This window comes from Oncorhynchus nerka, linkage group LG22 (assembly GCF_034236695.1).
Source record: "Oncorhynchus nerka isolate Pitt River linkage group LG22, Oner_Uvic_2.0, whole genome shotgun sequence".
In the NCBI taxonomy this organism is placed as follows: Eukaryota; Metazoa; Chordata; class Actinopteri; order Salmoniformes; family Salmonidae; genus Oncorhynchus; species Oncorhynchus nerka.
The window spans coordinates 40376253-40497754 of record NC_088417.1 but is presented as its reverse complement, the minus strand read 5'-3'; the positions used below and the strand labels follow the sequence as shown (position 1 = coordinate 40497754).

General features: G+C 43.2%; 2 protein-coding genes across 6 annotated transcripts; one reads left to right on the top strand and one right to left on the bottom strand.

The window, feature by feature from the left end:
- The first annotated feature begins 24630 nt into the window (after positions 1–24630).
- On the top strand, positions 24631–65679 carry LOC115105167 (phosphatidate phosphatase LPIN2-like). Of its 5 annotated transcripts, none has more exons than XM_029626853.2 (20): positions 24633–24893; positions 53253–53453; positions 55031–55126; positions 55328–55644; positions 55861–55977; positions 56400–56535; positions 56723–57197; positions 57798–57900; positions 58047–58234; positions 58488–58581; positions 59777–59846; positions 59927–60010; positions 60488–60585; positions 60999–61146; positions 61377–61525; positions 62509–62595; positions 63108–63260; positions 63730–63844; positions 63935–64038; positions 64232–65679. In XM_029626853.2, the coding sequence occupies exons 2-20, from the start codon at positions 53262–53264 to the stop codon at positions 64374–64376; spliced, it is 2871 nt and encodes a 956-aa protein (XP_029482713.2). In that variant the 5' UTR covers positions 24633–24893; positions 53253–53261; the 3' UTR covers positions 64377–65679. The 5 variants fall into 5 exon arrangements, with proteins under 5 accessions (XP_029482715.2, XP_029482713.2, XP_029482712.2 ...); XM_029626852.2 differs by having other exon boundaries at positions 53241–53453; XM_029626854.2 differs by having other exon boundaries at positions 24634–24893; positions 53241–53453; positions 56403–56535.
- A 374-nt stretch (positions 65680–66053) lies between these two features.
- Positions 66054–90523, bottom strand: LOC115105166 (EMILIN-2). The gene is given in 9 exon segments (XM_029626851.2): positions 66054–67650; positions 67830–67946; positions 68225–68275; positions 68430–68645; positions 85499–86605; positions 86608–87588; positions 87799–87974; positions 89693–89818; positions 90236–90523. Coding segments are annotated over 9 exon segments (3270 nt in total). The 5' UTR covers positions 90394–90523; the 3' UTR covers positions 66054–67312.
- Between the last annotated feature and the right edge of the window lie 30979 nt (positions 90524–121502).

The following is a 121502-nucleotide window of genomic DNA, read 5'->3' as shown; positions in this document are numbered from 1 at the left end:
CTGATGCTGAAGGAAACGTGATCATTGGTTCTAAAATTAGACGTACCACTGCATCAGAGAAGAAGGCAGTCAGTCACTGGGAAGAACATGGAGAAGAGAGAGGGTGAGGAAACAACAATGTGTGCAAAAAAATATATCTTATCTAAGACAAAATACTTTTAATGTGAATAAATGCGGATTTTAGTTGTTTTTTTTTTTATTGTCCAGAATGGTAATATTTTTTGGGGTCAAAAGTAGGCTACATGAAAAGTGCAATAGAGTTAATATAACCATGTGTTAGTATGGGTTTTCAGTGAATTTTTTATTTTTTTTCACCCCTTTTGTCTCCCCAATTTCATGGTATCCAATTGGTAGTAGTCTTGTCTCATCGCTGCAACTCCCATACGGACTTGGGAGAGGCGAAGGTCGAGAGCCATGCGTCCTCCGAAACACAACCCAACCAAGCTGCACTGCTTCTTGACACAATGCCCATCCAACCCGGAAGCCAGCCGCACCAATGTGTCAGAGGAAACACCGTACACTTGGCGACCTGGTCAGCGTGTACTGCGCCCGGCCCGCCACAGGAGTCGCTAGTGCGCGATGAGACAAGGATATCCCTGCCGGCCAAGCCCTCCCTAACCCGGACGACTCTGGGCCAATTGTGCGCCGCCCCATGGGTCTCCCGGTCGCGGCCGGCTGTGACAGAGCCTGGACTCCAACCCAAAATCTCTAGTGTCACAGCCTTAGACCACTGCGCCACCCGGAAGGCCTGGTTTTCAGTGGATTTATGGAAATCATTAAGCTCATCTGCATTCCTTAAGATCCTACATCTGTAAATGTTCTCAAAACTGTGTAGACTAATTTCTGATCAGCCATGAGTCAGGCCTTATTCACTGCTCAAAAAAATAAAGGGAACACTTAAACAACACAATGTAACTCCAAGTCAATCACACTTATGTGAAATCAAACTGTCCACTTAGGAAGCAACACTGATTGACAATAAATTTCACATGCTGTTGTGCAAATGGAATAAACAACAAATGGAAATTATTGGCAATTAGCAAGACACCCCCAATAAAGGAGTGGTTTTGCAGGTGATAACCACAGCACATTTCTCAGTTCCTATGCTTCCTGAATGATGTTTGGTCACTTTTGAATGCTGGCAGTGCTTTCACTTTAGTGGTAGCATGAGACGGAGTCTACAACCCACACAAGTGGCTCAGGTAGTGCAGCTCATCCAGGATGGAACATCAATGCGAGCTGTGGCAAGAAGGTTTGCTGTGTCTGTCAGCGTAGTGTCCAGAGCATGGAGGCGCTATCAGGAGACAGGCCAGTACATCAGGAGATGTGTAGGAGGCTGTAGGAGGGCAACAACCCAGCAGCAGGACCGCTACCTCCGCCTTTGTGCAAGGAGGAGCAGGAGGAGCACTGCCAGAGCCCTGCAAAATGACCTCCAGCAGACCACAAATGTGCATGTGTCTGCTCAAACGGTCAGAAGCCGACTCCATGAGGGTGGTATAAGGGCCCGACGTCCACAGGTGGGGGTTGTGCTAACAGCCCAACACCGTGCAGGACGTTTGGCATTTGCCAGAGAACACCAAGATTGGCAAATTTGCCACTGGCGCCCTGTGCTCTTCACAGATGAAAGCAGGTTCACACTGAGCACGTGACAGACGTGACAGAGTCTGGAGACGCCGTGGAGAACATTCTGCTGCCTGCAACATCCTCCAGCATGACCGGTTTGGCGGTGTGTCAGTCATGGTGTGGGAGGCATTTCTTTGGGGGGCCGCACAGCCCTCCATGTGCTCGCCAGAGGTAGCCTGACTGCCATTAGGTACCGAGATGAGATCCTCAGACCCCTTGTGAGACCATATGCTGGTGCGGTTGGTCCTGGGTTCCTCCTGTGTTCCTCCTAATGCAAGACTATGCTAGACCTCATGTGGCTAGAGTGTGTCAGCAGTTCCTGCAAGAGGAAGGCATTGATGCTATGGACTGGCCTGCACGTTCCCCAGACCTGAATCCAATTGAGCACATCTGGGACATCATGTCTCGCTCCATCCACCAACGCAACGTTGCACCACAGACTGTCCAGGAGTTGGTGGATGCTTTAGTCCAGGTCTGGGAGGAGATCCCTCAGGGGATTTTTTAAATTTAAAATATTATTTTTTTCTCTACTGTGTTATTGACTTGTTAATTGTTTACTCCATGTGTAACTCTGTGTTGTCTGTTCACACTGCTATGCTTTATCTTGGCCAGGTCGCAGTTGCAAATGAGAACTTGTTCTCAACTAGCCTACCTGGTTAAATAAAGGTGAAATTAAAAAATATATAATATTATTTATTTATATTTAAAGATCATCCGCCACCTCATCAGGAGCATGCCCAGGCGTTGTAGGGAGGTCATACAGGCACGTGGAGGCCACACACACTACTGAGCCTCATTTTGACTTGTTTTAAGGACATTACATCAAAGTTGGATCAGCCTGTAGTGTGGTTTTCCACTTTAATTTTGAGTGTGACTCAACTTGATGCACTTCCGGGTTGGAGCGAGCGGTCGCATCTGCACTCGGTCCGCAGGAGACTCTGCTAGCTAGCCAACGTCTACCGAACAGAACTTCTGCACTCAACAATCCGGTCGCATTTCGCTTCGCTCCACAGGTAGTATCACATTTTTCATTTCATTTCATTACAGTACAACGGCTTGATTTGTTTGATCGTAGCTAGCTACATAGCTAGCTACACAGCCGTCTTTGTATCAAAGATAATTGTGTAGCCTAGAGCGATTTCCTAGGTTAGTTAGCCAGCTATTGTCGTTCTTTTAACGCAACGTAACGTAATCAACACTGCTAGCTAGCCAGCTAGCCCCGAATAGCAGCACAGTAGAAACTATTACACTCAACGGAACGACTTGATTAGTGTAGTGTCAACAACGCAGCCAATGCCTACTTAGTCAACAACGCAGCCTCTGCCAGCTAGCCTACTTCAGCAGTACTGTACCATTTTAATCATTTTAGTCAATAAGATTCTTGCTACGTAAGCTTAACTCTCTGAACACTCGTGACGTGTAGTCCACTTGTCATTCCAATCTCCTTTGCATTAGCGTAGCCTCTTGTGTAGCCTGTCAACTATGTGTCTGTCTATCCCTGTTCTCTCCTCTCTGCACAGACCATACAAACGCTCCACACCGCGTGGCCGCTGCCACCCTAATCTGGTGGTCCCAGCGCGCACGACCCACGTGGAGTTCCAGGTCTCCGGTAGCCTCTGGAACTGCCGATCTGCGGCCAACAAGGCAGAGTTCATCTCCGCCTATGTCTCCCTCCAGTCCCTCGACTTCTTGGCACTGACGGAAACATGGATCACCACAGACAACACTGCTACTCCTACTGCTCTCTCTTCGTCTGCCCACGTGTTCTCGCACACCCCGAGAGCTTCTGGTCAGCGGGGTGGTGGCACCGGGATCCTCATCTCTCCCAAGTGGTCATTCTCTCTTTCTCCCTTACCCATCTGTCTATCGCCTCCTTTGAATTCCATGCTGTCACAGTTACCAGCCCTTTCAAGCTTAACATCCTTATCATTTATCGCCCTCCAGGTTCCCTCGGAGAGTTCATCAATGAGCTTGATGCCTTGATAAGCTCCTTTCCTGAGGACGGCTCACCTCTCACAGTTCTGGGCGACTTTAACCTCCCCACGCCTACCTTTGACTCATTCCTCTCTGCCTCCTTCTTTCCACTCCTCTCCTCTTTTGACCTCACCCTCTCACCTTCCCCCTACTCACAAGGCAGGAAATACGCTCGACCTCATCTTTACTAGATGCTGTTCTTCCACTAACCTCGTTGCAACTCCTCCAAGTCTCCGACCACTACCTTGTATCCTTTTCCCTCTCGCTCTCATCCAACACTTCCCACACTGCCCCTACTCGGATGGTATCGCGCCGTCCCAACCTTCGCTCTCTCTCCCCTTACTCTCTCCTCTTCCATCCTATCATCTCTTCCCTCTGCTCAAACCTTCTCCAACCTATCTCCTGATTCTGCCTCCTCAACCCTCCTCTCCTCCCTTTCTGCATCCTTTGACTCTCTATGTCCCCTATCCTCCAGGCCGGCTCGGTCCTCCCCTCCCGCTCCGTGGCTCGACGACTCATTGCGAGCTCACAGAACAGGGCTCCGGGCAGCCGAGCGGAAATGGAGGAAAACTCGCCTCCCCTGCGGACCTGACATCCTTTCACTCCCTCCTCTCTACATTTTCCTCTTCTCTCTCTGCTGCTAAAGCCACTTTCTACCACTCTAAATTCCAAGCATCTGCCTCTAACCCTAGGAAGCTCTTTGCAACCTTCTCCTCCCTCCTGAATCCTCCTCCCCTCCCCCCCTCCTCCCTCTGCAGATGACTTCGTCAACCATTTTGAAAAGAAGGTCGACGACATCCGATCCTCGTTTGCTAAGTCAAACGACACCGCTGGTTCTGCTCACACTGCCCTACCCTGTGCTCTGACCTCTTTCTCCCCTCTCTCTCCAGATGAAATCTCGCGTCTTGTGACGGCCGGCCGCCCTACAACCTGCCCGCTTGACCCTATCCCCTCCTCTCTTTTTACATTTTCCAGACCATTTCCGGAGACCTCCTCCCTTACCTCACCTCGCTCATCAACTCATCCCTGACCGCTGGCTACGTCCCTTCCGTCTTCAAGAGAGCGAGAGTTGCACCCCTTCTGAAAAAACCTACACTCGATCCCTCCGATGTCAACAACTACAGACCAGTATCCCTTCTTTCTTTTCTCTCCAAAACTCTTGAACGTGCCGTCCTTGGCCAGCTCTCCCGCTATCTCTCTCAGAATGACCTTCTTGATCCAAATCAGTCAGGTTTCAAGACTAGTCATTCAACTGAGACTGCTCTTCTCTGTATCACGGAGGCGCTCCGCACTGCTAAAGCTAACTCTCTCTCCTCTGCTCTCATCCTTCTAGACCTATCGGCTGCCTTCGATACTGTGAACCATCAGATCCTCCTCTCCACCTTCTCCGAGTTGGGCATCTCCGGCGCGGCCCACGCTTGGATTGCGTCCTACCTGACAGGTCGCTCCTACCAGGTGGCGTGGCGAGAATCCGTCTCCACACCACGTGCTCTCACCACTGGTGTCCCCAGGGCTCTGTTCTAGGCCCTCTCCTATTCTCGCTATACACCAAGTCACTTGGCTCTGTCATAACCTCACATGGTCTCTCCTATCATTGCTATGCAGACGACACACAATTAATCTTCTCCTTTCCCCCTTCTGATGACCAGGTGGCGAATCGCATCTCTGCATGTCTGGCAGACATATCCGTGTGGATGACGGATCACCACCTCAAGCTGAACCTCGGCAAGACGGAGCTGCTCTTCCTCCCGGGGAAGGACTGCCCGTTCCATGATCTCGCCATCACGGTTGACAACTCCATTGTGTCCTCCTCCCAGAGCGCTAAGAACCTTGGCGTGATCCTGGACAACACCCTGTCGTTCTCAACTAACATCAAGGCGGTGGCCCGTTCCTGTAGGTTCATGCTCTACAACATCCGCAGAGTACGACCCTGCCTCACACAGGAAGCGGCGCAGGTCCTAATCCAGGCACTTGTCATCTCCCGTCTGGATTACTGCAACTCGCTGTTGGCTGGGCTCCCCTGCCTGTGCCATTAAACCCTACAACTCATCCAGAACGCCGCAGCCCGTCTGGTGTTCAACCTTCCCAAGTTCTCTCACGTCACCCCGCTCCTCCGCTCCCTCCACTGGCTTCCAGTTGAAGCTCGCATCCGCTACAAGACCATGGTGCTTGCCTACGGAGCTGTGAGGGGAACGGCACCTCAGTACCTCCAGGCTCTGATCAGGCCCTACACCCAAACAAGGGCACTGCGTTCATCCACCTCTGGCCTGCTCGCCTCCCTACCACTGAGGAAGTACAGTTCCCGCTCAGCCCAGTCAAAACTGTTCGCTGCTCTGGCCCCCCAATGGTGGAACAAACTCCCTCACGACGCCAGGACAGCGGAGTCAATCACCACCTTCCGGAGACACCTGAAACCCCACCTCTTTAAGGAATACCTAGGATAGGATAAAGTAATCCCTCTCACCCCCCCTCCCCCTGAAAAGATTTAGATGCACTACTGTTCCACTGGAGGTCATAAGGTGAATGCACCAATTTGTAAGTCGCTCTGGATAAGAGCGTCTGCTAAATGACTTAAATGTAAATGTAAATGTAAATGACTCCAAATCCAGACCTCCATTGGTTGATAAATTTGATTTCCATTGATAATTTTTGTGTGATTTTGTTGTCAGCACATTCAACTATGTAAAGAAAAAAGTATTTAATAAGAATATTTCATTCATTCAGATCTAGGATGTGTTATTTTAGTGTTCCCTTTATTTTTTTGTGCAGTGTATAATCTCAGAACCCAGTACTGGTAACGGTCTGTCACAAGAGACTAGGGCTTATCTCACTACAATGTGTCAGTTTAGTTAAACACCTTCAGAAGAAGTGGGGATAGCCTCATTGTCATGTTTATCCTTTTTGACTCATACAGAATGTGTACAGTGCCTTGTGAAAGTATTCACCCCCTTGGCATTTTTCATATTTTGTTGCCTTACAACCTGAAATTAAAATAGATTTTTTGGGGGGTTGTATCATTTGATTCACACAACATGCCTACTACTTTGAAGATGCAAAATATTTTTTATTGTGAAACAAACAAGAAATAAAACTCCAAAAATTGAGAACTTGAGCGTGCATATCTATCCACCCTCCCAAAGTCAATACTTTGTAGAGGGTCTGCAGCAAATCAATGGACGTGGATGGTACTACCCACAACATATGTAGGCCTCCCTCCCCAGACAAGCTGGAGATACCTCTCCCTACTTCTTAGGGCATGGCCCAGATCCATGCAATGCTCTATCACTGCAGGGCCAATGGGTTTAGTCTCCGCCTCGAGTCTAGTGAGCATAGAGGAGACCTCCCGACCTACAATGTGTGGTGTCCTGCACTCAGGCAAGCCTGAGGCCTTGTAGTGTCAGCTAATGGTAAGGCACATGCCATCTCCACTACAGAATGTGTAGAATGTGTCCCCAGCCGCGGCTCGAGTCCCGCTTCGCACCCCAGCCCGACCGACCTAGCCCTTAGAGCCAATCCTTATTCCGACATTACGGATCTGACTTGCCCACTGAGTGTACATTCTGAACCTACTTTGAAGTCAGTAGGTCACAACCAAGGAGCTACTGAAATGTAACATTTTATAAAAATGTATGTAAAATCGAGTGAAAATGGACAAACTAACTGGTAGTCAGTGGACATTCTGAACCTTGGTTGAGGTCAGTAGGTCACATGACCAAGGAGCTATTGAAATTCAAATGTAAAAAAGGTTTGTACTTAGTTTACACTCCCTAACTAATTCAACTAGGAATACAAAATGTCGCTCACATTTCCAAATGTTAATTAGCTTTGGAAAGTGAATGAATGTCCAAATCGTGAAAATATGACCAGTGCAATTTTTTTTTACATGACACTTATTTGGAGTCCGTGGCTCAAGTGGTTTGAAAGCTATTGAAGTTTGAAAGCGAGAATATCCGTCGACCATCCAACTTGAAACTGTCTTTACCTCGGTGCAGAGAAGATTTAGAAATTGAGACCCAGCTCCCGGAGCTTGAGAGAGTCTATGTAGAAGCGCCAAGTTGAATGACATCATAAAACTCAAATATGAATACAATACTATTTTCTCTAAATGCTATTAAAGATTAAACAAACACTGAGTTGGGTGACAAACCAGGAAAAACTACTGGCACTCCAGCTGAGGGGTATACAGGCCAATCAATAGAGCTAGTCATAGAATTAAATCTAGTACAGTAGCTGTTACTACGGACCAAAAAGGAATTAACACGTTTCACAACGTTTTATCAAGACCTCTACACCTCAAAGACCACTGGAGATACCGCAAAAATGTCTGATTTCCGCCATTCCCTTTCCCTACCTAAATTATGCGGCGCTGCTCAAAGGGAGCTAAATGCAGAGAGCTTTCGAAGAGGTTGTCTCTGCAGTACGTTCCTTCCCTAATGGAAAAGCGGCTGGCCCTGACTGCTTTGGTATGAAGTTTTACAAAGTTTATTCAGAAAAGGTTACTCCTCTGTTCAAACACTCCATTGAAACTTGCAGAATCTTTATACTCAGCTAATATCTCCCTAATATTAAAGAAAGATAAAGATTAAATAGATCCATCTTCATATCGTCCTATTGCCCTCCTCGGATGCGAACTCAAGGTGTTTACTAAAATACTCGAACAGACTAAATAAATGCATTTCGACTATAATTCATCATGACCAAACTAGTTTTATCGCAGGCAGATTTTCATTTTCCAACATTAGTCGACTGAATATCATGTATTCCAGACATGACAAAGATTCTAAAGTTGCAATACTTGCACTTGACGCTCAAAAAGCATTTGACCAAGTTTGGGTGAGTTTCGTCTCTTGGGTTGAAATACTCTATGCGTGCCCGACTGCTTCAGTTTTCACTAATTACAATAAATCACCTCCGTTTTCACTTCCATGTTCCTGCTGCCAGGGATGCCCCTTGAGTCCGTTGCTATTCGCCATTGCTATCAGTATCAGAAGCCATCCTGCCATTGCTCCTCTAAACAGAGCGAGAATCGGTGATCAACCTTGCCTATGTACATCATCTTGTTGGTCTCACGCCCCGAAGAGTCACTTCCACCGCTGTTGGATCTCATTGAATAATTTGGAGAACTCTGGGTACACCATAAACGGGGATAAAAGTGAATTCATGCCTCCTAAACCTGACTTAAACCCAGAGTTCCTTAAACGGATACCTTTTAAATCACACGTGACTAAATGTAATATTTAGGGGTTATCATCCCTAAGGGCTCTAAATTAAACTACCTCAACAAGTTGAAGCGCAATATAGAGGCACGCTATTAAAATGGTTACATTCCCCAGATTTCTTTCTCTTTCAGAGTCTGACTATATTTTTCAGTAAAGCTTTTTTCAAATCCTTGGATTTTATTATCTGCCTTTTGTGTGGGGATACAAAGTACACCGTATCTCTAAACATATAATCAAGCCCAAACAATTAGGGGGTCTGAGCCTGCCAAATTTTCAGCATTATTATTGGGCAGCAAATGCTAGAGCACTGACTTTATTGGCAGGATGCATACCCTGGCATAGTAGAACCCTCCACCCCTTCATGGCTCGCTATTGAACAAGATATACACAACATCTCTCTCCCAGCACTTCTCTTTTCATCAACTAACAGGTATTACGGCAATAACTTTATGCAAAAAAAATCATGACAAATTTGGTATCAAATAAGGACAACATTTGGTCTCCCGGAGACCTCTGTCTGTACTCCTATTTGCCATGACCATTTTCCCCCCACTAACTGACAACTTTTTTATTTTGGAAGAGAAAGTGCATTTCTACTATTGCAGACCTTTACATCAATATTTTTGCCACATACATGACTGAAAATGGGACTATTATAGATAACATTTGATTTATTTAACCAACAAGGAAATACAATATATAACTGTTAATTACTAACTCTTGATGAACTATAATTGGATTAGCCGTGAATTACATTATTTCCCTTTTTACCACTGGACATTTAATAAAAATGTCCTCTTTAGTCAAAAAGCTTTAGGGTCGACTCTGTGCTTGTGCTCCTTCTGTCTCTCTCCATTATTTCAGGTGTTGTGGTCTGAAACAAAGTAACTGAGTGTTAGAACTCATCATTGGCCTAGTAACATTTATTTGAGGGGCACAGTCAGCTCGTGCTCTCTCACACCATTTGGGCACACAGAGCTCGTCCTGTTTATCTGCGATTCCTCTTCTCTGGAGACCGATGTAACGTTACAGAATAAGAAAGTTACCTAGCATTATGGGATAGTGGTGAAGTAAAACAAACATGGCTGTACCCATGAAATAGACCCGTCGACAACTTAATAGGTTGTATAGTTACTAATGTATATTTAGGCATGTCGAGTAATTGAGAATTTGATTACTGGTTTGTCTGACAGAAACAATGAAAAAGATGTGACCTACATTAGTAGCCCTATAATACTTCATCGGGCCGGTGTTTATCGTTTTGTGTTGAAGAAGAGTGAGAACATACCAATTGTTTGCGAAGATTCTCCTCTGTTGAGATCCGCTACACAGTAGCTTCAGATCAGCCACAGAGTCTAACGGTGATTGCAGAATGTCGAGGTCCTCAGCTGTGGTCGATGGCCTTGTAGCATTAAGGAGCCTCAGTTGCTCTTGCTGATTCGCAATTATAATGTCTAGCTTCATCAGTATCTGTGTCTGGAAGGCTTAGCAAGACGACATTTATTAGAATGGAGACACATAACACATAGTAATTAAACAAGGGGTTTAAGCAGAAAGGATTGAAGGGGAGTTGCTATTTTGACCAAAGTACTGTTCAATCACAGATTAACATGTACAGTACTAACGACATCATTGCAATTATCTCCTGAGACTGCACAGCACTTGTGGATGCAGATTCCTTTTGTTGGAGACCTATGAGGATGGATAGGAGGTTTAGCGTAAAGCAATTCATTCATGCTTAACAGTGCATTATGACATTTCAGAAAAAACAACGGTTTTGGTTGAGGGGAAAATAGAGAGGGATGTGTTGATACTGTTGGGCACTACTAAGGGAGGTTGACTGTGTAGTGTAACAGACATGTCAAATCCTTACTGGATGCTGCAGGTAGCGCTACTCCGCCAGTTGTTGTTTTGGCTGGTAGACCTGTAGGAAGTTGTAGAAGATTAGATAACTTAGGTACGTGAATTCAATATGCCATTACAGTCAACACCAACGATAAATGGACAGTGACACGTATTTTAGATCTGCACTTCTCCACCTCCAGATTTGAAATGAATTGTGTCAATTTAATTGGATGATATCCTATATACACTATACAGCCAAAACTATGCGGACACCTGACCATCACACCTATATGAGTTTGTTGGACATCCCATTTTAAAACCATGGGCATTAATAAGGAATTGGCTCCCCTTTGCGGCTATAACATCCGCCACTCTTCTGGGATGGCTTTCCACAAGATTTTGGAGTGTGTCTGTGGGGCACAGTCATGCTGGAACAGGAAAGGGCCTTTCCCAAACTGTTTCCACAAAGTTGGAAGCACCCAATTGTCTAAAGTGTCTTGGTGTCCTGTAGCATTAAGATGACCCTTCACTGGATGCAAAGGCTTAGCTGGATTTTATGCACCTGTTAGCGACGGTGTGGCTGAAACTTCTGAACTCAATTAGTAGGGATGTTCACATACCTTTGGCCATATAGTGTAGGTCACTGTCCAAAATGTTGGTTCCTCTCAATACTCACTGCATGACACAGTTTGTGGTTCACTGGACACTTTGGAGGCTTTTCCTTTTTGCGGGATATCTTTGGGTAATTACAAATCATAAGATGCATGATTTATTGCATTGGAACAAAATTCTGTTCGTTGTGAAATAATAAATAATTATTCCATGTTAGACACCTTCATTTGTGTCCTGACATCTGGGTGGTAGAGGTAAACGTAAAGTTTTCTCTGGAAAGCAGGGTTCCTTAAATAACTCATCTATATCAGTTGCTAGATACAAAAACAAAGCAGAAAACGTGTCATAAGCATCGGATCTATGCCTATGTTAATATACTCAGTGTATAATCAACTTACTGCTGCTACAACCAGTCTGGTAACGAGCTGGGATGGTGTGTGGTCGTGCCTCCATTTCGCTAGTGCTTTCCACATTTGAGTTTTTCCCCCAGCTTTTTTTTTTTTGCAAATTGGCGTGCTTTGGAGCAGTCCTCTGAGAAATTTGAACAAATAGGATTACATTTGGGAGAACAGAAACGTGACAGTGACTGTTGATTGATAATGGACAAACTACATCGGTGGTACACTTTTACCAGTTGTTGTGTGAGGGATGACACGGATGCAATATTTAGGCCACCTCTCCTTGTCAGGAGCATCACCTAGGGCTGGGCGATATGGCCAAAATCTCATATCCCGGTTTTATAGGTAATTTCATATCCTGATAACGATGCATATCACGATAAAGCACATTTTCTGTAAATTCAATTAATAAATCGTTTATATAAAATGACCACATGTAAAGGCCTATTTCTTATTACATTTTGAATTACACTCAACAAATAAAAGGTACTTACTCATTTGGATTTTTCTCCTTTTATTTAGAACCTTTTGTGCAAATGTTTTATTTAGCATGTAACAAAATATAAAATATTAATGTATAAAATCTAAAAAGGTAAATAGAAAACACTTCAACTATAGTTGCAAACAAAATAAATAGGCCTAAAATATACAGTGCCTTGCGAAAGTATTCAGCCCCCTTGAACTTTGCGACCTTTTGCCACATTTCAGGCTTCAAACATAAAGATATAAAACTGTATTTTTTTGTGAAGAATCAACAACAAGTGGGACACAATCATGAAGTGGAACGACATTTATTGGATATTTCAAACTTTTTTAACAAATCAAAAACTGAAGAATTGGGCGTGCAAAATTATTCAGCCCCCTTAAGTTAATACTTTGTAGCGCCACCTTTTGCTGCGATTACAGCTGTAAGTCGCTTGGGGTATGTCTCTATCAGTTTTGCACATCGAGAGACTGAATTTTTTTCCCATTCCTCCTTGCAAAACAGCTCGAGCTCAGTGAGGTTTGATGGAGAGCATTTGTGAACAGCAGTTTTCAGTTCTTTCCACAGATTCTCGATTGGATTCAGGTCTGGACTTTGACTTGGCCATTCTAACACCTGGATATGTTTATTTTTGAACCATTCCATTGTAGATTTTGCTTTATGTTTTGGATCATTGTCTTGTTGGAAGACAAATCTCCGTCCCAGTCTCAGGTCTTTTGCAGACTCCATCAGGTTTTCTTCCAGAATGGTCCTGTATTTGGCTCCATCCGTCTTCCCATCAATTTGAACCATCTTCCCTGTCCCTGCTGAAGAAAAGCAGGCCCAAACCATGATGCTGCCACCACCATGTTTGACAGTGGGGATGGTGTGTTCAGGGTGATTAGCTGTGTTGCTTTTACGCCAAACATAACGTTTTGCATTGTTGCCAAAAAGTTCAATTTTGGTTTCATCTGACCAGAGCACCTTCTTCCACATGTTTGGTGTGTCTCCCAGATGGCTTGTGGCAAACTTTAAACGACACTTTTTATGGATATCTTTAAGAAATGGCTTTCTTCTTGCCACTCTTCCATAAAGGCCAGATTTGTGCAATATACGACTGTTGGTTTGTCCTATGTACAGAGTCTCCCACCTCAGCTGTAGATCTCTGCAGTTCATCCAGAGTGATCATGGGCCTCTTGGCTGCATCTCTGATCAGTCTTCTCCTTGTATGAGCTGAAAGTTTAGAGGGACGGCCAGGTCTTGGTAGATTTGCAGTGGTCTGATACTCCTTCCATTTCAATATTATCGCTTGCACAGTGCTCCTTGGGATGTTTAAAGCTTGGGAAATATTTTTGTATCCAAATCCGGCTTTAAACAGTATCTCGGACCTGCCTGGTGTGTTCCTTGTTCTTCATGATGCTCTCTGCGCTTTTAACGGACCTCTGAGACTATCACAGTGCAGGTGCATTTATACGGAGTCTTGATTACACACAGGTGGATTGTATTTATCATCATTAGTCATTTAGGTCAACATTGGATCATTCAGAGATCCTCACTGAACTTCTGGAGAGAGTTTGAATAATTTTGCACGCCCAATTTTTCAGTTTTTGATTTGTTAAAAAAGTTTGAAATATCCAATAAATGTCGTTCCAATTCATGATTGTGTCCCACTTGTTGTTGATTCTTCACAAAAAAATACAGTTTTATATCTTTATGTTTGAAGCCTGAAATGTGGCAAAAGGTCGCAAAGTTAAAGGGGGCCGAATACTTTCGCAAGGCACTGTATATATTTTGGGGGGCTTGCCTGTTTTGCATGTATATTGGTATTAATACGTGTCACATATCAGTTTGGTACCTTGGGTCGAGTGTTAGCACCAAATCAAGAAACCCCCGTTTCTCGAACGTGTAAATTCTGGACATGTCTTTGCAGATGTAAGTTGTATCGGCAGCTGTTACCTCCTTCCATCTTCGTGATTCTTTGCCATATGATGTGCCGCGGGAAAAATCCTCTTGCAGCGTCTGAGTCGGGGGTTTGTTTTGAGCACTCAACTCTACTTTTTTGGGTCTCATCCGTAGACTCTCTCCGTACTGTTTCACGTGATTCTTGCGTAGGTGGTAAAAGAGGTTAGTAGTGTTTGAGCCTGTTGTCAGGACAGGCCAGCGGCATATTTTGCAGAGGGCGGTTTTCTGGTCGATGTTAGACTTTTCATACCCAAACCACGTCCATGCGACCCCTCCTTTAGGAACGAGCTCTGTGTCTCCGTGCTCTGTGTCACATTCACTCCCCTCCATGTTTGTCAGTGCTGCACATTTCCTTCCACGCGGCACGCAAAGTGTCGTCCAATTGACAAAAAATATTGCCGTAAAGAGTGTGATTTGCGACACATCGAAATAAACGATACAGTGAAACGATATGCGTTTTTCTATCGTCGGACGATATATATCGCCATATCGCCCAGCCCTAGCATCACCTCTTGTCAGCTTCTTGTTGTAGCCTGTTGATGGCCAGTAGCACAGGAATCCCTGAAAGGAAAATGTACTTGATTGTCATCCACGGGCATTAACAGCACAGTACAGACCAAATATGAATTAGCTTAATGTCATGGTTCTATTTCACAGCTTCTAAAGAAGTTAGCACCTTTTTGGTGTTCACGATCCATGACTTGACCACTGCTGCCACCGTGACTGGAGTTTCACTGTGGAACTTCACCACTGCATACACTGGCGTCTGCAAAATGAAACAAGCCTCTATTCATTGAGCAGTTGAGTGACACATCAGAGAACTCTGTTGATTAGGCTACTCTGAAGACATCATTATACTGTTATTTCAGTATGGCACTTACAACCTCTTACATCTTGTGAAGGATTCTCAGAAATATAGCAGAGTCATCACTCTCCTTCACCATTTCAGCTGGTTTGTTTAGGCTTGCCAGTGGAAGGACTCTTATTGAGGTAGTCTCTGTCCTACCATGGTACACTCCAATCAATCTTGAGACACAGGGCTCAGAAAATAATGACTCAAGGTCATGGTACAACCTGCAGAGGAACCCACTGCCCTTTGACACTTCCTCGCACAACTCGCAGAGGCCTCCTGCATTTCACACTTTGTTGTTCCTTGGCAAACATAGGTATTTTAACCACAGCGACAGACTCAGAGAGACGTCTGACAATCTGGGCCAAGGGACGGTGTCCAGAGCAGACCACCTTCTTTCATTTCTGATTGTAGTTTTCAAACTGAAAGCCAGAACACTTGTCCAGTCCACAAAATTGCTTTGCATCATCTGCAATCTGGAGCATGCTATGCACATTGTAAACCACAAACTCTGGGACGTTTAGCTCACTGGCCTTCTTGACAAAATAGGCTAGCAGTTCTTTTGCAAAGTAATAGTGCTGCTCAATGAGGTTTGGACAGACAAGTATACACAGCCACTGAGAAGGTCAAAAAATGGTTATATAGGTCTGGTCTTAGGATGCCCTAAGTACAAGTTTGCCCGTGTACAGCATGAATTGACGGAATTCAGTGGCTTTCCATCTTTCGATTTCATCTAGGCTTACGAGCAAAGATGTTGAGCACTGCCGGTTTCATCCCCAACATGCGGGCACTGATATTCACAATATGACCCCTAGACATTCTTGTTTCCCTCTTTCCGTGCATCCAAGTCAGAATCAACTTCAATGTGACACCCAGACAAGCCTGATGCATATAGTCTACTGGGAAGGCCCTTCACCATGCCAATGTCCAACTCTATGAATGGAGACACCTGTTGGTGATGTTCTTGTTGAGTGTGCTCTCTAAATGACTGGTCAGTGCGTGCCTCTAGGTCTTCTACATCCTGATATGTAACTCACCCAAACCAGACTCCCTTCTGGCTGCATCCTCTCACATCTGAAGTATCCTGAGAATAGAATGGATTTTACCATGGCTCTGGCTGGTGTGTCACACACTACACATGTCAGAAGGATTTTTACTTGCCTGCCCCTATACACCATTCCCTCATCTTGAAGCTTCTTCATCTCTTGTATGGTATCATTAAAGAAAGTCTAGGTCATTCGGTTTAGAATTTCCACATTACAAAGCACGGACCAGGTTATGTTTTTTGAGCTCTTGAATAGGGGTAGTCCATCAACATTCAGAGACCCATTCAAATACTCAGTCTCATCTGTGAAGCAACTGGGACACTTGTCTAAGTTCTTCTTAAACATGTTCTCTACTCCCAAAAACACATAGTCAATGCCAGACTTAATTTCGACCCGCACATGTGTATCAGTTTTTAACAATGTACGTGCACTACATGGCAGATCATCAACTCCATGTTTTTTCAGTATCTTGAGAAAACCATCTGCTTACGGAGTGCTTTATATTATTCACAACAAACCAAGAGGCTAAGTCTTCTCTTAGAGTGGATTCCATCACTGTGTCATTGTCTGAGTCCCCATAAATGTCCCCTTCACTGATTTCCCCATCATCATCATCGGCTCAAGGAATGTCCCCTTCACTGATTTCCCCATCATCGGCTCAAGGAATATCCCCTTCACTGATTTCCCCATCATCATCATCATCGGCTCAAGGAATGTCCCCTTCACTGATTTCCCCATCATCATCATCGGCTCAAGGAATGTCCCCTTCACTGATTTCCCCATCATCATCATCGGCTCAAGGAATGTCCCCTTCACTGATCTCCCCATCATCATCATTGTTGACTCCATGCTTGTCGCTTTCTCTGTTGTTTGATGTGTCTAAGTCATAAGGACTTGGTGTGGATTCCATAGCAATCTCTGACTCCGCAGGATCAATGTGCCTTTATTGGCCTGGCCTATTTAAGCTACAGTCCTTTTAGTAGCTTTCTGCTTAAGGCAATCCATTTCCTGTTGTAGCAGCGTTTTCTCGCTCTATCCATTATATCCTGAAATAAATGTATTGGTTGTGTCATTGGGATATATACACAGTGGCTAGTGGGGTGCTTATTTGAGTAATTGGGTGGGTTAATTCATTTTGACAATTCAGATAATCGCCTTACGTTAGCTGGCTGGAGAAGGAAGACTCTTATGAAGAGTAAGTTACCAAGGGCTACAGCTGGTTCGTTGATTGGCTGGTTGGCAGGCTGTAACTGTAGGCAGAAAACAAGAGATTGCCATGTTTCAATTCAAGGTGACTTGATCTAAGTTACATAGAAACATCTGTGTCAGCGAACGCACCAGGGGCTTGGCTTGAGAAATCCGAAGCAGCAGTACTTGGCAAAAGGAGAATGATGACCCAAAGAACACAAGGCAAAGGGGTAACGACCGAGGTAAAGACAGATTCAGGTTGGATATTCGGCTGTAGTTTTCCTTATGTCTACCAACAGCAGTTAGGGACCGTCAACATAGTGACAAATCAAAATTTTCAAATTTCAATAGCTCTTTAACCATTACTCTTAAAACTTTCAAAACTAGTTCTAGCTAACCCGATGGCATAGACACACATTGCACAAACTTTTTTTGTTGTTGTCGATTACATCTCGCACTATTTAAAATTTATTTATTTACATTTTGGAATTTCAATAGCTCTTTGGTCATGTGACCTACTGACTTCAAACAAGGTTCAGAATGTACACTCAGTGGTACTACACATTGCACACCTGTTAGTTTGTCAATTTTCTAGGGTGCATTCAACCCCTCCACTGTGGAGTGCTATGAGAGGTGTAGAATAAGTGGGGGGCCTCGGCCGTCGGGAGAGCCTCTTTTGGCAGGTGAGTGGAGCCGTTCGTGACAGGGTTGGGGTGCGGCCGGATGAGTTGCTGCCCCTCTCCTGATGTGCACCGCATGTTTGTGGGGAACCTGGTGCTACATCATTCGTAGACAACCTGATTCTAGGTCAGGGTTTTGTACGTAGCGATCTATTGAAAGTCAGCCCTCGATCCTAGCTTTTGTCGGTGATGGAAGGTGTCTTCCACCACCTTCTTTACTTACGGGTTACACGGTGCACGGAGAAGGGCCAGGGGCCAGACACAGTGTGAGAGAGCCCAGGCAGGTGGGCAGAAGGCATTGACATTGGGCTCTGGATAGATAGGGGACTAGGTGGTGGTCGCCCATCCGCCCGGTCCCGTTCTCTGGTGGGACTGTGAGTCAGGTTGGGACTTGCTGTGGAAGTTAAAAGGTCACCAGGTGCACGAGGAGGAATCCACCAAGGCGGGGAGCACTCAGATTCCGAGCAGGGGCGGCCGGACTCAGGGGCTGGGGGCAGCACTCAGGCTGTGGAGGTTGGGTTGGGGACTTAGTCTCTAAGCGCATAAAAGTAGATGGGTCACCAGGTGCACAGAGCTTGTTTCAGGTTACCAGGTGCATAAGGAGGTCTCCATCAAGGCAGGGGGCACCCCCGAGTCCAAGCAGGAGCGGCCGGACTCGGGAGCTGGGGGCAACACTCAGGCCATGGAGGTTGGAGTGGGGACTTAGTCTGTGAGCAGAAAAAATCTTGCGAGTCACCAGGAACACAGATCCTGTTTCGGGTTACCAGGTGCACAGATCCTGTTTCGGGTTACCAGGTGCACAGATCCTGTTTCGAATTAGACAGCTACAGTTCCACTGTCAGGAACCACGTGTACCTGTTAACCCATAACAGGCTCTGTGCACATAGTTCCTGACAGCGGGACTGTAGACATCTTAGAGTATAGCTTACACCCTCGAACTACAGACCTCCACACCTACACTCCCTATCCAGTCAACACCTCTCTCCCTTGGCCTTCGAGTATAGCTTACTCCCTGTAATTACCAAGGCCAAGGGACAGGGGTGTTGAACGGGTTGGGAGAGTAGGTGTGGAGGCCTGAAGGTCTGTAGTTCCAGGGAGTAAGTTCTACACTCTCAGGCCCAGGGAGAGGGCGGGCAGGGAGTGTAGTCCTTGAGGCCTGGAGTCAGAGGTCACCAGGTCAATGGGGGCCTGCCCGCAGGTCAGGAAGGCCCAAGTGAATAGGTGTGTGAGTGATCAAAGAGCTATTGAAAATTAATGTAAAATTGTGTGAGATGAAAATTGACAAACTAAAGGGTGTGCAACATAGAAGGGTAGTCAGTGGACATTATGAACCTTGTTTGAAGTCAGTAGGTCACATGACCAAGGAGCTAAGGTCCAAATTGTGAAAATTAGACCTGTGCAATGTTGTGCGCAATTTTTACAACATCATGACACTTATTTGGAGTCTGTGGCTCCAGTGGTTTGAAATCTTTTGAGGTTTGAAAGCATGAATATGTGTCAAACAGTACCAAATCCCTACCTATTGGCTACGTTGCAATCAGTGTCAAATACGTTTATTTGAAACCTACTGACAACGTTTATAAATGTTGGCCAAGAGTTCCTTTTCGTATGTGTCAAACAGTACCAAATCCCAACCTATTGGATACATTGGAATAGGTTTGAAATACTTTTTTTTCTTTTAAAAAGCTCTATTTTGGAATGTTGAGAGGACGTTTTTACAACGTTTGTTTATGCAACACCAATATACAACCTTTTCCAACTTAAGTTCAACGTTGATTTAGGTTCCAGGAACGTTTTGTGCGACTTGGGTAAACGTGGAGTCATTGGAAATGTGTAGTTCCAAGCCAGTGGTGGGTGCTGAGGGGAAAACGGCTCATAATAATGGTGAAAAGACTCTAATAGAAAGGCCTCAAACAAATGGAAACCATGTTGCCTCTCCTTAATGTCAATATGCCTTGTCCATTGCTGTTCTGGTCAGTGTTTATTGGATTATTTCACAGTAGAGCCTCTAGTCCAGCTCACTATACCTTATCCAACCTATTAGTTCCACCACCCACACATGCGATGACATCACCTGGTTTCAATTATGTTTCTAGAGACAATATCTCTCTCATCATCACTCAATGCCTAGGTTTACCTCCACTGTATTCACATCCTACCATACCTTTGTCTCTACATTATACCTTGAAGCTATTTTATCGCCCCCAGAAACCTCCTTTTACTCTCTGTTCCGGACGTCCTAGACGACCAATTCTCATAGCTTTTAGCCGTACCCTTATCCTACTCCTCCTCTGTTCCTCTGGTGATGGAGAGGTGAATCCAGGCCCTGCAGTGCCTAGCTCCTCTCCTATTCCCCAGGCACTCTCTTTTGATGACCGTAATAACCTTGGTTTCATGCATGTTAACATTAGAAACTTCCTCCCTAAGTTTGTTTTATTCACTGCTTTAGCACATTCTGCCAACCCGGATGTCCTAGCCGTGTCTGAATCCTGGTTTAGGAAGACCACCAAAAACTTTGAAATCTCCATCCCTGACTACAACATTTTCAGACAAGATAGAAAGGCCAAAGGGGGTGGTGTTGCAATCTACTGCAGAGAACGCCTACAGAGTTCTGTCCTACTATCCAGGTCTGTACCCAAACAATTTGAACTTATACTTTTAAAAATCCAACTTTCTAAAAACAAGTCTCACTGTTGCCACCTGCTATAGACCACCTGCTATAGACCACCCTCTGCTCCCAGCTGTGCTCTGGACACTATATGTGAACTGATCTCCCCCCCCCATCTATCTTCCGAGCTCATGCTGCTAGGTGACCTAAACTGGAACATGCTTAACACCCCAGCTATCCTACAATCTAAGCTTGATGCCCTCAATCTCACACAAATTATCAATGAACCTACCAGGTACCACCCCAAAGCCGTAAACACGGGCACCCTCATAGATATCATCCTAACCAACTTGCCCTCTAAATACACCTCTGCTCTTTTCAACCAAGATCTCAGCGATCACTGCCTCATTGCCTGCATCCGTAATGGGTCAGCGGTCAAGCGACCTCTACTCATCACTGTCAAACAGTCCCTGAAACACTTCAGCGAACAGGCCTTTCTAATCGACCTGGCCCGGGTATCCTGGAAGGATATTGACCTTCCTCACCGTCTTAAACTTCTTGATGCACCCATCCCGTTAGTGGGATCATTTCCGTCAACATCCGCTGAATTGCAGAGCGCCAAATTCAATAGGAGAGAGAGAGAAAATGTCTGCTCCAAGCTGTTGCACATGCAAAACGCTGCTGGCACCCAGCCATACAATGACGCGATGTGATCTTTCTCGCTCATTTTTCAAAATAAAAGCCTGAAACTATGTCTAAAGACTGTTCACAACATGTGGAAGCCATAGGAAAAGGAATCTGGTTGATATCCCGTTAAATGGAGCGAAGGCAGTCAATGGAACAGAGAGCTTTCAGAAAAAACAGCACGTCTGGGTTGGATTTTCCTCAGGTTTCCACCTGCAATATTAAATCTGTCCTTTTGTGACTAGGGGGCAGTATTTTCATTTTTGGAAAAATAACGTTCCCGTAGTAAACGGGATATTTTGTCAGGACAAGATGCTAGAAAATGCATATAATTGACAGCTTAGGATAGAAAACACTCTAAAGTTACCAAAACTGTAAAAATATCTGTGAGTATAACAGAACTGATATTGCAGGCGAAAGCCTGAGAAAAATCCAATCCGGAAGTGACTCATCTTTTGAAAGCTCTGCGTTCCAATGTGTACCCCCCACAGCAACTCGCCCAAGCCTTTCCCATTTCTCCTTCTCCCAAATCCAGTCAGCTGATATTCTGAAAGAGCTGCAAAATCTGGACCCCTACAAATCATCCAGGCTAGACAATCTGGACTCTTTCTTTCTAAAATTATCTGCAGAAATTGTTGCAACCCCTATAACTAGCCTGTTCAACCTCTTTCGTGTCGTCTGAGATTCCGAAAGATTGGAAAGCAGCTGCGGTCATCCCCCTCTTCAAAGGGGGGGACACTCTTGACCCAAACTGCTACAGACCTATACAGTATCTATCTTTCCCTGCCTTTCTAAGGTCTTCGAAAGCCAAGTCAATAAACAGATTACCGACCATTTCAAATCCCACCGCACCTTTTCCGCTATGCAATCTGGTTTCAGAGCTGGTCATGGGTGCACCTCAGTCACGCTCAAGGTCCTAAACGATATCTTAACCGCCATCGATAAGAAACAATACTGTGCAGCCGTATTCATTGACCTGGCCAAGGCTTTCGACTCTGTCAATCACCACATCCTCATCGGCAGACTCGATAGCATTGGTTTCTCAAATGATTGCCTCCCCTGGTTCACCAACTACGTCTCTGATAGAGTTCAGTGTGTCAAATCGGGGGGCCTGTTGTCCGGGCCTCTGGCAGTCTCTATGGTGGTGCCACAGGGTTCAATTCTTGGGCCGACTCTCTTCTCTGTATACATCAATGATACTTGCTGCTGGTGAGTCTCTGATCCACCTCTACGCAGACGACACCATTATGTATACTTCTGGCCCTTCTTTGGAAACTGTGTTAACAACCCTCCAGACGAGCTTCAATGCCATACAACTCTCCTTCCGTGGCCTCCAACTGCTCTTAAATACAAGTAAAACTAAATGCATGCTCTTCAACCGATCGCTGCCTGCACCTGCCCGCCTGTCCAGCATCACTACTCTGGACGGTTCTGACTTATAATATGTGGACAACTACAAATACCTAGGTGTCTGGCTAGACTGTAAACTCTCCTTCCAGACTCACATCAAACATCTCTAATCCAAAGTTAAATCTAGAATTGGCTTCCTATTTCGCAACAAAGCATCCTTCACTCATGCTGCCAAACATACCCTCGTAAAACTGACCATCCTACCGATCCTCGACTTCGGCGATGTCATTTACGAAATAGCCTCCAATACCCTACTCAATAAATTGGTGCAGTCTATCACAGTACCATCTGTTTTGTCACCAAAGCCCGATATACTACCCACCACTGCGACCTGTATGCTCTCGTTGGCTGGCCCTTCATATTCGTCGCCAAACCCACTGGCTCCAGGTCATCTACATGACCCTGCTAGTTAAAGTCCCCCCTTATCTCAGCTCGCTGGTCACCATAGCAGCACCCACCTGTTGCATGCGCTCCAGCAGGAATATCTCTCTGGTCACCCCCAAAACCAATTCTTCCTTTGGCCGCCTCTCCTTCCAGTTCTCTGCTGCCAATGACTGTAACGAACTACAAAAATCTCTGAAACTGGAAACACTTATCTCCCTCACTAGCTTTAAGCACCAGCTGTCAGAGTAGCACACAGATTACTGCACATGTGCATAGCCCATCTAAAATTTTGCCCAAACAACTACCTCTTCCCCTACTGTATCTATTTATTTAGCTCCTTTGCACCCCATTCTTTTTATTTCTACTTTGCACATTCTTCCACTGCAAATCTACCATTCCAGTGTTTTACTTGCTATATTGTATTTACTTCGCCACCATGGCCTTTTTTTGCCTTTACCTCCCTCATTTTCTCACATCGTATATAGACTTATTTTTCTACTGTATAATTGACTGTATGTTTGTTTTACTATGTGTTGTTGTATGTGTCGAACTGCTTTGCTTTATCTTGGCCAGGTCGCAATTGTAAATGAGAACTTGTTCTCAACTTGCCTACCTGGTTAAATAAGGTGAAATAAAAATAAATATGTTTTTGATGTATTTGATACCATTCAACCCATTCCTCTCCAGCCATTACCACGAGCCCGTTCTCCCCAATTACGGTGCAACCAGCCTCCTGTGGTTCGGACTGTGTTCTTTAAGAGGTGATTATATTAAAACCACATAGTTATAACATTTATTTAACAATCCCTTGAAAACGGCATGTAGTTAGTTGTCAATGGTTTTAATGGAGCTGGGGTCTTCTTGCCCCCCCCCCCCCCCCCCCCCAGCCAAATCAAACTTTCTGTTTGCACCGTTTTGTGATGTTTTATTGATAAATACACGGCCAGAGTAAGGGTGTGTTCTTAAACTCACCCTGGCAATCTACTCCGATTTCAAAGCACTCTGGTTTGAGAGTGCCAGAGCGCTGAATAATTGATGAATGCCCAAACCCTGTTTGTTATGACATGTGTAAGTACACATTGGCAAAATGTTTTTATTAATTTGTTGCCATTAACACAGTTAAAGGCACTAACCCTCTTGATAACATGAACACACTAACAAGCTCTGCTAGGGCGAGTTAAATGTTCAGAGTTGTTTTCTCATTTGTGTTTGGAAATAGCTAGCCAACTTTAGCCAGTTAGCTTGGCTGCTTGATTGCCGTTATGAAGTCAGAGCAAACGGATCAACACAACTCCTCGGCCATAGCGTCCAGTGTGAGCTCCGAGGGCGAAATACACGGAATTTACGAACGGACAATCTGACAATGCACCTAATTTACACACGCCCAGAGCGCATTCTGACACCAGAGTGAATCAGTGTGTAACATGATATTGGTCAAAAACCGATTTGGAAGAGGAAGCGAGACATCCCACTCCCTCGTTTTTGTGATTCATATACAGTCAATGAATTAACACATGCGGCACATACTGGTTGAATCAACGTTGTTTTCACGCCATGCCAATGAAATGACGTAGAACCAATTTGGAATAGACGTTGAATTGACGTATGTGCCCAGTGTCAAACAGACCAGAACCAGCCCAGAATACTTTCGGTATTTGCGGGACCAGACCCAGCTGTAATACATTGTTGCCTATGGGAGAGACACCCCGTTAAGCAGACCGGAACTTACAGTTTTTAATGTTAAACGGACTGAGTGTGATATCTTTATTTATCCATCATCTTTGACTATAACGTTGTATCACGTGGAAGAGCGGTTTACCTGGTCACATGGTCAGATCATAGTGCCGCGAGACGATTCAATGTCGAGCTGAAGTGAGCTGCGATTTTTGAGGAGATACGACCGTGACAAATTAGGGATACCGGCTGGCAAATGACTGTCTGCAAACGGTACGTATACAAGTACTACTCTCACCGGTGAAGTTGATAAGCTCCAGTTTTCTGAGAAACAGTAGGTTTTTCATAGAGCCTTTGGTGTGAAGCTCACGTTTGACTGGGCTATGTAGGGCAACACAGTATTGGCTTTATGCTGCTGTATGAAGCTATAAGGAAATGTTTTTTTAGGACTTCTGACGACCAGCTTCTGCGAGCTTTCGCTCCTGTAGTTCTAAATGGTTGGCTAATTTAATATACATGCATATGTGTAGGTTAGGGTAGGCTTGTCTCTAGTTTCTGTCCTGGCGCATGAAGTGTAAAGCGTGGCCATAGATAATAACGCAATTTCAGGAAATGTGAATATCACCACAGCTAAATATCACACAATCTTACTCCGAATAGGGAGGACAAATTAAGGTGCTGCTGCACAGTCACTATGGAAACTACTTGTCAGTGTTAACTATTTCTAGAATTCCCGTTTCAATTGTGAATACGAGCATTTTTAGTCTCCCAAAATGGTTAAACTAGCGATCAATATGTGATCGTTCCAATAATCTGTGGATTTGCTTCATTTACTATAACCCTAGATTCAATAGAATAATTTTTGCCATCATTATTTAAAGAACTGCAATATGTAAGATTTTGGGTGAACTGACCAAATTCAAATAGAAATGAGAACTATGTCATTCTCATTGAAAGCATGTTTAAGAAGTGTTAGATGTGTCATATTTGCTCTTTTTCTATGCTTCCAGTAGTTTGTCTTTTTTTACTTTCGGTTATTGAAAATATATTTCACAGCGGTTTCTACACTTGTAGAATCATCTACGCTACGGAAATTAGGTGAACTATTAAAATGAATTTATATTATGCTACTTTCCGAGATGTGGACAGGATGTGTTACTACTTACACATCCCTTTGACCTCAGATTGGTGATGTTAGTATACAACTTTATAGCCAATGACACGATCAATTGCTTAGAACAGTTTAATATCATTGGTTTTGTACTGTTGATTTTGTCATACTGCGCTGGAGGTTGTTGGACTTTGAACTCTTGCTCTCATTTTCGAACTCCAATGGCATGGAGAAGTCAGGGCTGGCTCTCTATAAGTCACTTGCCTCACACGATACATGGATTTGAGAGTCAATTAAAAGCCAACCCTTGTCAGTGTTAATATACTATGTCGGGTCGTGATTCGTTTTAAGTTAAATTAACAAAGCAACTGATTTGTTTCTTCCCCTGTTTCTGCAGCCTCCTAGAATCTAGACCACTGTCTTTAGCTAATTCAATACACAGAGTATGTGGGAGCAGAGCGTCCCCAATTTGACTGGAGCGAGATTCCCAAAGGCTGGAGCGCCATTAGCCTTCTCGCCCGCTCCAATTTCTCTCCAGTAGGGGTCACTTCACGAGCTCAGTGCATGCCCGGCCCAGCATGCATTTGTAGTCTACTTGTATAGATTTTGCTGCTGTAACCGGTGTGAAATGGCTAGCTAGTTAACGGGGTGCACACTAATCGGTGACATCACTCGGTGACATCACTCGGTCTGAGACCTTGAAGTAGTTGTTCCCTTGTTCTGCAATGGCTGTGGCTTTTGTGGAGCGATAGGTAACGATGCTTTGCGGGAGACTGTTGTCGATGTGTGCAGAGGGTCCCTGGTTCGAGCCCAGGTAGGGGCAAGGAGAGGGACGAAAGCTATACTGTTACACTGCTATAGCCCCTTTAGCTACTGCCATGGAGTTTGCAAAATATTTTCATAAAGAAACTGATAAAACACACAGGTGCAAATTCAAGGTGGCTTACAAAGATGAGGACCAAGAGTAAGAGAGGGAGTGCGGTGATGTAGTATCCACAACTAAGCAATCATTGTGCGATCTGAAAAGACACATATCCTGAAAGCATGATGGTGTACTTACTACATGCACATGCTAAAAGAAAGGAACAAGGTGGGTAGATAACTGCACTGGATATCGATGCATCCCTAATCAATATGAGTGATTAACAAAATAGTGTTGCGTTTACCTTTCCACGTTGGCGACCCACTTGAAGCAAAATGCAACAATCCAAAATGTAGCTGTCTGTCTTCTACAAGTTGTCCTCTTGATAGAAGACAAGTTGAAGCTAACAACCAATTTTTTGGCAGTTTTAGAATAAAAAATGGAACTTTCAACATTCATTTTTTTCCACCTTTATTTAACCAGGTAAGTAGTTGAGAACAAGTTCTCATTTGCAACTGCGACCTGGCCAAGATACTTCATTTCCAATCGTATTCAGGTAAAGTTCAACCCACTACTGTGGCTTGTTGATGAGACCGATCATCCAAGCTTCACTTTTATTTGTTGAGAGCCACGCTTGTGTTCGCTGCATGACCAACATAGTGCTAACTTCCTTTAATTTGTGCTAGGCTACTAGCCCAAGTGGCGAATGCTAGTTACAATTAATTTTGTTCTCGGATTAACTGTTTTTTGGAGCCATGGAGCCTGTTAGTTCAGCCCAAGGGGTACAGAGCAAGGCCTCGGCCCTTGGCCCAGCACCTGCACATGCAGAGCAACCATATCAGGCAAGGACACGCACCCACTGTGTATCGTCTACCTGGATACTGAAGACTTAGAAGCAGTGTTCGACGACCCCAAATCATGCATCTATTGTGGGGATTTTGCTGCTAACACCCTCAGTCGAAGAGGGACTGGTACGACGTGAGGAAACTCCCCTCTCGCACCGTCCAAGGCAAGCAACTCCCCCCAAACTTGCGTGGCGGAAGCCAAACACAATTGGGACAAATGCTTGACCAGCAAGGTTCAAACAAGACTTTTTGCCAGCATGAATGTCAAGGATATGTAGGAGCAAATCACCGATGGTCGAGCCGTCAATGGCCAAGCACCTCAACCCCAGTACCCTGTCACTAACAGGCACTTCTCTCCCTGGTAAGACGGAACAAGGCTCTGCATCCATCTGCCAAAAGGTCTACGCGTCTGCCACACGTTCTGGATGGGCGTTGAACGTTACGTCCCTACTTCTGGCTTACCAGGCTAATTAGCTAGATATGCATCATCTATCGGCAGGCCTAAACCAGACCTTTGGAATGATATCTGTGTGGTCACAGAACTCAACCACTGAGCCTCAAGGGGTAGGGGCACCATTCAAGGCTGTGCCTTGCAGGCTGTCGGCGCCATTTGGCAGAAGTGAGAACTTGTAAAAAAAAGAAGAAAAAAAGAGGCTGTGGCAGGGAGAGGGAAAGCCCTGGTGCCAGTGAATTGCCAAGGGAAGCTCCCAGTGACGCAGCAGACATCCACATTACAGTTTGGATCCCCCAAATAGGGGCCAACAGTGCCCCCTGTGGCAGAGAGGCGCAGCCAACAGTTCACCCCGTGTTCTGGGCAAACCCATCTAGAGTGGAACAAAGACAATGGGGGAGAGGCACATCTATGCTCCTAGACCCCTTCCCTTTGTGCAGTGATCCATTCTCAAACGTTTGCTCTCAAGGAAGACCGAGGGAATCCACTCTACCCCTGAGTGCTCTCCTTGCCAAGGCTCTCCACCCGGCTCTAGTTGAATCATCCGGGGCAGGAGGATTAAGGGCTCTATTCAATCTGTATCGTAGAAGTTCCGCATTACGGCTTGATTGCCTATACATTTGGTGGGAGACTGCATTCACTGTATCACAATTCCAGTGGGTCAGAAGTTTACATACACTATGTTGAGTGTGCCTTCAAACAGCTTGGAAAATTCCAGGAAAGGATGTCATGGCTTTAGAAGCCTCTGATAGGCTAATTGACATAATTTGAGTCAATTGGAGGTGTACCTGTGGATGTATTTCAAGGCCTACCTTCAAACTCAGTGCCTTTTTGCTTGACATCATGGGAAAATCTAAAGAAATCAGCCAAAAAATAAAAATGTAGACATTGAATATACCCGTGAGCATGGTGAAGTTATTAATTACACTTTGGATGGTGTATCAATACTACACGCAGTCACTACAAAGATTCAGGCATCCTTCCTTTTCTCAGTTGCCGGAGAGGAAGGAAACCACTCAGGGATATCACCATGCCAATATCTCTCCTTTCAGACCACTTTACTGTTCTCCCTTACATCTGCAAAGCAAGTGAGTGAACTACATGCACTGTCAGTTCACCATTCGTGCCTACAGTTTGCCCAGGGCTTTTCCAAAGTTAGGCATAAAGGCGGGGTTGGGAAACAAGCGAAGGTCAGTGGCAATTACAATTGTGGTGCCTTGGAGATTATGGCATTCCACCTGCTGCCTTTCCCTTCTTCGGAAGAGGAGCAACTCCACCGTTTGTCTAGTACATTTGCCTATAATATGAAGACATTGATTTCAAGGCATGAGGGCTCACTCCGCCAGAATTATAGCTACCTCTTGGGAACTTTTAAGCGCATCTTCTTAAAGGAGGTTTGTGATATGGCTTGTTGGGCATCCCCTCATACTATTATGAGGTACTACCGGCTAGATGTCACTGCGTCTTTGGCGCATGCTGTCCTCAATGTCTGGGCCTCTGATGGCTGATAGTTATAACTGCCTGGCTTCGGAGAGCATGTCCGATATGGGAGTTGGCCATGTCGCACGGTGAGATATTGAAACAAATAATTGAAAGAGAACTTACGTTTACTTGCGTAACCCCGGTTCTCTATGAGTGCAATATCTCACCACATTAACCTACTTGCAAGAGTGAGGAAGTTTGGCATGATCGAGAATGACTAGAGGGCAGACTAGTGTTGCGTTAGTATGAGAGGGGCTCCTTCATTTGCCACTTGACCTGTCTGTCTCTGACATGTGTATGATTAGTTATTTGAGTTACTTAAGCCTTGTTCACACTGCAGGCCTTAATGCTCAAATTAGTTCTGTTTTGCAAATCTGTTTTGGACTATTGACTGTCCAAACAGCAAGTTACAAGTGACCAAATCGGATTTGTGTGTTCAGACTTGTCATTTGCTGACAAGGATACACTAGTTATCATAGTAATGGCGGGTGTGTGTGCATTGGTGTACAGTGTAGGCTGATTTATTGGTGGTGGTAGCATAGTGGTTAGAGCGTTGGGCCAGTAACCGGAAGGTTGCTGGATCGAATACCCAGCTGACAAGGTAAAAATCTGTTCTGCCCCTGAGCAAGGCAGTTAACCTCTCTAGAGTATCTGGGATGCTAGCGTCCCACCTGGCCAACATCCAGTGAGATTGCGGAGTACCAAATTCAAATACAGAAATGGTTATTATAAAAATTCAGAAAACAAAACATATTTTATATAGGTTTAAAGATGAACTTCTTGTGAATCCAACCACTGTGTCAGATTTTTTTTTTTATACGGTGAAAGCATACCTTACGATTATTTGAGAACATTGCCCAGCAGACAAATAATTACACACAATAACCAGCCAAGTAGAAGAGTTACACAAGTCAGAAATAGAGAAAATTAATCCCTTAACTTTGATGATCTTCATATGGTTGCACTCAGAAGACATGCATTTACTTAATAAATGTTCCTTTTGTTCGATAAAGTCTCTTTATATTCAAAAACCTCGGTTTTGTTCGCTTTTTCTTCAGTAATCCACAGGCTCAAACGCAATCAAAACAGGCAGACAAAAGAATCCAAATTGTGTCCGTAAAGTTCATAGAAACATGTCAAACTAGTTTATTTTCAATCCTCAGGTTGTTTTTAGCCTAAATAATCGTTAATATTTCAACCGGACTATAACGTTGTCAATATAAAAGGTAAACAAGAAAGGCGCGCTCTTGGGATTGCGCATGAAAAAGCTCTGTTTACACGGCAGCGTCCACTCATTCAGACTGCTCTTACTCCCTAATTCTTCAGAATACAATCCTGAAACTAAGTAGGGACGTAACGTTCTAAATACTGTTGACATCTAGTGAAAGGCATAGGAACTGCAATTTGAGTCCTAAGTCAATGGATACTGTAATGGCATTGAATAGAATACTACAAAACCAACAAAAAAAACTACTTCCTGAATGGATTTTTCTCAGGTTTTCGCCTGCCAAATCAGTTCTGTTATACTCGGACACTATTTTAACAGTTTTGGAAACGTTTGTGTTTTCTGGGCCCCGAGTAGCTGGCAGTTTAATTTGGGCATGCTTTTCATCCAAAATTCTGAATGCTGCCCCCTACCCTAGAGAAATTAACCCACTGGTTCCCCGGGTGCCGACGACGTGGATGTCGATTATGGCTCGATTATGGCTCTGATTGACAGGTGGTTGGGTTAAATGCAGAAAACACATTTCAGTTGAATGCTTTCAGTTGAACAACTGATGAGGTATCTCCCTTTCTAATGTAGCAAGCTAAGGTGACAACAATGCCTGCCATTGACATTTCCCAGTTGCTTTGAATGTTCAAAATCATAGGGTAAGAACCCTTTTTTTAAATCCTCAAAGGATAAAATGATCCAACTTTCAAAATGAGTCCTTTTTGGCTAGCTACAAAAGTCAACTAGCTAGCTAGGTAGCTGTTTAGCTTTCTAGCACATTCACAAATTTGTTTGTAAATGATTAACAAGCTAGTTAGCTACCACATGCTCTTGTCAAACTGTCAACAGAGTAGCTAGCAAGCAACAAGATATGCTGAATAACAGTCTTAAAATCACGCGGGCAAATAGATCAGATTTTACCGTTCAGACACAAGTCACATGGCCAGGAATCAGATTTGTATCAGACTTCAAACCAACTACGAAAGTGGTTTTAAATGTGGCTTGAAATATCCGATTCCATGTGCTTTTTGGCTATTCAAGAAAAATAACAGATTAGAATCGGATAAGCAAATAAATTATTTGAGTCACTTCAAACTGCCAATGTGAACACTGGTAAATCCCGTAGTGAGATCTCACTTGTAATATCAGAAAACGGGTTACGCAAGTAACCTTAATATTTCCACAGTCTAATTTTTTATAATTAATAGTATACCCCGTGAATTGATGAATAAGATCTTGTCATAAATACTAAGGACATATAATACTTGATTGTTTTATGTTATTGTTTTCATTAGATACTTTGTAAACAAATTATATTGCTTTAAATCAAAGTAATGTTGCTCTCATGAATGTCATTCCTTGAGCATTACAGATGCAGTATGATATACATTGAGCGTAGAAAACATTAGGAACACCTGAGCTGTGTTCGAATACCCATACTAACATACTGTATACTACATACATACACAAATACTCATTAAGTATGTACTACATAATATTAGTTCATTTTAGTATACTGTAAATGCGCTGTATCCTTTCAGTTGATCGTACGAGCTCTTCGCCTGTCTACTGGAAGTTGATGCTGTTGCTATGGAACCTCTTGCTAGCTTGTTAGCATAAGTAATTACTAGCTAGATTTCGGGTGTGTTCGTAAATTTAATGTGGAGTGCGCTCTGGGTGTTTGTGAATTCCGGGCGTTGACAGATTGTCCTTTCGTAAATTCGGTTGTTTCGCTCGGTGTTCAGCGCGCACACTGGATGCTCTGGCCGAGGAGTAGGGTTGATCCGAGCGTTCTGACCGCCCAACGGCAGTCAAGCACCCAAGCTAACTTGCTAGCTACTTCCAGACACAAATGAGAGAACACTTCACTCTGACCATTTTACTTGCCTTAGCAGAGCTGGTTAGGCAGCTTTCATGCTATCCAGAGCATTGGTGACTGTAAATGTGCTGCTGGCAATTAAATTATGCTTTTTTTTCCTGACGTTTAGTGAAACCGGCCATATTCAATGGGTGTTGAGTGTTCGTAAATTCATCAGTTATTCTGTGCTCTGGCACGGTCAGACGAGAGTGCTCTGAAATCGGAGTAGATAGCCAGAGTGAATTTACGAACACACCCAAACCACTATACCACTTAGCTAAGCTGTGAATAATCAAGTCAATAAACGTTGGGTAGGTAGTTAGCATAAAGTAAATATACTGGCAAGTTCGATGTATTAGTATCCAGTTAACGTCACAGTAGGTAGCTAAAATACCCGGTACATACTGCTGTAATGATATGCTGTTCGTAAGGATAGTTTAGCTAACAAATCGTCAGCCAACATAACGTGTAACGCAATTTATTTGAGAAGTCATTAGTTTATTACATTACTCAACATTTTAATAATGTTGAGTTAAAGCAACGAATTTGTATCCACTCTCGTCGGACTTCGGCTGAATATTTTCCGCACTTTTCTTAAAATTTGAAAACGCTGTGAAGCCACGCCCATTTCTGAAGAATTGCATTATGTGCCCTAAAAGCACGGAAATAGTGTGCATTACTTGTATACTTCTTATTTGGCGAATGTAGTACGACATCCGGGAACTTTTGGCATACTAACTATATCCATACTATGACTGATTAGCATACTACATACTCAATTTATGTCACATAGTGTGGTTAGTATGAGTATTCGAACACACCTCTGCTCTTTCCATGACAGACTGACCATGTGAATCCAGATGGAAGCTATGAACCTGTCACCTGTTAATCTTGATGCTCCCCATCCCGGATCCGGGATCGTGACTACGGCTCAAGCTCATTACCATAACGCACAATGCAAAAAAATATTCTTAGAAATATTTAACCTCCACACATTAACAAGTCCAATAGCTCAAATGAAAGATAAACACCTTGTTCATCTACCCAGCAAGTCAGATTTCTAAAATGTTTTACGGCGAAAACATAGCACATATTTATATTAGATCACCACCGAAACAAAAGACAAGCGGCAGCCATTTTGTTCCAGAAAATATAAAATTTAAAAGTAGGATTAAAAAATAAATAATTCACTAACCTTTTGAAAATCTTCATCAGATGACAGTAATATTACATGTTACACAGTACATTTAATTTTTTTTCAATAATATGCCATTTATATCCATAAATCTCTGTTTACAATGACGACATTTCAAAAAATGCTACTCAAATGTCCGGAGAAATGATGATAGCTCCGACAGATAACGTCAGATAACAAGCAATAAACATGACTAAATATACATGTTCTATATATAGTTACAAAGATACACTTCTTCTTAATGCAACCGCTGTATTACATTTATTTTTAATGTTACAGAAATCGTTCACTGGGCTATACAATGAGACGGCGCTCAGATATTAGCAGTATGTCTCCTCTACGTTTGAAGTCCACAGAAACCCAAAATAACCACATAAATATTCCCTTACCTTTGATGTTCTTCGATCAGAAGATGTAGAAGGAGTCATACTTACCCAATACATCGTTTGGTTTCACGTTGTGTGTCTCTGTATTAGCATATGCTAACAGCTTCAGCTGAAATGCACCCAAAATGACTTCTGGTCCCGCACTCTTGCGCATCAAAACTTCAAATTTACATATTATATGTCGACTAAACTGGTCAAACTATGTGCAGAATCGAGCTTTATGATGTTTTTAACATGTAAAACAATGATCAGCGCGAACAGACAAACCGGCTTCAATTGGTGTATCTTGGAAAAGAACGTTCCCCAAATCGGCCGCGCGCAATAGAGTGCATGTATTTGAGAGTGACCCGAGCATTTTTGCCCGCCAAACGACGAGGGCCCGCGGGATTCTCACAATGAACGCGCCATTTGAAAGCAGCCATCGCGCTGAACAAATACATACTGTTCTCAGATCGGTAGCTGCCTGGGAAGGGTGGGGGCGATGACGTCAAAGTTGACCCAACTTTTCTCTTGACAAGAGAGAGTTTGGGAGAAAGGCTGCCCTGAGAGTTCTGCTTTACATACAGACATAATTTAAACGGTTTTAGAAACTTTAGAGTGTTTTCTATTCAATAATAATTATTATATGCATATATTCTCAATTTTGGGGAAAAATATTTTCAGTTTACTATGGGCATGCACTTCCTCCAAAGGGGGCAGTATTCAGCCCTAGCTCCAAGAGGTTAAATCCACTTTAATCAGTGTAGATGAAGAGGAGGAGACAAGTTAAAGACGCCTTGAGACAATTGAGACATGTATTGGGTATGGTTGCCATTCAGAGGGTGAATGGGCAAGACAAAATATTTAAGTGCCTTTTTAACGGGGTATGGTAGTAGTTTGAGTGTGTCAAGAACTGCTACGCTGCTGTTTCCCATGTGTATGAAGAATGGTCCACCACCCAAAGGACATCCAGCAAACTTGACACAACTGTGGGAAGCATTGGAGTCAACATGGGCCAACATCCATGGCCTGACAAATTGAGGCTGATTTGCAGGCAAAATGGGGTGCAACTCCATTTTAGATAGGTGTTGTACAATCTGTAAAGTGCTATTTCCACTTGAAAATGAAATGTCATGGGATGCATTTGCTCTATAGTCTATTGTTTACATTATTGTTGGTGCCCACTCTTTGATGTGTGCATTTTACAGAATGTGGCTTTAACTATTATCAACGTGTGATGGAGTGTTTTGCCATTCAATTGGTTGAACTGAACACACCATCATTGAAAAGCACATTGCTGGCCACTTGGACTTGGAGCAGTAGAAGAATGTGCCAGCAGTAGACGGGGAAAGACCGATTTTGTACTGTAAGCTAACCGCCACCCAAGATTCTCTCTAATCATCCTAGCAGCCAGAGAGTCTATGATGATAACAGATAAGAGTATTTATGTGTTAGTTGAATACACCATCAAGCACCAGTAGGATACTCTGGAAGGAGCTTATTGTTGTTGACCGCAACATACCTCAGAATATTCTGATTCACAAAATAGAATACAGTCCCATGGGTGCAATGCCTCACAGATAGAAAAATACCTCCACATGCAAGCGACACATTTAAAATGGTTGTACCATGTTTTGTGCTGCTACCATGTTATGTTGTGTTGCTACCATGCAGTGTTGTCATGTGTTGCTGCCTTGCTATGTTGTCTCTCTTGTTGTGATGTGTGTTTTGTCCTATATTTATATTGTATTTATTTATATTTTTTTAAATCCCAGGCCCCCGTCCCCGCAGGAGGCATTTTGCCTTTTGGTAGGCCATCATTGTAAATAAGAATTTGTTCTTAACTGACTTGCCTAGTTAAATATATATTTTTAACAGTCTCTGTTGTCTGGTCTTGCCATTCTATAGTTCACATAAGCTGAGCTCAGCAAGAGTATGTAGTGGCTTCCTGTGTGTGCATGAGATTTTTTGTTAGTTTCCTCGTCAAACTTAATTTGATGTCTGCTTTACTGAAATTCTACTTCTCATTTCTGAAAAAAGGGGGAATTTATTGAACGTTCCCAGAATTTTGCAAACCTAGGCATTGTACTAGTACATGCAGGTCTCTGACCTAGCAGATGTGTAGCCAACTGAATCCTCCAGAATTCTGACATGCACTATAAAAAGTAGGATGGCACTGTTAATCTAAAGTGCTTTTTCTGATTGTTATAATCCAAATTTAGGCTTTGGTTCATTCAACCTATTCTATTAAATTTGTCTGAAATCAAATAACAAATTTGACAGATCAGTGTGATTTTTATTTTGTTTTTATTGAATGAAATCTTCTAAATTGCTTGTAACGCCTCATGTGCATTCGCATTACACAGTGGGGGGCAATGTAGCGGCGGCAGCCTATCAGAAGAGTTGGAGGCATAGCCTATTGGGGGCATGGCTTTCAGTTTATTTTTGGCCACCTGTGAGAGTGAATGTCATTCCAGGTAATGTGTTCTGTTTATTTAAACAAAATATATGATTTCTATATTTACAATATTGTAACCAGTTAATGTGTACGTCTAAGTCCGATTTCATTTTTGGAATATCTTAACAGGAAATTTATTGAATTGCTTGTAACCCAATTGAAAAAATGTGGATAGGTCATTCCAAAGTGAAACATCTACTTGGTACAACATGAAAAATGTGTTGTATAGGCCTATCCATTAATCTATAAGGTTTAAAGGCCCAATGTGGTCCCCAAAAAATTGAATGTAGTTTATCATATTGTGCAATAGCTAATGAAACTAACACTATAAAAGTGTAAGAGGAAAACATATTAGTGTGAATTCCTGATAGTTGCCTTTAAAAATACAATGTACACAGAACCTTCTAATCATCCTGTTTGCATGGGCGGGTGTTTCGCTTGCCTGGCGACATCACCAGGTAGGAAATTGGTGAATAGACCAATAACAGAGTTCCAAATGTGTCTGCCAATAACACCTAGTCCTAACAAAGACCACTCCCAGACAGTCCTAACAAAATTCTTTGTTGAGAAATATGTTTTTGCTTAGAAGCTTTTTTTTGTAATTTTTTTAATGGAAAACTATTACAGTAAGGTTCTTCATTGTTACCCAGAAATTATTTGATTTTGATATAAAATGTTCTGCATTGGGCCTTTAACCATCAGTGTTGAAAGAAATAGGCTGTAACTTGAAATATAGACTTTTTAATAATAAAATAGAACAGTTGGCATTGAATCAGATATTTGATTTTTTCACCCCCAATTTGAAAAACCCCCAATTGTTTTTTGTGGCTGACATGAAAATCTGGATACTGCCCGATCCTAATATCACAGGATTTACAGTGGAACTTAAGCAAGTTGAGGTGACTAAACTGCTTGGAGTAACCTTGGATTGTAAACGGTCATGGTCAAAACATGTTGATACAACAGTAGCTAAGATGGGGATAAGTCTGTCCATAATGAAGCGCTGCTCTGCCTTTTTAACAACACTATCAAAAAGGCAGGTCCTACAGGCCCTAGTTTTGTCACACTTGGACTACTGCTCAATTGTGTGGTCAGGTGCCACAAAGAGGGAGCTCAGAATTACAATTGGCTCAGAACATGGCCCATAAATGTACACGAAGAGCTCACATTAATAATATGCACGTAAATCTCATGGTTCAAAGTGGATGAGCGATTGACTTCATTACTTGTTTTTGTAAGAATGTTGACATGCTGAATGCGTCGAGGTGTCTGTTTCAAACTACAGCTTGGACACCCATGCTTACCCCACAAGACATGTCTCCAAAGGTCTCTTCACAATCCCCAAGTCAAAAACAGACTATTGGAGGTGCACAGTACTACGTAGAGCCATGGCTACATGGAACTCTAATTCCACATCAGGTAACTGATGCAAGCAGTAGTCAGATTTTTTAAAAACAGATAAAAATACACAGTGAAGAGACACACAGACACACATACACATGATAGGACATGCTCTCTACACACGTATACATGGATTTTGTATTGTAGATATGTGATAGTAGAGTAATGGCCTGAGGGAACACACTTAATGTCTTATGAAATGTCATGAATATGACTGCCTTAATGTTGCTGGACCCCAGGAAGAGAAGCTGCTGCCTTGGGGATCCTTAATCAATACAAATACTTCTCCAGTTGTGCTATTTACAAACACACACGTGACTGGCTCAACTGTTCTGGGGAACTACGGTAAGCTTCATAATGGAAAATAATGTGACAAGTGAAATGAAGAACGCAATCTGCTTTATCTTCTAACATATTGCATAAGTTGACTGCAGGTATTTACTTAAAGTAGCTACAAATATGAACATTTATAGAAAAACTTCAAATAATTAGTTACAGTGATATTGGTAGGAAACATCTCTACTTCGCAGATCCTCAACACATGCCCCACAAGGGTGCGTGCTCAGCCCCCTCCTGTTCTCCCCGTTCACCCATGACTGCGTGGCTATGAACGCCTCCAACTCAATCATCAAGTTTGCAGACGACACAACAGTAGTGGGCTTGATTACCAACAACAACGAGACAAACTACAGGTGATCTGATCGTGGACTTCAGGAAACAGCAGAGGGAGCACCCCCCTATCCACATCGACGGGACAGCAGTGGAGAAGATGGAAAGTTTTAAGTTCCTCGGCGTACACATCACAGACAGTGTGGGGCAGAAGGCGCAACAGCGCCTCTTCAACTTCAGGAGGCTGAAGAAATGTGACTTATCACCTAAAACCCCCACAAACTTTTACAGATGCACAATTGAGAGCATCCTGTCAGGCTGTATCACCGCCTGGTACGGCAACTGCACCGCCCACAACCGTAAGGCTCTCCAGAGGGTGGTGCAGTCTGCACAACGCATCACCAGGGGCAAACTACCTGCCCTCCAGGAGACCTACAGCACCCGATGGCACAGGAAGGCCAAAAATATCATCAAGGACAAACACCCCCCGAGCCACTGCCTGTTCACCCCGCTACCATCCAGAAAGCGAGGTCAGTACAGGTGCATCAAAGCTGGGACCGAGAGACAGAAGCTTTTTTTCTCAAGGCCATCAGACTGTTAAACTGATAGTCTGCTGCCTACATACAGACTCAAAATCATTGGCCACTTCAATAAATGGATCACTAGTCACTTAAATAATGTCACTTTATTAATGTTTACATATCTTGCATTACTCATCTCATGTGTATATACTGTATTCTACACCATCTATTGCATCTTGCCTATTCCGCTCGGTCATCGCTCATCCATATATTTTTATGTACATATTCTTATTTAATCCCTTTACTTAGATTTGTGTGTATTAGGTCATTGTTAGATATTACTGCACTGTCGGAACTAGAAGCACAAGCATTTCACTACGCTCACACTAACATCTGCTAACCATGTGTATGTGACCAATAAAATTTGATTTGACCGTATTGAAAAACCATCCTGTGGCTATTTCCTAATACCCCGGTATACGGTATATACAGTATACCGCTCAAGCCTAGCTGACATGTCAGCAAAATATCACCATGCATACCACTGCTGGCTTGCCTCTGAAGCTAAGCAGGGTTGATCCTGGTCGATCCCTGGATGGTAGACCAGATTCTGCTGGAAGTGGTGTTGGAGGGTTGTAGGGGGCACTCTTCCCTCTAGTCTAAGGATATTGCCCTGCGTAGGGTGCTGTCTTTCGGATGAGACGTTAAATGGGTGTCCTAACTCTCTGTGGTCATAAAAAAAATCCCACATAAGAGTAGGAGTGTTAACCCTGGTGTCATGGCTAAATTCCCAACCTGGCCCCATTCCATCATGGCCACCTAATCATCCCCCTCATTCCTAATTGGCATATCACTCCTCACCACTCCATCTGATGTGTGGTGAGCGTTCTGGTTCAAAAATGGTGGACGTACATCACCCAGGTGGGTGCTGCACATTGGTGGTGGATGAGGTGAGTCTCCCCCTTACTCTGTAGGGCGCTTTGAGTGCCTCCGTTGGTAGAAAAGTGAAATATACAGTTAGCTCCAAAATTATTGGAAAAGTGACCATTTGTTGTTTTGGCTTTGTACCCCAGCTCTTTAGATATTACATAATACAATGACTGTGGGGTTTAAGTGCAGACTGTCAGCTTTCATTTGGCGGTATTTTCATCCACATCGGATGAACTGTTCAGAAATTACAGTACTTTTTGTACAAACAAACTGCTGATGCACAACCACATTTTGAAATTGCTCCTCGTGTATTATGCTATAATTACTCTCAATAGTAAGTTGAGACCCGAACTGAGTTCCTAAACTTTTTTTTGGGGGGGGTCGGGCCCCTAGCTGCCAGGGGTTGTTCTAAGCGACCTCTTATGTCTGGATCTGGCCCTGTACTTAAACATGGCTATTGTGGAGTTATGTTATTTTGCCATATTCTGTGTCCTACATTTGTGTTAATGAAGAGTGCAGTTTCAACACATTCTCCTATACCACACGCAAAGGTTTTGGAGTTATGCCTTGGCAATGACCTCTACTGCGTTTGTGTGCCCTGTACTGTGTACCTTTTTTATATGTGTTCATCATGCATTTTTTTTATCCATCAATTCACTCTTCTACAGTGGAACATGTAAGTGAATGGGCCCAAAAGCATCCAGATCAGCAAAATCCTCCCCAAACAAAATAGCTTTTGAAGTGCCACTGTTACTGTTGGCTTTTGGTTTTTATTAGTGAACTTTGCGTACTGTAGCACAGTTTTAGGAATGTGTCCCAAATTGCGCACTTCTCTTCATAGTGCACTACTTTTGACCAGGGACCGTAGGGATTAGGGTGCCATTTTAGACACAGCCTATAGGCCTAACTGACCTCTGTGCTGCAGACAGCAGTAATCTGTGCCCGGGCTGCAGCCACGAGGGACTGCTATAAACCCTTTGTCTATAAACTGTATGGGGCAGCAGATAAAACTAAATATTTGCTGAGGCTGTTGTTACCAACAACACAAGTGCCATCAGGTTATTAGAGTTACACGGACAGCATTATGCGATTATCAGAAGACAATATGACCTTACAGGCCCCTACAGTGGGCGACAGGTAGTCTAGCTGTTAACAGCGTTGGGCCGGTAACCAAAAGGTCACTGGTTTAAATCCCACAGCCGGCAAGGTGGGAAAATCTGCCGTTTTTGCCCTTGAGCAAGGCAGTTAACCCCCAACAACTGCTCCCCTGGTGCCGATGATGTGGACATCGATTAAGGCAGCCCCCGCACTTCTGATTCAGAGGGGTTGGGTTAAATGCGGAAGACACATTTCGGTTGAATGCATTCAGTTTTGCAACTGACTAGGTGTCCGCTTTACTTTCCTTCCCAGTATAGATATACACTGAGCACCCACCTTTTTCCCCTCAAAACGGTCTCAATTCATTTAGGCATGGACTCTACAAGGTGTCGAAAGCATTCCACATGGATGCTGGACAATGTTGACTCCAATGCTTCCCACAGTTGTGTGAAGTTGGCTGGATGTTCTTTGGGTGGTGGACCATTCTTGATACACACGGGAAACTGTTGAGCGTGAAAAACCCAGCTGCGTGGCATGCAGTTCTGTACACAAACCAGTGCGCCTGGCTCGTACTACCATACCCCGCACTTAAATATTTTGTCTTCCCATTCACCCTCTGAATGGCACACGTACACAATCCATGTTTCAATTGTCTCGAGACTTAAAAATCCTTCTTTAACCAGTCCCCTTCATATACACTGATTTGAAGTAGATTTAACAAGTGACATCAATAAGGGATCATAGCTTTCAATGGATTCACATGGTCAGTCCATGTCATGGAAAGAGCAAGTGTTCTTAATGCTTTGTACACTCAGTCAATCCCTCTACAACTTTCAATATATTTCAATGCCTTTCTGCTCTCATTAAGGCCTACACAATCTGGTAAACAGTGAATGTATGATTTTGATTTGTTTTACCTGGTGTTAATGGATGAGCCCAGAGTATTATACCAGTCGGCTATGAAGAACTCAATATTTTAGGTTCATATGCCAGGATGGCCTCTGTAATGAAGGTGGTTATAATGGGTGTGTTCTAAAAATTCACTCGTGCCAGAGTGAGCTCTGGGAGTTGTCAGATTTTCGTTCTTTTAGTAAATCCAGAGCATTTCGCTCTTAGAGCGTTCAGAGCGCACATTGGAAGCTCTGGTTGAGAATTAGGGTTGAGCCGAGTGTTCTGCAGCCGAGCCAACTGGCTAAAGTTGGCTAGCTTGCTAGCTACTTCCAGACACAAATCAGAGAACACCTCACTCTGACCATTAGACTGTCCCTAGCAGAGCTGGTTAGGCTGTTGTCATGTTATCTAGAGCGTTGGTGACTGAATTTATTTAGTTTTTTCCCCGACGTTTACTGACACCGGTCATATTCAAAGGGTGTTGAGCCCCTCCTTGTTTGCCTGTTTTGCATGCTATTTTGGTATTAATACGAGTTACATACAGTATGTTTGCAAACAATGTAAAAAAATATATAGATATATTTATTTTTATGAGTTAATAAAGCGGCATTGGTCTCTTTTTTTTCTTTTCTTTTTTTTTCTTGAGTAAGGCAGCTCCAAAATGCATCTGCTTCAGCCTAGCTCGGGACTTTCTGTGGTGGAGGGGCAGTCAGAGGAAAATACAGAGCGTAGGGGTTGGTAATATTCTCTAGTTGCGCTGTGATTGGCTTAGTGTTCTCACTCATGGAGACACTACATCACCAAAAAATCTATAGGGAGAGCTAGAAAGTTCAAGCCCCCTTGGGTGCTGCCTTAGAGTTACAGTAGAAGTGCCCATCCAAGAAAGGCTCAAGGTCATTTTTAAATACGTAAAATCACGTTATCTACAGTAGCTTTGATTGGACTGATCATGTCAACATCTTACTTAGAAAATAGAGGTCGACCGATACCGATTATTGGAGGACCAAAAAAAGCCGATACCGATTAACCAGACGATTTTTGTGTGTGTGTACACACAAATTAATGACAATTTAAACAATACTCAATGAACACTTATTTTAACTTAATATAATACATAAGTAAAATCTATTTAATCTCAAATAAATAATGAAACCTGCTCAATTTGGTTTAAATAATGCAAAAACACAAAGTAAAAGTGCAATATGTGCCATTTAAAAAAAACGAACGTTTAAGTTCCTTGCTCAGAACATGAGAACATATACAAGCTGGTGGTTCAATATTCCCAGTTCTTCAATATTCCCATTAAGAAGTTTTAGGTTGTAGTTATTATAGGAATTATGTAGACTTTCTCTCTATACCATTTGTATTTCGTATACCTTTTGACTATTGGTTGTTCTAATAGGCACTATTGTATTGCCAGCCTAATCTCAGGTGTTGATAGGCTTGAAGTCATAAACAGCACTGTGAAGCATGCATTGCTAAGAGCTGCTGGCAAACGCAGTAAGGTTTGGGTGAATACTTACGAGCCTGCTGCCGCCTACCACCGCTCAGTCAGACTGCTCTATCAAATCATAGACTTAATTATAATATAATAATAATAATTTAATATGGTAAAATCTGGAAACTATCATCTCAAACAAAACATTTATTCTTTCAGTGAAATACAGAACCGTTCCGTATTTCATCGAACGGGCGGCAACCCTAAGTCTAGATATTGCTGTTGCATTGCACAACCTTCAATGTTATTTCATAATTATGTAAAATTCTGGCAAATTAGTTCGCAACTAGCCAGGCGGCCCAAACTGTTGCATATACCCTGACTCTGTGTGCAATGAACACAAGAGAAGTGACACAAATTTCCCTAGTTAATATTGCCTGCTAACATGAATTTCTTTTAATTATAAATGCAGGTTTAAAAGAATATACTTCTGTGTATTGATTTTAAGAAAGGCATTGATGTTTATGGTTAGGTACATTCGTGCAACTATTGTGCTTTTTTCGCAAATGTGCTTTTGTTAAATCATCCCCCGTTTGGGGAAGTGGGCTGTGATGATAAATTAACAGGCACCGTATTGATTATATGCAACGCAGGACAAGCTAGTTAACCTAGTAATAATATCAACCATGTCTAATTAACTAGTGATTATGTGAAGATTGATTTGTTTTTTAATAAATTAAGTTTGCTCTTTGCTGCACTTGCGTAACAGGTATTCCGCTCGCTACGTAGTTTCCTCATGGAAATGCACTCCAGTCGGCCATAATCGGCGTACAAAAATACAGATTACAGATTTGTTAGAAACTTGAAATCGGCGCTAATTGCTCAACCTCTATTACAAAATCATGAATCACATTGACATTCTACTGGCAAATCCTTTGCTACCAGAAATTATAGATAAAACGTATCGGTGCTCATCAGCCATTGGACACAAACATTAAAACTTAGGGATCAAATCCCATTATCTGAATCGATTTGACAACATCCGGTGACATGGCAGAGCGCCAAATTAAATTATTAGAAATATTTCACATACATACAATCACAAGTGCAATATACCAAATTAAAGCTTTACTTGTTAATCCAGCCACCGTGTCAGATTTCAAAAAGCTTTATGGCGAAAGCAAACAATGACAATCATATTTCAGCCCGCCAGGCCTGACACAAAACTCTGAAATAACGGTATAATTCATGCCTTACCTTTGAAGAGCTTCTTCTGTTGGCACTCCAATATGTCCCATAAACATCACAAATGGTTCTTTTGTTCAATTAATTCTGTCGTTATAGCTCCAAAATGTCAATTTTATTTGGTGCGTTTGATTCAGAAAAACACCCGTTTGAACTCTCCCGACATGACTACACATGATCTAATAAGTTACCTGTAAACTTTGTCCAAACATTTCAAACAACTTTCTTAATCCAACTTTTTTTAATGTAAATAATCGATAAAGTTTAAGACGGGATAAACTGCATTCAATAGCAGATCAAATGAAAGTGGAGCGAGCTTCAGGTCGCGTGCACCAATCACAACAGTACACTTGGCTATCCACCCAGATAGGAAATGGCTACTTCTTCATTACTCAAAGGAAAAACATCAACCAATTTCTAAAGACTGTTCACATCTAGTGGAGGCAATAGGAACTGCAACAAAGTACCGTAGAAATCTAGATCCACATAGAAATCTCATTGAAAACAGTCACCTCAACAACAACAAAAATCCTGGATGGTTTGTCCTCGGGGTTTTGCCTACCAAATAAGTTATGTTATACTCACAGACATTATTCAAACAGTTTTAGAAACTAGTATTTTCTATCCAAATCTACTAATGAAATGCATATCCTAGCTCCTGGGTCTGAGTAGCACGCAGTTTACTTTGGGCGCGCTTTTCATCCGGACGTGAAAATACCGCCCCCTAGCCTAGAGAGGTTAAACACCAAGTTGGAAATCGCAAATTCAACAATGAGTGGTTGGTAGGAATCAGTGACTAACTGCATGCGTTGCAAGCCATCACTTTTTTGCTTCCCCTGCTATTCGGTGGAGAGGGTGTGTAGTCCAAGTCTGGATTTAAAACTCTCTTTTCCAAGCTTAAAAGGATAAACATTCACATGCAATGCCATGGTCCAGAAAAGGTTGAATACATTGGCCATGCTGTCAATCCAGACTTCTACTGCTTTCAAAACAACTGGGAAATCTCAGACTTCAGTGAGTTCAAGACAACAGGTAACTCTGGGGGAAAAAACTAGCTCCGACTGGGAAAATAACTCGGAAATCCAAGTCGGGAACTTGGGCCTCTTTCTAGAGCTCCGACGTGAAGATCACTGATGTCATGATTCAACCTTGTTTATTTCAGATTTTCTAGTTGTTTTGAAAGCACCATAAATCCAGAGAATGCCAGACTTTGATGACAAAATTTGCCCACAAGAAAGACCGTTGTGCCACCTTCCTGTTCACGTGAGCACAGCACAACTGTCCAAAAATGTCTTGTATGCTGCTGCATGAATTATGTAATATACAAGGTATATATGTATACTGTAGCTTAGAAAGTAGTACTAAGTGTATGTTGTGAGGTAAGCTGTTAGTATCCCATGTGCCTCACCCCAATCATTTGGTCCCTTTCCCCTTCATAATTTAGCCTGCTGTTCTGACTTTGTGGCGCATATGTAGCCTACAGCCTGTTTTGGAGAAATGTAATCATCAAATATTGTAAGAGCTTTCATTGTCTGCATATATGACCCCTTTATTTATCCTACGGTTTTGACTTGGTGTACAGGGAGAATACTGTAAGAACGACCCATGTTCTGAATTCTATCACTGCATTTCAATAGTGCTAAACAAATAGTTATATTGACTACGTCCGTCTTAGCTCGCTCATTAATGTCTTAATCAAAATGACGGATTGCCTCTTATCCTTTCATCGTTTCCTTATTCCATAGTTTGTACATCTCAATGGTCAGTGGAAACCACATTTGTTTAAGCAAGTCAGCCATTTCAGCTATCCATTTTAAAAAGGTATTAAATGAGGCTGAATTAACTTTTTCATTGCCAGACAAGGCTCCGCTGAAAGCCAGGTGTAGCAGTGGTAAGGTGTTGGGACTGCTGTTGGGACAGTTTTATGTAGGCCCTAACAGTTTGTGGGCACCGTTTGTGTTATAGTGCAATTAATGTATTGTTTAGTGTTGTGTAGTGGCTTTGCTGGCATGCATCCCCAAAAACATTTTTGAGTTTGCCCCACCAAGATGTACATGCTAAAATCATCACTGGACCTGTCTAATGAGCAGATCCAGTCACAGCCACACCCCAAAGCAAAAGCGAAAGCACAGTGGACAGGAAAAACCCTAGAATGACGAAACCTAGAGAGGAATGTACAGTGTTGAGATTTAAGATGACATTGGGGGTTTTTGCAGGCAGGGTGCTTTTTCTTTCAGTGCCTTGACAAGTTTGATTGCCGGTTGTTGAAGTTTGAATAACGTTAGGGCTATGGCTTTGTCACTGTGTTTGGTTAGACTAAGCCAAACATGCACTGCGTAAAGATTCTGTTTCAGTCCAGTATTTAATTATTTATCCTCTGATGTTAAGAAAAAAAAATACAAAAAGGCATGCCGAAACTAAAGACTCAAACAAACAAAAGGCTTCAACAAAAGCCAGCAGCCTCATGACTCTGCCAGCTGGGACACTGACTGTCGATCCGCCTTAATTGGTAGCACGTGTGCAAATAAAGGCTCAGCAACTAGACCTGGTTACCGCTGCCATCTGAGGATGGAGTGTTTGTCTATGTCCAAATGCTCATCGTAACCCCATATGCTAACGTTAGTAACTTTTCCATCTCTCTGATAAACATGTTTTTGTGTTGCTTTAACCGCAGCCACATCAAGAGATTTGTGTTTGGTGAAGGTACATAACTGGATCTACACAACCAATGTCTTGGGATGTGATTGCATCTTGACGTTAGAGTACTTTGGAGGTCTGAAAACATGTTGATTTGTAAATGTGATCTCCTTTTAAACGTGAATCTGTAAGTAACCGCAGCCACATCTAGAGATTTGTGTTTGGTCCCATTTTCCTCTCAGAATTGGGGACATTTTACCAATACATTAGTCCTAGCTAACATGGTTTTTACAGATCCCGTATAATATGAATTCAGACGTTCCATTCTCCATTCAATTTGATTCAACTGCTCTGATCGTTTGAAACTTTTGGGTTCAGACAGAGTGAGATTCAATTTCTAGTTTCCTTTCCCCTCAACTGGCAGTGGTTGCAGCATGGCTCTGTTCTGTTGTGCTTTGTCTTTCTCGTCTGCGTTTGTGGTAAATGAAAGTCGTCACGTTACACTGTGTGAATCATCACTGTATTTCCTGCAACTCATAGATTGATGGGTTTATGGTACGCAAGCTTTGTTTCCTAGATCTAGCAGGGTAGCCTAGTGGTTAGAGCATTGGACTAGTAACCGGAAGGTTGCGAGTTCAAATCCCCGAGCTGACAAGGTACAAATCTGTCGTTCTGCCCCTGAACAGGCAGTTAACCCACTGTTCCTAGGCCGTCATTGAAAATAAGAATTTGTTCTTAACTGACTTGCCTAGTTAAATAAAGGTAAAATAAAAATAGCTTTCAAATGATGATGATGATGACCCTTTTGAATCAAGGGGAGATTCTTGTTTAGGAAAAAGACCGTCCTCTCCTCGAGTCTTCCGTCATCTCTCCTCCGTGACCTGGAAACCGATAAGTGGTTGAGTGCTCGACAAGTGTCTATCGTTATTAGGTGAACGGAGGAGTCTGCCTCTGTCCTCGATTGCTTCCTCCCGTGGAATCTCCTCAGATGAAATCTGCCACACCCCCTTGAATCAGCTGTTTTCTTGGAGGAGAAAAGCAGCACACATTTAAAAACTATGTTAGTTATCCTTTTAACTCTAAAATTAATTATTTCCAATTTACATGTATATTTTGGGATTCTCATTTCATATAAGTGCATTTGTTTCCACGTTTCCTCTCCTCGATTACCCTTGACCTTTTTCAAAGGAGGAGAGGACGGAGGACAGAGGAGTTAACCTAACCAATTGAGAATCTCCCAAGAATGGCCCATCCCTTTGCTCAGCAATACAATAGGCAGCCATTTTATCCCATCAGCTCAGTGAGGATTGGACATCAGACAATAATAAATTATTGACGTTTGCTACGGGCAGTTCATAGCTACACTTCAATTACATATGCATCAAGCTTCTCAGAGTAGAAGTGTTGATCAGCTCAGCTCCCCCTGTCCTGTCCATCTTATTCATTGTAATCTAAAATCAAAACTGATCCCAAATCAACACTCTGAGACGCTTGATATCTACGGCCCCAGATTGGAAGTAAAACTGTGTTGTTCCTTGACTGTGAGCCTCGCTTAAGTCTGAATGTGGGCGAGAAAGGCATTCACTACCAACCTACCTCCTCAGTCAGTGTGAACTAGATCACACCTAATGCATTCTAAGTAGGGTTGCAAGCTTTGAGAAGAAGTAGCCTTGTATTCTAATGCCCACATTCACAGTCAGCTTGGTTGGCCTCTGAGTTTGTGAGGATTTAAATGTTTGTGGTCTTCTATTATCACCACACACCATGTGAACAAAGAGAGCTTAGACAACATTTTCCTTGAGTCCCATCTCTGCTCTACTGCACACCAAACCACACACACAAGGCATGGTTTGAGCATGCAAACATTTCATGCACACATTTCATGGTTTGAGCACACAGAATTTTCCTATGCAGTCCCATCTTTGCTCTATTGCACACCACACACACACACACACACACACACACACACTACACTACACCCCACACACAAGGCATGGTTTGAGCACTTGTGCTCCTAAGTTGGAAAATGTAGGCTTACACAAAGAAACATTTAATAACACCATGAAAACTGTTAGCTATTAAAGCGGCAATCTGTAGTTGAAACAACAACAAAGCAATTCCCCACGACTGTTTAGTTAAAGGTTAAGGGATGGGGCGGTGAGAAATGTAAAGGCACTCAAATTCATAGAAAGAGCTTTGGATGATGCAAGGACTGACCCTCCATGATATCAACATTATAGTTTAAACATATTTTGAGGCTACACTGTGTTTGTTTACATTTGACTTTGTTTACAAACATTGGTAAAACAAGGTTATATTTAGCTTCTGTTGGGATACCACAGTTTAAATAAGCTCATTGGGCATTTATGGGTTTATGTCATATGTTTTTGAGTTAAAACAAAAATGGATGTGGTAACTAGACCGATTTAATTAGAACGGCAGATTTCAAGTTTTCATAACAATCGGTAATCAGCATGTTTGGACGCTGATTATATTGCAATCCACGAGGAGACTGCGTGACAGGCTGACCACCTATTATGCGAGTGCAGGCAGCAAGGAGCCCTGGTAATTTGCTATCTAGCATTAAAATGATCTCATAAAAAAAGAGCAATCTTAACATAATCACTAGTTAACTACACATGGTTGATGATATTACTAATTTAACTAGCTTGTCCAGCGTTGCATGTAATCGGTGCCTGAAACTGTGTCACTTCTCTTGCGATCAGTGTAAGCATGAGGCGGCAGGTAGCCTAGTGGTTAGAGCGTTGGACAAGTAACTGGAAGGTTGCAAGATTGAATCCCTGAGGTAAAATTCTCTTGTTCTGCCCCTGAACAAGGCAGTTAACCCACTGTTCCTAGGCCGTCATTGAAAATAAGAATTTGTTCTTAACTGACTTGCCTAGTTCAATAAAGGTTAAATAAATTAGAGTCCAGGTATATGCAGCAGTTTAAGTTTATGCAGCTGGCTCGTTGCGAACTGTGTGAAGACCATTTCTTACGAACAAAGACCGGAATTAATTTGCCAGTATGTTACATAATTATGATATAACATTGAAGGTTGTGCAATGTAACAGCAATAGACTTAGGGTTGCCACCCGTTTGATAAAATACGGAACGGTTCCGTATTTCACTGAAAGAATAAAAGTTTTGTTTTCGAAATGATCGTTTCTGGATTTCACCATATTAATAACCTAAGGCTCATATTTCTGTGTGTTTATTATGTTATAATTAAGGCTATGATTTGATTGAGCGGTGGTAGGCAGCAGCAGGCTCGTAAGCGTTCATTAAAACCCGCACTTTCCTCCGTTTGCCAGCAGTTTTTCACAATTCTTGAAACACAGCGCTGTTTATGACAAACTATCGACTCCCGAGATTAGGCAGGCAATACTATAGTGCCTATAAGAACATCCAATAGTAAAAGAATAATGAAAAACAAATGGTATAGAGAGAAGTAGTCCTATAATAACTACAATCAAAAACTTCATACCTGGAAATATTGAAGACTCATGTTAAAAGGAACCACCAGCCTTCATATGTTCTCATGTTCTGAGCAAGGAACTTAATCATTAGTTTTTTTACATGGCACATACTGCACTTTTACTTTCTTCTCCAAACCAAATTGAGCATGTTTCATTATTTATTTGAGACTAAATTGATTTGATTTATGTATTATATTAAGTTAAAATAAGTGTTCATTGTTCATTCAGCGTTGTTGTAATTGTCATTATTACAAATATATATTAAAAAGAATATATTTAAAAAATTGGCAGATTTTGATCGGTATTTGTTTTTTTTATTGGTCCTCCAATAATCGGTATCGGCGTTGAAAAATCATAATTGGTTGGCCTCTAGTAGTAACTGCATATTGCATTTTTTAAAATAAGGATATCCAGCAATAACATAATAGAGTTTAGGAACACCAGAAAAAAGTATTTTAGATTTTATAATGAGCTATCAAATCATATCAAACTTTATCAAACTTCACATGCGCCGAATACAACAGGTGTAGACCTTACTGTGAAATGCTTACTTACAAGCCCTTGACCAACAATCAGTTCAAGAAAGAGTTAAGAAAATATTTACCAAATAAACTAAAGTAACACAATAACAAAATATAGCTTACACAAAAAAACAGCCTACATTGGCTCAGCCAATATGAATCCTAGCTACATTTCAAGCTCATCTCCTACAGAAGCTCTCCCTTTCTTTCTGTGTCACCACATGTTCATGTACTACTGAGGCTGTGGGACAGCGAAGAAATCATTACAACCATTTTTACCTTGGTGATTTATTTTCTAGGGGCACTGGTGCTCCCACATAAAAGTTCCAGGTAGCAAAGCAAAATCTTCAGGAGCGTATGTCCCTTAAAATGGTAGCAATGTAGAGTCCTGCTTTGGTCCCTGGTCAAAACTAGTGCACTATTTAGGGAATAGTGTGCCATTGGCAATGCATATGGTGACCAATGGGAACCTGGCCTGGGCCCCAGCCATCATGCTGCTGGTGTGATCTGATTCTGAATGCAGCACTGCCATAGAAGGAAATGGGACAGACCCTCTGTGTTTAGGGACCTCCGGAACAACAAGGTTAGTTGAGTCAGTGTCCCAATAGCAGGAAAGTTATTCAGTGCTGATCTTTTCCATTCATTTGGGGTGAAGGTACATAACTGGATCTACACAACCAATGTCTTGGGATGTGATTGCAGCTTGACATTAGAGCACTTTGGAGGTCTGAAAACATATGTTGATTTGTAAGTGTAATGTCCTTTTAAACGTGAATCTGTAAGTAACCGCAGCAGTAACCGCAGCCAGTGTTTGGTCCCATTTTCCTCTACAGAATTGGGGACTTTTTACCAATACATTAGGCCTAGCTAACATGGTCTTTACACACGAATTTTTATTTAATTTAACTAGGCAAGTCCATTAGGAAACAAATTCTTATTTACGATGACGGCCAAACCCGGACGACGCTGGGCCAATTGTGCACCGCCCTATTGGACTCACAATCAACGGCCGGATGTGATTCAGTCAGGATTCGAACCAGGGACTTTAGTGTTGCATCTTAGACCGCTGCACCACTCGGGAGCCCAAAATCCCCTGCTGAATCTGAAATGTTCTTTCAGAACAACATTTTATTTTTATTTCTCTATTTGTTTTCAGATGTTCCATTCAACTTGGTTCAACTGCTCTGATCGTTTGAAACTTTTGTGTTCAGACAGTGAGATTCTAGTTTCCTTTCCCCTCAACTGGCAGTGGTTGCAGCATGGCTCTGTTCTCTTGTGCTTTGTCTTTCTCGTCTGCGTTTGTGGTAAATGAAAGTCGTCACGTTACACTGTGTGAATCATCACTGTATTTCCTGCAACTCATAGATTGATGGGTTTATGGTACGCAAGCTTTGTTTCCTGGATCTACTCGGCAACAGAGATTACCATGTCTTGTGATTGGCTGACCTTAGATCCTTAAACTTTTGACCTGATAGCTTTCAAATGATGATGATGATGACCCTTTTGAATCAAGGGGAGATTCTCGTTTAGGAAAAAAACCGTCCTCTCCTCGAGTCTTCCGTCATCTCTCCTCCGTGACCTGGAAACCGATAAGTGGTTGAGTGCTCGACAAGTGTCTATCGTTATTAGGTGAACGGAGGAGTCTGCCTCTGTCCTCGATTGCTTCCTCCCGTGGAGTCTCCTCAGCTGAAATCTGCCACACCCCCTTGAATCAGCTGGTTTTTTTTCTCGGAGAAAAGCATGCACACATTTAAAAACAATATGGTAATTGTCCTTTTAACTCTAAAATGAATTATTACCACTTCACACATTCTCATTTCATATAAGTGCATTTGTTTCCACGTTTCCTCTCGTCAATTACCATTGCCATTTTTCAAAGGAGGAGAGGACAGTGGAGTTATCAAAACCAATTGACAATCTCCCAAGAATGGCCCAGCCATTTTACCCCTTCAACTCAGAGAGGACTGGACATCAGACAACAATAAATAATTTGATCTTCACTACTGGCAGTGTGATCCACAGGTAGACACCATGAACTACGTGGGCCAGCTGGCAGGCCAGGTGCTGGTGACTGTGAAGGAGCTGTATAAGGGCATCAACCAGGCCACGCTTTCCGGCTGCATTGACGTGGTGGTGGTCAGACAGCCTGACGGGACTTTCCACTGCTCCCCCTTCCATGTACGCTTCGGGAAACTTGGCGTGCTGCGCTCCAAGGAGAAAGTGGTGAGTTTGTGGATAACTGAGGAAGAGAGAATGAGAGGGTTGGGGGTATAGTCAAACAGAGCTTCCTCAAACTGTAAGCATAACGCACATGGCCAAGGATGACCTCACCCCCATATGTCCCAAATGGCACCCTATTTCCTCATACAGTGCACTACATTTGACCAGGGCCCATGAGACTGGTTAAAAGTGATACAATGTATTAGGAATAGTGTGCTATTTGGGATGCATACCTTGTTGCTGTATTCCCCATTATCTTTGGCCGCTTGATGTCGACAACCTTTGCCCAGGTCTGTCATGGCAGTTTAGTATGACAGGGTTGCATGTCTTTGTTACCCTCTGTCACATGCATAACTGGCATGCAATTATGGCCCTTTCATATTGCTGTGTGGAGGTGCTTCTGCCTGACACAGATCCAGGTATTAACCTTCCTCCTGAGAGCGGAGAGTGAATAGGGGGAGGACAACCAGGCTAGCTCACCATCCCTGAGACACTGCGGCTAGTATCCCAAATGGCACCCTGTTCCCTATTTAGTGCACTACTTTTGACCAGGGTCCATTAGGGCTCTGGTCAAAAGTAGTGCACGAAATAGGGAATAAGATGCCATTTGGGATGCTGGCAGGAACACCTCTCTACTGCTTCTGCTGCCGTTAGCCTCAGTCACTATGGCAACCCAATTTTAGATTTGCCTCTGCATAGCGAAGAGGAGAGCTGGCCTTTTATACAGTACAGAGAGGAATGTAATGAAACAGTGTGGGAGGATTGACCCAGCATCAGGTAGTGGATTTGTTGATGGTGCTATTTTTTTTATAAGATCCTTTTTGAAACTCGTATAGCTACTCCACAGGTTGCATTATTGATGGACAGAAAACATTTCCCCTCATCGCATATCTCTCGAGTCAAGTGTCTCTTTATTCTCTTTACAGAAACAGACCATTAATACTCTGTCTGCATCCCAATGGTATCCATGAGTTCATCTGACTCTGGGGAAGTAGATAATGGGCCTCATTACCAAAATCACAAAGTATCCCATTAAGCTTAACAGTAAACACTATGATGTACTGTAGGCAGGTCATCATCTGTTGGCCCAGTTTGCATTCAGGAACCATAGCATAGTGTTAGCCTAAAACAAACAAAAAAAAAGTGTTATTTTGAGCTTGCAAGCACACAATAATAAGAAGTAGGCCTATGCCCAATATCTAGAGTGGTCTTGCTGAATTAAGCAAGCACACTATAACATTTTGTGGAAGCTGTTTGTTTATGAATGCCTTGGTTTGTTACTGGACGTTATTGTAAAGTGTTGTTTTGAGATTTGATAAATTCACAGTCATACCTTCTCATGTGGTTACCAGGCCTCAGTTAAACGTCAGTTTCGCCTATTAATTCAGTTGCATCTTCCAGTTAGTAGACTACGGGCTGTATACAGTATATCAAGCACCGAATAGGAGTGCCCCCCCTGTCCATGTAAGCTTATGGGCAAAACTGATCCTAAATCAGCACTTCTGGTCTGAGATCCTTGATACCTATGGCCCCAGAGTTCCTCCATAAATCGGTGGCTGACCTTTCCATTACCTCTACAGATTGACATTGAGATCAATGGAGAACCAGTGGAGCTGCACATGAAGCTGGGGGACAACGGAGAGGCCTTCTTTGTTCAGGAAACGGAGCAGCATAATGTGAGTTTATTTTATTTTATTGGTCAACCACTGTTGACACAGCTTATTACTGACTATGTATCCCAAATGGCACCCTATTCCCCCAAAAATGCACTTATTTTGATCTAAAGTAGTGCACTATGTATGGAATAAGGTGCCATTGGGGATGCATTCTATAACGTAAACTTGTGACTCATCTCTCTTTTTGTCACCCCGTCCCAGGAGATCGTCCCTGCCCACCTTGTGACTTCGCCCATCCCGACAGAGGAGGCTCTGTGGAGGGGCAGAGAGTCTAGAGCTGGAGGGTCGGGTCTGGAGGTTGTGCTGCAGCCCCCTCAGGGGTGCTCAGAGGACCCAGCCTCCTCCTCTGCCACCCTCCTCCCCCCCAGCACCACAGCAGGGAAAAAGAAGAAGAGACGCAGGAGGAAGCACAAAGCAGATCCCCGGAAGGAGGAGCAACAGACCCCTACTGCTTGTGGGGAGGAGGTCTGTGAGCTGAGCTCAGACGATGAGCACGGTGGCACACACAACAACAGCAGGTAAATCCATGGAAGTTGGGGTACCTACAAAATGGCACCTTATTCCCTACATAGTGCACTGCGTTTGGCCTATGGGCCTTGGTCAAAAGTAGTGCACTACTGTATGTAGGGAATAGGGTGCCATTTGGTATGTATTCTGGGTCTGGGTGGGTCTGCTCTGCATAGTGTTTAGTGTTAACCCTGCGGTTGATGGTGTGATGTTCTTTACCTCCTCAGGGCCTCTTCGTTCTCTACAGTGAAGGATACAGTGGAAAACAGGCAGCACCCCACCCTCCACTCTCTGGACAGATATCCTTTCTCTGATGGAGACTGGTCTACCGGCAGCAGCCTCAGGTATGACCCCCTCAGTCAGTCAGTCACTTATTAACTTCTTATTCAAATATTTACACAGATCATACACACAGACAGGATCATTAGAGATTTTTGGTTTCTTAGGATTTGACAAAATCGATACTAGGGCTGGGGAGTCAATCCAAGGCACGTTGTGGGGCAGCGCCCTGGACAACCGTCAATGCACCTTTTAAAGGCGCAATGTCTCTGACGTGATGTTGGCTCAAGCAAAAATGACCTTAAAAGGTGTGTTGCCGGCTGTCCAGTTTGCTGCTCTGTAAACATGCCTTGCTGTCAATCCTGCCCCTAGGTAGATTTAAATTGAAGTGCTACGACAAATGTAAAATAGGCCTGTGGAGCTGTGTATACATGTCCTCTTGTGTTCAAAGTGAATGTATTGGGAGTTTTTTTGTTGTTGATTTCAGCAGATCCTCAAGATCCCTGTCCGAGCCCATGTCTCCAAAGAGCGACTCTGAGCTGATGGTGAAGTCATCAGAGAGCATGCTCAGAGCAGAGTCACACATGCAGTGGTCCTGGGGAGAGTTCCCAGAATCGACCAGGGTAAGGCCTGGGTCTTGCTTCTCAAATGGCACCCTATTCCCTATATAGTGCGCAACTTTTGGGAATAGGGTGCCATTTGGGAAGTATAGACTGTATGTCCTCCATCTCAGAGATGGAAACATGCCAGAATTGTCATGACATGAATATACCCATACCCACTTATTTCATATTGGCTCTCTTTGTCCAGGTCTGTAAGAAAGAGCGCTCGGAGCTGACTAAGACGGTAACTATAACTCCATCAGAGAGCACCCACTTCAGGGTCATCTTCAGCTCTGAGGCCATGGGGGTGGAGGCAGGGGGCATCCACAACACTCTGGACCCTTTGTGTGGACCTGCCATCGTCAAACCAGAACCCCGGACTCCCAAACAAAGTGCCCTCCATAGCTCCAAACACCACCCACCCGACTCTCTATCTGAAACCCATTGTCCCCCCCAACCTGAACCGTGTCCCCTCAAACTAGAGCTAGGTGCTCTCACAGCAGATCCCTATCCCACCCCCCTTCTGCCCAAGCCTGAGCGTAGGGCTCGTTGGACCTCCACTCCCCCCAGTGTGCTTGGTTCCAGCCGGAGGGACAGTGGCTCTGCTGCCTGTGGGGCCAGCCGCATGGCTGGGGACCTGGGGCCCATTGGCTCCAAGACTGACTCCCCGTCCAAGAGGAGAGGTACTAATTGTGCAGAGTAAAAGCAACCAAGCTTATTTAAGAAACCACATCTAAAGTATAGCCCTCTGTTGTCCATGACAGCTGGCATGAACCAAGTCTTCACAGGACCTTTATGTCCCCTATTTGATATTGTGTCCCCTATTTTAAGAACCCCATAGCGTTGTCACTTCAGAATGGTGTGATGGCAACAGAGAGGAAATTACTTATTCATGAGCTCAGACAGTGTTATTGACTAACGTTACACCCAGACAGTGTTTGGTAGAGCAGTGTTTTATTAGAATACAATAACAGGAAGGAAGTGGTTTGCTTTGAGGTCTGGGAAGTTCTTACTTGCCTCTCAGGCTGTGTCTCAAATGGCACCCTATTCTCAATATAATTAACTACTTTTGACCAGGACCCATAGGGCTCTGGTAAAAAGTAGTGTGCTATAATAGGCAATAGGGTGCCATTTAGGATGTACCCTCCGGCTGAATGGGGCTTTACAGAATGCTTAGAGATTTCCCAGAAGTGAAAAAGGTGAACAACAGTATTTGTGAATGGTTTATAAGAATGTGAACGTTGATGGTTTTTGTGAATGTTGACGGTTTCTCTGTGACGAAGGTGTGAGAAAGAGGAGTCAACACCAGGGTCCTGAGGATATTTACCTGGATGACCTGAACGCTATGGAGCCTGATATTGTTGCACGCTACTTAGGTCCCAAGAGGTAACTCATCATGTCTTTCATCGCATGTATTGTAGCCCTATTCCCTTTATAGGCACCCCGTTCCCTTTATAGTGCACTACTTTTGACGAGGGCCTGTATTCTGTTGTAGTGACTGATCAGTCTGTGGTTATTTCTGTGTGTTGCAGTGAGTCCGAGGCGGTCCCTAAGCACTGGGTAGAGGTGGGCCGGCGCGATGGGTCCCAGTCTCCCCAGTCTGTGGGCAGTGCAGCGGCCGACAGCGGGACCGATTGTCTGTCTGACTCGGCTGGGGATCTACCAGATGTCACCCTGTCTCTCTGTGGAGGAGTCGGAGAGAACTCTGAAATCTCCAAAGGTAAGGTTTCCTACTCTGTGTAAGTGTTACATTATAGTGACAAGTGCTGTTTCCCAAAGTGCACCCTATTCCCTAGTATAATGCATTGCATTTGACCAGGGCCTGTAGGGAATAGGTTCCATTTGGGATGTAGCCTAGGACCTTGATAAGTACGCAAATCATAAACTGGTACACTATTACTCACTAATGCCACAAATAATAATATGACTTATGATAATAGGGATGCAAATGCTTTGATTTTTTTTTATTGCAGAGAAATTCATGGAGCACATCATCACATATCACGAATTTGCTGAAAATCCAGCAATTATTGACAATCCCAATTTGGTGGTTAGAATTTCAAACCGGTGAGTCGTTACAGCCGTCATACTCATACTAATTCATCTTACTACATTGTACTAATTCTTAGACTATGACATTTTGAACAGAAGATCACAATTAGATTTCCTTGAACTTGAAACTTATCACAATTATTTTTATTACACACATACAATATACTTTATATGGACTTAGTTTGCAAAACATTAAGAACACCTGCTCTTTCCATGACATAGACTCACCTGGTGAATCCAGGTGAAAGCTATTGATGTCACTAGTTAAATCCACTTCAATCAGTGCAGATGAAGGGGAGGAGACAGGTTAAAGAAGGATTTGTAAGCCTTGCGGTAATTCAGACATGGATTGTGTATGTGTGCCATTCAGAGGGTGAATGGACAAGACAAAAGATTTGTGCTTTTGAATGGGGTATGGTAGTAGTTGCCAGGCGCACTGGTTTGAGTGTGGCAAGAACTGCAACGCTGCTGGGTTTTTCACGCTCAAAAGTTTCCTGTGTGTATCAAGAATGGTCCCCCTCCCAAAGGACATCCAGCCAATCTGACACAACTGTGGGAAGCATTGGAGTCAACATGGGCCAGCATCCCTTTGGAACGCTATCGACACCTTGTAGTCCTTGCCCCGACGAATAGAGGCCGTTCTGAGAGAAAAAGGGGGTGCAACTCAATATTGTGTTTTATACACGCCATATATATATATATAAATGCAAAATGCGACAATTTCTAAGATCACTGAGATTACAGTTCATATGAGGAAATGTTTAATCAGCTTCTTGATATGCCAGACTTGACAGGTGAATGGATTATTTTGTCAAAGGAGAAATGCTCACTAACAGGGATGTAAACAAATTTGTGACCAAAATCTGAGAGAAATAAGCTTTTTGTCCGTATGGAAAATTTCTGGGATCTTTTATTTCAGCTCATGAAACATGGGACAAACACATGTTGCCTTGCATTTATATTTGTGTTCAGTGTGTATATTTACACACTGAGCAAAGCTGTCATCAAGTCAATGGGTGGCTACTTTGAATAATCTCAGATATAAAATATATTTACACTTGAACACCCTTTTGCTTACTACATGATTCCATATGTGTTATTTCATAGTTTTTATGTTTCATAGTTTTGATGTTTTCAAATGTTTACAACTTTTGACTGGTACTGTACTGTTTAATATTTATTTCCATCTATATATTTTTTTTTTTTACAGATATTACAACTGGACATTGGCAGCTCCGTTGATACTGAGTATGCAAGCTTTCCAGAAGAACCTGCCCAAGGTAGATCACAAGTTATGCATTAGAAATGTATGTTATAACTTAAACATTCTGTGCGTGTACTCATAAATACTTAATCTCAGGCCACAGAGGAGGCGTGGGTGAAGGAGAAGATGCCTAAGAAGTCTGGCCGCTGGTGGTTCTGGAGGAAGAGCAGCGTCAAACAGGTAGGAAATGCATCCCAAATTTCACCCTATTCCCTATATAGGGGTTCTGATCAAAATGAGCGTACTACATAGGGAATAGGGTGCCATTTGGGTGTTCTTGCAGTACGCTTTAGGTCCACTGGTATTGATACTCTGTAGTTCTCATAGTGAAATTGACCCTAGCTGAACTACTTTCTGGATTCTATGCTTCGTCAACTTGAACAGATGGTTGTTGGTGTTCCCCCTTTTTCTTCATGCCTCTGTGTGGGCAGGAAATAGTTTCCATGTGAATCGCATTGGATTTGTTTTAATTTCCATTGTAAATGAGCCTAATCAAGTCAGAATGAGGAGAACCATGTGCTCATTGTACTGCATATAGGAAGGAGTTGTTTAATGTAAAAATGGGCAGTAATTACACTAAATCATTATATAAATACTCAAATCAATGTTGATATGATGTTCCGTTATGGGATAATTAATGTCTGCTCCTCTCGCCAGTCTTCAGAGGCCAAGCTGGACAGACAGGAGTCCCTGTCAGAGACACACAGAGACACAGAGAGCCCTGTCCTTGATCAACAAAGTCCAGCAGTCCCACAGTGAGTCAGCCCAGCACCACCCTGTCTGTCCCCCACCACCAGCCCTGGCATTGTTTCACAAGGGGAAGCCCAATTAGTCACACACTGACGTCACCCTCCTCACCCATATTCTTGACACCAACAAATGACAAACTGGATTAGCTCTGGGAAAACAGTGACCCATCGGAAGTGCCCCTGAGAACATGCATGAGGCACCCGGTTTAGAAGTCTCATCAGCATTTTGTCTTTCAGTAGTAAATGAAGCTGAATGACAATTGAGATTGTTGGGACACTGCCCTCTAGTGGCAACATATACAAGTTCTGGGGGTTTATTTTGAGTAACTACTCACTCATCTTTACTCCTATTAGTTTAACCTTAGACTGTTTTTAGGAAGTCTGATATTGAAATGAGGTTGTTGTTATTTGGAATGCAGGCAGAAAGCAGCAGCAGACTCCTCCAGTGATGAAGAATCTAAAGAGCTGAATGCACTGGCACCTACTGAGCGTGTGCAGACAGAGATTTCAGCACCAACCGGATCACACTCCTACAAGAAGTCTCTCCGCCTCTCATCTGACCAGATAGTAAGAGCCTCGTTCATAACTTATGAAGTTATATTACCACAGAGTTGGACAGAGTGCACATCGCTGCATCCTTGCCATAATGGCTTCTCAGGCAGTGCCATTGAAGGCTTTTGGGGGCAAGTGCACCCTCTCTCCTAATCTGTATTATAGCACCTGTCAATACCCAGCAGATATTTGCAAAACCACTTGCTGTCACTGTCACGCACCACTTCATCTCTGTCTTCTCATAGGTGAGTCTGAAACTGAGGGAGGGGCCTAATGACGTCACCTTCAGCATCACCACTCAGTACCAGGGCACGTGTCGCTGCGAGGGCACCATTTACCTGTGGAACTGGGATGACAAAGTCATTATCTCCGACATCGACGGCACCATCACCAAGTAAAGTGGCTTTCAATGCTGTTGAACTACATTACCAGTGTTACATTCCCCAATAAGAAAACAAAAATACTTTCACTCAGCAGAAAAATGGTACAAACATGAGCCGCGGACAACCAAAACGAAACAGGTGGGGTTTTAAAATGGGTTCTGAAAGGCATACAAGTGGGTGCCGGCCAAGCAAACTTGAGTAGGGTCTTAACCATAGAAATGGAGAACTCATTTTTACATCTGTGCCATTATAGCGTCGGGGATAGCATGGCCAGCGCCATTGAGGCTAGAACCCATAGGAATCCCCACCCAGTTGACTACTTTAAAATGGCAGAAGCCTTCAATGGCTCTACCCATGCTAAAATGGCTTTTTGGCCACTTTAAAGCCTCCATCATTCTCTATTGTCTTAACACACCAACCATGGACACCCACTAGGGTTAGGGACTGAAAATAAATGTGTAGCCAAACAACCAAACAGGGGAGAGCGAAGATAAAAGGCTTTGTTCATCAGCTTAAAGAGAACAAGCTAAAAAAAATAGCACATGTGAAACCTCTTCTGACTAACGAGCACGACAAGTGCAACCCATCCTGATCAATAAGTAGGATTCCAATCGGAGCGTGCCACACCCACACAGAACCATCCTTCGAAATTCACTTTGAGAGAAAAACCAAAAGCCTGTAACACCACTCAATGTCAACTCCTACTGTCTGAGGTTGTGTCTCAAATGGCACCCTATTCCCCTCTTAGTGCACCATAAGGCCCTGGTCAAAACTAGTGCACTATATAGGGAGTTCGATTAAGGTCCTCTCCTGATCTTTTAATCTCACAGTTTGTTTGTTTGGTTCTGGAGGTCTGTCTGGTAATCAGATCATGATTACAGTTAATTAATCAGTTCTTAAGTTATTATTATAATCCTGTAAGGCATTCACACTAGCTAATTCCTCCAGGTGGTGAATCTCGTTTTGAAGCCTGACAAAATGCTTATTTTCTTAGGTCAGATGTGTTTGGCCAAATCCTCCCTCAGCTTGGAAAAGACTGGACTCATCAAGGCATCGCTAAGCTCTACCACTCAGTGCATGAGTAAGTAGGTCCCAGGCCAGTGGCTGTATGTGTAAAGTGTCTCAGTGAGAGTACTAATCTAGGATTAGGGCCTCTATTCAATCTGTATCGCGGAAGTTCAGCGCTCTTTAATAAAATAAAGCAAAGGCAATGTTCCCACGTTAACGGCGACTGCATTCAAGTTAAACACTGTGTATATTGGAAATTACTTTTACATTTCTATTGCGCAATCTGTAACGCTTCAGCGATCCAGACTGAATAGAGCCTGTTCTTATTTATTATCTGAAAGGTGAAACTGATCTTAAATCAACTCGCCTACTCTGAAGCATTTGATACATACGGCCCCAGAGCTACCGTTTCTGACATTCACCACTTATGCATGACTATTCACATTCTTGTTCCACATTTAATTTTTTTTTTTTAAATCCAGTAGCTCAACAATTCGAGTGAGTGGCTAGGATAATGATCCAATGTAGGCTCTATATGCATGTTGAGGTTGCAGTTACTTCAGTACGCATGTCTACTGTCTTCAGGAATGGCTACAAGTTCCTGTACTGTTCGGCGCGGGCCATCGGCATGGCCGACATGACCAGAGGGTACCTGCACTGGGTGAACGACCGGGGTACCATCCTGCCTCAAGGACCCCTCATGCTCTCCCCTAGCAGCCTCTTCTCTGCCTTTCATAGGTAAAACGGACCTTTCCTTTCTCATTTGGTCAGTCTGTTTATTATTGTAATACAGTCATATGGTTTAGTATAAAGATGTATAGAAACTGCTTCTCCAGTAGAAATGCGCAATCAGGTCAATTGAAATGGGTGATGTCATGGCGACGTTGCCTAGCTAAGTTAATGCGCAGAAACACGTCATTGGGTTTAACGGTTGTCTCGCCCCGAACTGCGCATGTGCAGGCCGTCATGTCAAAGGCACTCCTTTGATATACAGTTGTTTTTGACGGTCAATGTAAACAGTCCAGGTGGCCATTTGATTAATTTTTCAGCATCTTATGGCTTGGGGGTAGAAGCTGTTGGGCATCTGGGTTTAGAAACTCTGATACAGTTATGATGGTGTTGCAAAATGGATTGATTTAAACATTGTAATAGCCTTGTAATATGCTTACATTTCAAGCATTTTATTTTACTTTAAACTTCTATAAAGGGAGGTAATTGAAAAGAAGCCAGAGAAGTTCAAGATTGAATGCCTCACAGACATCAAGAACCTCTTCTACCCAAACACACATCCCTTCTATGCAGCCTTTGGAAACCGAACAAATGTAAGCTTTGTTTTATCTTGTAATTATATACCTAATTTTGAATGTCAAAATAGGGAGACTGCTAAGATGACTCTTCCATTTTTGGCTCAGGATGTGTTTGCCTATAAGCAAGTGGGTGTCCCTGTGTGTCGGATATTCACAGTCAATCCCAAAGGAGAGCTCATCCTAGAGCAATCAAAAGGCAATAAAACATCGTAAGTAGCTACTTTGCAGGTTTGTCTGTATGTCAGTTGTGTGGGTTTCTTTGGAAGTATTTGGGCTGGAATTCGGCTCAGGCGTAAATTACCTTCAAAGTCAAGTGCGGTGCATTTGTCGACCGTGTGTCTTTGAATTCCGACCTTGGTCAGTAAGTAACTGTTATCTAACCCCTTGCCTGTCTCAATGTAGGTACGGCCGACTGAGTGAACTGGTAGAGCACGTTTTTCCTTTACGCAGTAAGGAGCAGAGCGCCACCTTCAGTTTCCCAGAATTCAGTTCTTTCTGCTTCTGGAGACAGCCAATCGATGAAGTCTGTCTTGAGGAGCTGCTCTGAGACAACCAATCGCTGAAGTCTGTCATGAGGAGCTGCTCTGAGACAACCAATCGCTGAAGTCGGTCTTCAGGAGCTGCCCTGATTCTGATTGGACAATTCCCACAGCTGTGGTATTATTTTCATGTATTAAGGTAGTAATTAACAGACACTTTGGTACGGTAGATAAACTTTGTTTTTTGGATGAGAAAAAAAAATCACTTGAAATCAACCTCAAATCAGCATAGGCAATATTGTGTGTTGCGTAATATTTTCATGGCTCTTTCCGTGATTGCTTGCACTTCCTTAATATCAGCTTTGATGACTGTATACTATGCGTCTACTGATGCTTACTCAATTGTTTAGTGCTCCCCAGGTACAAAAGCACTCGTTGTGAAGATATCAATAAGAACTGCCTCACATAATACACGTAGGCATACATTCTAACAGACTGTACAGCCTTACAATGTGGAGAGAAAGAAGGCCAGCTTAGTTGTAAGGTTAGTTGATTATTTGGCTTGAGTGTTAATGCTGACTTTTCACTTCTCATTTGGTTCAGTCTGCTTATAATTATAACAGTTATGTTGTTGCAATATGGTTAGATGTTAATTTGGAGAATCACGCTGCTTGGAAAGGCCTTAACTTATACAGTGCATGCTAAGCTTTAACTGAGATTGTTCTCTGAGCTGCCAGTGGAACTGGCACAAGTCTTAATTGGTAGAGATGTAATATATCTGAGCTGGCTCAATGTTTAAGACATACGGACAGGTAGCTGTAGTCAGGTTAAAGGTGAAGGAAGCACTTTCTAAAGTGTAGATGTTGCTCACACACACACAGCACGGGAGATTTTGGATGGAGACGGAATAATTTGCACTGAAAGCACAATCACAGTATTATGTTGAAACTTTTAGCCGACATTTTATGGGTTACCTTTACAATGTTTATGAAATGAATTCTTCTTCATTGGATATATTTCTGTTATAGCTTGGGTTAGTCTTGTATATTTGGAACTAATATTTAGGTTTAGTTTGGCATCCTCGTTTGGCTGTTGTATGTGATGGTGTTGCAGAGTTCCTCGGTAAAGATGTCATTCTTTCTATGAAAGAGCTATTGTGTGGAAGAGTTATACACATCCTAACGCTCTGGTATTTGTAGTTCTTTTCAGCAGCTGCTTGGATCGTGATCAGTGTATCTGTTAAGAGATTCATTTCCCACTTCTCACTCTTTCCAATCTCAAAATGCCTTTTTGCTTGTGTCACCGTGTACATTGAAGTGTGTGTTTTGGGATACGAATGGTTACCACAAGAATAAATACATTCGAAGATTCCATGCAGATGTCTGGTGTAAATGAGGGTGTGAGTTTTGGAAAAGCTCTTCATCTAGCTAAACGGATCTGTTAAAAACACAGCGTGACATTTTGCTCCGAGACCTTCGTCGGATAAGGATGTGTTAGAATGGAGAGTGTTGCACCAACTTCTGATACATCGTTCCATTATTTAAATGAGCAACTCCTACTACTGTTTGAACATGCAATCCACTTTTTCCTAAACAAAACTCACTGTAGTTCATGTAAGGAACACCTGTGATACCATTCGGTCATAATTTATAGTGATACTATAAACAGTAGGCCTATATTATTATTATTATTATTATTATTATTATTATTATAACACAATACCCTAGTTAATACACACCCATGGCCACTGTTTAAACACATTTTTTATTACTGGCCCCAGGGGCTGAATTCAAGTCCTCTGATCCAAGAAAAGGTACTGAAACATTTCCTTTTCAGGCATTGGTCCTAAAGAACATTGACTCATTGGAATGTGTTGAAATACAAAAGACCTTTCAAAACAACTGTCCTTGTTGAAAAGTTCTGTATCCCTTGTCATGTAGAAAAATGACCAGCTTATTTGTTTAACGTTAGTTCCTCTAACGATGCTACAGGTAACTACCAAAACAATGGAAATGCTTGATGAAGGAGGGATACAAAAGTATATTGAAAGCTGGTGCTTCCACACAGGTGGAACACTGAGTTAATTAAGCAATCAACATCCCATTATGTGTAGGGTCATGTATAAAATGCTGGGCATTTTAGCAATTTTTTGGGGCTACCACGACAAGTGGTCACTGAATGGTTTGATGCGCATGAAAACAATGTAAACCATATGCCATTGTGGTCTCAGTCACCAGATCAACCCAATTTAACACTTATGGGAGATTCTGGGCCGGTGCCTGAAAGTTTTCCACCACCATTAACAAATTATGGAATTTCTCGTGGAAGAATGGTGTCGCGTCCCTCCAATAGAGTTTCAGACACTTGTAGAATCTATGCCAAGGCGCATTGAAGCTGTGGTGGCCCCACGCCCTATTAAGAAACTTTGTTGGGGTTTCTTTTATTTTGTCAGTTACCTGTATGTACAGTATTATAATTGATGGTTCTCATAAAATAGTCATTTCAAAATAACTACAACAAATTGAACACATCAACACAAGCACACATTCAAACATTTCAAATATAATCAATCACTAAATGTTAATACTCCATAAATGGCCGTAGCCTGCCCCATCCCCTTCATAAGAATCCTATGATCAAATATTTGATACATCTCTTTTTGTATGAAAGCTCTGTCATATGATAGTACGTTAAAGCAATCTACCTGTTTGACTAAAATACCTGTAAGGCATGCAATGTTGGGCGTAATACTGCCACGTTCACGTGCTTGTCGGGAACTAGGAAACTCAGAAATTACCATCTTGCTAACTGGTTGAACACGACACGTGTAGAACTACAACCGATTAGCAAGTCAAATTTCAGAGTTTCCTAGTTCCGGCTAACACGTGAACAAGGCATACATCTAAAGTAGAATGGGTGTTGTTTTGAGGGTGGAGCTACATAAAGCAATATCATTGGTGGGGTTCTCTTTTTTTAGGGGATAACTTTGTCTATAACATGGCAGCTATTTTTTTGAGGGGGTCGGGTAGAGAAGCACGGCGCTAAATGTTGAGAGGACCTCTGTGTTCTCCGAGATGGCAAGTTTGCCTGCGGTCATGACTAAACCTGCCCTGTCCCCACGCATCAGAGTGAGAACCAGGCTCAGGGAGGCAGAGCCTCCGCAGTCACAGCTGGTGGAGCCAGCCCCACCTCCTCCACCATTATCAGGCAGGTAACCGGCCGTGTCCAGCCTCTGGATGCTGCGGTTGGACACAGAGAACATCGCCTCCACCTTGGCACCTCTCTGGGCTGTCAGCACGGCACTCAGCAGGTAGCGGCCCTCCATGGGAACGTGAAAGATGCCTGGAAGACATGAAGAGGGTCAGAGGAAACCTATCAGCCACAAGGGGGCACTCATACATGTCAACTGCGAGAGGGAACAAACATGAATCTGTATTGTCACCTAGATGTGATAGGTTGTAGTTGACATCTAGATTAGTGTGGTGATGTCTGTATGTGTGCGATGGTGATATAGTTGTTACCTGTGTGAGGGTCATAGTGTCCCCCATCGTTTACAAACACCTTGTTGAAGCGGATGATACCCACCTCCCCAGGGAAGGGCAAGCGGTTGAGACCAGCCGAGAAGGACACCCGCTCACCTGATACAGGGTTAAAGTTTAATCTGTCACATTGACACACATTCTCACTTTTTTTTTTTTAAGTGGTTATTGGGACAATTCTTTTCCATGCAGTAGCAGATTGGAATACTATGGAATTTATCTGAACAAGAGTACTAAATATCTTGCCTGTTAATGTGAAATATGATTTGTGTAATGATGGCCTCAGAGGAATGTGGGCAACTGTTGAAAGAGGTTCATTTTCAGGAGACTCAACATTGTATATTGATAGTAAATCAAATGAGTCAAATAGCACTTACCAGAAATCATTGGCATATTAGGCTTTAAATACCCTGTAGAGGGTGGGGAGGCTGTAAAATAACGAAGATACATTTCATGAAGTTTTGAAAGAATGCAATTAATCTTGCAAACATACCTACTTGCATGTGCTTGGGGTGTGTGTAGATGTGCAAATGCATTTTGTACTTGTTCCTAGCCTCTCTCCCAGCTACCCCTAGATCTCACCTGGGGCTCCAGCGAAGCCCTTGAGGGTGGACATGCTGCCGTCGGCCCCTTTGGGAGGTTTGGAAGAGATGGTGATTCCGGGGGCTCCTGCCTCCCCAGTCTCCATCATATGTAGTAGGGCCCCATCTGGTATTGGCCCAACGGGTAGGACAGGGCCCCGAGGGACAAGCTTTGTCTCGGTGGGATTACCAGACTGCTCCACACCTACCTGAACACCTGAAAAGAGGGGGTAATGACAAACCAGGGTGTCAAAAGAAGGAGAGGATGGAGCGAGAGATAAAACCACAAACCAGCTGTGGAGAGGTCAACACGTGTTAACAAACCAGCTGGTGTTGTGATGAATCCTGACACTGATAGACAGTAGGAATCTCCCAGTCTCACGTCCCCTTCAGCATTAAGTTATGGGCCAAAAATGACAGTGAAGACAAGCTGTCACTGTCATTACTCTTAAACAGCCTCTGTGCTTCTGGAGTGAAAGCTTTCACTTTCCTTACAGTAAAAGCTGATTTGGGGGAACTAACACCAGTATGTATGTAGTGCCACCTCTAGCGTTTTGGGGGCCCTAAGCGAGATTTTGTTGGGGGGGGGCCCCCCACCCACCTCGTGGGCAGAACATTTTAGTGACCCCCCTCTTGGCGGTGGAGAAATGTGCAGATTTAAAAAGGTACAATATGCAGAAATTGCGTCGCCATTTCCCGGTTGCTAAAATTCTGATAGTTCGTCTAATTTCAGTTTGTGACAAAATAAGCAATGTGGAAAATCATTATACCATCTAAACCGCTGTGAAATAACTTTTCCATAACCAAATATATTGTATTTCAGCTGGTGTACAAAACAGAAAGTAACTTATGTGCGCATAGAAATAGCACACATAGGACATATCTACCACTTCTTAGACTTGCTTTCATTGAGATTGACAGATCTAGAACTCTCCCAAAAAGTGACATATTGCAGCGTTAAAGTTAATTCTACACATTTTGCCATGGGGCGTAGGGAAAATGTTGCAGTTTTAAAGTACATTTAGCTGCCATTCTACACATTTCATGGAGCAGAAAGAAACTTTAGCATTTTTTAAACTAATTTCATGTGATTTAACAGATTTTGTTATGGGATAGGAAGAACATTTTGCCGTTTTAAAATCTGTTCCCTGCAGTTCAGCACATTTTTCCATGACTTATGCAATGTTCATATGATATCTGAGCTAGAGTTTCTTACAAAATCAATGAGGGCCCCTGGGCATGTGTCTTGTGTGCCAGGTCAATAATTAGGCCATGATTACTACAAGATAGCTGGCTAGACTAACTTACCTAGCAATCAATAAAATGTTAGCTGATATGGGCTAATTGATTGACTGTCAGTAACTGACATAGGAAAACTGCTATTGTAAGTTGAGACCCCGACTGACTTTCTAGTGGACGGGGGCCCTACATGCAGCTCATAGTCTGCATACTGACAGTATGCCATTGTAATGGCTTGTATCTTTTTCCTTATTGGCCCATTTTTCTGTGTCATTACAGTACATCTTCTTTCAATTTTGGGGGGAATTCCTCTCCCCTCAGTATTTTTTTTAACTTTATTTGACAGGCATGAAACAGATGGGGAGATACATGAGGAAGGATGGATACGGGGATTTAACCCCAGAGGCATCATGTGCTGTGAGTGTTACCCACTTGACCACGGCTCTGCACTCTTACACCTTCTACTGTACTTTCTCTAGTCATTTTACATGAAAGTACAGTTATTGTATAGAATGTTTCTCAATATGCTTGAGAGATTCTGTCATTAGCATCTAAACAGTGAGTAATTATCTCTCCCTGTCATCAGTGACCTAAACAGAGTTTATTAAAGACCACACCACAGATCAGACCCGATGTCAGGATAAAGTGACACATTTTTGGGGTTCTTGCATTGGAATGTTATTGAATTCCCCTTATATCTGGCTATACCACAATAAAACACACGTTCAAATGCTTTTGACCAAGAAGTGACCGGTTCAATGGCACAATCTCCGCCACGCTCTATCAACACCATGGGCGGCGCCCTACACACTAAAGCAAGATTTCAATAAAAACCAACCAGCCGGGCCTCCCGAGTGGAGCAGTGGTCTAAGGCTGTGACACTAGAGATTCTGGGTTGGAGTCCAGGCTCTGTTGCAGCCGGCCGCGACCGGGAGACCCATGGGGCGGCGCACAATTGGCTCAGCACCGTCCGGGTTAGGGGACGCTTTGGCTGGCAGGGATGTCCTTGTCCCATCGCGCACTAGCGACTCCTGTGGCGGGCAGGGTGCAGTGCATGCTGACACGGTCGCCAGGTGCACAGTGTTTCCTCCGACACATTGGTTTGGCTGGATTCCGGGTTAAGTGGGCATTGTGTCAAGAAGCAGTGTGGCTTGGTTGGGTTGTGTTTCGGAGGACGCACGGCTCTCGACCTTCGCCTCTCCAGAGTCCGTACGGGAGTTGCAGCGATGAGACAAGACTAACTACCAATTGGATACCATGAAATTGGGGAGGAAACGGGGTAAAAAAAAAACAACCAGCTACATGGTTTTAATCTATAACTTTTCAAAAGAGTTGCAGCCTCTTTGATGCTCTGTGGAACTTCCTGAGTCATCGATCATTCCATTCTCCCTGAAATCTTCACGTAAGATCCCCTAAAATGACAGTTAGATTAGTTGAGCTTTCCTTAGGTGTAGCATGCTTCTTCTGTGCTGACTGAACACCTTTGTCAAAGTGAAAAACGAGTTCTCGCATATGTAGCCGTGAACGCCCAAAAAGTCAGTCCGTGTTTCAGTGTAGTAAGTACGGCAGGAATAGTGGAGAGGGGCCCAGAGAATCATTGCAGGATATCAAGTGGGGCCATCTGTCCTCATTGGAGCCAGAGCGGGCGATTTCAGTCATTGGAGCCAGAGCTGGCGTCACTAAACCTAGCTTCCATCAAATCTGTTTTGCTTAGATCCTTTGCAGAGGTTTCATCTTATTTTTTAGAAAGTCATGTATCTCTGGGTCAAGGGCACACATGGCCTCCACCAGTAGTAGGCTGTTACATTCGCTGAATCGTTCTGACATTTCACCAATGACAGCATCCAACATGCTGAAGAACAGTTTTTTACACTCAGTCTCTTCTCCTCTGTCCTGCTGGCCTACTGTACTGTCCTCCACGTATTGCTGAGGATTTGTACTTCCATAACGTTGTCATTTGCTTGAAGCTGGTGCACCAGTGCCACTGGTCCCAAATGGCTTCGAACTCTGTCGCACCTCAGCTTCTTGACACAGCCGAACGCACTGAGGACCCACATTGACTCCAGTGTAAAGATCCGTTGCTTTTGCCTGGAGTAATTTGTTTGGAGGATCGAGAAGACCGACGATTCTGTGCACCATGGCGGCTGTAAACTTAAAGCCGGGGTCTCCCCACTGGAAGCCCGAGGTAGGGAGAGTGGGGGAATCTATCAAATAGCGTACCTCTAACTTTGTACAGTACTAATGCAAATAAACCACAATTCATTCATAATACTGTGAATATATATAGTTACAGACATATTGTTGCATTTTTTTCTGCTTTGTGCGAAATAGTTAAGAATAAAACCAGTGTGATCGCCACCAAGGTGAATTGGGTTAGTCTTGACTCTTGGTTGACCGTGTTGGGGGATGGGTAATGTATTGATGCTCGAGTGCCAAATCCACACAAATGGATAAGAAAAGATCTAAGCCATCAATCAGGTGCCCAGTTTAGGAAAATGAGGAAAGAGCAGAAACGTGCAAAATATTAAAGGTATGTAGCTATGTCATCTCTTTGAGTATAATATTATGCATGTCATGAAATAGGCTCGTATAACACTTGGCTAACAAATATGTTGCTTGCTATGCTATTACGCATAGGGTGACATTTTGTTTTCTGTCCAGCTAGCTTACATAACATTGGATATAATTTCACAGTTTCATCATGATAATGTGTGTATCCTGCAGAATGTATTATTGATTTGGTTAACTTGAGGTGACATCAAAGGTTTTCATTGATTGTATTGACTAGGTCCTGAGCTTAGTAAGAGGAATTTCCAATGCTGTAGGCTAACTTAAAAGACATCTATATTATGCTGATATTTTGTATCTTTTGTGATATATTTAGTTGTGGGTGTCTTATGCCTAGAATTAGCCAAGGAGGTTGTATGGTTCATTTGGTTCTTATTCTGAAAGTTTGATAGATTGTGCATAATGACATGTATATTTAATTGTGCAACAAATGTATTTAGGGTGTCAGACTCATACTGTATTTCAATGCAAATTCAGGGGCACTTCTGAAATATTTTGGAGCACCCTCTGGCACTGGCCAGGATGAGGAGCCATCTACCTCCTCAGCCACACAGGCTTCTATAGAAATGATCTCGGCACCTCAGGATGAGGAGCCATCCACCTCCTCATGCACACTGGTGTTTTCACAAATGTTGCCTGAGGATGAAGACCTATTTTCCTCCATTTCTCCCCAGCAGGATTCTTCAGGTGTGGGTACACGCATCTGTTTTTGTGTGCATAACATAAACAAAATAAATAATTTCCTTTTTGCAAAGTCTTACGTTTCCATATTGTAGGTAACAATGATGATTTGATTATTACTGGGTATGTATGTGGGATGTTCCACCACTATAAATGCTGTGAATAACGTGGGTAAACGAATGCCCTTGTGCTCTCCATTAGAAATGCCTGTAGCAGAATCCCCACCAAATCCTGCTGCAGAGGATGAACCCCTGTCTACAGACCCTGCTGACTGGCCTTCTGTTCTGACTGACAGAATTCAGACACAACTAGTTTGCAGAGGACCAAGTGAGGTAACACCTAACTTTGTTTTCCCTAAGGAATGAGAGTGATGGAAGAAGTTGCCACCAGTATTTCAGGAAGACCTTGGTAAGTGGTGAAAAAATCCCTAGAAGTTGGTGTATTCTGAAAGAAACAGCCTCTTCTGCTTCTGCTGCAAACTATTTTCTAAGAAGAACATTTATTTAGCAATCTCAGGACTGACAGACTGGAAACATCCACCTGACAGGTGTGGCATATCAAGAAGCTGATTAAACAGCATGATCATTACACAAGTGCACCTTGTGCTGGGGACAATAAAAGGCCACCCTAAAATTTGAGGGAGAGTGCATTTGGCATACTGACTGCAGGAATGTCCGCCATTTTTCTACCATAAGCTGACACCGATGTTGTTTTAGAGAATTTGGCAGTACGTCCAACCACCCTCACAACCACAGACCACCTGTAACCTCGCCAGCTCAGGACCTCCACATCCGGCTTCTTCACCTGCGGGATCGTCTGAGATCAGCAACCCGGACAGCTGATGAAACTGAGTTTGCACAACAAAATAACCGACTTCAGTGTGCAAATGCTCACCTTCGATGGCCACTGGCAGACTGGAGAAGTGTGCTCTTCATGGATGAATCCCGGTTTCAACTGTACCGGGCAGATGGCAGTCTGCGTGTATGGTGTCGTGTAGGCGAGCAGTTTGCTGATGTCAACGTTGTGAACAGGGTGCCCCATGGGGGCGGTGGGGGTTATGGTATGGGCAGGCATAAGCTACAGACCATGAACACAATTGCATTTTATCGATGCCACTTTGAATGCCCATTGTTGTACCAGCATAATAACGCAAGGCCCCATGTCGCAAAGATCTGTACACAATTCCTGGAAGCTGAAAATGTCTTCCATGGCTTGCATACTTACCAGACATGTCACCCATTGAGCATGTTTGGGATGCTCTGGATTGATGTGTACGACAGCATGTTCCAGTTTCCGCCAATATCCAGCAACTTCGCACAGCCATTGAAGATGAGTGGGACAACATTACACAGGCCACAATCAACAGCCTGATCATCTCTATGCGAAGTAGATGTGTCAGGCTGCATGAGGCAAATGGTGGTCACATCTGATACTGACTGGTTTTCTGATCCACGCCTCTACTTTTTTTTTAAAGAGTATCTGTGACCAACAGATGCATATCTGTATTCCAGTCATGTGAAATCCATAGATTAGGGCCTAATGAATTTATTTATATTGACTGATTTCCTTATATGAACTGTAACTTAGTAAAATCATAAGTTTGGACAGCACAGTACAGTAAAGCATGGTAGAGAACAGTAGAGTACAATAAAGAAAAGTAGAGAATAGCACAGCACTGTACAGTAGAGTTTAGTACAGCACAGTAAAGTGCAGTATATTTTACTGTACTGAACTCTGCTGTACTGTCAAATCTTGTGAAAGATAGATGTCTATGATTGGTTCAGATTTGGTCTGGACCAACCAAATGTGGTCTTGTTTGGGGGCGGAGCTCATTAGAATAATAGCCAGTGTGTCGAACAATACCCAAATATGCAAATGAGGCTATTGACTATTTCGAGCTTTGTGTACCTATTCAGGATACATCATGAAAAGATTGATATTCAGAGTGATAGTTATGCATTTGGTACAGATCATGTAATTCAGTTCGCATAATTTTGTTACCAGATGTAAATCCACTTCACTTACTGTAGTTCGATAACCAAAATTGTGTCATAGCTGACACCCCATTCTTTCTGCAGACAGCTTTGAATCTTAATTCAGGGCAGGTAGTTTTTGAAAAATGTGGTCAAAAACTGAGGGAGATTTTACCAAAATTCTGTTGCCAAACTGCATCTGCACAGTTCTTCCAGTAAGTGTGTGTTTGTAAAATGTTTTGTGGAAATAGTAAAAATGTGTACGGTTTGTTTAAACTTTGAAATCAATATAGTTTTTGTTTGGTAACTTTTTGAAGTGAGACCATCTCAGCGTAATTCCGTTACCATGGAATTTCCCATATGTGAAAATGGCGCATTTCAACGTTTTGTAGGGGGGGGGAAATAAAGTTAAGAGGTTGTAGCCGATGACATAATCAAAAGTTACTTTTTTTTAATATATGTATTTTCAAACACAGATTTGCAGGTGATGTGGGGAGCTAGAAACTGGATGCAGGTTTTGAAAATCAGTTTCTTACTTTTAATCCTACCGTGTGATGTCACAGAGAAGCATTTTTTAGGACCTATCTTTTTAAGAAACGCCCATTTTCAAATACACTACATGACCAAAAGTATGTGGACACGTGCTCATTGAAAATCATTAATATGGAGTTGGTCCCCCCCTTTGCAGCTATAACAGCCTCAACTCCTCTGGGAAGGCTTTCCACTAGATGTTAGAACATTGCTCCATTTCATTCAGCCACGAGCATTAATGAGGTCGGGCACTTATGTTTGGCGATTAGGCCTGGCTTGCAGTCGGCGTTCCAATTCATCCCAACGGTGTTCGATGGGGTTGAGGTCAGGGCTCTGTGCAGGTCAGTCAAGTTCTTCCAAACTGATCGACATACCATTTCTGTATGGACTTCGCTTTGTGCACGGGAGCATTATGCTGAAACAGGAAAGGGACAAAACTGGTGCCACAAAGTTGTAGGCACAGAATCGTCTAGAATGTCATTGTATGCTGTAGAGTTAAGATTTCCCTTCACTGGCACTAAGGGGCCTAGCCCGAACCATGAAAAACAGACGCAGATTGTTATTCCTCCTCCACCAAACTTTACAGTTGGCACACTATGCATTCGGGCAGGTAGGGTTCGCCTGGCATCCGCCAAACCTAGATTAGTCCATTTGGACTGCCATAACAATGCCACTTAATATAATGTTTACATACCCTACATTACTCATCTCATATGTATATACTGTACTTGATACCATCTACTGCATCTTGCCTATGCAGTTCTGTACCATCAGTCATTCATATCTTTATCTACATATTCTTTATCCCTTTACACTTGTGTGTGTATAAGGTAGTTGTTGTGGAATTGTTAGGTTAGATTACTCATTGGTTATTACTGCATTGTCGGAACTAGAAGCACAAGCATTTCGCTACACTCGCATTAACATCTGCTAACCATGTATATGTGACAAATAATATTTGATTTGATGGTGAAGCGTGATTCATCACTCCAGAGAACCCGTTTCCACTGCTCCAGAGTCCAATTGCAGCGAGCTTTACACCACTCCAGTCGACACTTGGCATTGCGCATGGTGATCTTAGGCTTGTGTGCAGCTGCTCGGCCATGGAAACACATTTCTTCATGAAGCTCCTGACGAACAGGTCTTGTGCTGACGTTGCTTCCAGAGGCAGTTTGGAACTCAGCAGTGAGTGTTGTAACTGAGTATAGCCTATGTTTAGGCGCTTCAGCAATCGGCAGTCCCGTTCTGTGACCTTGTGTGGCCTACCACTTTGCGACTGAGCCGTTGTTGCTCCTAGACGTTTCCACTTCACAATAACAGCACTTACAGTTGACCAGGGCAGAAGTTTGACGAATTGACTTGTTGAAAAGGTGGCATCCTATGATGGTGCCACTTTGAAAGTCACTGAGCTCTTCAGTAAGGCCATTCTACTGCCAATGTTTGTCTATGGAGATTGCATGGCTGTGTGCCCGATTTTATATATGTGTCAGCAACAGGTGTGACTGAAATAACCGAATCCACTAATTTGTATATAGACACTGGTATGGTGCTGGAGAAAATGAATACAGTATGTAGTTGAAAAGTGGCGGAATTGCCCTTTAACCATTAGTGGGGAATATGCATAACGGACCCAAGATCAGTGTCCAGGCAGGGGCAACTTCAGCCTACTCCTACAACATTATTCTCCTGAGCAGTCTGAAAGAGACCACAGGCAATATGTCCAAACTCTTTCAGAAAGGGACTAGGCTGTACATTAATGGCATACCTGCATACCAAGTCACCAGGCGGCCTATCCCCAAAATCAACACTAAAACTTTTTAAGAGTGAGCTCTTATCTAGGATCAACTTCCCCAACCATTAGTGTGGAAAATGTTGAACTGAAACTAAGATCACAGTCTAGGGGCAGCTTCACCCTACTCCCTATTAAACACGACACAGAGAAGCGACTACTAGCAACCTGTAAAACACCATAGGAGGGACTGAGGCGGCATTTCCACGTGTGACGTTTAGTGTGTGTGTGTGTGTAGTTGGGCCTGGATGACTCCGACTGAATGCCAATCTCAGCCCCAATCCCAGGGTAATTATTAAAGGATGGAGCGCCAACGTGTGTGTGCATGTGTGCACCATGATTAAAGAGGTGGATGTAAACAATTGCAGCTGTAGCCTTGGAGGGGGTGTTACAATGTATAACTCTACACTCACAGCCCGGGCCATTCGCACAGTATTCCCTCCACCAGTCTGAGGACAGAATCCGTGTGGTCGCCCATGTTACATACCACATCATAACCACTGTACTGCAGTTTAGTACCACAGACCAGATTTACGAGTCAGCCTGAGCCAAATGGACACGATCCAGAGCCTGGGATTTTGGAAATAAATGCATTCACTCCCAGAATTTGGACCTGAAGTCTACTTTCAGGGGAAGAAGTGATAAATCGATATCTTCATCTTAAACCTGTAACAATTAATACATCACATTCGTTTAATGGGACAGCGCGGAATAAAAATGAGCAGTTACAAGGTGGTTTTTAGCAAGAGACTAAAGTGATGTGTTTACTGCAGTGGGAGCCAAGTGATTTGTCAGAAGGCCATGCTCATAAAAACTAAATATTGTCCTCTTTCACCGACCGCCACTGCTCTGGACCATCTGGGCCAGCACCTGTGATGCCAGAGCCCTGCGTCCCAAATGGCACCCTCTTCCCTTTACAGCGCACTTCTTTTTGACAAGAGCACATGGGGCCCTGGTCAACCATCTCTCTCTCCCAGGGTTTTCACAATTGGCCAGTGTGTCGGACTGTCATCCTACAGCCTTCCGTATTTATCATAGGGTCATTGACCTGAGCATTATAGACTCTGAGGCGGCACAAGAGGTTCTCTTTACTGGCCATAACAGAACCCTTAAATGTTGTGTTGTCTGGTAACAGGATTTTAGTGACCCGAGGCCACTCTGTCAAACACAATGAAAAGGATGTGCTGTTAAGTAAGCATACTCGCTTCAGACACACACATCTGCACATTCACAAGATATCATACACACTGAGGAAGTGGTACTTAGTGTAGTGTGGAGATCCCATTGTCAGGAAACCTCTGGATGGTGATGAGGCAAAGCAAGGTTGGGCATATTGCATGTGTGGTTCTCACAGACACACATGGGAGAACACACACACAAGAACACACACACACAGCTAATCTCTGGGGAGTGATTGGTAGGATCAGGAGAGACCTTATTAGCTGCTTGGTTGTCACTAATGGTTTGTGGAATTGCCATAAACTACACTTTTGATAAACCTAACAAAATATCTTTCTCCTGAGCACGGGTGGATAGGTTGGCCCTGTAAAATGTGTGTTTTGCAATAGAGCTCCAAACCAAGGAAAACACACAACCTAAATACCCGAGCCAAATCTGTTAGCAGTTTGGACTTCATTTTCAGACCGGTCAACAAGCCAAGCTAAATTTGGCATTTGTCAAGCCAGGACTGTCAGTCAGTGAGCAGCCAAACATGCCATTTTAGGAAAATCTGCTTGTTTCCTTTCAGCAATCAAGACATTTATTATCTAAACCATTGAGGAAAATTGAGGTTCCCTAATCTCGGTCCCTCCATCCAGTGCTTACTCGTGCTCTAACTTCAGGGGGTAGGGTGTGTATGACATCATGGCAGTACAGAGCAGAACATGTGGCTCAGGGGAAAGCCTTGACTGCTCACTGTGTCTGCGTCCCAAATGGTGCCCTATTCCTTCTGTAATGCCCTACTTTTGACCAGGGCCCTTAGGGCTCTGGTCAAAAGAAGTGCACTATATAGTGGATAGGGTTCCATTTGAAATGCAACCTGTGGGCTACATTTGAACAAACCTAACACAATGGTATATCTTAGCGCTGGCGTTTTAGATTCGGGGGTGTGTCAAATATTTTTTGCTATTTTCACAACTGGAGTTATGGGTGCAGTAGTGAGTGGTGGTGCGAAAGGGCTGGATTTTGATGAATAAACGAGTTGTGGGTGTGTCGATGCCCCTTACTGGCCAATCAAAACATGCTCAATGGCTAAATATGTGGTTGCTTCAAGTTGTGTTTTTACATATGCATTGCTTTGTCATCAATTCCAATTTGAATGCTAGTCCATTATAGCTTAGTTCGTTAAATAGCCTGGCCCATATTTGCTAAATATATGTTGAACATGTCTGCAGTCCACATTGTTGTAATTGCATTGCTGCCATATGGACTTACATTGTTAAACATACATAGGCTAGAGCATTCACACTGATATAGGGGCTATGCCTACTGTAAGTAGCAGTCTGGAGAGGGGACATGCCACATGTAGTCAATAAGCAAGATTCAATTCACTAGGCTATTGATTAGGCCTAAAAAGAAAGTGTATAATTCAAATTCGAACAATTTAAAAAACTGTTTTAAATAGGCTGTCTAAATACAGTTCTATAGGCACCATAATTGCTCCCCGTGGGTGTATAATACAGACAAGGAAACTTAAGACTATGTAGGGTTTTACACACATCCAAACTTTTCACAGCAGCTGGGTAAAGATCCAATATAAAGAGGGGGGATGTCCACTCACCATTATACTGTTCGCAAATGTAATGTTTTATAAACATCATGGAACTGTCTCACAGATCATATTTGCACTTTTCTAGAACTAGTAGACGAAATTGCATTGCATTCAAGCCATGTCTGTTCTCACCATAAATTCATGGACGGTCAAACTTTCTAAAATGGTTGGTTTTTAATCAAATTAAACAAAGAAGAAAAAAAATGTTCAACCACCAACAATATTTTTTAAAGGATCGGGTCAGATGCATAAATTGCTTCTCTTGTTCCATGGCACTGTGTGTACACGTACTGTAGGCCTAAATGTCTTTACGTATAACATTCACACATCTATTTTTTTATTGAACCTTTAACTTGGCAAGCCAGTTAAGAACAAATTCTTATTTACAATGATGGCCTACCGGGGAACAGTGGGTTAACTGCCTTGTTCAGGGCCAGAACGACAGATTTTTACCTTGTCAGCTCTGGGATTCGATACAGCAACCTTTCAGTTACTGGCCCAAAGCTCTAACCACTAGGCTACCTGCCGTCCCATACAAAATGCTAGGTTCCTGTCAATTGTATAGTTGCCTACGTGTGTAGCAGATTCTCAAAACAATCTGCCGTTGATATGACATTATAGGGTGACTGAATAGTTTGGAGGAGTGTGTCTTTGGTAATAGGACGAGGGGTGCTCTTTGACAATGGGGATAGACAACCTACTTGAACAAGCGAAATGTAGGTATCTATGCTGCAAAAGTCTATGTACCCGGGGGGCTAGTGGTGTCTCCCGCTCTCCCCTCCTGGAGGACCTGAGCCCTAGGACCATGCCTCAGGACAACCTGGCCTGATGACTCCTGGCTGTCCCCAGTCCACCTGGTCGTGCTGCTGCTCCAGTTTCAACTGTTCTACCTGCGGCTATGGAACCCTGACTTGTTCTGCTACCTTGTGCTACCTTGACCCAGACCTGCTGTTTTCGAGCTCTGAATGCTCGGCTATGAAAAGCGAACTGACATTTACTCCTGAGGTACTGAGCTCTTGCACCCTCTACAACCACTGTGATTATGATTTGACCCTGCTGGGTCATCAATGAACATCATGAAGAACATTCTTGCCTTAATGGCAGTCACTCATTTATAATCTCCACCCAGCACAGCCAGAAGTCGTCTGGCCACCCCTCAGAGCCTGGTTCCTCTCTAGGTTTCTTCCTAGGTTCCTGCCTTTTGTAGGGAGTTTTTCCTAGCCACCGTGCTTCTACATCTGCATTGCTTGTTGTTTGGGGTTTTAGGCTGGGTTTCTGTATAGCACTTTGTGACATCTGCTGATGTAAAAAGGGCTTTATAAAAACATTTGATTGATTGAGGTATGTGAAGTGAATAAGGAAAAGCATGAAGGCAAATCCTCAAATATTTCAAAGGATTCTCAGTAGACCACTCAGAACTCCTTTATTTTTAGGCTACTTTTGGTTAATGGCCAGGATAAAAACCTGCAGCTGTGTAATGCTGCTAAACCAGACTTGATTAATTAAGGGGAGGGTAGGCTATGCTTGGTTTTTAATCAAATAAAATAAAATGGAGGAAACCAATATTTTTTTAAATGTTTCTAAATATGAGATTCGCCAGGACAAAAGGCACATCTCTCCTTCCGTGGGCACTGTGCACCATGGCAGGAAAGGCTGCGCTTCCGCTCTCAAAATCCATGCCATTATCAACTGCGTTACTGAGAAGACCTGCTTTGTGGGTCTCAAAACTTCCCATTACAGCTGCATGAAATGTGAAACTTTTGCACTTGTTTTTAAGGACACCGCTCAAATGTTGCCACCTCAGCGCAAGCAAGCTGAAGTTAGACAGGTAAAATACCAAACCTGGTGTCAGGGCTGGAATATGCCGGTGCGCCAGTTTTTTGCATGATGAAATTGCAAACCAACGTGCATTTGACACTTGCGCTTCCTTAGCTGCAGTCAAAAATAGAGCCCTGTGTTTTTATTTAGAGAGAGGAGAGAGACACGGCCAGGCCAGTGTGCTAAACAAATTCAACAACACCAGAGCAAAATGGTGCAGGGAGATATGGAGAGAGGGATGGAACACAAGGGCACTGGGGGGGAAGAGGTAGGAGGGTGTGATGTCATATCAACCCAGAAGCACCTGATCTGAACCCACTGAGACACTTGGGCCCCTCGGCTCTCAAATAACAAACCATCTGATTGGTTCCTATAAGTAGACAATTGATAAGCCAATGACCGACGTCCCTATAACGGACATCACTTTCCACGTCCTTATAAGTAGTCAACTGTGCAAGCCAGTCCAGGACAGAAGTGAAGCAGTGAGCCAAGTTTGAGACAAAGACATCCCAATGTGACCTGTGGTAAAACAGCATCCAGTCTGGAACATATGAATAGCGAGCTGCCCTCTGAGGAGTACAACCCAAACATTCCAGCTGACAGAATAATGATTTTAAACATAAGTTGTTACAAGTGAAGGGCGGGCTACTGACACTTCATTTCTTAGTCTCCATGTGCACGATGGGAAATGTGTGACATCTTTCTAAGTAAGACTGTTATTAAGGCTCACACTTGACTTCCAGAGCTACACCCAGAATTGAGAAACAGTGACTCCGATCTAAAGTCTCTACCTCTGGCTTCACAGCCAGGACCAGGGCCCCTTCCCCATGGAACTTCCAGACAGGAGCGTGCAGAGCTGCTCTGTAAACCAGTAAGTCATGTTGAGCTGTATTCAGAAGAAGAGGCACTATGCTCATAAATGTTATGGAGTGTGCTTCCGGTGCCTTTATTCCCGGTTGAGTCACCTGGGCACCATCATTTATAACTTAGTCCATGTCCACACTAGTTATCTGTCATGTAAAAGGATATGGGGTTTTTGAACTCACAGATGACCATGGGACAGCAAGATTAGTCACGACAGAAGTAGTTACTACAGAAATGCATGCACGGTGATAATCCCTTAAAGCCCAGGCATTGCTTAACACAAACCGGGTCTATTAAGAAGACCATGTGTGTTCAATCATTGCTGCCGCCCCGGAGTCAGAACGCAGTGAGATGGAAATCCAGCCCCCCCCCTCTTTCTCTCGCTCTGTTCTCATACACTCAACTAACCGTCCTACATTCAACACAACTCAAATTGGCCCCAGCTGCAGCTCTGAAGTTGATCTTATTAGCACCATTTGATTGTAATCTCCAGTCTCTGCTACTGGAACACCCGGATGATGGTCATTTCCATGTAAAAAAGGACCCATGAGCACCGACATGTGAAGTTTATAGGAGCATGTCAAATGAGAAGAGTAAGAGAAAATAATAATCATTTTCAATCATTTTCCATCCTAAATATTAGTAAAGGCTTTGATTTCTGGTCAAACAGATGAAAAAGGGGTCTTAGAAAACATCTACCAGAAAATCTTAAAGGTATTAAAAATACTTCAAAACCCAATAATGTTGAGTTAAACAACCCTACTAACTAAAAACAACACTTAAAGTTTTGGAGAAATGATTTGCCTTGTAAGTTTAAGAACAATTACCCTTTGCCTTGAAATTCTGTTGCCAAAAACCTGCATATCGTTAAGATATTTTCAAATGTCTCCCCTTCATGAGGAAGTAGTACAATGAAAGTTCACAGAAGTAACAAGTAAGAGTAGATCTACCAATTAGTTGGTGTTTTTACTGATATCTATTGGTTTATGAATTACTAAGTGGTTAAAACTCAAAACTCTGTTACCAAATTGGTAATGGGATTTCTGGAAAATCCGTCACGGAATTAATGTAATTGAATTGGCTACAATGGGAAATCATAGTAGTCACCAACCATCGTTGGGACACCTGCTTACAGTCCTCCCTTCCACTGGCATACGGTTAGTTCAACTCAAAGGTTTTCTTTTTCTTTCTGTCTGGTGTTTAAGGCTCCCGAGTAGCGCAGCGGTCTAAAGCACTGCACCTCAGTGCTAGAGGCGTCACTACAGACCCTGGTTCGATTCCAGGCCGTGATAGGGCGGCACACAATTGGCCCAGCGTCGTCCGGGTTAGGGTTTGGCTGGGGTAGGCTGTCATTGTAAATAAGAATTTGTTCTTAACTGACTTGCTCAGTTAAATAAAGGTTCAATTAAACAACCTCTCGCTCCGCCTCGCTCTTGCTAGTTAATGTCACCTCTCCCGGCTCTTACTTACACCTACCCATGAGCCCCCTCTCTTTCCATTTACTGCAACTATCATTCTTATCCACTGAACACTGACCAACAAACGGACGTCCATGGACGCTGAAAAGTAGTTGAAATTTGGTCCACCCTGGCCTTGATCTCAACGTTCACAGATGTCGTTTTTGGTATGGTCAAGACCGGCTTTAATTTCAATATCCACAGATGTTGATTTTTGGTCCAGTCATGACCAAAACTAAACCAAATCATAGATGGAGAGCATAGTAAAGTAAAAATAAGTTGAGTAGACTCTAATGTAATGAACTCCACTCTACTCTAACTTGTGAAACAGACATCTATGATAGATTCTGATTTGGCCTTGTTTTCCACTCCCAAACATTAAAGTAATAGCCAGTGTGTAGAATAATACCCAAATATGCATAAAGGAGGATATTGCATATTTCTACCTGTGTGTACCTATTCAGGATACATCACCGTGAAGAGAATGACATTCATATCCATAATTATGCATTTCTGTGCAGTATAGATCGGGGACCCATTCCGTTACCGCAATTCTGTTGCCGAGTGAACTTCACTTACTGTAGTTCATTAACCAAAATGTCCCCCCACCCCCACCCCCAAAGTCAATGTATGATGTCATAGCTGACACCCCATTCTTTCCAAAGAGTTTTTGGAAAACGTGGTCACGTAAAAAACCAAGAGATTTTACAGAAATTCTGTTACCAAACTTTGCATCCGCACAGTTCTTCCAGTAAGTGTATTTTGTAAAAATGTCCAGTAACATTTTTAAAGTAGTCCTTGTGCATAGAGTTGTATGGTTTTCTTAGACTTTGAAATCAATGGTTTTTGTTTGTTATACATTTGAAAGTGAAAAATGTGATTCTCTGCACAATTCCATTACCGTGGAATTGCCCTTATATTGTAGTGGTCCTCTGTATCTCAGTTGGTAGAACATGGTGCTTGCACTGCCAGGATAGTGGGTTCGATTCTCGGGACCACTCGTACGTAAATTGTATGCACGCATGACTAAGTTTGGCATCTGCTAAATGGAAGCAACTGTGGGAAGCATTGGAGTCAATATGAGCCAGCATCCCTGTGGAACGCTTTCAACACCTTGTGGAGAACATGCCCTGACGAATTGAGTCTAATGGGGGTGCTAAAGGGGGTGCAACTCAATATTAGGAAGGTGTTCCTAATGTTTTGTACACAGTGTATATTATTATTATATTACTGCAATGTAACCAGTAGGAAACTTAGCTGGAGAAGTTGTCGCAGGGGAGCTGTAGGTTTAAGAACATATGGGAGATATAACCTGGAGTGTTGGAATAATCATGCAAATTTTAAGCAAGCAAAGTTGTCAATCTCAATGTCAAGTCTTACCACTGTTCTCAGGACTGGTGGTCAGATGATGTAGGGCCTGGGTGATACCTGAGTAGTGGTCCTGGAGGTTCTGGTATGTTCCCTTCAGTCCTCTGATGTCCTTGGTGTGGGCTTGCAAGGTGCCATTGATCTGGTTAATGCAGTTCCACAAGCTGGTCACATGCTTGTTCAGCCCTTCCTTGATCCTGTGCAGGCTCCTGGAGATGGGTTCCAGCCTACCACACATGTTCTCCAAGCTGGTAACCCGGCTGTCCATGCTGGCAACGTCCAGAGCTACGCCCTCGGTCCTGTTCCTGCAGTGGTCTGCCTCAGCCTTCACCTCCTTGTCCAGCTCCTCCAGCCTGGCCCTCAGCTCCTCTCTCTGGGTCAGGTGGAGCTGTAGCAGGTCCTTGGCCTCCTGGGCTGGCCCTGCACTGCTCAGGCAACAGGTGTTCAGTTTCTGGAGCTCCAGGGACTGCTGGCTGAGAGAGAGACCCAGGGCCGACAGAGAAGCCTCCTGCTCTCCCATACGCCCACTAAGAGCTCCCAGCTCTTCCTGCACATCTTTAAGATTATCACTGAGAGAGATACCCAAGTCTGACAGAGAGCCCTTCTGTACTCCCATACGCCCACTGAGAGCTCCTAGCACTTCTTCCACGCCTGTAAGGCTGGCACTGTGGTTCAGAAGCTGCCCCTGGAGCTCCAGGGACTGCTGGCTAAGAGAGAGACCCAAGGCTGACAGAGAACCCTGCTGTCCTCCAATACGTTCTTTAAGAGCTCCTAGTTCTTCCTGCACATCTGTAAGACTGGCGGTATGGTTCAGGAGCTGCCCTTGGACAAACTCTTCCATGTCTGCAAGACTAGCTGAATGCACATTGATGTTAGACTGAATTGTGTCTAGGCTAGTTCTGTAGACCCGGAGGTTCTGATGAATGCCCTCTATGGCCGGTTGGTCAGACTTGCACTCTGTAGAGCACAGCTGTTCTAGGGAATTGAGTCTGTCCTCCAGAGCCTGAGCACTCTGCAGTGCCTCTAGCGCAGTCTGCGCCCCAGATACAGGGCTGCTTATCTCCACCAGTAGAGTAGTGACCCGGTCCTCCATGGAGCTCATCCTGTCCTCCATAGCCTTTTCAGGTCTGCGGCCCCCTCCGCCCCCTCTCTCCTCAGCTTCTCCTCCAGGAAGAGGCTGCGCACCTTCTCGCTCCTCTCCGACATGTTGAGACGGGCCTCCAGCTCTTCCACACGGGCCAGGAGTGGGTCAGGCTTGGACTTCTTCTCTAGGCTGGACTGGAGGATCAGCTGGGCCTCAGCGACCCGGAACAGCTCCTTTCGCAGCTCCTCCACCCCTGGAGGGGTTCCGTCTCCCCTCTGTGAATTAGGCAGCTGGTTCTTGAAGTCCTGGATCTCTTTGCGGAGGTTCATCTCCTTGGACTCGAGGAGCTCGGTCAGGCTCAGGTAGCTGTTCTCCTGGCCCACACACTGCTCCTGCACCGACAGGATCTTATAGTCACATGAGTTCTTCAGGTCTGCCATCTTGATCTCCATGCCCTCCATCATCTCGTCCTTCAGGGCGTGGAACTTTGTGTCCACATAGGCGCGCAGGGTCGCATCATTGGCTGGCGGAGAGGGAGGGGGTGAGGCCGGGCTGGCCTCCATTAGCAGGTGGAGCTGTCCATCATGGTGGTTGACTCTGGCTTGGAGGTCGTCCAGTACATTGCTCTTGGTGTTTATGGTGTCGGTGAGGTGGTTGATCTTGCTCATGAACTTGTCCATGTCCACCGTGTTGTATTCTTTTTCCAGTGAAAGGCCCTGCAGCAGCATGCTCTGCTGCTCCCCACGCACGCGGTCTGGCTGCCGCAAGACATTGAGCAGCGTGACCAGCATCTTGCTGGCGTCCTCCTGCAGGTCCACCCTCAGGTTGGCCGACAGGCTGGTCATGGCTGCCTGCATGTCTAGAATCTGCTGGGACAGACGCTGTACCACCTCCTCCAGCTGATGTGTCGTCTGACTCCCTCCCTGGCCCCCTGCCGGCTCTTGGCCCGTCTGACCCCCTGGCTGCCTCCCTGCCCCCCAGGGGTGGCCACTCTGACCCCATGCCTGCTGTCTCGGATCTACAGGGGGATTATCAGATGGTTAGGATAAATCCTCTTTTCATCTCGGAAACTTACATCTAATTGTGGGTGTAATCTATGTTTAACATTATTACATTAGTGCAAAAACATTCCTAAAGGAATCATATGAGAAAACAAGCATATTAGTCATGTTTAGGGTCAGGTATCTGTCTCTACAAGGTGAGGTGGGTTTGAGCCACTTTCCCCTACCCTGTGTCTCTGGGGCAGGAGGCAGGGTGGGCCGAGGCCCCAGCACTGTCTGACTGGATGGGATGCCTTTCAAGTCTTTGCAGTCTTGACCCTGGTGGCCTGGACAGCACCTCCACTCCAGCTCTGTCACCAGCTTATAGCCAACCTTATACATAGGGCGGAATTGGGTCCGATACCTGGAAAAAATAAAGATTGCAAAGAAACGGATGACCAAAAGCTGCCTTCACATTTTCTACAATGGGGTTGTATTGATTTAACTTGAGTGGCAGTCCTCACAAATTAGGAATTTGAATGATATTCATAGTTTAACAACAGATTTAATCAATATAGAAATGAAGGATATTGGGAACATCTCAAAGGAAAGACTTAAACCAAGACATACTCTAGCAACTATGAGCACAGCATAAACCCCCCCTGTTATTCTACAGTGACCTTCTGCTTTCCAAATGTCAAATGGGCCTTTATGTTCAAGAAATGTGAACAATGCTTTGTCAGGCGATAACGATCTGTTTATTTATGACGGCACACTCCAGAAGGGCTAGCTAGCCAGTCACACTCGTAATTAATCACGCACTCCTTTTAACGCTGCTTCATATTTTCCACCATTCACACCCAGTCAAATGTGGAACCACGCTTCGTCATTGGCCCCAGGACATTCTCACAGAGCTGGCTGCTTGTTGCCCAACATGGTGTTCAATAATAACACACACGAAAGCAGCCAACCCGGGGAGAAATGTGTCAGATGCCTCTGATGTTGCACAGGGGGGCTGTGAGTAACAGTGCCAATGCATGCCAGTACAGGCAGTTGCTTATTTACAGTCTAGGCAGATAAAGGACCTATTCTTCTCAGCTGCACAATCCTTTATCCCCCCTTATCTTCCATAAAGCTCAATGGCTCGTTGACATTTTACTCGTCGCAGACACTGACAAATAGACCGCAAAGAATAAGTCAATCAAATTCACTTGTCTGTCGTAAATATAGAATAATCTGATGATCGAAAGGGGTGAAGGCAGATTATAGAGGATGACGGGACAAGTAGGGGCCTATGTCCTGGGGGGTATCACTACACACCATCCAGTGGGTGCAAAGATCACATAGACATTTACACACGTTGAGTCGGTATGCCCATAAACAATGCAATCATGTGACAGTGTTTTGAATACTATTTCTTAGAGACCGTCTCAGGCAGAGGATGGGACCAACCATGGATCATTAACACTAGAGAGAGATAGTAATGGGGTCTTTTTGTAGGCACCAACTCCGCCATTGTTCGTTAGACAATGCCGATGAGTGGCATTTTTGTAGGGTTTTTGAATAAACGCAGAAAAAATCTGTGGTAAACACAGGCTTAGATCTTATGTTTTGTTATATGAAATCATATTCATCAGCTAACATCAATTTGTGAATTTGATGAAGTTGTGGGGGAAAAAGCACAAAGGCTTCATAATTAATAAAGGTTACTGTTAACTGACTGCTATTATCTCATAGAACAAAACGTATAAGATCTCCTGAACTTGTGTTAACCTCAGACCTTATTTTCGGTGTTTATTCCAAAACCATATTCTTTCCCCATAGGGATGTCTGAATGAACCAGAGGTAACTAATTTCCGGGTTTTAAGACTACACGCTGGCTAGCTCTATTGTTTGAAACACGGAATGAACGTTCAAAGTCTATGTTGCGTTCACGTACTAGTCGGAATTACGAAACTCAAATGTCCGACTTGCTAACGGGTGCTGCATTCAACCGTTAGCATAGCGGACAGTTCAGAGTTTACTAGTTCCTACTAGCACATGAATGCGGCATAAGTGTTCAAAGTCATCATACTTGATTATGTTGAGTCACTGCTGTAACACCGCTCTTTAGACTAATCAAAATAGCAGCACTCCACTTACATCACTTGTTGCGCGCAGTTGGGCTGATGCTTCCGGCAAGGCGCTGGCTCCGGCTGCACAAAGCTCTCCATACCCCCCACGACCGCACAGCTCATGTTCTTGTGCACAACGTATGCGCACCAGTTTCTGGAAAAGCATTTATTGTGTCACACAAAATGACGACGAAAAAATGCTGCCTATTCTATAGAAATTAAGTCGAATAATCTAAATCATTCTATAGCCTACCATAAATATGTTGATTTCATTATTTTATGAGATTGCAGCGAAATTGTACATGCCAATGTGTATTCCATTCAACAAAAAAAAGAGAAAGCTATATGTGTAGGCCTATACGAATTTGCTTTTTTTTTGTTCTGTCGATGCTAAATTTAAAAAACATTTAATTAAGTATAGGCGTACTGTGAGGCATAATAAATAATTAAAATAGGTGTATTCTAGACAATTTAGACTATTAGAGACAATCACCATAAATTATGTCAAAACTACACACAAGTATCAAATTACTGTATAAACAGTATACACTTTAATGAAAACTTCACTCACTTATTCCTTTGTCTTTGTTCTGAGCCAGAGTATGCGCTTCCCTGGAACATGTTATACCCCTGGTTATACCGGGACCTCGTTCCATAGATCAATTGAAAGGTGAGCAATAAGGGAAATAAGGCACTTTTAAGGATGAACCCGGTGGGAAGGCACTTCATTTTTAGACAACGAAAATAAACGACAAGTAGACAAATATTAAAAATGTATTTCAAGCATTGAGGTTAGACGGTTGTTCCCTCTCCCAGCAGCAGCTCGAAAGGCTGATCATGCAAACTTACTTCCAGGGTGCCTGTAGTGTGACTTTTGGGGCAAAGCGGCGACCCCCTCCCCCTCCCAAATAGAAAAATGCGCTCCAAGCTGAAAAAACATCCTTTTCCCACTTTCCTCACATCACTCGTCTGCTTTAATTTTTTTTCTGACGCCATATGTCCACCAGATGCAGATGCATTTTACCATATGTTGTTTTTGCAGGATGTCTTGCCCGCATTTTCCGTACTTGATGCACATGTGCGTCACATGGCTGCAGAACGGGTTGCAGAATGAATATGATCATTTTCGCCCTGTTCGACCGACACTAATAATTAAAACAAATGAAAGTTATTATCCTATCTACTGGTTTCAACGGCTGACAGAGCTACTAACAAACTGACGTGCACAAGGTCGCATTGCAACAATTATTATAGTTTGTTTATATTATTCTGTCACATCTCTAGCAACATCAATATATTGAACTGTTGGTTCCAATATAGGATTACTGATTTCAAATCACTGGCTTACCCTGCAAGATAACATGCTAAATTACACACAGAACAGTTGTTTATTCATTTCGCATGCCATTCTGTTGGCTGGTTTGCACTACCCACATATTGGTAATGATGAATGGTCCCAGTGTCATTCTTACAGGAGACAAATGTCCAGTCATATAGTCAGTATCTTCTCATCTAACTACACAATAGTCTATCATTTTGGCCTCTGTATGTTCCCATATTCTTAAATAGATTCAATTATAATTTTTCCTCGTCAATCTACACACAATACCCCATAATGACAAAGCGAAAACAAGTAAACATTTTTTTTTTTAAATACACTTAAGTATTCAGACCCTTTACTATGAGACTCATTTGAGCTCGGGTGCATCCTGTTTCCATTGAACCTCCTTGAGATGTTTCTACAACTTGGGAGTCCACTTGGGATATGTAATTGATTTGACATGATTTGGAAAGTCATACACACCTGTCTATAGAAAAAAGGTCCCACAGTTGACAGTGTATGTCAGAGCAAAAACCAAGCCACGAGGTCAAAGGAATTGTCCGTAGAGCTCAGAGACAGGATTGTGTCGAGGTACAGATCTGGGGAAGGGTACCAAAAAATGTCTGCAGCATTGAAGGTCTCCAAGAACACAGTGGCCTCCATCATTCTTAAATGGAAGAAGCTTGGAACCACCAAGACTCTTCCTAGAGCTGTCCGACCGGCCAAACTGAGCATTCGGGGGAGAAGTGCCTTGGTCAGGGAGGTGACCAAGAACCAGATAGTCACTTTGACAGAGCTCCTCTGTGGAGATGGGAAAACCTTCCAGAAGGACAACCATCTCTGCAGCACTCCACCAATCAGGCCTTTGTGGTAGAGTGGCCAGACGGAAGCCATTCTTCAATAAAAGGCACATGAAAGCCTGCTTCGAGGTTGCCAAAAGGCACCTAAAGGACACTCATGATAAACAAGATTCTCTGGTCTGATGAAACCAAGAATAAACTCTTTGGCCTGAATGCCAAGCACGTCTGGAGGAAACTAAGCACCGCTCATCACCTGACCAATACCATCCCTACTGTGAATCATGGTGGTGGCAACATCATACTGTGGGGATGTTTTTCAGCGGCAGGGACTGGGAGACTAGTCAGGATCGAGGGAAAGATGAACAGAGCAAAGTACAGAGAGATCCTTGATGAAAACCTGCTCTAGAGCGCTTAGGACATCAGTAGTGCTACAAGACCATGGTGCTTGCATACGGAGCTGTGAGGGGAACGGCACCTCAGTACCTCCAGGCTCTGATCAGGCCCTACACCCAAACAAGGGCACTGCGTTCATCCACCTCTGGCCTGCTCGCCTCCCTACCACTGAGGAAGTACAGTTCCCGCGCAGCCCAGTCAAAACTGTTCGCTGCTCTGGCCCCCCAATGGTGGAACAAACTCCCTCACGACGCCAGGACAGCGGAGTCAATCACCACCTTCCGGAGACACCTGAAACCCCACCTCTTTCAGGAATACCTAGGATAGGATAAAGTAATCCTTCTCACCCCCCCCCCCCTTAAAAGATTTAGATGCACTATTGTAAAGTGGCTGTTCCACTGGATGTCTTAAGGTGAACGCACCAATTTGTAAGTCGCTCTGGATAAGAGCGTCTGCTAAATGACTTAAATGTAATGTAAATGTAGTGGCTTTGGGACTAGTCTTAATGTCCTTGAGTGGGCCAGCCAGAGCCTAGACTTGAATCTCTGGAGAGACCTGAAAATAGCTGTGCAGAAATTACATCTCTATCCAACCTGACAGAGATTGAGTGGATCTGCAGAGAATGGGAGAAACTCTCCAAATAATAGCATCAAATTAAATTTCCCATCTACAAGAGGTGTATATTCTATTTGTATTTAAATGTAACTTGCAACATTGCCTTTAAGTAAATCACGAACCAGAAAAGCCTTAGTTGCTATCCCTTTTTGGACTTGTCATTAATTTATATCACATCAGACCAACTTCTTGAAGTTTGCAGTTGTCTAAAGAAAATACTATTTTGCTCAAAACATTTGTTTTTACCCTTGTGTGTATTTATACTTGGGATATCGCCATTCAAAAAGAAAAGTTGTACAAATAGCTGGAGGACGTGTGATAAACTGAGGAGAGTAATACTACGTTTTTTGTATAATTCATTAAATATAATTTTTATTTCAAGATACAAAATAGTCTTTGGACATTGTCCAATACCTCCCAAACATACAGTTAATCGTAAACTGAGCAAAATAAAGAAAGTTAAATGAAATGGCTTAATATACAGCAGCTGCCATCTTACATTTAAATGTAAAATGAAATCACAAACAATCAACAAAAATGCTGAACAAATACATGGATGGAGACTAACTCTTCAGGATAAGATATAACAGATGGTATAGTACAATGCTCTATTGTACACGTCGAATCCAATTGAAAATAGACATTCATGTCGCTCAAATAAGCATGATCAAAAGTCCCGTCCCAATAACTTCCGCCTTGTTCTCTTGGTTACCATACCGGACGATTCTCCGCCATCATCAAGACTCCATTTCATCCCAATGGCAGGAGGCATCTGAACTGAACTGGACAAATACAGAACAGACAAATATTTGAACAGATAAGAAAGTGATCACTCAGATTAAAACAAAGCGACAGGAAAATAATGCATCACCTAACAATGCTCTTTAGGGCCTTGGGTGTGAGAGATGTGCTTATATATACTGCTCAAAAAAATAAAGGGAACAATAAAATAACACATCCTAGATCTGAATGAATTAAATATTCTTATTAAATACTTTTTTCTTTACATAGTTGAATGTGCTGACAACAAAATCACACAAAATTGATCAATGGAAATCAAATGTATCAACCCATGGAGGACTGGATTTGGAGTCACACTCAAAATTAAAGTGGAAAACCACACTACAGGCTGATCCAACTTTGATGTAATGTCCTTAAAACAAGTCCAAATGAGGCTCAGTAGTGTGTGTGGCCTCCACGTGCCTGTATGACCTCCCTACAATGCCTGGGCATGCTCCTGATGAGGTGGCGGATGGTCTCCTGAGGGATTTCCTCCCAGACCTGGACTAAAGCATCCGCCAACTCCTGGACAGTCTGTGGTGCAACGTGGCGTTGGTGGATGGAGCGATACATGATGTCCCAAATGTGCTCAATTGGATTCAGGTCTGGGGAACGGGCGGGCCAGTCCATAGCATCAATGCCTTCCTCTTGCATTAACTGCTGACACACTCCAGCCACATGAGGTCTAGCATTGTCTTGCATTAGGAGGAACCCAGGGCCAACCGCACCAGCATATGGTCTCACAAGGGGTCTGAGGATCTCATCTCGGTACCTAATGGCAGTCAGGCTACCTCTGGCGAGCACATGGAGGGCTGTGCGGCCTCCAAAAGAAATGCCACCCCACACCATGACTGACCCACCGCCAAACCGGTCATGCTGGAGGATGTTGCAGGCAGCAGAACGTTCTCCACGGCGTCTCCAGACTCTGTCACGTCTGTCACGTGTTCAGTGTGAACCTGCTTTCATCTGAAGAGCACAGGGCGCCAGTGGCAAATTTGCCAATCTTGGTGTTCTCTGGCAAATGCCAAACGTCCTGCACGGTGTTGGGCTATAAGCCAAACCCCACCTGTGGACGTTGGGCCCTCATACCACCCTCATGGAGTCTGTGTCTGACCGTTTGAGCAGACACATGCACATTTGTGGCCTGCTGGAGGTAATTTTGCAGGGCTCTGGCAGTGCTCCTCCTGCTCCTCCTTGCACAAAAGCGGAGGTAGCGGTCCTGCTGCTGGGTTGTTGCCCTCCTACGGCCTCCTCCACGTCTCCTGGTAGCGCCTCCATGCTCTGCACACTACACTGACAGACACAGCAAACCTTCTTGCCACAGCTCGCATTGATGTGCCATCCTGGATGAGCTGCACTACCTGAGCCACTTGTGTGGGTTGTAGACTCCGTCTCATGCTACCACTAGAGTGAAAGCACCGCCAGCATTCAAAAGTGACCAAAACATCAGCCAGGAAGCATAGGAACTGAGAAGTGGTCTGTGGTTATCACCTGTAGAACCACTCATTTATTGGGGGTGTCTTGCTAATTGCCTATAATTTCCACCTGTTGTCTATTCCATTTGCACAACAGCATGTGACATTTATTGTCAATCAGTGTTGCTTCCTAAGTGGACAGTTTGATTTCACAGAAGTGTGATTGACTTGGAGTTACATTGTGTTGTTTAAGGGTTCCCTTTATTTTTTTGAGCAGTGTATATACACACAGTACCAGTCAAAAGTTTGGACACACCTACTCATTCAAGGGTTTTTCTTTATTTTATACATTGTAGAATAATAGTGAAAAAATAACACACATGGAATCATGTAGTAATCAAAAAAAAGTGTTAATCAAAATATATTTTATTTTAGATTCTTCAAAGTAGTACACTCTTGGCATTCTCTCAACCAGCTTCATGAGGTAGTCACCTGGAATGCACTTCAATTAACAGGTGTACCTTCTTAAAAGTGAATTTGTGGAATATCTCTCCTTAATGTGTTTGAGCCAATCAGTTGTGTTGTGACAAGGTAGGGGTGGTATACATAAGATGGCCCTATTTGGTAAAAGACCAAGTGCATATTATGGCAAGAACAGCTCAAATAAGCAAAGAGAAACGACAAGCCCATCATTACTTTTTAGACATGAAGGTCAGTCAATCCGGAAAATTTCAAGTGCAGTTGCAAAAATTATCAAGCGCTATGATGAAACTGGCTCTCATGAGGACCGCCACAGGAAAGGAAGACCCAGAGTTACATCTGCTGCAGAGGATATGTTCATTGTAGTTAACTGCATCTCATATTGCAGCCCAAATAAATGCTTCACAGAGTTCAAGTAACAGACACATCTCAACATCAACTGTTCAGAGGAGACTGTGTGAATCAGGCCTCCATGGTCAAATTGCTGCAAAGAAACCACTACTAAAGGACACCTGTTATCTCATAGTTTTGATGTCTTCACTATTAATCTACAATGTAAAAAATAGTAAAACTAAAGAAAAACCTTTGAATGAGTAGGTGTGTCCAAACGTGACTGCTGGAGCAAGTCTACAAACAGGGGAAAGGCATTTGTAAATATATACCATGTATGATACGATGCAACGAAACGTACACAGACACGCACCAGTACAAACAGTGCTAAAATCCAGTGACTGACCAATCTGGCCCATAAAGGTTTGGTATTGCTTGGGGAGGGGTGCACTGAAACACCTGGCCACACAGTTTCTCTCTTGGTGGGGCTTTGTTCTGCAAGCCCCCAAACTTGCCGTTGCTGTGGATCCTCTCTCCCTGCCGGGTCACGAGGGTGGAGAATGGGATTCTGCTCTGGACCACCTGGCCAAAACCAAAATAACAAGATCCCGTTCTTAAACAAGAAAATACTGACTTGACTTTAGGACAAGTTCCTGTACTACCCCTGCGTCCCAAATGTCCCTGGTCAAAAGTAGGGCACTAAATAGGGAATAATAGGGTGCCATTTCAGATGCACACTAGATACATATTTTTATCAGCCTAAGCCAGGGATGTATTCACTGGGAACCAAATGAAAGCAAACATTCTCAAACGGTATGGAAAAAGGGGAGGGACCTAGCTGAATTTGTCCAAAAGAAAAAAAGTTTGTTGCAAAATGCTTTCTTGTTTGCGAAACGGTTTGCTACGTGTGCACTAATGACTACACCCGAGGCAATGACTTTAAACTAGAACACTACTTGGCCTGTATTGTTCGATGGCTTGGTTAAGGCCATCCAATCAACACGCCTTGTTTGACTCACCCCCTTCCTGTAGTGGTTAGCAGAGTCCAGGTCATCAATCAAAATGGTGTCTCCCAATAGGTTCCCAAATACTGGCGGGAACAAGGGATGATTATCAAAGGGTAATTACATACGTAGTCACCAAACTACTACCAGATTACTTGAAACTGATCACTAACCCTCCATTTACTGTTTGAATCATGTTTCATTAATTGGCTAAAGACAAGGGGTCTATAATATCAAATAATTACTTCTGTACAAGAAATAAACACAGTTCAACTCCAGGTGTTCTTTGATGGTTTTAACCATTTTAGTTTGATATTATACCCCTGCAAAAACCTCTTACAAGTGGAGCCCCGAGAAGCATAATGTAAAGAATAATGCAAAACTGTTCCAGAAGCCCTCGTTATGACATCAGTCCCAAATCTGGAAATACTGAAAACTAGGCCCTTTCATTAGATAAGGGAGAAAAAAAGACAAAAACTAAAGTTTAAACATGCAAATGATAATAATCCTTTAATTACACAAACAGCATCATTATATACAATCATTTTAAGGAGAAGGGCTGGCTGGGGTCCAATTCCCACTCCAGTAGCAGAGTCCCCAAGAGAGGGAGCCCATACCCCCCCCCCCCCCCTCTCCCCCAGTGAGTTAAGAGCCTGGGGTTCAGTCTGGAACAGTTTAACCCCCAAACCCAGGAACAGGGGGGGGGGGGGGGGGAGGAGGAGGAGAAGAGTGAGAGAGAGGGAGAGAAACTAGCCTAACAACTGCAAACAAACAGAGACCGGACCTAGGGTCGGGTGTAAACAAGCGTCTCAGCGTAGTAGTGCTGATCTAGGATCAGGTCCTCGTCCGGGTCATCTTATTCTTTGTGAACTAAAAGGCAGGACTGATCCTAAATCTCCTGGGACCAAGGAGGAAGAGTGGGGCAAGCTTCTGGAACTACAGAGAAACCCTCTCAGCATAGACATAGTTACATTAAGGGGGAGGTTACATATTGGTGAATATTTGATCCAAATATAAATTCTGAAGAAGACTGACTCACCCATCTGGCAGCCCTCTGCATTCTCTTGGAAAATAAGGAGGTCTTGGGCAAACACAGGGTTCCCAATGGGAAGAAATCTGGCCTGGCCATTTCTTATGTGGGGCAAGGGTCTGAAAAAAGAAACAAGTACAACTCACTAAAGCTTGAACACCTTTGAGAACAAAACTCCAAGAACCTTTCCCAACACAGGTCACAAAGATTCAAACTATAGAGGTATTTAATTTTCTTCTACATTGAAAGGAAGCAACAATTGCATGTTGTTTTATTAAAGGTACTTGTGTGTGTGTGTGTGTGTGTGTGTACCTGCTGCTGCTGTTGTTTCTCCAGAACACCGTGTCCAGGGGCATGACCTGCTGCCTCCCCTGGGTGTCGTTGTAGATCTTCCGTGCCGCCACCGTTGTCATGGTGACCACACAGTCCATGTCTCCCAGGAGATGACGGTTGCCACGTCATCGTCCTCCACCAGCACCAGGTGGCCAATCTGCACTGGAGCCAGAAGGACGGCACATTTTTAAATCCTGCTGAAACTGAAGCACACGCCACACACTGTTCTTCTCTAGTCAACCACTACTAGGATGAAGGATAAGAACGCTGCAGAGACAGGGGACGGGTCCCAAATGGCACCAATAAGGCTCTGGTCAAAAGTAGTGCACGAATATATATATATATATATATATATATTATATATATTAGGGTTCCATTTGGGAAACAGAGTAAATGTCTATATTATGATATTACATTTCCCAGGATGTAGAGGGGGGACTCTCTGAACCTGGAATTTCATTTTCTCAGTGTCGGCTGTCTTCTGACTGATGAGGGCGTTGATCGCTGGGATCTATATTAACACCGAATGGATCCATCAAACCTCTCAACTTCTGAGAGTGCATGCATCATATATAGTACAAATGACAGTCTTGTGAATGTGCTCGAGTATCTATGGTCTTTCTCAGTAACCAGGTTTCCATCCAACCTTTTTGTGAGTAAAGTTCATGTCGGATAAAGAAAACAATTCACAAAAGGCTGATTGAAACAGCACATTTGTCTAAAATATCCAAATGTCGACAAAACAAAATACACTAGGACAGGTCAAATGTTTTTGTGTCTGTATAGTTTATTATGCAAGAAATGGTGATGGAAACGCCTTAATGCGTTGATATAATAACCATCATATCGAAGTAAACTTGGAGTCACGCGATAACATGTTGTGTGGTCCTCTACGACTTGGAAGCATGCAGTTTATTAGGCTACAGATTAAATGAATGATAAACTTCACATGGTGAATGTGCACAGTGATGAGCGTGACGCTCCTTTCCAATAAATAGAGGGTCTTAATTCTGGTGACATGATGATCAACGCTTGGCTGCCGTTTGACAAATAAAAATAATCTTACCCACAAAAATGTCATCATGTAAGTAGCCTAGCCGCACTGTATCTGCGTGCTGTTGGCTAGAGCACACGTGCCAAGACCAGAGTGGCCCATTCGCTATATACAGCGCTTTCGGAAAGTATTCAAACCCCTTTACTTTTTCCACATTTTGTTACCTTACCACATTATTTTAAAATTTATGAAATTGTTTTTCCCCCCTCATCAATCTACACACAATACCTCATAATGACAAAGCAAAAACGGTTTTGAAATGTGTGCCAATCATTTTAAATAAAAAACATAATATGTACATAAGTATTCAGACCCTTTACTCAGTACTTTGTTGAAGCATCTTTGGCAGCAAATACAGCCTCGAGTCTTCTTGGGTATGACGCTACAAACTTGGCACACCTGTATTTGGGGAGTTTCTCCCATTCTTCTCTGCAGATCCTCTCAAGCTTTGTCAGGTTGGATGGGGAGTTCTGGCTGGATCACTCAAGGACATTCAGAGACTTGTCCCAAAGACACTCCTGCGTTGTCTTGGCTGTATGCTTAGGGTTGTTGTCCTGTTGAAGGTGAACCTTCACCCCAGTCTGAGCACTCTGGAGCAGGTTTTCATCAAGGATCTCTGTGCTTTGCTCCGTTCATCTTTGCCTCGATCATGACTAATTTCCCAGTCCCTGCTGTTTAAAAACACCCCCACAGCATGATGCTGCCACCACCATGCTTCCCCGTAGAGATGGTACCAGGTTTCCTCCAGACTTGGCATTCAGGCCAAATCATGGTTTCATCAGACCAGAGAATATTGTTTCTCATGGTCAGAGTCTTTAGTTAGGAAAGCAAAGGCTAGCTTTTTCAAACAGAAATTTGCATCCTGTAGCACTAATTCCAAAAAGTTTTGGGACACTGGAAAGTCCATGGAGATTAAGAGAACCTCCTCCCAGCTGCCCACTGCACTGAGGATAGCAAACACTGCCACCACCGATAAATCTACAATAAACAATCATTTCAATAAGCATTGTTCTACGGCTGGCCATGCTTTCCACCTGGCTACCCCTACCCCAGCCAACATCTCAGCACCCCCTGCAGAAACTTGCTCTGGCAGTCTCTATGGGGGTGCCACAGGGTTCAATTCTCAGGCCGACTTTTTTCTCTGTATATATCAATGATGTCGCTCTTGCTGCTGGTGAGTCCCTGATCCACCTCTACGCAGACGACACCATTCTGTATACATCTGGCCCTTCTTCGGACACTGTGCTAACAAACCTCCAAACGAGCTTCAATGCCATACAACACTTCTTCCGTGGCCTCCAACTGCTTTTAAATGCTAATAAAACTAAGTGCATGCTCTTCAACCGATCGCTGCCCGCACCCGCCTGCCCAACTAGCATCACTACTCCGGACGGTTCTGACTTAGAATATGTGGACAACTACAAATACCTAGGTGTCTGGTTAGACTGTAAACTCTCCTTCCAGACTCACATTAAACATCTCCAATCCAAAATTAAATCTGGAATCGGCTTCCTATTTCGCAACAAAGCCTCCTTCACTTATGCTACCAAACATACCCTTGTAAAACTGACCATCCTACTGATCCTTGACTTCGACGATGTAATTTACAAAATAGCCTCCAGCACTCTACTCAGCAAACTGGATGTAGTCTATCACAGTGCCATCCGTTTTGTCACCAAAGCCCCATTTACTACCCACCACTGCGACCTGTATGCTCTCGTTGGCTGGCCCTCACTACATATTCGTCGCCAAACCCACTGGCTCCAGGTCCTTATCGCAGCTCACTGGTCACCATAGCAACACCCACCCGTAGCAGGCGCTCCAGCAGGTATATTGCACTGGTCATCCCCAAAGCCAACACTTCCTTTGGCCGCCTTTCCATAAATGAGAGATTGTTCTCAACTGGCCTACCTGGTTAAATAAATGTGGGGAAAAATGCCTGATTGGTGGAGTGCTGCAGAGACTATTGTCCTTCTGGAAGGTTCTCCCATCTTCACAAAGGAACTCTGGAGCACTGTCAGAGTGACCATCTAGTTAATGGTCACCTCCCTGACCAAGGCCCTCCTCCCCCGATTGCTCAGTTTTGGCCAGGTGGCCAGCTCTAGGAAGAGTCTTGGTGGTTCCAAACTTCTTCTATTTAAGAATGATGGAGGCCACTGTGTTCTTGGGGACCTTCAATGCTGCAGAAATGTTTTGGTACCCTTCCCCAGATCTATGCCTCGACACAATCCTCCGAGCCTCGGAGATCTACGGACAATTCCTTCAACCTCATGTCTTGGTTTTTGCTCTGACAACTGTGGGACCTTGTATAGACAGGTGTGTGCCTTTCCAAATCATGTCCAATCAATTGAATTTACTTCTGGTGGACTCTAATCAAGTTGTAGAAACATCAAGGATGATCTATGGAAACAGGATGCACCTGAGCTCAAATTTCAAGTCTCATAGCAAAGGGTCTGAATACTTATGAAAATAAGTTATGTTTTTGTTCTTAATAACTTTGCAAACATTTCTAAAGACCTGTTTTCACTTTGTCATTATGAGGTATTGTGTGTAGATTGCTGAGGATTTTATTTTTGTAATCAATTTTAGAATAAGGCTGCAACGTAATAATGTGGTAAAAGTCAAGGGGTCTGAATACTTTCCAAAGGCACTGTAACGCAACATTTGTTTAGACTAAACCATCAGTGGTGTTACTTCTACGATGGTAACCCATTTTACTTCTATTTCTTTTTTTATTTTGTATATGGGAATTTAACCGCAAAAGTTATTTTATGTGCACCACGTCATCACGCCTTTTAGTCAACTCTATGGAAACATCTCTGGTGGGAAAATGCAATTGTTTTCATTCAGATTTGAGAATATTCACATGAAAAACTGTCGTCAATTGGATGGAATGTGGGTATAATCAAATACTTACAGATGACAGTTGTGCTACATTCATGCTATTCTTCCTGAGCTCCGATTTCAGATGACCCTCTTTGTTGGTGGCGTTGAGCACTTGATCTAAAGATAGAGATATCCCAGCTCTACAGCAGGAACATGTTTTAACACTGATAGCTTGGAACCAAATTGTATGTTTCCATTCTCTCTTGCAGCTCAGTTAACACTGCCATAACACGTTTGGAACGCAACACCTACTATCGAGCTCCGTGATGAGTTGCCTGTTGGTGTCAAACAGACTCTTGTAGATGTCAATCGTCTGGTTTATCTGGTCCTTCTTCCTGGTCAGTTCAGACATCTGCTTCCTGTTCTCCACATCTAGTAGGGGACAGGAGAACAGTCGGGATCACCTAAGACACACTGTTCCAGGGGCCAAGAGACTGGCCTTTAAAATGGACACCACACTTGCCAATCAAAAGTAATCCAACGTTAGGATGGATCTACGTCCCACGACATCGTTTGTGTCGATCCAGCTATTTGCTCCCACCCAACATGAATGGAAAAGATAACCAACGAATACAACCCGGAATTTAGACTGCTCATCTTTTCCACAGATTTGGGACTGAGGCACATAGCTGGAGCTACAAAATAGATGGCCTAGGATGTGGGAAGTCATCTTAACATTAGTCTACCTTCTCAGGTCTGAAACATCCAACACATTTTTACTTTGAGTGAAATGTCCCTTTTAAGATGGCTGGACACTCATGATCACAGCGTGTCAACCCCTTTTGGATGGCAAACATTCAATGTTATGCAAAAATCTAGCATTAAAATGACAAACTGACATTGGTGTGATTTAACAATTAAAAAATAAAACATGTGATCTAACCATTGTAGAAGCGGAAGGGGAGCTCAAAACGCTACTAGGGGATTTTTTTTCGGCCAAACCCTGGGATGACAGGTCTGAAGTGCAGGATGTACTCATTCCCATCCTTACCAGGACTGTTCTCCATGATGGACAGATTCTAGAAGGGAGAGAGACGTTTTCAAACAATATATAGACAATATCCAATGCAAAATCCTGGTTGGCACGCAAAGCATGAAGAAAAGATGTACAAGCACACCGCACCACCACCCCACTCACAGTGATGTGGGCCTCTCCATTAGCAAGGCTAAACTTCAGGCTTTGCCCTCAAAGAGAGACAGGCTTTTGTCACTGGAGCCCTTGGAGCTCTTGATGGTGACCACCACCTTCCCACTCAGCTCCAGTCCGACTGGGTTATTATACACATCCTGGATGGAAGCAACACAAACCAGCAGCCTCATAAATAGACAAAAGACAGGGAGGGGACAAACTCCATATTAATGCCTATGATTTTGGAATGAGATGTTCGACGAGCAGGTGTCCACATACTTTTGGCAGTGTATATTGTATAAATCACTAGAACCTATTTATGTCAATGACGTCAAATTGCCATGGTCAGAGGTTCTACTACCTTTACGGCCTCAGTTAGGCTTGATCACCAAAAATGATACAACATATAGTTTGACCATTGGTAGACTTCAACTCATGCTTATATGGTGATGAGTGATTCATGACTTCCGCTGGCCAGAGGATCTAATCGTCTCACCATTATTTTCAGACCGGTCCTCCATCAGAGTACGACTGGCAATGACAATGCTGTTGGAGACCACTGGGGTTGGTGGCTGAAGGTCTGGCAGGATTGTTGGGCACAGCGTCTATGACATACTAGGCGAGGACAAGAAAGAGAGAGACATGATAACTTTAGTTCTTCAAGTGGCCCAAAATAACCTATAGGGCCTATAGACATCCAGCCACTCGACATGAAATACATTTCTTCTAGATCAAATAAACAGTGGACCAATTTGGAGAGTGGAGACCATATCCAGGCGTTTCATTCAAAGCCCAGTTAGGGGGTGTCTGGAGGTGGGTTTTACGGCTCTAAGCCACATGGTTTAGGTTGAGCTTAACCTGGTGACTCCACAGCACTTTTGTCTCGTCCACACACAGCACAAACAGGATTGTGTACTTACCAACACGTTCTGGGATGACGTTGTCTCTGTTAGATGACCATGAATCCTTTTACATACATATCACAGGACTACCTTTGTGTTGATACAAACCTAGGAGAAGAGACATCACAAAGTGCCTCAGCCCTCTGACAAGAATTTCCCAGCAATCCCACGTTGAATTAGTGATCGCTAACACACTACGGCCACACTGCTTTAAGCCTTTTTGTATTGGTGGTGTCTCTTTTCTTAAGTCATTCAGACAGGAGATGTACCCAACACTTGGCACCAGCTGCGCCCGAATATAAAACACTATCAGATACCTGAAGTGAAAACTCTTCCCTTTTGTCTTTCATGGGTTTGCTGCATTTCAGTTGGGCAGCCTTCAGAAAAGCATGCAGACCAATGAGTTGATTATTCTCATCAGATACAGAATCTTTGTCATCAATTTTTATACTTAAGCAATGTGAAACGTTGTGTGACCGCCAAAGTCAGTCCCTCTGGGTCTAGTTAAGGATGTAGTTAAAAGTAGTGCACTATATAGGCAACAGGGTGCCATTTGTCCAGTAACTAACCCCTGAGGTTGGCCGTGATGTCCCTGATGGCACTCCCTTCCACATCAGCATGGAGATGTTGACAGGGTTCAGGTTCTTTATGGTGCTGCCCTCCTCAGACACCTTGACACACACTGGACATACAGAGAACAAACAGATAACCATGTCAGCTGATACAGAGATGCCAGTGGCACACACATATCAACGGACACACAGAAGAGACCACGGGTAGAGCCACAGACAGACCCACGGGTAGAGCCACAGACAGACCCACGGGTAGAGCCACAGACAGGTAGATAGCGCCACAGACACTTCAATCCACAGTTACACACAGGTAGAGCCACAGACAAACAGGTAGATTTACAGATAAACAGGGAGGTACAGACATGCGAGTGTGGCTCCAGCAGGAAACACTGAGTTAGTGTTGTACTCCACCACCAGTTTGACAGGTTGGTTGGGATCTGGGATAATGGTGAGCGTCACAGATGGACCGTGGATGAGCTGCTTGTTGAAGGACCCTCTGAACTCCAGTGCATACTCCACCCTGACAGAACAACAGGTCGTGAACACTGCCCTCCATTAATATATGGTTACAGGGTCATTATGGCAGGTAGTTAGGAATTATACGGTTAGGAACTCACTTGGGCCCTCTCACATGGTCCACTACAAAACAGGCTTTTCCGTCTTCGTCTATTGGTTGTGAAGTAACAGATGACTTCACCTGAACAACAAAAGATGCCATCACAATTTTGAATCAAGAAGATAGACCACCCAATAGACTTGACTAATTTACCAAGTGTAAATAAATATAGTATGCAGCATCAGTATCCCCCACTGCATATGATCCCCATGTCCCACTTTACAACAGTGGTGGTGAGAGTGTCTGACCTTCAGGGCCGGATTGGAGGCCTTCAGCGCCACGACAACACTTTGGTCGGGGGAGGGGTTCCCCCACTCGTCAAACAGCTGGAGGAGAAAGGGCATCTGGATGACTTGCTATTTCAGCACTTGCAGAAACAAAACACATGGACTACAATGAGGGAGAAAGGAAAGCCATGACCAATACCATAGAGATGATGTCCCAAAAGGCACCATTGACGCAGCCAGAGTGTCAAGGCCCCTAACTTAATGCCTACCTCCTGTGGCCCGTCCACCAGTTTGAGCTGTGCAGGGACCCCAGCCGTCACTTTGATGGTCAAGTGCTCCACAAAGTCTCTCCAGGTGAAGGAGAGCTCTCTAATGCCTGGGAACCCGGGATTGAACCGTACCCCCGTCACCAAGACAGTTGGTGCTCTCCTAGTTACAACACATAGCATAATGGACATTATGTTTTTTCTAAATCCCTACATGGGATATTTGTCTCCAATTATACTTTCAGAAAAAATAATAAATCACAGTAAATGAATAAGTTACAAATCCCTTTGATTTATTCAATGTGCCTGCCAGGTAAACACCAGAGATGTCTTGTCGAGACAGGTAATAACATAAAAAAAAAACGAATTTCAAAACGAATTTCAAACATAACAAGAGCTAGTCTATAGACAAGAATACATTGAAAACAATCGGGTGAGTAACAATATTAGGCCTATCAGTTATCAAATTGGAAATTAAGAGATTGGCGCATCTTGTAATTTATAGATGCAGGGAAAGGATCATCACTTTATCATATCCTCCTTCAGAGTCACATGCAGGTAAAACATGTAGATTTCTATATAGTATCAGAAAGAGCATATTCTGCAGTTTCTATAACACTTACCTTTGTCAAATAACTCAATTCAAGGAGGTACAGCTCTATTTCCAAGAATATCTGTGCTGTCCATGCATTCAGCACATTACCACTCGCGTGGCCTGCATTGCTCTGGCTAGTAACATAATAAACGTACAATTTAAATATTTTAATTTATGCAATTCATCTTCTACATTTGTTCATTCACTGGTGATTTTGTTTAGGAATACAGGAATACAGCAAATGATCTCACCTGGCTGTTATATCATCATCATCAAATCTACAAATCAAGTTGATCAAATGGATTACACTGTTTGTATTGTAAGGGAAACGAAAATAGGCCATAGGCGTACATTCTTTCTAGGACTGTGTAGAATTATACAAAACATATCCTTGACTATCTAAACAAATAACAATTGTTGTTATTTTGAAACTGAATTACAGTACCAGTCAAATGTTTGGACACCTACTCATTCAAGGGTTTTTATTTTTACTATTTTCTACATTGTAGAATAATAGTGAAGCCCTCAAAACAATGAAACACATATGGAATCATGTAGTAACCCCCCCCCCCCCCCCCAAAAAAGACAAAAAGGGTCAAAATATATTTTTGATATTAGATTCTTCAAAGTAGCCACCCTTTGCCTTGATGACAGCTTTGCACACTCTTGGTATTTCCTCAACCAGCTTCACCTGGAATGCTTTTCCAACAGTTTGAAGGAGTTCCTACATATGCTGAGCACTCGTTGGCTGCTTTTCCTTCACCCTGTGGTCCAACTCAATCCAAACCATCTCAATTGGGTTGAGGTCAGGTGATTGTGGAGGCCAGGTCATCTGATGCAGCACTCCATCACTCTTCTTCTTGGTCAAATAGCCCTTACACAGCCTGGAGGTGTGTTGGGTCATTGTCCTGTTGAAAAACAAATTATAGTCCCACTAAATCCAAACCAGATGGGATGCCGTATCGCTGTAGAATGCGGTGGTAGCCATACTGGTTAAATGTGCCTTGAATTCTAAATAAATCACAGTGTTACCAGCAAAGCACCCCCACACCATCACACCTCCTCCATGCTTCACAATGGAAAATACACATGCAGAGATGATCTGTTCACCTACTCTGCATTTCACAAACACTTGGCAGTTGGAACCAAAAATCTCATCCCACCGGTCTAATATCCATTGCTTGTGTTTCTTGGTCCAAGCAAGTCTCTTCTTATTATTGGTATCCTTTAGTAGTGGTTCCTTTGCAGTAATTCCACCATGAAGGCTTGATTCACCTGATCTCCTCTGAACAGCTGATGTTCGGATGTGTCTGTTACTTGAACTCCGTGAAGCATTTATTGGGGCTGCAAACTGAGGTGCAGTTAACTGTGCTGCAGAGGATAAGTTAATTAGAGGTAACTCTACATCTTCCTTTCCTGTGGTGGCCCTCATGAGAGCCAGTTTCATCATAGTGCTTCATGGCTTTTGCGACTGACTTGAAGAAACTTTCAAAGGTCGTGACATTTTCCAGATTGACTGACCTTCATGTCTAAAAAGTAATGATGGACTGTCGTTTCTCTTTGCTTATTTGTTTTTGCCAGAATATGGACATGGTCTTTTACCAAACAGGGCCATCTTCTGTATACCACCCCTTCTTTGTCACAACACAACTGATTGGCTCAAACACATTAAGGAAAGAAATTACACAAATTAACATTTAACAAGGCACACCTGTTAATTGAAATGCATTCCAGGTGACTACCTCCTGAAGCTGGTTGAGAGAATGCCAAGAGTGTGCAAAGCTGTCATCACAGCATAGGGTGATTTGTTTAACACTTTTTTGGTAACTACATGATTCCATAGTTTTGATGTCTTCACTATTATTCTACAATGTAGAAAATAGTAATAATAAAGAAAAACCCTTGAATGAGTAGGTGTTCTAAAACTTTTGACCGGTTGTATGTGTGTGCATGAGTGACACAGACATACACACACCATTCGGAAAGCTAACGTAACAAAATGTGGAAAAAGTTACAGCCTTATTCTAAAATTGATTACATCTTTTTTTTCTCATCAATCTACACATAATACCCCATAACGACAAAGCGAATACAGTGAAATTTTTAAAATTTTTATACATTTGCAAAAATTAATAACTGAAGTATTCAGACCCTTTACTCAGTACTTTGTTGAAGCACCTTTGGCAGCGATTACAGCATCGAGTCTTCTTGGGTATGACGCTACAAGCTTGGCACACCTGTATTTGGAGAGTTTCTCCCATTCTCTGCAGATCCTCTCAAGCTCTGTCAGGTTGGATGGGGAGTGTTGCTGCACAGCTAATTTCAGGTATCTCCATAGATATTAGATCGGGTTCAAGTCTGGGGTTTGCTGGGCCACTCAAGGACATTCAGAGACTTGTCCCGAAGCCACTCCTGCATTGTCTTGGCTGTGTGCTTAGGGTCGTTGTCCTGTTGGAAAGTGAACCTTCGCCCCAGTCTGAGGTTCTGAGCGCTCTGGAGCAGTTTTTCATCAAGGATCTCTCTGTACTTTGCTCAGTTCACCTGTCCCTTGATCTTGGGTACTTGGTCACCTCCCTGACCAATGCCCTTCTCCCACAATTGCTCAGTTTGGCTGGGCGGCCAGCTCTAGGAAGAGTCTTGGTGGTTCCAAACTTCTTCCAGTTAAGAATGATGGAGACCACTGTGTTCTTGGGGACCTTCAATGCTGCAGACATTTTTTTGGTACCCTTCCCCAGACTTGCGCCTCGACACAATTCTCTCTCAGAGCTTCACGGACAATATGCTCCGACATGCACTGTCAACTGTGGGACCTTATATAGACTGGTGTGTGTGTGTGTGCCTTTCCAAATCATGTCCAATCAATTGAATTTACCACAGCTGGATTCCAAGTTATAGAAACATCAAGGATGCTCAATGGAAAGTCAAATAGCAAAGGGTCTGAATGCTTATACTAGATGTAAATAAGGCATTTGATTTCTTTTTTATACAATTGCAAACATTTCTAAACCTGTTTTCGCTTTACCACTATGGGGTATTGTTTGTAGATTGATTTTTTATTTAATAATCAATATATATTTAACAAATCTCTACTTGGAGTCAAAGTATCGAAATAATATCATCCAAAATAATACTGCGATCCCCCCCAAATAACTAGTATTCACTGGGAATGAAACCAATCAAATAGGGTATGGACTACCTTCACTTGTCCAATAAACACTTGTTTCAGGGGATTTTCTGCATAGAAAAGTATTTCACTAAGTGTTTTCAGGCCGCCTATTTCCAAACAGGATTTTTTATTTTGTTATTTTTTTTACTTAAGACTAAAATAAAGAATGTAGAAAAGATAATGGACCTATATATAAAAAAAAAATACATTTGAGAACTAGAAAATCACCCAAATAAAAGCTAGGCAGTCAGGGAGAATGAAAAACATGATGCATTCAGGAGTATTTTGGTCATGGCATTGGGCCACCATTGATATTGTTTTAGTCACTCAGACATTTCTCAGCCACATGGCAAGATGTGCAGAATTGCAGGAAATTCTGCTTAAAAAAAACAGCTACATTTTGTCACTGCGGCCTACAAGAGGGCCTCAAGCTCCATTTTGCGCCAGAAAAAAAACCCTGCATTTCGTTTTCCGTTGCAAAACACTAATGAATACGACCCTGGTAACACGCTGAATGGACAGTGGCCCTAAAATGCTGGATTTGAACTTCAGATTTGGGAAAAATATGAACTGGAAGAAGCCAAGTTGCCAAGTTCGTGATGGGGATATAAAGTGCAGTATATATGTAATTCTTCTGCTTTGGAAGACTTGGGTATTCATACCTCCGCAGTCAGGGTCTAGTATGATCTTACCTGGCAGTGGACAATCAGTTTGGGTTGAACTGTGACGTTTCCTGCTTGGTGAATGGACCTCCACATCAAAGCAAACAGAGGTTCCATTCTCCACAGTGATTGGATTCTCTTGTTTCACTTTGAGTGAATCTGGGCTACCTGCAAAACATTCACATTCAGCTGACACACTACTATGGAATGTCCTTCACATGTACACAATATACACCGTGCTGCTTGTAAAACACTGTTTAAGCTACACATGTTTTTATAAAGGCCTAAAGGCTGGCTGATGTATTTTTCTATCCCATGTCACCCTAAGTAGCCCTCCAGCCACAGCTGGACAGCATCAGCAACACCAGGGGAATCATTTACTTAAAATCCCTTATCAGGATCTACTGTACCCACAACCCCCATTAAATAGGATTTTTCTTATTATAGCAGAGCAGCAGTCCCCCGCCCAATGTGGTGCCGTAAATAACTAGTTATTTTTTAATATATCATTTATTATTTAGATTTTTTTAAAGCAAAAAGGTAAATTCATGGTTTTTCAAGTAAAGATGTGTTTTCCTCTGAATATCCAGGTGGACATAAGAGTATAAACATTATTTTACTTTGTGACTTCTTCAACTTAAATCAATCACTTTACCAGGGAGAAGGCTGATCTTGTTTGAGGCCAGGCAGGACCACTTTCATGTCGTGCGTCTGCCGAGACGATATTACCAAACATTAGCCGAGGACGTAATTTGAGAGAGCTTTCAGTTGTCTGTCTCGTTGCGGTTCATCTGGACAGAGTTAAAGTGAGAGCCCTGCAGCCTTGAAAACCAGCGTCTCTGACCTTGCTCTGGTAGTTGTGCACCGCGCCCCTGGCTCTGACGCCCAGGATGGTGAAAGTGGTCCCACTAGTGGCCACCCCCTCATATCTCAATTCCAGTGAACTGAAACACAGTAACAACCACCAGCTAAACAAGGAGGGGCTGAAATTGTCTGGCACCATGAATAACCTGAGACTCGGGCTGAGCCCTGCAGGGAAGAGATAACCGATTTCTTCCGGCTAGATGTCAAGATCAAGCTTCTTGGTCACAGCAGAGACATTCAATCCCCTCCTGGGTCAAGATCCCTGTTGCCTAAATAGTTTAGTGCATAAAAAAAAGCGCTCCTTGTGTCCATGTTCGCCAAAACGGTATACCCGTATGGTATACGATATGGTACAGAAACAGTATGACTATGAATATCTGGATACCGCCCAACCCTAGTAACCATTTAAACTATTTTTGTGTGTAACCTACCTGCATTCCAGAAAGGGCTTGAGGTTGGGAGGAGGACAAGCAAGGTGACTGTATTCATCCACCAGTTTCGGTGGGATTTTAAAAGGCACCCCCACATAGAGCGGTGTGTTCACAATACCCACCACAAACCTATCTGCACTGCCCTCTGGGAGAGGAGAGACAGCGAGAGAGGGAGAAAAGAGATGGGTCTTTAGGCGATCAATCTGATTGTTGTTACCGGAGAGGGCCAAAGCGTTTCATGTATTTCAGTCTGACTTCACAAAGATGGTTAACAGCAATGTTTCCTCAGATTTTTCCAGCACCGAGCTAATTTCAGGTTGTGAGCTGAAACTATATAACTTTGCGAGCAGTCCTGCATGCGTTAACAGTGAACACAGAGGCTGTACCCACTTTAAAAAAAGGTTGAACTCAAGCATTTTCATCTCCATATGAAATCATTTCTGGCTAACAAATAAGTAGCTTACTCCGAGTTCAAAAATAGCTTCTTAGCAAAGAGCAATTTCTCAAGGAGCAATTTTGCTATGATTGTTGGAATGGCATGAGTGGGGAGGGGAAAACTGAATATTAGCTGTTATCAATTTACTGCATGATGATGTTACCATGGAAGGCCAAAATTCCCTCCCAACAAAACAGGCTGAAATTTCAGGCAATCAGAATTTTCACAATATTATTCCAACCTCAGTATGTAAATATATATTAAACACAGAAAGTCATGTTTTTCAATGCACTTGGCTTTAAGATAGTTTCAGACAGCAGCCAATAGGCTATTGTGTATTTTTGACCATAATGTAGGCCTAACAAAACCAATGGGGCAAATGCCATAACATTTCCACATGGTTATATGTTTCCACAAGGATATTTGTGGGCTCCCGAGTGGTGCAGCGGTTTAAGGCACTGCATCTCAGTGCTAGAGGCGTCACTACAGACCCTGGTTTGATCCCGGGCTGTATCACAACTGGCTGTGATCGGGAGTCCCATAGGGCAGTGCACAATTGGCCCAGCTTCGTCCGGGTTAGGGGAGGGTTTGGACTAGTTAAATAAAGGTTTAAATAAAGTAAAAAATATAGCTGTTGACTACAATAGCCAATATGTGGTGGTGAATGTAGGCATACATACATCAATGATACTTAAGAAAACATCATGCATGGCTTGTCACTGATGTTTTACTCAAGCTCAAATCACTATATAAAAATAAGCAATGAACTATAACAATTGGCCAAATAGGTCTGAAAATTGCATTGAGTTATGATGCAAGAAACCACTTTACAAAATAAAAATGGTTATTATTACTACCATTCAGAGAAACACACAAAAATTTATGTAACCCTCTGCCAATTGGCTTATTTGCATTTTCAGTCTCAAAATATCAAGACAAAATATCAAGACCTTTAAGACAAAAAATATATATTTTCCTGACTCGCTTTCAAAGACAGTTAGATATGTACAAATGTTGTGCTCTTGTAAGGAAGCAAATCACTCCCCCATTGCTGACCAAAATGTGATATAACCAGGTGAGTAACGCACTAACCAGCAAAGAAAATCAACAAATGTGCATCTAGGCTACTCTCCGACCGCTCGTGATGGAAAAACCGTTTGGGCTGTGAAATAGAAAAAGGCTACTCAGATGCACTCCTCAGGCTCCAACAAAATCACCAACTCAGTCTTGAAGTTAGATTGGGTTTGCTGCATTGATTCAATCTGTTTACCGCCAGGAAAGATACATTTTTGTGAAGTTCAATCTCATGCATCTCTGCAGAGGCTGGCAATTCTTCTGCACGGGACAGCTTCAAGAGCTGCGAGGTTGAGCACACAGTTTACAGGGAACATTGGTTACCAGTAATGGAGAAGTCCAGTGTCAAATCAAATTTTATTTGTCACATACACATGGTTAGCAGATGTTAATGCGAGTGTAGCGAAATGCTTGTGCTTCTAGTTCCGACAATGCAGTAATAACCAACAAGTAATCTAGCTAACAATTCCAAAACTACTACCTTATAGACACAAGTGTAAGGGGATAAGAATATGTACATAAAGATATATGAGTGAGTGATGGTACAGAGCGGCATAGGCAAGATACAGTAGATGGTATTGAGTGCAGTATATACATATGAGATGAGTATGTAAACAAAGTGGCATAGTTAAAGTGGCTAGTGATACATGTATTACATAAAGATGCAGTAGATGATATAGAGTACAGTATATGAGGAATAATGTAGGGTATGTAAACTTTATATTAGGTAGCATTGTTTAAAGTGGCTAGTGATATATTTGACATCATTTCCCATCAATTCCCATTATTAAAGTGGCTGGAGTTGAGTCAGTGACAGTGTCAGTGTGTTGGCAGCAGCCACTCAATGTTAGTGGTGGCTGTTTAACAGTCTGATGGCCTTGAGATAGAAACTGTTTTTCAGTCTCTCGGTCCCAGCTTTGATGCACCTGTACTGACCTCGCCTTCTGGATGATAGCGGGGTGAACAGGCAGTGGCTCGGGTGGTTGTTGTCCTTGATGATCTTTATGGCCTTCCTGTGACATCGGGTGGTGTAGGTGTCCTGGAGGGCAGGTAGTTTGCCCCCGGTGATGCGTTGTGCAGACCTCACTACCCTCTGGAGAGCCTTACGGTTGTGGGCGGAGCAGTTGCCGTACCAGGCGGTGATACAGCCCGACAGGATGCTCTCGATTGTGCATCTGTAGAAGTTTGTGAGTGCTTTTGGTGACAAGCCGAATTTCTTCAGCCTCCTGAGGTTGAAGAGGCGCTACTGCGCCTTCTTCACGATGCTGTCTGTGTGGGTGGACCAATTCAGTTTGTCTGTGATGTGTATGCCGAGGAACTTAAAACTTACTACCCTCTCCACTACTGTTCCATCAATGTGGATAGGGGGGTGTTCCCTCTGCTGTTTCCTGAAGTCCACAATCATCTCCTTAGTTTTGTTGACGTTGAGTGTGAGGTTATTTTCCTGACACCACACTCCGAGGTCCCTCACCTCCACCCTGTAGGCCGTCTCGTCGTTGTTGGTAATCAAGCCTAACACTGTTGTGTCGTCCGCAAACTTGATGATTGAGTTGGAGGCGTGCGTGGCCACGCAGTCGTGGGTGAACAGGGAGTACAGGAGAGGGCTCAGAACGCACCCTTGTGTTGCCTACCCTCACCACCTGGGGGCGGCCTGTCAGGAAGTCCAGTACCCAGTTGCACAGGGTCTCGAGCTTGATGACGAGCTTGGAGGGCACTATGGTGTGTGGTTGGGCAGCTGTTTCCCAGCCCAGACAGCAGCATTGCTCTCGTTGAGTACTGTGTTCAGTTGCAGGGTATACTTCCCCAACCTGTTTAGGTTCCCTACACAGGGGGAACAACACTGTTTAACCACCAGAGAGTCAGACATTATGACAAACATTGCATCATTAGCTAGTAACAAAAACGTGCATATTAAAAACATAAAAATTAGCTTTTTTATTTATTTAGGAAATTTTTTCCCTTAAAATTATGTTCTAAAATTAAGGAAATTTAGAACATAAAAATACAGTTTTACCATACTTAACAGAGGAAACTCTAAATCATTACAATAAAGTTAGAAATAAATGAATTTCCAGTGAATTGAAACAAGAAAGTACCCATGGTTCTGAACCAGAATGCCCACTTGGCTGAATGTGTTGCAATGTGAAAGTTGATCTCCACATCACCATTAGGTGCTAGGGAAGAAGAGAGAAAACTTTTTATGACACGGTATACACAAACTAACCATTGAAACAGTCTGGTCCCCCAGAGGGTGCTTTCCGTGCTGCGTTTTGAGTGGCTGATGGTATCCTACATGCCGGCTCTCCTTTCTTGTTGAGAATTTCCACATGGAGAGGCCCTGCAAGGAATGAAAGGGAGATCCTACTGACACTCACAAATATGTGTATACTTAGGATTCTTAGCAGATAGCATGGCGCTACTGTGTAAGGTGCAGGGAGCCTGTCTCTGTACCTAGTGGAGTGCCTGCTGTCTGGACATCATTCTGGGTCCAGGGGTTCACAAACACTGCGGATGACTCATTTATATAGTGTCAAAAGACACACAGGTGTCTGTAATCATGGCCAAGAGTGGCCTAATATCATTGGTTAATTCTCAAATATTAAAATGGCATACAAAGAACAGCATACAAAAAACAAATGGATAGCATACGATCATAAATTCATTTTCGACTACACAAGCTTACAAACGATTACAATGGCAAAGTCACAATAAACACAAGAATGGCTTCCGATCAAAGTCTACATTGAGACCGAAGGGAGCAAGGGTCTTTAAGTTAAAGATCCAGGCAGCCTCTTGTTTTAACAATAAATTATCAAGGTCACCCTCTCTCTTAGGGAGGATGACATGTTCGATGCCAATATAACGCAGAGACGAAATCGAGTGGCCTGCCTCCAAAAAGTGGGCCTCAAATGGGTAAGTCAAGTTTTTGCACTTAATGGTGCTACGATGCTCTGAGATACGTACTTTTAATTCGCGCTTTGTTTTACCCACATAATGTTTACCACAAGGAAAAGTTATAACATAAATAACTGCCTTAGTGGAGCACGTAATAACACCTTTGATTGAAGGATCTACATTTATAAGTGCCATTGCATTGAGCACAGCCATTACACTTGTAATTTCCATCCAGTAGGGGCGCAAATAGACGTTGTTCAGGAATAACTTGGGGTGGTAAATCAGAGTGTACTAATTGGTCTCTGAGATTTCTGCCCTCGCGAGAATACGACCAAGGGAAGGTCCGAAAACACATTACCGAGACTATCATTGGACTTTAGAATTCCCTTAATTTGTTCAGAAGGCTTTGAATAGCGGGTACTTAGAACGCGAGAATGCGTCTTTTTGTGAGGCTGACCTTGAAAAAGGTAATGTCTATTTGCGCCCCTACTGGATGGAAATTACAAGTGTAATGGCTGTGCTCAATGCAATGGCACTTATAAATGTAGATCCTTCAAACACCCACAAACAGGGAAATCGATCCCAATCAAAGGTGTTATTATGAAAATGAAATCAAAGATGAGATTATATGAGCTTTACAATAAAATGTATATTTCAGATGCTACATTATATCATTACTACTCAGTACTAGAGGTCGACCGATTAATCGGATTGGCCAATTAATTAGGACCTATTTCAAGTTTTCATAACAATCAGTAATAGGCATTTTTGGACACCGATTACATTGCACTCCATGAGGAGAATGCGTGGCAGGCTGACTACCTGTTATGCGAGGGCAGCAAGGAGCCAAGGTAAGGTGCTAGCTAGCATTAAACTTATCTTATGAGAAACAATTTAACATAATCACTAGTCAACTACACATGGTTGATGATATTACTAGTTTTATCTAGCTTGTCCTGCGTCGCATATAATCGATGCGGTGCCTGTTAATTTATCATTGAATCCCAGCCTACTTCTCCAAACGGGTGATTTAACAAGCACATTCTTGAAAAAAGCACTGTCGTTGCACCAATGTGTACATAAGCATCAATGCCTTTCTTAACATCAATACACAATTATATATTTTTAAACCTGCATATTTAGTTAATATCGCCTGCTAACATGAATTTAATTTTAACTAGGGAAATTGTGTCACTTCTCTTGTATTCTGTGCAACAGAGTCAGGGTATATGCAGCAGTTTGGGCCGCCTGGCCCGTTGCAAACAGTGTGAAGACCATTTCTTCCTTAACAAAGACGTAATTATTTTGCCAGAATTGTACATAATTATGACATAACAATGAACGTTGTGCAATGTAACAGCAATATTTAGACTTAGGGATGCCACCCGTTAGATAAAATACGCAACGGTTCCATATTTCACTGAGAGAATAAACGTTTTGTTTTCGAATCTGATAGTTTCCGGATTTGACCATATTAATGACTTAAGGCTCGTATTTCTGTGTGTTATTATATAATAATTAAGTCTATGATTTGATAGAGCAGTCTGACTGAGTGGTGGTAGGCACCAGCAGGCTCGTAAGCATTAATTCAAACAGCACTTTCCTGCATTTGCCAGCAGCTCTTCGCTGTGCTTCAAGCATTGCGCTGTTTATGACTTAAAGCCTATCAACTCCTGAGATTAAGCTGGCAATACTAAAGTACCTATTAGAACATCCATTAGTCAAAGGTATATGAAATACAAAGGGTAGAGAGAGAAATAGTCCTACAATAACTACAACCTAAAACTTCTTAATGGGAATATTGAAGACTCATGTGAAAAGGAACCACCAGCTTTCATATGTTCTGAGCAAGGAACTTAAACGTTAGCTTTTTACATGGGACATATTGCACTTTTACTTTCTTCTCCAATACTTTGTTTTTGCATTATTTAAACCAAATTGAACATGTTTCATTATTTATTTGAGACTAAATTGATTTTATTGATGTATTATATTAAGTTTAAAAAAGTGTTCATTCAGTATTGTTGGAATTGTCATTATTACAAATATATATATATATAAAAATCGGCCGATTAATCGGTATCAGATATTTTTGGTCCTCCAATAAATCAGGAGTGGTATCGGTGTTGAAAAATCATAATCGGTCGACCTCTACTCAGTACTCTAAGGCTATGACACTTACATGATATTACATGGCCAACTGTGATTTAAAAACTTGACCGTGACCAATGTGTCCAAACACACGTGCCTATGTAGGGAATAGGGTACCATTTAGGACGCAGATTAGGTTACCTGGTATGGCATTGGGGTCTTCAGGGTAGGTTTCCCTGTCACAGAGGGAGGGGTGGTACCTCAGGGCCCCCTCCACTGTTCCATCAGCGTCTGTGTAGACTTTGAACTCAAATGCGTCAGCTGATGCGTTGATGTAGAGCGTCTGCATGTCGTTGTCGATCTCTTGGAGGTTCACCATGCAAGGGATCTGGGGGAAATTCTCCAGTAGAGATCTAAAATGGCAGATAAAGAGATGAGGATCAATAATATCACAAAAGAATAGAGTTAGAAAATAGGCATCTTCAAAGACTGTATAGATGCTCTTGGAGGACTATTGTCTGTAGCACTTGTCTGGAGTACCATAAAATAAATTAACACATAATTACATGCAGGGCCTAAAATGTACGTTTTGGTCCACCAGGCAGTGTGACAGGTAAATAAAATAAAAATGTTATTTAAATAGGCCGTTTTAATTTTGTCTGACTAGCCATTCCAAATCAAATTTAATATTTTTTGTTCATATAATATAAAAAGCTGGTTGGTAGGTCATAATATAATTGGCTTAACACCCAATGTGTATTATTTAACATTAGTATTAAAATAGTACTCAATTATAGGAATGGGTAATCGTTTACAAGTTTCTAGCTATGCCATAAAGCCATCACCGAAAACCACATTTTCTTCTTCTTTGTTTTGATAACTTCCTGTTCTTTGACGGACTCCGGACTGAAGGCGCAAAGTTTGAAAAATGTACAAGTATGCGGTGTCCGTCTCGGAGCCTTCAACCGCAACGGGGTGTTACGTTTTCACTTCGTTGTGGATGTCTCTGTTGAAATACATGACATCCGGCGCACCGTAACAGAGTGGTAAGGGTAATGTGAACGAGGCTTGACAAGTAGCCACGTTGTCTTCTCTTCCCTGACAGTTGAAACTCAAACATTGAAAATAAGCATAGCTTTGCTACAAATGGGATCATGCTTGACTATATTTTATTCACAAATACAAGTGAAACTTCTCACACTCTGAAGCCCCACTCACCAACGTGACTGGGCAAATAGACATCTTTACCCGCCAATGCCAAAATCTACCCACATTTGGCAGGTGTTCATTTTAGGCACTGCACTGATTACATGGCTACTTGATCAAAATGGTCACTTTTGTGCAACTGATCGTCTCACCTGAATGTCAATGTTGGAGACACAATCAGAGTTACGGTAGGAGGCTTTCATGTCGTTCCCATTTAGGCCGTGAATGTAATAGTAATACAAGTGTCTGAAACAAAGCAGACAAACCAATGAAGATGTGGAAATTAAAAAGAATTAAAGAGGACAACAATTCAATCAGATTGGAGGGTCAGGGTATATGGGATCAGGCAGTGTAGGGTGGTTACTCACCCTAGGTACAGATCTAGAATCAGGCCCGCCTACCATAATACTAACCTTAACCATTGGGGGAAAATGCTAAATTGAGCCAAGATCAGCGGCTAAAGACAACTTCACCCTACTCTGAGCTGACTCACGCCAATTCTCTTGTCCACAGGTGGAAGCCCTGCCTGAGGAAGGTGATGTGTTCAGGCTGGACCCCTGTCACCACGGCTGTGAAGCTCTCCTTTCCCACCTCCTCGGCAATCAGCCCGTGGAGAAAGCACTCCTTGTCATCTTGCACGTGGGACGAGTCACCCATCTGCATGGGGGAAGAGTTAACATGGATGTCATTACATAGAAGATGGTCGCTGTGGGAAGGATAGTAGTACAGCAGTTGGACCTAACACAGACAGATTTATATTTCAAAGTATGGATGTATTGAAATAACCTTAGTTTTGTTGATTACATAGTCAACATTTTGGGTGATCTGTTGGTAATCCCTTCCTGTTTCTGATGAAACCACTGTAAATATTCTCATTGTTCCGCTCCTTCCTCTCAAACTCTTCTTTTGAAATGACGAATTCATGGACACCTGGGGAGCTCGCTGGTTTGGTGATAATCTTTAACAAAAGACATATCAAGGCACATTGTGCTTCACAGTCCATTAGGGGAATATGGCAAAACAGAGGAAAATGGCCAATAATTAAACACTTACCCGGGTTGACTGTCCAATGTAGAACACTGCTTGTTTCCCTCCTACACCAAAATATGATGTATCACTGTTGAGACTACGAGGGACTGGATCAGGGCGAACATACCCAGCGTGATCACTAGTGAGACAAAATGGATCATGACTGTGACGATAGCTATAGGGAATGCGTCAAAAACAAATTTCTAGTTAATCCCCGTATTTAATTCTTTGGAAAGCGCACTGCAATTTACATTTACTGTGAGTCACTAGCTAAGTTTCCATTAACTTGTCCAGTGATGTTTTGTCGACATTTAGAAAGTTTGCATAGAAAAATCGATGCAACAATTGCCTGCTATGGTGTGTTTCCATTGAACTATCTTGTGTCAACAAAAACAGCTGGACATAATGAAGTCCCACATAAAAATAAACTAGTGTCGAAGAAAAATGAAGTTATTGTAGTGTTCTCATGATCCATTTAGGAAAATTGCGCATTTATACAACTGGGACAGTCTGTTGCCTATGCTCTCCCACATCTGTTTAATGTCTCACGTAGCCCGCAAAAGCCAGCATGCATAGAATGTAAGAATTTATTCATATTTGCAATATTCAAACAATTCTCATGTGCCAACGTATCGCTACGGTCTGTGCCATGGTGAAACATGCTATCCTGTAGCCTAGATTTAAAAAATGGTAAAAAAAAACAATGTGGAGTGAAACTTGCAACCAGCCAGCCAGAAAAGCAATTCAGCCATTCTTCAAAGTCAAAACAATTTGAGTCCTGCAAAGATGTGTATTTTTTAGGTTTAACATTCATTTAGCAAGCAGTAAGCACTTAGAATGAAATAGCGAAGTGGAGCGTTATATTTACGTGATGAAATCACATGCCCTGCACAGCCTTCAGGGAGGTCAGACCTGGCAGTGTGGTGCCAGGACAACAACCCTTCCCTCAACGTCAGCAAAGACTAAGGAGGTGATCATGGACTACAGAAAACAGAGTGCCGAGCATACCCCTATCCACATCGACAGGGCTGTAGCAGAGCAGGTCGAGCGCTTCAAGTTCCTTGGTGTCCACATCACTAAGGAATGATTATGGTCCACACACACCAACAGTTGTAAAGAGTGCACGGCTTGGTATGGCAACTGTTTGGTATCAGACTACAAGGCACTACAGAGGGTAGTGCGTATGGCCCAGTACTTCACTGGGGCCGAGCTCCCTGCCATCCAGAACCTCGATAC

Excerpts from the sequence above, each read along its gene's own strand:
- LOC115105167 (XM_029626853.2), top strand. The coding sequence starts at position 53,262 with ATGAACTACGTGGGCCAGCTGGCAGGCCAGGTGCTGGTGACTGTGAAG. Across the intron at positions 61,526-62,508 it reads ATCGACGGCACCATCACCAA|GTCAGATGTGTTTGGCCAAA; the intron begins GTAAAGTGGCTT and ends TTATTTTCTTAG. Across the intron at positions 64,039-64,231 it reads TCAAAAGGCAATAAAACATC|GTACGGCCGACTGAGTGAAC; the intron begins GTAAGTAGCTAC and ends GTCTCAATGTAG.